This window comes from Juglans microcarpa x Juglans regia, chromosome 3S, assembly GCF_004785595.1.
Source record: "Juglans microcarpa x Juglans regia isolate MS1-56 chromosome 3S, Jm3101_v1.0, whole genome shotgun sequence".
Classification (NCBI taxonomy): Eukaryota; Viridiplantae; Streptophyta; class Magnoliopsida; order Fagales; family Juglandaceae; genus Juglans; species Juglans microcarpa x Juglans regia.
In genome coordinates this window covers 6,758,682-6,868,363 of record NC_054599.1, presented here as the reverse complement: position 1 = coordinate 6,868,363, position 109,682 = coordinate 6,758,682, and the positions used below count along the sequence as shown (strand labels likewise).

Sequence of the window (109,682 nt, the reverse complement as noted above, 5' to 3'; positions counted from 1 at the left end):
TATTTGATGAAAATCACCAGAAAATTATGTACATCCGAACACCAAATATGTTAACGTTCGAACGTTACTTAAATTAGTGCGGAAAATTTAACTCTGAAATATGGTGACACTTTGATGAAATAAACGTTCGGACATTTAAGTTAAATGTTCGAACGTTTATCTCTAAATTTACAAACGTTCGAACGATAAATTGTGATACATTCGAACATATATGAGGAAAGTGCGGGAACTTTCCCGCTAGATTTTATGATATAAATAAGAAGGGTACGTTCGAACGTGTACTGTAAACGTCCGAACGTTATGAGCGGGTGAAATTTTAGCATATAACGTTCGGACGTACAACTTAAACGTTCGAACGTTTAAACTAATAATTTGCGGTATTAATCAGTACGCGCAAGGGAGGAAGAGGATCATTTCTTCTTCTCCCGTGCGCGCAACAGAGCGAGAGAGAGAGAGCGAGAGAGACAGAGAGACAGAGAGAGAGAGAGAGAGGGTGTTAGTGTGAGAGAGAGTTGAGTTAGAGAGTTAGAGAGAGTTGAGTTTTGGTAAGAAAATATTTTTATTTCTTATCTTTATTTTAATTTTATGATATTTATAGAATGTGTTTTTGTTATAGAATATTTCTAATAAGTTAGTGTTGTATTTTTTTGAAGGATTGCTTGTTTTGGGAAGTTGGAAGATTTTGATTTGTAAGAGGATATTGTGAGTGCTAGGTATATTTCTAAACTTTATTAATATATTGTTGTGATTTTATACTTACTCTTGAAATATTGTGATTATTATTTGTATAGTTTGTAAATAGTTTGTGAGTTTTTGTAAATATGTTGTGATATGAATTTGAAATATTGTGTTTCTTATTAGAAATATATTTTCATTAGGCTTTGTTAATACATGTTTATTACTTACTCAATTTTAAAAATATGTTAATACATGTGGCATGTTATTTTGTGAATATATTGTGAGTTTTTTCTAGTATGTTGTGATATGAATTTTAAATATTTAAATTATTATTTGTGAATGACGTTTGAATATATTTAGATTATTACAAATAAGTAAGAAGTTCGTATGGTAGGAATCGTACGTTCGAACGTTTCAAGTTAACGTTCGAACGTTAAATAAGAGCGGGAAATTTCCCGCTCGATTAAGGTATGTGTGTGATTATTCAGACGTTCGAACGTTTAGACTATGCGTTCGAACGTTATTTGATGAAAATCACCAGAAAATTATGTACATCCGAACACCAAATATGTTAACGTTCGAACGTTACTTAAATTAGTGCGGAAAATTTAACTCTCAAATATGGTAACACTTTGATGAAATAAACGTTCGGACGTTTAAGTTAAATGTTCGAACGTTTATCTCTAAATTTAGAAACGTTCGAACGAAAACTTGTGATACATTCGAACATATATGATTAAAGTGCGGGAACTTTCCCGCTAGATTTTATATTATAAAGATATTATTACGTTCGAACGTGTACTGTAAACGTCCGAACGCTACGAGCATTTTATCAAATAACGTTCGGACGTAAAACTTAAACGTTCAAACGTTTAAGTTAACGTTCGGACGTACAACTTAAACGTTCGAACGTTTAAACAAATAATTTTAGAACTTAAGCAGTGCGCGCACGGGAGCGCCATTGAACATTTTTTCTTCTCCCGTGCGCGCAACACAGAGAGAGAGAGAGTTGAGTTGGAGAGTTAGAGAGAGTTGAGTTTGGTAAGAAAAAATTTTTATTTCTTGTCTTTATTTGAATTTTATGATATTTATACAATGTGTTTTTGTGATATGGATTTGAAAAATTGTGATAATAATATTTTAAATTAAGTAATAATAAATAAAAGTAACTCTTTAAGAATTATAATAATTAAAATTATTATAATACCATTGAAATTTAAGAATGATAGTGTAAGTATAACAATTAAAGTTATATTTTAAGAATGATAATAATTAAAATTATAATATAACCTTTAAAATACTCTTCAATAAAAAAGTCTTGAAACTACTAAATAAGTAGAGTTTGAATATGTAAATATACTTATTTATTATAAACTAAAGAGAAAGGAAATAAGGATCAAATAGATTCTTATATAAAAATTATATACTTATTGTCTATATAAGTAAATAACTCACTAAATTAAGTATAAGAATTAAGATTATAATTGTAGAATGATAATAATTAAAATTATATAATAACATTTAAAATTATATATAACAATTATAATCTCTAAATTTCGGTCTAATTGCTTGACTGTCATAGTCTCTTCGGCCTTGAGAGGAGTGTCGAGGTCGGACAGTTTGTGACGGTTAAGTAATTAGACCAAAATTTCAACATTTCTTCAAGATCATTCTCTCTCGTTGTGTACAAGACATGAAACAGGGGGTCACATAATCTTCCATCCCTCTTTAGTTTAACAAATATGGAGATATTGTTGTATGATTATATTGCTAGATGCGTGTGTCATTGCATAAATACCCTTAGACCCGTTTGGGAATCAGTGTACATTTATGTGTCCACTGATTCCTCAATTGTCCAGTGTGGACAGTTTGAGATTATATTATCTGTATTGCACATTTTTGTTACTCGCTACTTTCCACGTTTAATATGAAGTTTCGGTGTCTTCTTCATTGTTCTTCGGGTATACTGTTCGTCGGGTGACAATCCCGATATTTGAACATGTATACTTGGAGAATTATGGGGAGGTGCTGCCGAAATTTCTACTAACGTAGAAATTAGTAGAGTGACGAGATTTGTGCAATATGGAGAATATAATCTCGAATGGGATATGACCAACTACCTTATCAACAAAGTAATGAGAATTGGAGCATGACATGCATGTGAATTTTCAATGTACGTGTTATTAATATATAGATGTTTTTAGAAATGGATAAAAATTGGATGCGTCTGGACGATAGACTTGGAAAGGATTACGTATCCTATGCATGTGGAGTAAGAACTTTCATTGATTTTGCACGGGCTTCTGCTGATAGTCGTGGTTACATTAAATGTCCATGTCGAGGGTGTAAAAATTTGTGTGCGATAGGATTGGATGAAGTAGAGCGTCATATATTTGTGAACGGTATGGATCTGGGGTATACGCGATGGGTACTGCATGGTGAGCCGTATGAAGGGTCAGCAGATGTATTGGTCGATCATCACAATTATTTGCGGCACATGGATGATGATTATGAGCATGATGAGATGGAGGAGATGTTGGGTGACATTGGAGCTGAGATGTTTATGGATGAGGTTAACGACAATGCCTCAACTGGTGGATCAGGGACTGATTGTGAAAATTTCCCTTCACTGTGGGAAGATGCAAAGCGCGAGCTTTACCCAGGTTGTACAAAACATTCCAAAATGTCGTTTATTGTGCGGTTGCTTCACATTAAATCATTGTGTGGGATGTCGACGAAAGCAATAAACATGGTATTGGACTTATTTAACGAGGTGCTTCCCGAAGGGTCTGCATTGCCTAAGAACTTTTATGAAGCGAAGCAGTTGAGAAAGGGATTAGGATTTGAGTACAAGTCCATACATGCATGCAAGAATGATTGTGTATTGTTCTGGAAGGAGAACGAGGAGAAACAAGCATGTCCTGTATGTGGAGAGTCGAGGTGGAAAGGTAAGAAAAACGTTCCGGTTAAGGTGTTGCGGTATTTTCCCTTGAAACCTAGGTTGCAAAGACTATATATGTGTAAGAAAACAGCTCATGATATGAGGTGGCACGAGGAGAAAAGAGTTAAGAATGACGGGTATATGAGGCATCCAGCTGATTCACTTGCGTGGCAGTCTTTCGATAATCAGTATCCAGAGTTCGGGTTAGAAGCTCGGAACGTGCGCCTGGGACTCACAACCGATGGATTCAACCCTTTTGGGAATATGAGTACAAGTTATAGCACTTGGCCCCGTGGTATTGATTCCGTACAATCTTCCGCCATGGAGGTGCATGAAGGCGCCAAACTTTTTGTTAACTTTACTCATCCCTGGCCCTAGATCACCTGGGAATGATATTGACGTATTCATGCAGCCGTTGATTGAAGAGCTGAAAGAGTTATGGGAAACAGGGGTTAGAACTTATGATGCATCTAAGTCGACATCTTTTCAGATGCATGCTGCGGTAATGTGGACCATAAATGATTTTCCGACGTATGGGAATCTTTCCGGCTGGAGTACGAAAGGGAAGTTAGCGTGTCCGACGTGTAATAAAGAAACTGCTAGTGAGTGGCTAAAATTTTCTCAGAAGTTGTGTTTCATGGGTCATCGACGTTATTTACCAGCAAATCATGCATGGAGAAGAGAATGTGCCAAGTTTGATGGGAGAGTAGAGGATAGGATTGCACCAAAAGAGTTATCTGGAGAAGAGATAGTGGAACAACTGGAACATGTTAGAGCGAACAATTTTGGCAAAGGTCGGGGAAAGAACAAGAGAAAACGAGCCATACCAGAATTGAATTGGACAAAGCGTAGTATTTTTTTTGACTTGCCGTATTGGTCGTCATGCAAGTTGCGACATAGTTTGGATGTAATGCATATAGAGAAGAATATTTGTGATAATATACTGGGTACATTGATGAGTATTAACAAAAAGACGAAAGACACGATCAAGACGAGGAAAGATCTTGAGAGAATGAGAATTAAACATAATCTGCATTTACGGGTGGAAGGCAACAGGGTGGTCATGCCGCATGCATGTTTTACGATGACGAGGGAGGAGAGGATGGATTTCTGCAAATGGTTGCAAGGTGTGAAGTTGCCAGATGGTTATGCTTCAAATATTGGTAGATGCGTGAGTCCTGATGATTGGAAAATCAATGGATTGAAAAGTCATGATTGTCACGTATTTTTGCAGAAGTTATTACCTGTGGGAATTCGTGGGAAGCTTACATCTAATGTACGTGTGGCCATATCTGAACTATGTATGTTTTTCAAGGATTTGTGCGCTCGGGTAGTAAATCGAGATGTGTTGTCGAAATTGGAAGAAGACATTGCTACTATACTATGTAAATTTGAGCAGATCTTTCCACCATCATTTTTTGATGTCATGGTCCATTTAGCAATACATTTACCGCGAGAGGTACTTCTGGGTGGACCGGTGCAGTTCCGTTGGATGTATCCAGTTGAAAGATATTTGGGTCGATTGAAGCGCACTGTTGGGAATAAAGCCAAAGCTGAGGGTTCAATAGCAGAGGCCTATATACACGATGAATGGTTAACATTTTGCTCTCTATATCTTCGTGGTGTTGAGACACGATTTAATCGTCAAGAGCGAAATGCTGATCTTGCTACTCCGCCTCCTCGTGAGCTATCAGTGTTTTCCCAGAATGTACGACCCTTGGGTGCACAAACATGTTACGATTTAATTGATGGAGAGTTGGGTAAAGTTCGGTGGTATGTGCTAAATAACTGCCGAGAGATTGATGATTATCTTAGGTATGTCATTTCATTTCTTTGAATAATTATAGTTTTATTTAAATTAATTAGAATTGTTGTGCTCAAAATATACTTCTTTTGCAACATGTTATAACAGTGACCACATGGACAAACTTAGGACGGAAGGCGTAGAAAATATAGAGGCAAGACACGAGGAAGAATTTCCCGGATGGTTTGAAGAACGTGTATGAACTAAAATTATATATATGTTATATTGTGAAATTTTTAACTCTGGATAATGAAATAATCAATATAATCTATTTCAATTTATAGATTTTGGAACAACGTGCTCGTGATCCCGGATCAATTTCTTCTGAATTGTATGCATTGGCCCGTGGTCCCTCAAATAGAGCACTTCGATATACTGCATGCACGGTCCGAGGTTATAGATTCCATACTTTGGACCGTGAACGTAATAGAAAGACTCAAAATTGTGGTGTGTTGGTCGAGGGGAGTCATGGAACAGATGATATTGACTATTATGGTGTCATACGTGATATTATCGGATTGAAATATCTGGGTGGCTCCGTAACATATGTCTTTAAATGTGATTGGTGGGATCTAGGCGGTGGTCGGGTTTCGATACATAGGGATAATCACTTTACGAGTGTCAATACTGCATCTAAATGGTACGAAGATGATCCATTCGTATTGGCTTGTCAAGCTACCCAAGTCTATTACTTGATTGATCCAATGAAAAGTGCTGATGAAGATAGTGGGGAGATAACTTGGCGAGTCGTACAAAAATTTGTTCCTCGAAATATATATGAAGCAGGAACGGGTGCAGATTACGAGTATAGTGGAGATGAAGATGACACTCCGATTGTTGAGGCATACCAGGAAGATGGAGAGGGTATTAACTTGTTTGTTGACCTCGGTGCACTCGAGTTGCTCCCCTTGTGTAGAGATGATGTCCTACCCGTACATCTCGACCCGTCTGTATTAAATGATCATTCAATTCAAGTCAGTGAGGAGGAAGAAGAAGAAGACGAGTCAGAAGATGAAGACGAATCAAAATCCGGGCAGGAGGTGGATAAAGATGATGAAGAAGAGGTGCATGATGATGATGAAGATGTTATTGATGGAGATTCTGAAACAAGCATGGAAAATTCATCTGAAGAATAAAAGTACTAAATATTTTATTCATATAGGTGAGTATAAAATATCTTGAATTTTCATAATTTCTTCTAATTAATTTTCTTTGATATAATTAATTATTTTCAAGAATGCCGCCAAAACGACAACGAAGAAATGTGCCTCCGCCAAGTCCAAGTCCTGAACCCATTGAGGACTTCCCACTCGAGGAATCGGTTCCTGAAGATCAAGCTAACACAGAAGAGAACAACAGCCAGTCGACACCTACCAGTAAGGAAATATTGTCGTTGATAATTATATATATAGTTAATACTTTTTTCTCAATAACTATATAATTATAATTATAGTATATCTATTATCATGTAGTTGATGCATCTGCACGTCGCGGTCGTGGCTATACACGTGGAATCTCTCTTGAAAAAAATAGAAGGCATGGTAAACTGAAGGTCACAATTCCTGATAATTCCACTGGAGGAGTGGATGATAGTGCAGCAACGCTTTCCTCCTATATTGGCACATTAGTTCGAGCTTATGCTCCATTTTATGTGCGCTCATGGCGAGATGTTCCGAATGAGATTAAGGAGCACATTCGAAGTCGTGTGCTGGTGAGTTTACTTTTCAGTACATTTTTTTAACCTAGATTAATATATTATATTTTTTTCCTGATTCCCTTATTAGGATGAATTCGACCTTGACTTTGGCCGTAGCGAGGATTTGAGAACCGTGAATGAGTTGATGGCTACACTATTCCGACGTCACAAAGGACGATGTCATGACCACTTCAAGAAGTTTGAAACGTTGGAAGAGGCTGCGCAGTCTCCTTTTCAGCAGATGAAGTTAGATGATTGGAGAAAGTGTTGTGATCTTTTCGCATCTCCAGATTATCAGGTATTTTACATTTATCTCTTTTAATTATTTACATTCATATTCGTTTTATATATTATATGTATACATATTACAATTAACATTTTTAATATATTTTGTAGCACTTGAGTTCTACAAATGCACAGAATAGATCCGTTATGACTGTCCACCATCGTGCCGGTTCAAGGTCATTCCATCGTCTTGTTGAAAAAATGGTAATTAAAAAATTATAGAATTCATTTATTTTCCTGATATTATTTCTGATAAGTACTAATATTATCTTTTTAAAATTGCTAATATTCTCGCTTTTTTAGAAACGTGATGATCCTGAAAACTTTTCCCTCATTCATGTCTATGCTGCTGCTCACACTAATGAGCATAGTGAGTGGATGGATCCTGTCGCTGCAGATAATTATGTAAGCAGTGTTAATTTTGTTAAATAAATAGATATATAATATTTTAATAGTTTATTTCTTATTTCTATTTCTTTTAATACGTTACTAATTATTTACGATCATTACCTTTTAAATTGCAGAGCAAAATGTTGGAGATGCAGTCCGCTTCTGAGGAATCATCTCCTAGTGACATAGACATATTCACGCAAGTGCTCGGGCCGCAGTCTAGTATGGCAAGAGGTTTGGGACGATCTATCAAGCATAAATGTTCATCCTCCTCAACCTCATCGGCTTCACAAATTAATAATCTTACGGCAGATTTAGAAGCTGCACGGCGTGAGAATGAGTATATGAGGTCCAGACAACAAGAGTTAGAGTCTCTCTTAGAACGACAGTCTCATTTAGAGACGCGTTTGCAGGACCAACAGAGAGACCAGGAGGAAAGAATACGCAATGAAGTGCAAGAGCAAGTGCAACGGGAGATGATGGTGCAAATGGAACGTGTTATGTCGTTGCAACAAAATCCCCGTGGGCGAGGGAAAAAGAAGAAATAACTTTTATCAATATTTCTGACTAGTTTTAATATCTAATTTTGTACTTTTATAAGACATTGTTATTTCTTAATTGGGTATGTAATATGATACTATTGGTATTATGTTTTTAAATTTTATGAAATTAGTATTTCTGATCTGTACGTTCGAATGTAAATAAAAATCGTTCGAACGTTGGTTCACACTGTAACAAACGTTCGAACGTAAATACAATTGAATCGTACGAACGTTAAACTATACGTTCGAACGTACTCACGCTTAAACGAACAAACCGTTCGAACGGTAAAGCGACTAACGTTCGAACAGAAAACTTGCATTCGGACGCTCCTTCGTTTACATTCGAGTATATGTCCGAACATTAAACGCGCTACGTTTGAACATTAACGTTTTCGTTCGAACAAATATTCGAACGTTTAATGTAATTAACGTTCGGACGCATTAACATTCGAACGTACATTTTATACGTTCGAACACGATCTCCAACGAACGTCAACTTCTCTCATTCGAACGCCAATCGGTCGGGTATAACGTCCGAACGTTTGATTTTACGTCCGAACGTTATTTTCTGTGACAGTTCATAACCGTCACCAAAAAATGAACGTTCGAATGTTGTACCGAACGGAACACTTCCAACCGTCACTAAAAATATTTTTTGTGACGGTTGTACAGTAAACCGTCACCAAATGTTTTCTGTGACGCACTTTAGGTGACGGTCATGGTGACGGTTTCAAACCGTCACCAAAAATTTTTGGTGACGGTTTGCCATTTTTTTGTGACAGTTTTCTCTGTCACAAAATACACATTCTGTTGTAGTGTATCAAAAAAGCATGTGTTAGAAATTTCTTCCAACTTAGACTGCGTTTGGACGTTGAACTAAGTTGAGTTGAATTGAGATAAAAGTTGAATAAAATATTGTTAGAATATTATTTTTTAATATTATTATTATTTTGGGATTTGAAAAAATTGAATTGTTTATTATATTTTGTGTTGAAATTTAGAAAAATTATAATGATTAGATAAAATGAATTGAGATGAGCTGAGTTTGAGATTCAAACTTACCCTTAGTTTGTAACGGTGGACTTTGTGACACTCAGATCATTTGATCTATTTGCCTCAAGATGATAGGCATGGGCAGGTAAGTAGGATTAGCATAAAAATACAAATGAGCGGCGAATGTAGTTTTGAATTCCATTTCATTCCAGTCGAAATAGTCAAAATGTTCTGTTCTAGTATAGTACTTGGTAAACTATACATTCCCATTCTATTTCGTTCTAAATCCTGGCCCATACTAGACTGTTCTAATTAATTTCGAATGGAATTTACATTATGTTCTGAACTGTTTTAATGGAAATTTTGTAATTTTATTGAGTTTGGATAACATTTTTGTAAATTTCAAGTTTAGATAGCATTCATGTAATTTTAAAATCTAAAATTCGTCATATAGGTTTCATTTTTTTTAGCGAAATATGTTATGTTATTCTCTCCTCTTTTAAATTTCATTATTTTTAATAATTTCTCGGTTATTATGTTTTTTTCTTTATTTATTTTTTTTTTGTCTCATCTCAAGTTTGTATTTTTTTAATATTATTTTTAACATCAATATCTCTACCTTTTTTTTTCCTGTGTTTTCAATGGATATTCAGTTTATAAATCTCCTATTCTTCCATATACATGATACACACTTGCATATAAATATATTTATTTGATTAATTATCAATGTAATATATATATAGCTAACGTACCGGCATTGAAATATTACATTGCAGTGCTTAAATTGGAATTATCATCGAAACTTAATTTATGGTTAGGATGGCTTTTGATAGACATGGGTGCTCTCTAAATGACTAATTCTAGTTTACCTTGTGATAACTGGCATGCCATGCAGATTGTTCACAACGACATGCTTCATGATCGTACTAAGCACATTAAAATTGATTTCACTTTGTACACCATCATCTTCAACAAGGCACCATTCAATTATATTCTATCTCATCCGAAAATAATCTTGCTAAAATTTTCACAAAATCTCACCCACTTGGTCGACAAGATGATCTTGTTTCAAAACTCCAGTTGACTTCGCCACCTCGAGTCTAAGGGGGGAATATTAGTATATCTAGGAATTTATCCATGATTTGGTGTATCTTAGAATACTATCATATTATGGAATATGAATATGCTTATGCTTAGGACATAATATTTTGCCATTAAACATTGATTGTATTTGTATTCATGTCCTGGATGTATTTCTTTATTTACCATAAGCATATTCAACTATAAATAAGTTTTTCCTATACATTGAACAAACACGCTTGAATATACAAAGTTTTCTAATATTTAACTTTCCACACGGTATCAGAGAATACCCGATCCTAGTATCACTATAGAGTCTTTTGTGTTAGTGTTCCATCTTTTTATTAACAGGCGTGTTCCTTCACTTTGCTATTTACATAGCACACAACGTCTAGTTAGTCTCTTAGCACTTAACAATTATGGTTTGCTACACTCCAATTACGTCCATTTTTCAATCTGGTTTTTCTCATATTAGACCATCAATCAACTGTATGAGTTACTGTAGGCGTTTCTATACAAATGTCACCACATTCTAGTAGCTCACATGCCCTAACGTGCCTCCCATATTATTGCCACATCTAACCACCTGCCCCACGTGCGGCCATGCCAATTTCCTCAATCGGATCATCTTTCTTCCATTCCAGCATCGAGGCTAATTATCTTGCACAGCAGACACTACATTTGAACTTTTGTGGTTAAGATGACTTTTGACAAACATGAATGCTCCCCAAATGACTAGCTCTCGTGTACATTGTAATAACCAGAGTGCCATGTAAATTGCTCACAACGACGTATTTCATGAGCGTACTAAACATATTAAAATTGATTGTCACTTTGTACGCCATCATCTTCAGTAGAGCACCCTTGACTCACATTCTATCTCATTTGAAAATAATCTTGCTGACATGTTCACGAAATCCAATCCATCTGGTTGGCTTGACGATCTTGTTTACAAACTCTAGTTGACTTCGCCACCTCGAGTTTCAGAGGGATATTAATATATCTAGAAATATTTCCATGATTTGGTGTATCTTAGAATACTGCCATATTATGAAATATTCTTATGATTGAATATTTTGTCATTAAGCTTTGATTGTATTTGTATTTATGTCACAATTCTATTTCCTTATTTACTATAGGCCTATTAAACTATAAATAGGTTTTTCCTGTACATTGAATAGATGTTCTTGAAAATATAGTGTTTACCCAATCCTAGTATCAGTTATAGAATTGGTTGTGTCTGTGTTCCTTCACTTTTCTGTTTACATAGCACACCACATTCAGCTTGACAACCCCTTAGCACTTGGCAATTATGTTCGTTACATGCTAGTTACGTTTATTTTTCAATCTAGTTTTTCTCATATCAAATCACCAATCAGCTGTACAAGTTATCGTTAACGTTTTTGTACAAACGTCACCACATTCCAAAACCCCACGTGCCCCCACGTGCCTCCCATATTATCGGTGCTTCTAACCACTCACCAATTTCCTCAATTGGATATGATCTCTTCTATTTCAACACCGAGGCTGAGTATCGTGTACTAGCAAATATTACATTTGAACTTTTATGGTTACAATGATTTTTTTTACATGTATAGGCACTCCCAAAATGACTAACACTCGTGTACATTGTTATAATCAGACTCCCATGCAAATTTCTCACAATTACATGTTTTATGAGCATACTAAACATATTGAAATTGATTTTCATTTTGTACACCATCACCTTTAAAAGGGCACCCTTTACTTACATTTTGTCTCATTCGATGATAATCTTGCTAACATGTTCACAAAATCCAATCCACCTAATCAACTGGGTGATCTTATTTACAAACTCCAGTTGACTTCGCCACCTCGAGTTTGAGGTTGATGTTAATATATTTAGGAATATTTTCATGATTTGGTGTATCTTAAAATACTAACATATTATGGGATATTCTTAGGGCAAATATTTTGTCATTAAGTCTTGATTGTATTTATATTTATGTTATGATTGTATTCCTTATCATACTATTCAACTATAAATAGGCTTTTTCCTTGCATTGAACAAACACACTTGAATAATAGAATATTCTCATATAAAATTTTCTACACTTTTTAACGGAATTAAACAAACATTTTTCCACTTTTGCACCATGATAATACCATAAATCCTTCTATTGAAATGTAGAGGATTGAGATAAGAGTTGGGGGGACTAAGCACCCATAGGTTAATATTTAATTAGAAGTTTGCATTTGTCCATCAAGGGAATGAATTGGAGAAGATAGTCTTCTACAATGCATGTTCTTTTTTATTATTATTATTATTATTATTATTATTATTATTATTATTATAAAAGAATTATGGAAGTATTACGTTGGAATAGAATGATAAGTCATTGAAAACCATCGAAGCAATATATCGTCAACAATTTTGGCATCTTATCTTACAAATGTTGTGTTTGGCATTTATTGGTATTGTCTCCATATATGAATGTTGTCTTTGGCACGATTTTGTTGATGGATTTTTCAGCATGGACGAAAATGGAGTATTAGGTTAGGTGAAGTGTTAAGGATAAGTGTAATATAGTGTAACAAGTGGAGAAATGAATAAAAGGCATATTCAAGAGTTAGTGGGATATAAGGATATTATTTACCTCTGTAACCAACTGTGAACGAGAAATCCTTTAGTTTGAAGTCTAGAAAATCTACCAAAGGGAATTTGCATCCAACCCCTGTGAAACTGTATATGTTGATTTGTTTTATATAGCTTTTACTTATATAATTTTTTTTATATATAGTTGTTGATAGAAGTTATTGAAAAAAAAAAGATTAATTAAACGTCACTGCCAATTGTTTGTTTTTTTTAATTCATTAAACAAGTTATTTGCAAGTACTGTCCCAAATGCAAAAGGATGGTTGTGGCTGTCAAGTGTGGCGGCAAAGGAAACTGGTGCCATAAAAACCCTCTTAATACTTATTTTCACTTTTTTAGATTATTTTGTAGTAATCATTCTAATTGAAAGAAGGTTTAATAACTTTAGCTTTGGTTGGAAGTGGTTGGCCAACACATAGGTCTCCACCCATAGAAACCATTTCTAAAGTTATCAAACCTTCTTTCAATTACAATGATTACTACAAAATAATCTAAAAAAGTGAAAATAAGTATTACGAAGGTTTTTATGGCACCAATTTCTTAGATTTATCGGGCCCTTTGAGATTCTTGATCGGATTGGACCATTGGCTTATAGGGTAGCACTTCCACCGGCACTTGCGAGGGTACACAATATATTTCATGTTTCTATGTTGAGAAAGTACGTCCCCGACCCCACCAACACTATTGACTATGAGCCACTTCAGATTTAGGAAGATATGACTTATGTAGAAAAACCAGTACGGATATTAGAAAAGAAAAAATAGGTGTTACGAACTTGAACTATCCGTTTGGTTAAAGTGCTGTGGAACAATCACGCTACTAACGTAGCTTCTTGGGAATCGGAGGAAGAAATGCAAGATAAGTACCCACGACTATTCGATGGGGGTTTCAATAACTTGTAGCAAATTATGAGGATATAATTTTTATAAGTGGGGGAGGATGTGAATCCTAGGCCCATGAATGAAAATTTCAACCCAGCTTGGAGACTCAAACGACGCCGTTTAGCAGGTATGCCATCTCCCTTCAATTCTTCCCCCACCCCCAACAGTTTCCCCCTTTTCTCTCCTCTTTTTTTCCTGAAAATCTCTCCCCCAATCCCACTATCCCTTCTCGGTAGTTCCTTCCCCTTTGTGGTTGGTTTTTCTTCTCAAATCTAAAGTTCTCTCAACAGACTCATCTTCTCTTCCTCTCTCGCATGGTGCTCATCTTCCTACATGTATTCCCCTCTCTCTTGCTCTCTTTCTCTCTCTCTCTCTCTCTCTCTCTCACACACACACACACACTCGTTCTACCCTCTGACTTTGAACCCCCACGGCCTTCACAATGGACCCTCTTTCTCTCTCTCTCTCTCTCTCTCTCTCTCTCTCTCTCTCTCTCCACTGCAGATTTCTTGTGGGTTCGGTGTTGCGCGCATATGTGTTTGTTCTTGGAGTTCTAAGTTGCCGAATGGTGGTAAGGCCATTCTCATTCTCTGCTTCTCACGAACACACCCACATTCACTCCAAGTTAATTTCCACTCATAAAATTTCTGTGAAATGAATTTCAATTGTGCATTCCGTGGGTTTTGAAAAATTTTCCTACATTTTGTGCGATTCTGGGTCGTTGCTGAGAATCTCTCACAGCGATAAGCCCCCTCCCATTTCTCCTCTGCTCAATACTGATTTTGTAACTGACTATGTCTCTGCTCTGCTTTGCTCTGTTTGGGTTGGTACCAACTTTGAAAGCAAGGTGATTTTTTTTGTGATATTTCCTGTGTGCATACTCGGGATTCCGAGAATAATAAGGGAAAGATTTACTTCTGTCTATGTCTGGTTTGACCATCGGGGATAGCACAACCCTACCACGGGAGTTAAATATGGTCTCGACTTTGTGAGATGCTTTGTTTTGATGTGATGATGATACTCAGGTTATGTTATGCCAAAGTACTTTGGGTTTTATGTGTCTTAAAACCATCTATCTGTTACATATGAAAACATGTTTTGTTTTGCATGATAACTCTGAAAAATATTTTGTTTTGTGTACTGTATTCTATAAATGTTCATGTTTGCACACTAGTATATATCCGCTGCTTACTGAGTTGTTGATAACTCACCCCTTATCTTTATAATATTTTTTAGATGATATGGAGGGTCTAACTGAGGACCAAGAATAGGAAATGTGAGCATGACTAAGCTAAGGAGAGGGTATCGAGTACCTTAGGGTTCTATTGTTAAAAGAATGAATTTTGTTGTCTTTTAGATATATTTATATATTTGGTTTAGTGGAACTTATTTATCAATTTATTATGTTGAGACTACTGGGAGATTGTGGATCCCTTGGTTTATATTATTCTTGCAGTGATGACTTTGTGGAGTTTACAATGTGTCTATTTAGAAAATATAAGATTGTTTACTGTTTATGAAATCTTTGGAGATTTTAGATGTGTTGGGAGACATGTTTATAAGTGACAGGTAGTAATTCTCCAACCCATCCAGGTATGGGGTGTTACACTGTTGTTCATACGATGTTTCCTAAATCATATATTTGTGCTCTTATGCTTTTGATGAGGGAAAGGTTTGGTTCAGTATTAAATGGAAGGCAATTTTTAGTGAAAGAAAGAGTGATCTTTTTCACTTGTATTTTTGTTGAAATCAAATATATTTGAAATTGATTTCTTCTTTTGACTATAAGAGGTTTGCTTTTATAAATTATGTTGCAAACCGTGGCTTGAATTGGAAATAGTTATCTGGTGATGCATATTTGGTCATTATAAGTTTATGGCATAATGTGGTGATTTCAAAACAATTAAATTTCCTCTTCTTTATGTTTTTCAGTAATTATAGTGGGATCAACAAATGTAAGTTTGGGCAAATTTGTATGAGTTGGTCTTTCTTTTCCTCATTTTTCTTTTGGGGGAGGGGTATATTCATGGCAAGGTGAGATACAGTAAAGAAAGGAATGATGCTCCTATGAGAGTATTTTTATATTTCAATTTGAAATAATTGCATGAAACCTCTTATTTTTATTTCAAATGTTGTATACGGTACGAATCTTTTTATATGGTTAAAACCTGATTTGTAACAGAGTAAGGGCTGCCTTAGATGCTATCCTAAACCTAAATTAATTGTCATAGTCAATGAACCAACAAATGGGAGAAATCAATTGAGATCTTTGAAGAAATCTAATGTATCAGAGGACTTTTGGAGCACCAGCACTTGTGAAATGGACATCAGTGCAATTCACTCCTAGAGAAGTATCTCATCAATCAGCACGCCAAACCAATGCCTTGATCCCCAGGGTTGTGGTGGCAGCATGAGCAACCCATTGGAATTCATAAATCATGGCTAGTTCTGATTTCTTGTTTTCTTTTTGCAACACAATATCTGCTTCAAAGCACAACAAATGCAAAACAATTTCAAAGAACTATTGGATAAATGTGAAGAAGCTAGAAGAATTACCCATGAAAGAAATGGTCGGAAAGCTAATGACAAACACAATGTGAAGAAGAAGAACTTTCATGTGATGTGATGTGATTTGATTTGTAATTTATTTATTATATGAATAATGACCCAATAGATCATATTTCTTATTAATTTATATATTATATTTTTTTATTGGGGTATATCATATTATTGGTGCGTTCTAAACGTCGTTAATTAATACAATGCACCCGCAACATATTCACAGCGGTGTTTATATTAATGCCGTTAATTTAAAAAATGTATCGACAATAAACTAGTGGCAGCATTTACATTACACCGTTAATTTATGCAATGCGGTCGTAACGTACTCGTGGCGGTATTGAGATAAATGCCAATAATTTATTTAATGTGTCGTCAACATACTATTAGTAGCATTTAAATAAATGCCGCCAATTTATATGATGCGCCGGTAATGTACTAGCAGCGACATTTATGGTAATGCCACTATTTTAATTAGTGGTGTTTAGATAAATGCCGTTAATATATTCAATGTATGGCCAACATACTATTGATGGCGTTTAAATAAATGCAGCCAATTTATATAATGCGTTGGCAACGTACTAGAAGCGACGTTTATGGTAGCGCCGCTATTTTAATTAGTGGCGGTGTTTAGATAAATACCGTTAATATATTTAATGTGTCGCTAACGTACTATTCATGGCATTTAAATAAATGTCGCCAATTTATATGATGCGTTGGCAATGTACTAGCCGAGGCGTTTATGGTAACGCCGCTATTTTAGTGGCGGTGTTTAGATAAATGCCATTAATATATTCAATGTGTCGCCAACGTAATATTGATGGCATTTAAATAAATGTCGCCAATTTATATGATGCACGGGCAACGTACTAGCAGCGACATTTATTGTAGCACTGCTATTCTATGCAATGGGATGGCAACGAACTAATGGCGGTATTTCGATAAACTCCGTTAACTAAGAAAAGCTGGCGGCGTTTCAAAAAATGCCGCTAAATTGTATACAAATGCCACGAGGGTGATTTTCAAGTACTAATGTTTGAGAAAACGCCGGTATGTGAAAATAGCGACCACCCACTACCAGTGGACAATTATGCTAGCAAAAAAACTCTGCAACTTATGTAGCGACATTTTTTTGGACAACTGCCGGTGCCTATTGAACGCCGACAATGCTTGGTTTTTTTGTAGTGTGGGTCAAGTTAAATATTGCTAAGATTGTAGCAAGCAGATTTGGTCATGAATGAAGCTAGAGAATCTACAGGTAACTGGGAATTGCATGTGTGATTTTACTGATAATGGGGGCACTAGCTCAAGCATAGTACCATGACTTTGTAGTATTAGAGATGGGTCTTCATAACTCAAGATGAAGAATTAATTCATAAGCTTAATAACAATCTAATTTATCATTCAAATTAAGAACATAAGGCCCTTTTTTTGTGTGTGTTTTCCTAGAATTGGAGCCAAAGGGGCTATAAACCATGCAAAAGAAAATAATTATTATTTGGATCTATTAGATCTCATGAAAAATGTTCACAACAAAAGAAAAAATACCTCAAGTTAAATTCTTTGTAGTTGTTTTACAAGTGAATCTAGTTTACCCATCTTCGATCAATCTGAGTTTGTCTCCACACGATTGTTAATGTGCTGCGTAGATAAAATAGAGACACTCAAAATATCCACACCATAAATGCTTTTTCAGAGAGAACGAATACTTGAGAGAATTTTCCCAGAAACCAAAACCACCCTGATATGGGAAGGAGGACAATGAGTTCTCATTTGGTAACACATGGCTGGCCTTAAAAGGCTAGCCTTCATTGCACCTTAAATTTATGCATAGTGCCTTGAGTAACGCCAAGGGTTATTGTTTGGCAGTTCAAAAGGATGAGAGGCTTGCCCTTTAAGGTCACCCTTATCCTTAATTTATTACAGGATCATATCTCATGTAAGGGTCCTATGCGAGCTATTAGTATAAAAATAATATGATGGCATGTTCTAATGACTAAACATAGTCCAATTAAGTTGAAAATATATTGAGTCGAGTCTAGGTTGCACTTGTAATAAAAAGTGCAAAAATTGTGAATTTGCTAGACCTAATGAGATCGCCCGAACCAGAGTAAAATAGTCATTACTATTGATTCCCATATGTGCTTGAGGTGATATTGGTGTTGTTAGAAATTTAAATCAATTATCTACAAATTTATGTTTCACAAGGATCTTCAAATTTCAACATTTATAGGCTTAAAACTGTAACGCCCCGATCCCGCAGGAGTTTGAGAGTTAATTCCTGTCACTTAAACTCATATTTCAACAATATAATTATAGACTCCAAATTCCCAATATCATAAAGAAATTTTCGATTCAAACTAATTTTCTTAATATAACCAATTTTCTAAAATACCAAGTCATCATAACACAATACAATTTCTTAATAAAAATCGCTAATACTCATCGAAAAATTTCTATACTTAATCCACTACTCTTAAATCATCTCACCTAAAGTTTCAAAATCTTGATCCCCAGTTAAAATATCCAAAATCATCTGAAAAATATTGTGAAGATAAGTTGTGAGTTATCAACAACTCAATAAGCAGAGAACTTATACTAACATGTAAACATGAGCATTTATAAAGTTCGGTATGCAGAACAAAATATTTACTTTTAGAATGCAGAAACAACATATTTACTTTCAGAATGCATAAACAAAATTTGTTACAAAACATCATAGCGAAATTTTGAGAAAAACTTTCTTATTCAAAAATCATTCGGCATATCATAAATTGAGACATTATTTTCATATCATATCGGAGCATTGCATTTGGAAAAATATCATGTTTAACTCCCGTGGTAGGGTTATAAACTACCATTATACTCGTGGATGGGCTGTATACCATATTTCACCCCGTGGTAGGGTTATAAGCCATCATTATACTTGTGGCAGAGCCTTAAACGAAACAGAACAGAACATCATTGGAGCCAGATCATATTCAGATATAGAATCAGAAATTCATGCCAAGGTTTTTTAGATGCCACATCATATCAAAACAGAGTACTGAACAGCTTCAGATCATTTCACATGTTTGAAATAAACAGAATCAAAACATCTTCATTTATTCACTGCACAAATTTTTAGATTTTCATATTTACTCTTTTTGCATAGTTCAAAAATAGAATGCACAAAATTAGCTCATGTTTACACCAGTTATGACAGAAAATAATTTCTCTTATATAGAATTTATGCAAATGCAGAACAAACATCTGAGGTCGTTTTCAGATTTCTTTTAAAAAACAAACATGCATATTTTCAAGGTCAACTTCATTTCATTTCTTTTGTGCAAAACTAGTATATGAATCTCGCTTACCTAGACTTCTTAGTCTTTCAAAAATTTTCTCTACAATGCCGAACAAATATTAATCGCCACCTATAAAATAATCACGTAATTCATGTAAATTTCAAATCGAATAAGTATTTCAATATTTAAGCCTAAGCTTCTAAAATAACCTATTTTAATTACTCAAAACCAAAAATTGTCATAATCCCAAAATATATCATCAATTTTTACAATCATTAATGTCCATTTAATAACTTCGACTAAAACATTAAAAAGCTAATTTATTTACTATTGAAGTGTAACTATAAAATCTGTTACTAGATAATATAATTATACCAAAATATTTTAAATTATATAGCAACAATATAGTAAACTAGGTCATAATAAAAATACAACATTATTGATTATTCTTTCGAAAGAAATAACAAATTTAAAACACTTTAGAAACATTTTTTACTAATATAAAATAAGATGAAACTCTCGTAACATTAACATAAAAATTATCTGAAATCATACTGAAACCCATCGTAAAATCAACCCAATGAAAAATAAGAACTCAAGCCACCTTATGATTTGGCTTGTACTTAAAGGGCAAACTTGTAATATCATAAAACTAAGTCAGATTTTCTTTTCTTCTTCTTTGTTTGCAGGAAAATAAGCCTATACCATATCGTTTACTTTTTAAAAAAATCTTTACTTTAAACACAATTTAAAATACTGTAAATGTAAATAAAATAGAGTCCACTATTACATGTTAAAGTTTAAAAACAGATTAATATAGTGGTAACTCAAAGGGTAACCAAGTAATTTCGTTACATAAATATATTACGCATGACCCACTTACGTTAAGCTTCTGTAGAATTTTGTTATATGAAAACATATTTGTGAAACAACAGTTCGCGAGGTGGAGGCTGGGCAGTGGACGGTGGCTGTGAGGGTGTTGGTGGGGCACTGAGTGGGAGAGAAAATAATGAGAGAGAGTTAACGTAAAAGAGAGAGAGCACGGCGTGAGGGAGGAGGAATGGAGAAGATAAGAGTGGATTACTGTGAGGAAACAAAAATGGAGGAAAGTCAGTGGGCTCATTAATCTACACGAGGTGACGGGGGTGTCACGACCTGCGATTTTTGTTGCTTTAATGGCGTTTTCCGGTGCAAAAAATGGTGGTTTGTGACACTCGGTGGGGATTATAATTCCTCTTTTTGAGGAGTAAAAATAGGGGTTTTCGGTTGAAGGTGATGTTTTACGATTGAGGAATGGAGGGGCTTATGGGTTTAAGTGTATGGAGTCTCTCCTTGATTTTTGGTGTGCGATGTGGCACGGGGTGAAAGAGACGTGGCTGGCCGATGGCTTACAGTGGTGCAAAGGCTGGACTGGATACCCGATGCTGTGGTGGCTGAGTAGTGGCTGATGTTGCTCTATTTTCGAGGGCTAAAACAGGGGACAAACAGCTTCGCGTGGGTTGTTTGTGGCATCAGTTTTAGGTGGATAAGGAGGCTAGGGGCTGGGGGTTTACGATGTAGTAGCAGTGCACAATGGTCCCCTGCGACGATGACTGAGTGGTGCATGACAACGATGGACAGTGATTGGCAATAGTCTCAATGATGGTGCAATGTGCATGCGTTCAGTCAGGGTTTCAGTGATGGTGGTCTTGCGAGTATTGGAGGGGTTCGCGTCATATGGTGGTGGGAAGAAAAGAAAAGAAAAACTGGTGGTCTTGCCGCATGGTTGAGGCTTAAGGAGAAACGACTGTGGCTAGTAAACCTAGATTGGGAAAGAGAATGAGGTTTTGATGAACGTCCAAAATCATGCGTGTGTGTATATATATATATATATATATATATATATATACCAACTGCCGTAAACCCTAGTCAGGTAGAGACGTGCATGGTGGGGAACGTGGTGACGACAACCAAGAACTAACTAGGGTTTGAAAAAAAAAGCATCTATCATAATGCTCGAGGCTATATAATAGGTTTAAGGATTTTAATGAGAATGAAACTCTAGAGTTGTAACCTTAATTCATTTGAAAAAAATAACAAACATTTAAAATAAAATAAAATAAAACATAGGTTGGATTCTTGAGAAAAATAAATAAGGGCCGTAATCTATATTTTAAAAAAAATACTCGAAAACTCAACTAGTTTTTTCATACACAATTACAAAAATATTTAGAAATCGGCCTCGACTAGGTGTGGGTATTACAAAAACTAGATAGAAAGCATGCTCATCCGAAAATTCTAGGGTTTGAACTCTCAAAGTGGTCTAACCCCTAAGTTTATATATAGAACAATATGTGCGACTTCTAGGGTGTGGAGAGAGGTCATAACTACCATATTCATTGTATTCTTGAGAGAACCCTAAGAATAATCATTGTGCATTGAAGATCAATTTTCTCTTGATAAACAGAGATCCATCATATTGTGTACTGCTAAGTCCATTTGCATGGTGTGCTTGTTGTTCAGAAGGATTTTTTAAGCTCTTTGGGTGCAGAGATCGAGTTGCGCTTGTGGTGAAATTATAGAAAGGCTAGTAGTCAAGAGATGCCAGGATGCAGAGATCGAATGGGATACTCGTAGTGTTGTAAGCCAGATTTAGTTACTTCAATGGTCTTGTTAGTGCTTTTAACTTGGTTGTAACGAAGTAAATTTCTATAATGTATTTTAGTAGGGCTGATACTCGCATGGTGCGGGGCGGGGGTACCCTTCCCTGCACCCCGCTCCGCACCATGTGGGGGTGGGGGAAAAAACCCCATCCGCCCCGCCCCCTGCCTAAGCCAACACATTGAGTCTAAAAAAAATTTTGGGTCCAAAAATATTTTTTTAGACCCAAATTATAATATAATTAAAATTATAAATTATAAACTCATTAGAGGCCAAGACAATCCAATGACTTGAATACAATTTTAAATTTTTAATAAATTGTATATATTTATATACAATATATATAAATACAAAAAAATTATATATTTGGAACAGAGCAGAGTGGGGGGCGGGGCGAGACCCCGCTAGGGTCATCCTGCCCCCTGACCCTGCTATGCCATCTCCATGCAGAGCGGGGCGGACGGGGGAGGGGTAGTGAGATATGGGACCCCGCTGCCCACCCCTATATTTTAGGTGATGACTTACACCCGAAATGATTTTAGATTTTGAATGCATTTTTCAAATGAGTTTTCGCTTCGTTATCAAAATTGATGTGTTCATTATTTATTGTGATCTAATTGATTGTTAATTTAAGTAGTCCAATAAATTTGAAAAATACTTATTTGCCCACCCTCTAGATATATTTGGGATCTGAACCCTTGATTTTTCAGTTTGTCTTAGAGCCAGGTTCACTCTGCTAGGACTGGGTTTCTAAGTGTGATCCTATATCAAGTGGTCAAAATGGATAGATCTCAATCCCTTTTGTCAGCCCCTTACTTTGATAGAAGCAACTATGCTTATTGAAAAGTTCGAATGATAGCTTTACTTAAGCCAATAGATGAACGGGTGTGGGTGATTGTAGAAAAATGATGAGAAATGCTTATCTCAACTACTGAAGGTGTAGAAGTTCCCAAGGATACCAATAGTTGGTCTAAAGATGAGATCAATGAGTGTAATTGAAATTGTAGAAGTGTAACTATAATCTTTATGACTAGTTCTTCTTAATAATTTAAGAGAATATTGATGTGTGAAATTGCCAAAGATGCATGGGGAATAGTAGAGGTATGGGTGTACTCGCACCTCCTTGGTGGATAGCCCTCGCCTCCGCATGGACGGAGGGGAAGAGTTGACCCCATGTGGGTGGGTGCCCCCGTTCGGATGCGGGGTTGTGCCATCCGCACCCTACACTCTCTAGAGAGAGAGAGAGAGAGAGAGAGAGAGAGAGTTACTATGATGTTCTAGCTTGGGGAGCTATTGTCGTGCTTGGAGGGCGATTGACTACTCTCAGTTTGGACTGGTTCCAGCATACCACTCATTGGCAGGGAGGGAGAGACTAATGGGGGAGATGGTCGGCACTTTTTGTGATGTTGAAGCTTTCTTCAACGTAGCGTGGACTGAGCTTTAGGTGGCCTCAAGACTAACAGTTTCGTAGTGTAGGGGGAAGTTAAGAAATTTTAACCTAAGACAAAACGCCGCTATTGTGGAGAGTTTAAAGCTTTTTAACCCTCAAAACAACATCTTTTTATTATTTTTTTTAAAATATATGTAATATATATATATATATATAGGTGGGCCAAGCGGACATGTGAAAACCTAGGCGGGCTTGGGCCCAGCCCGACGGTTTTAGCCTACAGGCATCCTCCCGCACTCCTGCCATGTGCGGATGGGCGACCCTGTGGGGGGCTGAATAGGGGGGAGGGGAGGGGTGGACGGGCTGGAGGTGAAGGACCGCTGCCCATCCCTATATAGAGGTCACTCGTGAAGGGACTAGATTAGTGACAAATTATAAATTTTAGATGTTGACCACTAGGTTTAAGGAGATAAAAATCCTAAATGATGGGACTTTTGATGTTTTTAATGCTAGACTCAATGATATGGTAAATGCAAGTCGTAATTTAGGTGAAAAGATCCCTGAACATAGGATAGTTAAAAATGTCCTAAGATCTTTATCAGATTTAGATCCAAGGTCACAATAGTAGAGGAGAGTAAAGACTTAGAGCTTGTTTGGATAGAAAAACGATTTCATCTCATCTTATCATTATAAATTTTTCAAATTCTCAATAAAATATAATAAACAATTCAACTTTTTTAAATCACATACTATAGTTCATTTCTCCACAAGCTAGAGCTCATCAGCCAATGGTTACAAATTTTATTAACTTTGTTTAACTATTCGAAATGATATTCACATCGTCTGTCGACTATTTTTTGTGCACCTTTCTCATTTTGATAAAAGCTCCTCCTCCATTCTATGTTGTCACCCCAACACACTTGTTGATGATCTGACGCATTTTAAAATATATTTTCAAATATAAAACATCATAAAAAATACATGATAAAATTTAAGATGAAGAGCGGCATTGCCATTCTCCTTTTGCCTTGGTTTTGACTTGTGTGAAGCCGAACGGACCGGAAAACTTTGCCGCTACAGCAGCAAACCTTTTTTATATGAACTGGCCGGCTAGGGCTAAGCTTTTGCTACTATATAATATTTGTATTTTGTCTGTCGAGGTTTGTCGTCTCAGCTGTCTAGCTATAAAAACTTGAGCTTCTGGCAATAGATACAAATCAACATAGATTCCCATTTGCCACATTCTCTATCTGCATATGATTGTTGTACATGCATGCCTCACACCTTTATAATGTTGGTTTAAGAAACTTAGAATAATCTATAAGAAGAGCTCTGTTGAAGTATATTAACTGTAATCTAAATTGTGGTTTTTGGGTCCAGGCTATAGAAAGCTTGGTCACTAGTGTTCACTATCTTTGAATCCTTCCCTCTTTAATTCGGTGGATCGGACATGATGTACTTGATTCAATTAAGGGAAGGGGGGCGAGGATTTTCAAGGATCCCAAATGTGATCTTGCAAAGGGAAGAGGGGATGTTATCCTGTTGAACAGTAGTAAAGGTTATATACAGAAAATTAATATTCCAGTTTCCTTGAGAATCCGTATTCAAGCAAAAGTAAAAAGAAAAAACTAAAAATTCTTTCTTCATCACAAAGACAACATAGACTAGCCAATTGGATATATGTCACTATCAAGATTAGCTCATGGAAGTTCTATCCATGAAGGTGCATATATAGACTAAAGTATGCAGATCCAAAACAGAGTCCATGGACGAGATTAATTAAATATATGCTGTAGAGTTTTCTATTAACCGTACAATGATCAGCCACGGTCATTTAATGGTTAAGGTGAAATGGGTCACACTAATTAGTTTAAAACTTATATACATATGTGTGTGTGTGTGTGTGTGTGTGTTTGTGTGTGTGTGGTAAAATAAGAGAAGGGTGGGGGAAAAAACTGAAGTCAGCACTGAAGATCACTTGTAAAGAAATTGAGTCTCACAGGCGAGCTGTGGCTGATCATAAGAAGTTTGGTACGTACTTGAATCCATTATAGCCCGGCCAACGTCTTTGAATTCAGAATTAAAAGGTTTTAGGATCATGTGGTTTCTATTTTTGTATATTATTCTTAGTCTGTATATATATAGTGTTAGAAACAACCATTAGGGAGACTTTTTTACCTGCTATATACTGGTGTGGGTCTTTGAGTTTTGACCAGCAAGTTGATACAATCAATTAATATTAAATGGTTTTAATTTGTCAAAACATGAAGTGGATGGAACTACCTTACCAAAAGATACTTTAATTGGTGGATCCATCACCCCCTCCCGCCACCCACTATCTCCTAGGCACTATTGATATTCGCATTAATTTTCAGTGCTGTATTGAAACTACAAGGTGCCAGTCAAGGATGGTCAGAACATGAAATCATTGCAAGAAAGGAATTTTTGGATGGTGAGAACAAAGATTTCAGAAGATGTCAATGGCCAGATTTTAACTGTACTTAATCTCCTGATCTTCTTTCCCTTAATTATAGGCTTTAGCATTTAGGCAAATTAGGTTAACTCTTTGATCAGTGATTGTGGAACTTGACCCTCTCTCTCTCTCTCTCTCTCTCTAAAGGACGATCAAAAGAAAAAAAAAAAAAAAAAAGAATTGGCCGGAACTGCTGTATATGCCTATATATCCATGTAAATATATATATAGATCGAGTGCTCACAAAATCCCTGGCCAGACGTTTTCACTACTGATTGTACAACAATACAGTGTTTTTGCTGAAAATAGTATATATAAATATTGATGCAGTGATCATGATCAGCATGGCCTTTTTTCTTGCCGGTTTAGTAAACTCAGTACTCTTGATTAAATTAAGATTGGTCAACCAGCAAACGTCTGCATGGTCTGATCCTAATTAAAGAATTATATATGTATATAAATATCTTAATATCATGGAGATCCTAATTAGGGCAAATCATGTCGATCTTCTCCGTTTTATATAATATTTTGGAATTGAATTTAAGCAAATGCAGAAATTTAATAATTTTATTCATACATCATACATATCCAGGACAAACAATATATATATATATATATATAGCAGCAGAACTGCATACATAGTAAACATCTGATATCATAGATATAACATATATTTCATGAAGGCCTTACAGTACATGCATGCATGCATATCCACAACTAGGATTATATATATATATATGCATGGTTATATATCACTAGTAATTTAACTCATTTAGAATGCTACATATTACGAATATTCCACCTACAGGATCAAAACCTCTAGAGAGAGAGAGAGTAGCTGTGTCTGTATATATAGATTATATAATTAGGTGATTCCAAAAGGCAGTAGTACTTAAGGGTTCCTGCCGTTGCCAGGTTTCTTCTTAGGAGGGGAAGAGTAATCATGCTTAGTATTGGCACCTGCTTCATCGTAATCCAGTAGTGAATCAAGCTCTGGAAGCTTCCTGATCAACTTGAACCTGTTGGCATCCTTCACAAACAATTAACTTTATTTATTAGCAAAGAAGATGATCTGCAAGATCGATGTACCTACGTCCTATATATATATATATATATATATATATATATATATATATATAAAATCTATACCATTAATGGTGAAAGTTGCATTTGTAAACGATCGAGTACTGTAACAATAATCAAGTCGTTCATGATCATCTTCATCTCTAACATTGTTTTTTTCTTTTTGGGTGTGTGTCATATTAATGTGTCTTAATTCCTTGCATGTATTTAACCAGTCCTATATTTTACATAAAATATGCTACACACACACACACACACACACACACACACACACACACACACATATATATATATATATAACTACTAGGATATATATACCTTGTAAAGTGAGTGACTGGGGTTCATGCGAACCTTGAATCCTTCAACCTGCATACCTACAAGAAATTAACGTGCAAGAGAATTCGTCAATAATCTCTTCAGTTATGATGGATGGAATATTTGAAAAAAAAAAAAAAAGAAGAAGAAGAATAAGAAGAGAGAGATTAGCTAGATATGTAGGTAATATTAATGAGAACTTTCTCACCATATAAGGGAATGAGGAGTATGAGGAGAAGTAAAAGAAAAGTCTTGAATTTAAGAGCCATGGCTGATCTTCGATCTGGTTGATTGTTTGATATATATTTACTTGGATTAACGTACGAGAGGAATGGAACTAGATCGCAATGCCTAGCTTAAGCAGGGAAGGTGGGGGGGAGGGATGGTCTACTTTTATATATGCATACTGGGTGGTAGAAAATCATCATGTGGCATATATGGTCGAGAGCTGGCTGTTGTCATATAGGGTGCACCCCACCTCATATCAACAGCATGATGATGATGAGATGCATTAATCTTTAGCCACAAACCCTAAAGTCAACTTCACTATTAATTCATTTCACATAATTCATCATAAATATTTATTTTTCTTGTAGTCATTTTTCTAGTAGTGTTTGTAATATATATATATATATATATATATATATATATATATATATATACATTCATGTGGACACAAAGAATTCCTTGCATGGCTCAAATTCTAGCCACTTTCAGTTTGGCTTTTGGGGGTATTTGTCACGGCCTTTTGTACCGGTCATTATGTAGTAATATCATGTCATTTAGGTTTGTCTTGTTGGGTCAACCGGGTTTAGGTCATGATCAATTAGGTCTCGTGTTTGGATAGTAAAATGAGATGAGATGATTTTAACTTTTTGAAAATTTGTAAAGTGATGGGTCCCACCAATTATTGAAAAGTATTTTTAATTATTGGATGGAAAATATTATGAATATATTAAAAATAAGTAATATCTATTATTAATTTAAAAACTCATAAATATTTTGACTTTTTCAAAATATATTTTTTGTAGTTGGCCGTGATTATTTCAATATTTCTAAATATGAACGCATTTCTTTGTTAAATGAAATTATTCTAATTATGACCTATTTATTATACTATATTTTATAAAATTTGAAATATATTTTTCTAATTATATATTATAATAAAATAAAAAATTCTAATAGATAATTATATATATTAAAAATGTGGTAGTTAGCATTACTGTATCAGTATTGTAGTGGTATTGTAGAGACAGGTGAGACTTTGTAGCTAATTAACTGTAGTAGTACTGTATCGTTACTGTAGCAATGGTTGAAAATTCAAAGATGCATGAGATAAAATTTTGTATTCTGCCATTTGGATAGGCAGATAATTAAATATGAAGTACAGCTCATATGAGATAGGTTTATGTCAGATCAATTTCTTTTTGTCACTGTCCCAAATCGTACACATATTTTCTTATGGATCTACATGATTTTTTATATCATTATTACCTTCTTTTCATTCTTGATTTGCTTTGTCACTCATTTGTGTACATAAATACATTAATGAAATCTATAAGATTAAATTTTCGGGACTAAGGAGAATTCTTAAAACTTTAAGGAACACAAACAGCCAAGGAATTTCAAGAGCTTGAGAAGCTAAAATCTTTCACGAATGCAAATGGGCATTTTTAAAATTTTGAGAAGCTGTTAAATATGGATTTTAGGGACAAAAGGTTATATTTCAATCTTTTTGGAGATCTTGAAAATCTTTTTGAAGCTATTTGAACGTAAAAAGGGGTTTCATTACAATATATCTAATGAAATATCAAATCAAGTCACGTCAGTTTGTAGAACCACTTTTATGTAATTCTTTTGTGACTAGAATATTTCCCTTTAAAAATATATTGATCAAGATGTCATATATATATATAATATATTTTTCTTTTCTTAAGTTTTTTAGGGGAAGAGGGTTTTCAATTTGACATGAAGTTTACAATTAAATTCTCTTAAATATAAATAAAAAGGTACTGTGCCCTTGATATAGATTTGCATTTTTTTTTTTGGAGTGGGGCTCCCCCACTATTTGTTAATTCATGCACAATGTTTAAGTAAAGATTATGAGAACGACTGATCATAAATTAAAGCAAAAAATGACATGAATGTGTCATGCAAAACCATTATAACCTCTTCGATCGATCTGAGCCGGTATGAAACACTTCCAACGACTAATAAGAGTACCCATATTATTTATACATATGGCAATGGATCAAAGTGTTGAATGGTGGAATTGTTTCTGAAGAAAGATCCGTGGTACCAAACTCCACTATGGTGTGTGTGTGTGTGTGGTGCTTTTGGTCCTCATATTTCGGCCTTTATCACTAATTTCTAAGTCAATAGAAGAGACAAATTACATGGAAAATGGGCTACAGATAAAACCAAATGCTGAAAAAAAAAAAAAAAAAAAAAAAAAAAAGAAGAAGCATTATCTAGAATTATTAGCTAGTGGATAGGCGAGTCGAGCACTAGGAGAAAAGGTTGTTCACAACTCAACATTTTGACCTCCCAACACACTAATTTTATTTTATTCATACATTAAAACAAAACAAAAGTTAAAGAAATCATCCTCATGGATCGAGAACCATTGTGGCTAATGATCATGATGTTTACATGGTGTACTTGTTGATTGTCTAATAAAATTGTTAGAACTATATATAGCTCTGTTGTTGTGGAAGAGATTATAATTAGAAGTCTAGCTGTTACTTGATTATTTGTTAGAATGTGGGAGCTGCATGGAGGGTTTGAATTGTAGATATGTGCATTCCGATGATTTGTCCCCATTCGTTAGAGGTTTGCTTAGATTGGATTATCTTGGTTTGCCTAGTTTACGTGTTTGAGTTTAATTGTACTTGTTTGGGGTTGATTCTTATATATGTTGGTATTTTGTTTTATTTGTTATAGGTTTTCCTCTACCATAAGTGAGAGTTTCATTTAATAAAGTATGGAGGTGCCGTCCCTTTTTTTTTTTTAAATGATGATATGTTGAAGGGATGCATCCGATCGAGCATATGTTGTTCTATACATACTTTGCATTCCGAATTATCAAAATTGATACAATATTATTACAAGTACTCCGAATTATCACTTTTTGTCTAATGTCGACACGATCTTTAATTTGTAATTCAAGTTTGACAGTTAGTTAAGATGGCAAAATATAGATAATAATGTTAATATTGATTCATGTTCGGTTGTATTTATGGTATTCCTCCACTTTAAGTTAGGTTGTTTTCAATATTAAAGGTGAAAATTAATGTTAAAATATCGAAACATGAGACGACCCTATTCGCAGTCGACAATACATAGTTAGAAGGTACATATATACCATATCAAGTAGTACTACTATTAAATATTTTGCAAGTTCTAATAATTAGTTGAAGGTGATAATTGGAGGGTAAAATTTGAATTTTATTTTCCTATCATGTAGATCAAGTAGTAGTTCATGATGCATGCACACGCAAATGTGACCAGTGCCATATATACTTGTGAAATTAATGAGAAATATTAGTGAATTAGTATTACATGAATAGAATGAAATTTGGGGTTTGCCCTGCGTTTCAAGCCTCTAATTGTGATTAAATAGTTACAACACATTAATGGTCATGGAAGAATGAATGGGGGCTACAGGGGCCTGCCCCCCAATCCTTTTTAGTATATGTGTGTGTGTGTGAATTCTGAAAGACTTAAAAAAAAATAAAAAATTCATGTGCATAGATATCTTCTTGCATCTCCAAATATTTCTCAATATGGCCCATCAAGACTTACTAAAAATTTATAATTGATCCTTTTAAGAATAAAAAGAAAATTACAATTCTTGGAGCTGATCATAACCACTATTAGTTTAAATTTTTTTTTTTTTACTAAACATTTTATCATTATCATTGCTAGCTACAAAAAAATTATTAATTTGTGACCAGTTATTTTTTACGAAAATGACTATTTTCTACCAAAATGAATATGTTTTCATCACAAATAATCATTCACATCGCAAATAGCTCGTCATAAATGTTCGTTTTATTGTAGTCATGCTATTATATTTAACTTTTCGTCTTTATCCTTTCTATATCTCTTTTTTTTTTCTTTTTGTTTTTTTTTTTTTACAAAAATTCTATACTACTATCTTCTGATAAACTCAAGAAAATTCTGAATTTTATTAAGTTAATTGTATGTGAACATGAGGAGTAAAAGTTTTCCTTTTCCCCTTAATTTATCCTGATATTAAGCATTTACTAATTTAAAATAGCTTGATATTTATATTTGTCAATTTTGTAAAATGTTTCTCTTTTTTAATGACTACTGATTCTTTTCCCTCTTGTGCACCAATACCACTTGTCAATTGAACTTGACCTTTTGATTTTTTTTTCCATAAAAATTGTCAAAAATCATTTTATTTTAAAAATCCCCTGATAATAAATTAATGCATATAAATTGTAATGCAGTCTTGTTGTGTAGCTACCACACGTTGAAGATACATGAGCAAAAGATGAATGAAGCCAAAAGGATAAGTGCTGTGAGCAGCATTTTGCAAAAGTGCCACTAAATTTAAGACTTCTCAGAGTGGTAGGTTCTGTTCATTTAGGAATATGCTTACTGTATTATTACTTCATTCATCATTTTTTTCCCACTCCCCAATCATATATTCCTTCTCTCTCTCTCTCTCTCTCTCTCTTCTTCCATGTTCTTCTGTACTGCATGTAGTATACGTATGGAAGGATTTTCATGGAGAAAGTTGCTGCACATAGAGTGATAGATCAGGAGTTGCAGGAAAATAATAAAGAAATTAGGCAAACTTTTTCCTTCTACACTGCTTTGATAGATATATATACGGAAGGTGGCAGTCACGTCACAGAGCGCCGCACCACTTTCTTCCGTATGCACTGGAAAACATTTTAGCAACAAGATATTACATAAAAATAAATCACAAACTTATAATGTGGCTCGATGTTGTATATCATATTGTAAAGTTATAACTTTTATCATAAATAGATCTTATAAAGATACGTCAATTTATAAATTTATTTTTGTGTAATCTCTTTATATCTGTAACAAGTTATATATGTAGTATCTTGCCATACCACCTTCCATCTCTTCCCCCCAAGAGTTTTGTGGCCGGCCACTATCGGTGGACACCAAATTCTATTTTATTGAAGTCCATATATACCGTTAATTAGAATATCACAAATACGTCCTTCCCTCTCAAAGGCACAGCACGCACTCTTGCGTCCCTAAGAAAATAACACCCATAGAAAAGTCTACTGGCTTCTCCCTTCCTTTACTTGATCCTACTCTTGATCCAACGGCCTGATCTCCTTGCTCATCTTCCCCGTTTGCTACATCTTCCTCCTGCTAATTTTGCACTCCATTTTCCTATTTTCTTCTCATTTATCTTTACTACCTTGATGAGAGATGATCTGCTGCTAACTAATTGTCTACCAAAATAGTGAAAAACCACTGTCGTACGTCCTTTAAGCCCGGTTTGGATGGTCAAATCAGATAGTTTTATCTCATCTAGTGTGTAGGGATGAGAGGGTTTTGGACATCTAAACTTAGTGTTTGATCTTTATTTCATCTCTATTACATCTATAAATTTTCAACTTCATCTCAAACATTTCTGACATGAACAGTAAAAAGAAACTACAGTGAAAAGCACTGCCCAATTCTCAGACCTGTCTGGCGTTTTCCTACTTTTTTTTTCCCTCTCATCTCATATGCGAGTTCTCCTTTTCACCCAAGCCTCTGCTATCTTGGCCGACTTCATCCAAGGACAGATCAGGAACCTCAAATCTGCAAGACAAATCTACAATATAATTCATATACTTATTTATTACAATAATCAAAATTATTATAATTTATAATTAGAATACAAAATGACGAATTTCCTATATATAGAAAAATAAATAGATAAAAATAAATTTTAAAAAAGAGAAATTATAGATTTCGGTGGGATCCACCCATTTATCAAATCGTAAAAAGTCAAAACTATCTGATCATCTCATTTCATTATCCAAACATATATTTTTTTACAAACTATCTTATCTCAACTAAAAAAATCTTACTATTATTCAAAACATCTCATATCATTTCATCTCATCTGACCTGCGTATCGAAACCGGACCTAATTCTCTCCACCTCCTACCATGCATGAAGACGTTCTTTGACAGATTTCCAGCCTCTCATATTCAGGTCTTTTCCTTCATTTTTCTTCAGCTTAATTGCGGCCTTGATGTTAAAAACCCTGATCTAGCTAGTGCCATCGTTCGCTCTTCATGAGAGTTGATATACATGTTCATGGTTAGAAGTTGGATCTTTTGTAATTTCAATGAACATAATACGACATAAAATAACTAAAATAAGACAACTTTAAATGAAATACGTACTGACATAAGATAAAGAAAGCTTATCATTATTCAGAATCCAAATCAGTTAGTAACAAAATCTTGGCAACTAGTAGGGGTCACATGCAGAGGGATTTAAGTAAAGCTTTGCTTATTACAAAACAAATATATCTTTATAGTAGTGGATGGATGAATAACAAATGCTTCATGTTCACTAAACTAAACCAATTATCTCCCTAGTACTTTATATACCTAGCTAGCTAAGAGACATGCTACATACATACAGTAGTAGTGCTTTCAATCTCTTCTTTAAACTTACAGTTTGTATAACAAAATTAATTTTCTTACATGTGAAAATGGCAACAACGACGATTTACATTTGGTCCTACAGTCATGTTTGCTATGCATAAATGGAAAATTTAGTACTTCCACATTGATTGATTCACACAGAAAGATTTTTTGTGCTTGTTCCTTTTTTTTTTTCTCCATGATCTTTTGTACTGAATGTTGAGAAATATTGTAACACCTCGGTCCCGAATGGGTTGAAAAGTTATTCTTGTCACTTAAAACCGTATCTCACAGTACATATTTAAACTCTAATTTCTCAATTACACATAAATCTCATTGTTTTAAACCAACTACTTCTAAAATAATTAACTAAGAACGCCACCAAGTCTCAAAATAAATATCAACCTTCCAAAATATTAAGTTGACAGAGTAAAACAAAACTAATGAATAAAATTCTCCAACAAGCAAAGTACCATATTTGTACTTAATCTACTATACTCACATAGCCTTACCCATACTCCCTATTTTTAAACAACTCAGTAAGTAGAGAATACTCGTATGTAAACATGAGCCTTTTTATAGAATTCAGAATGCAAAACAAAATATTTTATTTTCAGAATGCAAAACCAAAACATGTTCTCAAAATATTAGAGTGACAGTTCAGAAATATTCATATTCAAAAGTTCTTTGGCATAACATAACTAAACATCAACATCATATCATCTCATGTCAAATCGTATAAGAGCATCATATCAAAACAGAGACCATGTTTAACCACCGTGGTAGGGTTGTGCTATCCCCGGTGGCCAAACCGAGCAGAGACAGAAGTGCATCTTATCCTTATTATTCTTGGAGTCCCAAATATGCACACAGGAAATATCATACAGAAAACTACTTTGTTTTCAAAGTGGGTGCACTCTGAGACAGAGAAGTTAGTACCAACCCAAACAGAGGCCACATTTTTACACCCATGGTAAGGTCAGAGCAAAACAGAGCAGAAACAATGCCAGATACAGAATCAGAATGTTATGCCAAAAGTTTTCAGATGCCACATCATATCAAAACAAAGTACCGAACAGAACCATATCATTTTCACATAATCAAAACGGATTCAGAACATCTTCACATAACTATGCATACATTTTCAAATTTCATATTCGCTCATTCTGCACAATTTAGAAACAAAATGTCAAAAATATAGCTCATATCTACACCAGTCATGACATAAATACGATTCTCTTTTATACATATTTATGAGTAATGCAGAACAAATAATTGAAATTGTATCAAATTTCTTTTCATAACAAAACATGCATATTTTTTCAAAATCAACCTTAATCCATTTCTTTTATAAAAAATATAGTATAGAAACTCTGCTTACCTAAACTTTTTTTTTTAACTTCTCTGATTTTTCTCACAACAGTGCCATGGAGATATCAATCATCACCTATAAAATAGTAACATAATTTGCGTAAATTCTTAATTAAGCACATACTTCATAATTAAAACCTGATATATAAAAACCTATATTTCCTTAATACTTTGATTCTCATACAACATTCTCTAAATAATTTAACGATTAATTCCTAAAGCAAAATCACGCTAATCCATCGGTTGCTATCAATCTTTACACGCTATTTTTCTTTTTCTTTTTATGAATCTGCCTTTGACACCGCCTGAAATTCCTTAACTCGGAACCTAGGTGCAAACCAGAAATATGCATGGTGCTTCTTAGGTGCAACCCGTACTCATGACACTAAATAAATCAAACCCATAACCCATTAAAATTACAAATACAACTTGTAAAATATATATATATATGTATGTATACAGTACCAAGGAGGGAGAGAACATGATTTAACTTACATAAAGAGAAAGAGAGAGAGAGCTTGGCCAAGAGATATATAGAGAGAGTCACCGAGCAAAAGGGAGAGGACGTGTCGGTTACTATTTTGGTTCATATGTGTGTCTCTATGAAACACTTAGCAACATGGGACCCTTCGATGGTGGTGCTACAACAGTGCATAGTGGAGGAATGAAAGAGAAACTTGCTCTGCTTTTGGTTAGTTTGTTAAACACCTTGCTGCGGATTGTATGGATGGCCCTGCGGATTGTATGGATGGCGATGGATGAATGGAGAATGATGAATTAACAGGAAGATGATGAAAGGAATTCAAACTGTAATTGAAATTGATAGTTACTGGGTTGTTCGAGGCAAAATCCAAATCCTCCCAAACACTCAATACATTTGTAATAATTTCCAGAATGATCTACGTCTTCCCCCACCCCCACCCCAGTACATATTCCCCTTTCTGACACTAACAAACTAACAAGCATATTACTAAACTGACCCTACAGATATAATAGAGATGCAAGTGCTAAAACACTGTGTTTAAGACATAGGTACTTAAAAACACAACTAGACTTTGCCGTTTGAGATATGCACGATGTTGTCCTCTAGCCTGCCAATACGCCGTATTCCTTCAATCTTGCACGACACCATCTCATCTTCAGCAGTACACTTCAACTACTCATTTTAGCCTCTGCATCTCATTTTAGATTGAGATGAAATGTATCCACCTATGCTGGCTCAAGAATCTACAGCTACCATAATCCTTTCCTTAAAATTAAAAGCAAGCGTAGCCTTCTTTTGGAATCCATCAAAGTTGACCGTGCCTAGGATCTCAAACAATAGGAATGTGGAAAGCTCGTTCCCAGCTTTGAAAAATGTAGAAGATGATTCAAGACCTCTTGTATCAAGCTTCAATGCTATTTCTTTAACTACATGGTAAATGTAGATGAGGTATGGCCAGTCAATGGTAACTATTTTTGTTTGCATCGCATCTTTTGGAAGATTAACTTTACTATAAACCTTAAAAACAACCCAGAAAATTTTTGGATTAATCTCACAACAATGAGCCTCTCTCCTTTCTATAAGAAAATCCCATAATATAGCAATCTGCTTACTACTTCCAAGGATATCAACCAATGATAAGAAAATCTCTTTAGGCATTTGGTCAAATAGCTTGAGCCCTATTCTTTCCCTCCCCGCCCGATCAAAAAAAAAAAAAACATTCAAGTGACTATAGTCATACCCTCTTATTTCAAATGACAGCTCGATTCTTGTTCTCCCAAGACGAATTTCATAAATCTTACCACCGTATTCCTTCAGCTGCCCAACGACATACTCATCAATTGCATCAACCATAAAAAGCACCTCATAGCTCTTCTTAAGCCTCTTCAAGATGAGCTCGATTCAGTACTAGTGGCATGCGAAGATCCAGACCATCACACCAGATTCAGTGCCTCCTCCTAGAGAAGGGCAAATTTGAAATCCTTTCAAGTAATCGCAGTCCTCAATCTCTTTATGGACCATATCGAGCACAAAATGGATGAGATCTACGCCTTCGGTGTAAGGCCCTTTAGCCCAGTTGTTCCTGGTGATTTTGTAGTACACGTTCATCTTTTCCAGTTGAAGACCATACTCGCCCTGGTGCCTCCCTGTTGGATCTAAGTCTTGCTCCACAAACTCCACTTCCCAAACCTTGGCTGGGAAGGCTCAATTGAAAGTGGGCTTAAGATGTGGGAATATGCGAATGCCAAAATTCATCTTCTGGACTGAATATGCCTGGCCAAGGGACTCCTTTCGGTTCAAAAAATACTCAACGGTGAGAGGAGGCCACTCGAGGGCTTGGGTCTCCCATGGGGTATGCTATACGAGGCGTAGAAAAATATCCTTGCATCGATGATCAATCAGCCTCTTAGAGTCGTCTACTCTGTTGATAGGGTGCATCTTGGTGATCAAGTGCTTCGTCTTTATGAGATTGATATCTAATGGCATGTTAATGGAGGAGAGACACGAAATATAGATAAAGAAATTTGAGGGTTGAGAAAATACGATGGGGTTGTCAAAAGAATTCTTTATAACAAAGGATAGAGGAATTTCTTTAGGGACTGATATTGTGGGCACTGCCATTATCTCCTCCACTTCGACCACCATTTCTTTTCCTTTCTTCACAATTTCATCTCCATCCTTCGCTCCATTTTCCTCATGCATTGAGGATTTTTGTGTTTCTTCAGTTGAATCTGCAACTAATTCCTTCTTTTCTTCTAATTTTTTTAAGTCAAATTCTTCATTCCTCATATCAAGAAGGAGATACCCAATGCATGAGGATTTTTGTGTTTCTTCAGTGAAGCCGCCAAAAAGGAAAGAGCTACCACCAGGATAATGTCGATAGAGTGGGCCGCCGTGGATGTCGGATTTGGAAGCGTGGTGGAATCTTATGATCCTGAGGGTTAAAAGCTTAACCGAATTAGTACCAATAGTCCTAGGAATTTTGGATCAATGGTTGGGTCTTTAACATAATTAAAACAGGAGATCTTGAGGTTTGTGGCTTGGCAGTGGATCAGAGTCATGTGACTGTTTATGGGTGGCTTTTGTCGTGGTTGCTGCGTCTGAGATGGTGCAAAACATGGCTATTTGGGGACGTGCGTGGGTGGTCGAACTTGGGGTTGAGCATTCGATGGGTGGTTGTTTACAATGAAGGAGACCAGCGAACTAGGCCTATGTTGGACGTGGGCAATGGCTGAATAGAGGACTCGAAGTGATTTGCATGATCCAATCTGGTGCTTTACGGTGGCCATGACTTGGTTTAGTATGGAGGGGCATGTGATGCGGTGGTTTCCGTTTGGTGTTGAGTGAAAATGGTTGGGCACGGCTTGGCTTTGGTATTGTAGGGATGGTGGCCTAGTTGCAGTGGTGTGGAAAGGCAGCTCGTTGACTTCTCTGGTGCAACGTCGTCAAGTACAAGAGTTGCGGTTTACTTTGGGCTGATGGTTTCACTGTGCAATTGCATGGGTCTTCATGGAGGCTGCTGGACTTCGCATAAGGGAGCTTCATGGTGGAACCGCTTGTGCAACTACATATAAGTTATGTATATATATGCAGTATCCTAGGGCAGTGAAAGAAAAATGGCATGCATGCTACGTGGGTATAGCAGTTGGTATGGGTTAGGAATCTTAATGGGAAGAGAACTCTAAAATAGTAATCCTAGTGGAAGTAGGAGACATGTATGGCATAGAATTTTAGAGAAATGGGCATTAATTGGGCCTAACTGGCTTTTGGATATAGGCCAAAATTTTAAAAATTTCAATTATTTCTAAAATAATAGCCCATTAATACCATCTCAATATTAATTTACTGAACCTTGGGTCTTAAATAAACTTTTATTTTTACTCACGGGCCTAATGAGAAATCCCAACTAATCAAAAATTTTAGCTCGTGGGCTTATAATAAATTTTCCAATCAATCTCAAATGAGGTTTCTGAAATATCGACCCGTTAGACGAAATTTCTGCCCAAAAATCCATATTCCATCAAAATAAATTTTGAAGTTCGTAGCCTATTCCAAAATTACTTGTTAAATCTCAAGTACATAATAACCCTAAAAGAAAATTTTATATTTCCCTTGACTTGGTGCTGGATCTGGGTGTTACAAATATTCTGGAGATCACTCTTCAAAGCTCATCATGGTAATCTTCATCAAGATCTTCATTGTTTTCGTTGTAGACTGCGTTATAGAAAATATGGTCGTGATTGAGCATCTCATCAATTGATAAATTCCCATCTTTGTTATCATCAGCCTGATGAAGACACAAGTTAGAAAACCAAATGTTCATACTATTCATGTTAAGAATATAATACAAACAATTAAATCTATATTTTTCTATCAGTTTAAACTTTTGGGACAAGTGGTAATTTCACATGATAAACTCTAGAACAGAGGTCATGAGTTAGAACCCTAACTCTACACTCTACCTCATTTAATTAAATATTTTATGTATTGGACTCACTCATTGAGGAAAATTCTAACCCACACGTGAAGGGGAGTATTAAGAATATAATACAAATAATTAAATCTACATCTTCCAATCAGCTTAAATTTTTGGAACAAGTGGTAATTTCACAGATCATAAAATCATTTTTTCAAGTCTTTTTTTTTTTCCATTTTGGAACATTCATTTGCCCCATTTTGTTTACTAATATAGATTGATAACCAAGTAATTAGTAGATATCCTGGCTTTTACTTATGAGATCAAAATATGCAATGAGATTTTATCAATTACATATTCTTACACTTGGTAATGCAAAGATAGAAAATTATAGCATAGCAACTGACCTGCCGAATTAGATGACTACTGTAATATTTTACATATGACAGTTCTCCTGGGTGAAGGTAATGGAGTATGGGTTTCAATTCTTCCTCTGCCAAGAATCTGGAAAATGTGTTGTTGATCTGAAATTAGCAACTAACCTAAATATATATAACAAATAGCCTCCCAACAATACCATAAGACACTAAAAATATGATCCAATAGTGTGAAAGAAATTAAAAGTAGTTTAGCAATTGAAAAATTACTGTTACATATTGGTACAACCCACTATCAGGAGTAATATCTCCTGCATGGTTTAGTAACTAAAATCTCCAAAAGTGGTATCTCTTGGACTTATAACCACTTTCACCGTGATTTGTATCCCTTGGTTGTCTATATAAAAGATGTTATTTCAAACAATTCAGAACATAGAAATTTCTCTCATGATTTTCTATCTATACATAATATTGAGATTGTGGGATGTTGTTTTGTTCTAATTGTAATAAAGCAACACCGTTTGAGCTTTTTACTTATTTTGGAAGTGAGAGGTATCATTGGGCGGTGCAGAGCACTTCCAAAGATCCTGTTTTGGTTGTTCTATCAAGAAAGGTGTGCAATATTTAGAAAACTCCATGTTTCTATATTTAAAGAACTTGTCTTGAGTTCATGAAGGCATGCATACTTGTCATTGTTCACATCAAGCATTGCAAAGTTCTCTTCGGCTGTGGGTACATAAGCCCCCGCAGTTTCAAAGTAAACATAATTCTTGAGAATATCATATGCTTGATCAAGGAATTCTGCAAAATTGAGTTTCCCATCACCATCCTGGTCCATCAGCCTATCAAGAAAATCATCATGTTAAGGCACCAAGCTAATATTAAATTCTTGAGATAAAGCAAGATTTCCAAAATTATTTATTATTGGTTTGTTGAGTCAGTATATATGATGTAAACACTGATAAAGAAATTAACAACTTACTTGATCTTTTCTCTCAAAATCCAGTTTTGAACTTTTTCGTTGCGACTGTCTTCCGGATGCAGAAAACTGCATGAAAGTAGTGGTTTTAATGATCGATTTCCATGGATAAGATGAACAAACAAAGAGAGTAAAGGACATAGAAATTTTACTCTTTAAATTCATCAAAGCTAAGAGATCCATTTTGATCAGCATCTGCATTCTCAAGTTGCACCTTCCACCATCCAGCTTCACCATGCTCCATGCCATTTTTCTCTATTTCACACACTTCCATGTCAAACCATATCCAATACCATTCTTTAAATAAATTGAATCCACCATTTCCTAACAGCTCAACATTTATTCCAACATGCCGTAAATTCCTAGACTTATGTTATCATCGGTCATCTTTTGGGAAACCAAATGGAGCTTGCTTAAAAATAAGTACATAAAAATCATTAACTACCTATATCTTCATTGGAAAAATGAGGTAGATACTCCATGAAAGATATGGCTCCATCACCATCTTTGTCACGCAATGCCAACTCTCTCTCTGTTCTATAATTCATTCTGTCATGCGCTTGTTGTGCAATCCAATCCTCTAGCTCCTTGAAACTAACGACCCCATCATTTGGTTCCGTGTCTAAGAAAGGAAACAAGACCATCAACCTCAATGTTACGTTCAATTTTCCTTCACTAAAATATTCGCGTGCTTCTGCAACCTCGTCGGTGAGGGAAACATCTTCGAGATTCAGTGGATTAACGGGGCCACCCAGTTCATTTTTTTCGGCCGACCTCTCAATTTTAGCAACTAGAGGATCGAAAGTAGAAAAAGGAAAGTTGTGCCCAAGACGACGATGTAGGCCACGGCGGTCTCGACCGTGTTGTGAGGAGGGGAGAAGACCATGATGATCAGGACGATGAAGGCAATAGCTACGAGGGTGCGAAACACCGCCTTCGCCATTAGAGACAAAGAGCGGTGCCCAAGGAAGAGGAATGGGCATAGGAGGATTTAGGCTGCTTGGTCTCTCTCTCTCTCTCTTGTTTTCTAAGGTGTCAAAATGAATCAGGTGGGTGGGAAAAAACGGTTATTGACAGTTAAGAGTGAGCGGCTAAAAGGATGAATGAGCCGTGAGTTTTAGCATGCTCAAAACTAGGAAGCCACCCACATAGGGAAAAGGAAAACAACACAAATGACACACACACACACATATATTGTCATTAGTTCTGGCAGTTGAAGAGAGAGAGAGAGAGAGAGGTGGAGGCTGCTTGCAACCCAATGACATAACTGCTGTCCAGTATCCAGCAGAGGTGGTGAGAGGACATGTGTAATATCAGGGTCCAGCCAAGTCTATTAAATATTTTTGAGCTTATGTATGATTTGGTTTTTTAGGCTCAATGATTGAAAGATATTGTTTGATGAGAGGTTTATGTTTGAACATGAGGCCACCTCAATACTCCGTGCATGCTAATTGCCATGCACGTCCCTACGTGTTCGGAAACAAGCAAATTCCCACCGCCTGGTTTTTTTTTTTTTTTATTTCCCTTTAAACTGCAGCAGTCCACGTTCACCACTCCATGCACATCTCTATCCTTCACTTTTTCGGCAACTGTCACAATTCTTAGACAACACGTATGCGTTAGACGTTGGTGTTCTTTCCTATAGTGTTGCCACCACTAGATTTTATCGGTGAAACAATTTCTTCATGTTGTTAACCAGCTAGCACCCGAGGCCAAGCAAAACAAATTGCACCGAACACCATCCTCTGCACCGTAGCATCACCAACCTCATGCATGTTCATCTTTTCTTCGCTAGCATGACCTCCGTAAGCCAACCACCATAGCCCTCTGTCCATCAGCTCCGAGCAACTGGACGAGATTTCTCTCACACGGCAGAAGCCACCGACGCCACCACCCCTCCCCCATCTCTCGGAAAACCCAGCCGTTTATCCTCTGTTTTAGCTCCCGAAAACAGAGTACCGTCCCTGTTGGAATACCACAGACCGACGCCCTCTCAGCCTCCGTGACCCTCCGAGTGCCACCCATGTTGCCCAGCTGCTATCATTACTCCTCCGTGTCGCTGCCGAAAGACTCCCGCCTCTGTAAGTCACTGCCACCCCTCCGTCTCTCTCTCTCTCTCTCTCGGTATTAACTTCTTCCTCATGCCGTGATTACTCTCTCTCCATTCTCTCAACTTTCTCTCAGTGTACTGCCGTCGGGACAGCCACCTTCCACTCGCCCAGCCCGTCGCGCCTTGCCCCTCCACGCATATCTCGGTTTTAGTTGTAAGTCCATGCCGCTGCACTTCAATTCATTTGTTTTTCATATTTGTTGACTTATAGAGTTATATATTTATTTGGGTAATTCTGTAACCTAATAGCAATGGGGTTATTACCGTTATGCCCTTTGATCATGTTTTCAAATCATAAGTACTACAGAAGCTATTGCATAGTTTGTCTACTAAATAAATAAAATTACATTAGTACATTTGAGTTACAAATTGCATTCTTGTGTTTTAAAGTTTTAATATGTATTTATAAATACGAAGTTTTCCATGTTTACATAAATTATTTTGGTAAGTTAATTTTATTTGAAGTAAAGTTTTCTTTCAAAAGTAAATGATAATTTTGTAATTTTATTATGTTCTAGTTTATTAAATAAGTTAGAGTTTAATACTTTAGTCAGAGATTTTGTTGGAATTTGGGAAGTGTTAATATCTTGTGATTTCGTGAATTTAGGTTTTTGAGAAATTAAAATGAGTTATTTTAGCATCTTAGGCTTAAATATCGAAATACGTGGATTAGGAATTTATGGAAGTTACGTGACTATTTTATAGGTGACGGTTAGTATCTGTTCAGAACTGCAGTGGAAAAATTCTATAAAGCTAAGAAAGTCAGGTAAACGGGATTCATATGCTACATTTTGCATAAAATAAAATGATATGAGGTTGATTTTGGAAAATATGCATATTTTGTTATGAAAAGAAATTTTGGAAACAACCTCAGTTATTTGTTCTGCATTATTCATGAAATTCTATATAAGAAGAAAATATTTTCGGTCATGACTGCTGTAGACATGAGCTATTTTGACATTTTGTTTCTGAACTGTACAAAAGAGAGCGAATATAAAATTTTGTGCGTAAATTATATTTTGTGATTTGGTTCTATTCTGTTTTGAAAATGTTATGTACTCTGATATGATATGATGTGATTTCTGAAACATCTGGCATGCCATTCTGTTTATGTTCTGACCTTACCACGGGTGTAAAACTGTGGCCTCTGTTTTGGGTTGGTACCAAATTTTCTGTTTCTGGTGCACCCACTTTGGAAACAAAGTAGTTTTATGTGTGGTCTTTCTTATGTGCACACTCGGGGCTCCGAGAATAATAAGGGGAAGATTCACATTTTGTTTCTGCTCGGTTGGCCGTCGGGATTTGCACAACCTTACCACGGGGGTTAAACATGGAATTCTGTTCTGATATGATGTTTCAGTTATGCTGTGCCAAAGGGATTTTGATTATGGATATTTATGAACTTTCGCGCTGATATTTTCGATAACATGTTCTGATTCTACATTCTGAAAATAAAAATATTTTGTTCTGCATTCTAAACTTTGTAAATGTTCATGTTTGCATACTAATATATGTTCTCTACATACTGAGTTGTTGATAACTCACCCCTCTCTCCATAATATTTTCAGATAATTTTGATACATCAGCTGAAAGTCAGGGATAGGGAGTGCTGGCAAGTTTTGGTTGATCATAGAAGATTAAGTGCCTGGGGGTACAAGGATTTTTTTTTTGAGAGTCTGTTTGGTAGTGTTGATATTTTATGTTGCTTTAATATTTTCAGTCATGGATATTTCTAAGCATTGATGAAAATGTTAATGTATATTATCGAGGTACTTTTGTTGTGTCCTTATGTAGGAACATGGATGTGTTGAACAATAGGTTATTATGTTATGGAGACTCTGATTTATTTTAAAAGTGTTATTGGAGACAATTTTTGTTGACATGAGTTAACTCTCCGGACCTACGGGAACGGGGTGTTACAACATGAGCCTCTCTGCTTCTTTCATTTCTGCTGTTCAAGTTTGAGATGGTTATATGTATAGGGAGATCCTGCAATTAAAAGGTTGTGTATGTTTCTTGATTGTGATTTTGCATTTAGAAAGTGCATGGATTCTTTTTTTCCCTTCTTTTCTTGTGATTGAGAGCTCCCAAATATAGACTCCGTCGCCTCAAACATATATTATCTATTTTGAGTGAAATTGAGAGAAATTTTAGTTGGAATTAAGGGGAAAAGGCTGTGCATGACACCATTGAAATCTATCATCCATCTATCCATCATTTTTTGCTGAATATTTCATGTGTTGGTCCGATGCTTATCGGTTGCTGTGGGGGGAATCAACGGTTTCTCCACAGATGTTGTCTGTCCAAAACAAGGCTAATAGGAAGAAACAGCGAACAAATCACACAGTTGGAAGGAAGTCCTTTGTTCGGCTACTGGAAGAAAAGGTAACAATTGTTTATTGGTTGGTTTTTGGATGTAATTTTAATTCATGGCAGCTTAAAGTAATTACAAAAGCTCAGTAGATGCACATTGATTTGTTATTCATGCAACGTGATAGTATAAGAAACCTTGTTGACTTCTTTAAAGAGTCACGCTAGTCAAGGAAAAAAAAATGGATTTCTTACCAACATGATGGAAGATCTTTATGTGAGTATTGTAAGTAATGCAAGTTGGCCTGTCATTCTAATAAGGTTGCATCATTGCATTCATGATTACTTTTGCTATCCATTATGATATTTATTTTCCATAACCTAAGTCTATTATTGTTGAAGAATAAAATGGTGGATAAGTTAAATGAAATGGAACCAGAGAATCGGATGAAGGAGTCAGCAACAGAAGTCTTTAGGGAGGTTCTTGGGCATAAATCGGGATATGCGAGAGAATTGGGTGAAATGGTGATTCCTAATGCATCGGGAAGAAAGCAATATGGGCTGACAATACAAGGACCGGTTTTACAAGGACCAGTATGAAGAATTACGATCAAATATTTGGGACCTTTTAGTGAAACAGCGTAGTTTGACAAATTCATGACATACTCCGTTTCACAGCAGCAATCCCAAGGAAAGTCTCCCTTGGAAACTCAGGGGCATAATTATTTGAAATGAAGGTTTTTCGATTTTTTGTGAATTTTGCAGGATCAAGATGGGAGGCCATTTTTGGAAGTAAGAGTAGCCAACTACATGTGGGTTTCAAAAGCATTGGCTAGGTATTCTCATGGCTGCAGTTGGGACTTTTGAAAAAGTGTTGTATTACTTCACAATTTTTGTGGTGTGGCATGTCTAATGTTGACTTCATTTGATGGTGATGGGAGGACTATAGCCAACATTGGTTTTTTTTGGATTGCCATGGGCAGTCTCTATGCTTTTGTGTTTAGAGCACTCGAAAGGGACTGATTTCCCGCAGGACATAACTCTAAGCTTTCTTCTGGTGTAACACAAGTTCTCCTCATAAATTTGAAACTGTGGATTTGAGGTAACTAAATACCACAACCTCACTATTTTGCTTCTAATGTGTTTATATAAATGAGTAAATTTGTGCTGTTCAGAGTGAAGATATTTGTAAGCCAATTTGTGATATGTATGGCTAGATTTATGTCAAAATTGTGAAGGTTATAAAAACAATGCTTATAGTTTTTTCTTAATACACCAGTTGAGGCTGCAGACAAATGGAACTTGAAAGCTGGGATTTTGATGACCTGGGATGCTTATAGTTTTTATATGTGATCTGTGTACACAGCCCCATATTCCCATACTCTAGGTTTACCAAATTTGTTTAGTGGGATCTGTGTACCTATAAAATCAATTGTGCTAGTTTTACCAACTAAAATTGCTTATTTCATTCCTGTACAGTAATGGAACATCTGTACGTCAACAAAATCCAATTGTGACAGCAACAATTGCACCGCAAAATATTGAATTTTTATGGCAAAATAATGATATAATTGTGACGCCAAGTATCGCCATAAATGCCTTTTTGTCTACCATTGGATGGAGTATTTGTGGCAACATACATAGTCGTAAATGGTTGAATCGTTTGCGTCTAGAATTCCATTTCGCCACAAGAAAATTTATGAGACCTATCATTTGCTTCCACTTTGCGGCAATAGAAATTGGACGTTAATAAGAAATGGCGATGAAATATATCACCTATCAATGCATGACCAACTGCAATTTGGATAATAGTTATTTTCCACATTATCCCATTCCAATGACTCAAAAATACTTTAGATGGTACCATCCATACAACAATACATTGATCAACTACTTCGACAAGTTTAAGTTTTATATATTCATCTGATGTTTGAATATCAATATCTACAAAACCTTTGCAGGATTCAAGCAAGAAATGATATATTCTATTAAAGACAATCATTCATGTAGATTATATAATTTTATAGTTTGTATCCTCTCTCTTCATCTCTGGTTCAAGTGGAGGTTTTTGCTACTGCTTAGTGCAGAGTGGGTTTCTTTGTTCTGTGTTCCCTAGTTTGGGTAGTCTCTAGTGTTTCAACAGTATAGAGGAGAACTTGGATGTGTTGTATAAGAGATTATCTTTGATTGAGTAAGAGGAGGATGAAGCTATTGTGGAGGATGCGCGTCTAGAAGACATTTCCTTATGTGGGGGAAATGGTTTGATTATGTTATTGTTGACTGACAAGCATTATAATCATGATGCTTTTATGAAGACAATGAAGAGGGCCTGGCGGCTTGCAAAAAGGGTGCGACTTTAGGATCTCAGTTCGACGTTAATCCTATCAGATTTTGAAGATCAATGCGATAAGGACTGTGTGGTTAGGGATGGTATGTGGTCTTTTGATAAACACCTGGTGCTTATTCAAGAAGTAGATGGTCGTCAAGAAGTTCAAAATATCAAGATCACTACGGCTACTTTTTGGGTGCATCTTCATGATTTTCCATTGTGTGCTCGGAATGATTATGTGGGAGATAGGATTGGTAAGAAGATTGGAAGGGTTGAGTAGGTGGATGTCGAGAAAGGGGAGGTGGCCTAGGGGGAGGTCCTGCGTGTGAGATTCCTAATTTTCATGTGTTTTAATTCCCTAGTATTTATTTAATTATGTTATTTGTTATTTTATTTTATTTGTAATATTTTATTTATGTTATTATTTTATTTTTAATTGTTGGTTGGGCTTGTGTATAGTTGTGGTAATTTATTTTAGTGGGGCTGTGTGTGTGTGTGTGTGTGTTTTATTAAAGCCCAGCCTTGTGATTTGAAATGAACCCAGCCCATGTTTTGAACCTAATCCATAGGTAATTTTACCCAGCCCGTTTAGTGTTTGGACCAACCCGTGCATCTTGAGCCCAGCCCGTGTAGCCTCTCAACCCAGCCCCTCATTTTACTCAAACGGCGCCGTTTTGGTCAAAGAAAACTAGGGCTTCATCACTTCCACTTTGGCGCCGCACGACTTCTTCTTCCTTCTTCTTCTTCTGGTTTCTTCTATTTCCTTCTTCTCCCTTCTTGTTCCAGCAATTGCCGTGAGCCACCTCCACCTTTCTATGGCAGCTCCGTGTCACTCGGTTGCGGTTCCAAGTACTCGCTGTCCAGCTGCTGCCCACGCCATGCGGCCCTTTAGTCACGCATTTTCACCCGCTGCCACCACCTCCTTCTTGCTTGGGCTACTCGGTGTCGTGCGGCAATGGATTCCGTGGTGCGCTGTCAGCTACCGTGCCACACGTCCACACCTTAGCCTTCTTCTCTCTACGGCTTGTGCTGCAGTTATTCCCTTTTTCTACCGTGCGACACACAGCTCCTCAAACCGCCATTTTTTGTCTATTTATAGTCCACGGTTTTCCTCAAATAAATCTTCGGAAATCCTCATCTTCTCTCTCTCGCTTAAGCATTTCGTATCTCTTGGTATTTTGAGATTTGTTCTATATTTTTGTTGGTGAATCCGAGAGATTGTGTTGTGTTTGTAGTGATTTTTCCTTGGTTGTTGGACCATCCCCGTGAGTCACCCGTGTAGTTTAACTTATAATTTTACCCAAATCCGTGAGTTGAGAGCCTTTTTGGCATTGCTCCGCCGTGCGCCGCCGTTGTGCCGCCACCTTGAGCAACACCCATTTCGCTTGATCTTCCAGATTTATTTCCCATCTTCGTGTGTATGTAATTTCCATCGCGACTCGAGTGATTTAATTTGACATTATAACTGTTATTTATTTGATCTATTGGTTTGATTGGAAATTGGGCCATGGGCCGTTGAAGTGTTGGGATGTAATTGTTAATTGGAGTTGTTGGAATTGAGCCTTGAGTCAGATTGAAGGACGGGATTAAGCGTGTAGTTATAAACTGTATTTTGGTAATTATTGTGAAATTGTAAATGAGATATTTAAATGTATTCCAATAAATTGTTGTAATGCATAATTATCGTTTTGTGCTGTGATGTCACGTTGTCTGTTTGGAGTTGTGACTGAATATGTGGGTGCGTGTGTATCATGACCCCAAGCTGAGATGAGGCATTATCTCGGTGGAGCTCCTCTGGTCACTCGGGAGCGTAACAGACTGACGTGACGTCCCCTGGGTTGTCGCAGGACGACGACGGGAATGGATGAGACGGTAACGCTCTCGTACCGATTCCGTGACTTTTTGGCTAGCCAGGTTAGAGGATGCTTGGCCATGTACGCACTGGGCGCGGAACTGGACATCGCTCATTACGAAGTCTCATGCACGGACGTTACCCGTGATGTGACAATGAGAGCCAGGGTGTGCGAACAGTCCATAAGGGAGACCGTGGTGCCTACATAATTTTGTAATAATTATGATTGGGCCAAAATTGAGATTTTAGGCGTGAGTATTAAAAGAGTATTTTTGGGAAAAAGAATGTGGTTTCGTTTTCTGCAATATTTTTTCGTATGGGACGCGTGAATATATTAATATGTTTTAAATCTCCTGGATGTTGTTTTGATTAATTACTTGCTGAGATGTCATAATCTTATTGTGGTGTTTTACCGTACAGTTCCGTCTTATGGTGCTGTAGAGTCTGACGCAGAACCCGAGTATGAACCTGAGGGATTAGCTCTGCCGGAGGTCTAAGTTGTTGAGATATTGTTCAGCGTTATGAGATTTGTTTCCCTTATGTTATTTCCTGTCTTTAATTTATCTGTCGGATGATTGTATAATCCTTGTAAAGTTATTTTACTGTTTTTGAACAAATTCTGGTACTTAATAAAGAAAGACCTTTTCATTTCTCCTCTGCGAATATTATTTTGTACACTTGTTGCATATTGTACACACTCTAAGCATTGGTCGTTCGGGTGCGTGATCCGTGTGGTCAACATCCTGGTGTCACAAACCCCACAAATAACACGTGGGGGTCGAGGGCGCCACACTGCGGGTAAGGGTCATTGTGGATATTACAAAACCTCTGTTACGAGGCACAAAATTTTCAATGGGAGATGGGGATGTTTGTTGGGTTAGATTCTCTTATGAGAGATTACTCAATTTTTGCTATTTGTGTGGTTGTTTGGGACATAGGGATAAGAATTGTGGCTTGCGACAGAGTGATGCTCTACTAGAAAAGGAAGTTGTATTCCTGTATGGACCTTGCTTACGAGCATCTAGCTATGGAGATTGGTTCACATATGGTAAACCATGGGATCGCAAAGAAAGAAATTCAAAAACCAGGTCCTCCATCTACGATGGCGTATTCAGCTTTTACGACTCAATCATCGAAGGTTCAGGGTCATCCTCCAACAATTCAGGCTGTGTTGGTTCAATCAGTTATGGTCCTGATATTTCACTAGTCCTGGAAGAAATGGAATTGATGGATGCAGGGAAATTGGCAAGTTCTGAGGGAGGGGAAATGGAAAAAAACCAACAACGGAATGTTGGTGGGGCCGATGCTTCAGGAACAGTTACAACGGTTAACAAAAGAGAAGAAGATGGTGGCATTTTGGTGAGAATTACAAAGGGGGAAACAATGTCATTTCAAGAACAAAACCTCTCTGGGCTTTATGATTCTAACGGGCCAGGTAACACTAATGAGGAGGATGGTTTCAGGCCTGCATTTGCTAGACTAGGTCAAAGTAAAAGTGACGGGGCCCATGGTTTGCTTAGTAAGAAGTGGAAATGACAGTTACGACTATAAGGGAGATATTTCTAGACCTTCTCAATAGCCTCTAATTTCTCGAAAATGAAAGGAGAAATTGCGGGTGGCTAGCTTCCATGGAAGGCCTTCGAAGAGGATCAATATTGATGGTGAGTGTGTGCTTATTGAGGTTTCCATTCAACAAGAAGGATCGACAATGGCTATTGAGCAGCCCCACCAGACTCCATGAAAATTTTAAGCTAGAATGCTCATGGGCTTGGGAACCCACAAGGTATTCAAACCCTCTGCAATTTGGTGAAGAGGGAAGCTCCAGATGTCTTGCTCTTGCAGGAAGCTAGATTGAAATCTTGTCAATTTGAGGTATGTAAGTTTAAGTTAGGGTTTTCCTATTGTTTGGCTGTTGATTGTTATGGGCCAAAAGGGGGTATAGCACTGCTTTGGGGTAGGGATGTAAATTTGTCGATTCTTAATTATTCTCATTATCATGTGAATGCTATTATTGATGAGGGTTATGTAATGGGTAGTTGGTTTTTAACTAGTATTTATGGCCATCCAGAAACAAGTCAAAGGTTTAAAACTTGAAATTTTTTAAGCAACCTTTGTACACAAAATGGCGATGCATGGGTGGTTTTAGGGGACTTTCATGAAATTTTGTACTCTCACGAGAAGTGGGGAGGTAGGGTTAGACCAGCATGGCAGATTGAAGCTTTCAGGGACGTAGTTGATAAATGTTCTCTTCAAGATTTGGGGTATAGGGGCCATAAGTTTATTTGATGTAATAGGAGGGAGGGCTCTCATTGTATTAGTGAGAGACTCGATAGAGTAATGGCTAATTCTCAATGGAGGAGCAAGTTTCCAAATGCCTATGTAATCCATGGTTTGGCGGCATACTCTGATCATGTTCCTCTTTGGCTATATGTTGAGGGAGAAAGGGGAGTATATTAGACCAAATAGGAGGTTTAAATTTGAATATATGTGGGTAGGGGAGCAGGCATGTGAAGACATTATTAAATCTGTATGGAGAGGGGATAGGATCTTTGATGATATGCATACTGTTATGGATTTACTAAAGGATTGTGGCACTCATTTGGCCAATTGGAATAAGACTACTTTTGGCAATGTTCAAAAGCAGTTACTTACATAAAGCAAGAGTAGAATTGGAGAGGGTTTGTAAAGCTGATCCAGTGGGAAAGTTTTTCGATGATCAAAATGAGGCCCGAGAAGAGGTACAAAAATGGTTAGAAAGGGATGAGGTCATGTAGCGACAGAGATCTAAGGCCTTATGGCTTAAAGAGGGTGATCAAAATTCAAGGTATTTTCATATGAAGGCTTCTCAGCAAAGAAGAAAAAACAGCTTGATTAAAGTTAAAGATGAGCAAGGGGCCTGGTAGTTTGGGGAGCAGAAGGATCAGATTATTCTTCATCATTTTGAGGAGCTCTTTTCTACTTCTAGTCCAAGAGGTTCAACAGATTTTCTTGAGTCATTTGCTAGAAAAGTTACTGGTCCAATGAATGCTGCTCTCAGTCAGATTTATACAGAAACATAGGTGGTGGCTGCTTTTCTCAAATGCATCCTTCCAAAGCTTCTGGTCCGGATGGAATGTCCCCAATGTTTTACCAAAAATATTGGCATGTAGTGGGCAATGCTATCACAAGAGTAGTGTTAAAGGCTCTTAATACTGGTGAGTTCCCTCCATCTCTTAATCACATTCATATTACTCTTTTTCCTAAGAAGAAATCTCTTACTACTGTTGTTGATTATAGGTCTATTAGTTTGTATAATGTGGCCTATAAATTGATTGCAAAGGTGATTTCTAATAGGCTAAAAATAGTGTTGCCTTCAGTTATTAGTGAAAGTCAGAGTGCTTTTGTTCCGGGTCGTTTAATCACTGATAATGTTCTTATTGCTTATGAATTAGTTCATTTTCTAAAGCATAAGAAAAAAGGCAAGAAAGGTTATATGTCTATTAAGTTGGATATGAGTAAGGCCTACAATCATGTTGAATGGAGTTTTCATTCCACTGTAATGGAGGTGATGAGTTTCCAACAGAGTTTTATTGATTTGATTATGTATTGCGTGAAATCTGTTACTTTTTTAGTTTTTGTTAATGTCAAAAGGGCTTGTTATTCCTTCCAGGGGATTAAGAAAATGGGACCCTTTGTCTCTTTATCTTTTTCTTCTCGGTGCAGAATGTCTTATTGCATTGTTAAGAGAGACAGGCTTAAGAAAGGAAATTTCTAGTATAAAATCTGTAGAGGGGCTCCAAACATTAATCATTTGTTTTTTGCTGATGATAGCGTTATATTTTGCAAAGCTAATGTGGAAGAGAATAGAAGGGTGCAATCTATCTTAAACTTGTATAAGTGTGTTTCGGGTCAAAAAATCAACAAGGAAAAAACAACTATGGTCTTTAGTGGTAAAGTGGGTAGGGATTTGAGAGAAGAAATTAAACTTTTATGGAGTAATAGTGAGGTGCAGCAATATGAGAAATATCTTGGTTTACCACCAATTGTTGGTAACTCAAAAACAATGGCGTTTCAGTCCATTAAACAGAAGGTTTGGCAAAAACTTCAAAGTTGGAAGGAGAAGTTATTATCTCGAGGGGGTAAGAAGGTGCTTTTGAAGGCTATAGCTTTATCGATACCCACTTATTCTATGAGTTGCTTTCTTTTACCTGCTGGTTTATGTTCTGAATTAGAAGAGCTAATGTCAAGGTTTTGGTGTTGGCAGAGAGGTGAAGAAAAAAGGATTCATTGGGTTAGTTGGCATAGTATGTGTGAGGGTAAGTCAAAAGGGGGTATAGGGTTTAAAGACTTACGCACTTTCAACTTTTCTCTCCTTGCTAAGCAAGGTTGGAGGCTTTTACAAGATAAGAACTCCTTGCTGTATAAGTTGTTAAACTCAAGATATTTTTCTACTACATATTTCTTTGAAGCTAAGTTAGGAAAATGTCCTTCATATACATGGAGTGAGATATGGGAAGCTAAGAGATGGTTAAGAGAAGGGTGTCGATGGAGGATTGGGGATGGTCAAACTACCCATTTGTGAACTGAAAAATGGATCCCAGGTTATTAGTCATTGGAGCAAGAAATTGGTTACTCAGATTAGTACAAAAGTGACTTAGTAGCCTCTATTATTGATGATTCTACTCGATTGTTGAATTGGATAAAATATTTTGAAAGAAGTGATCTCTCCTAGAATTATGGCTAATAAGTGGATATGGGAGTGTGAAAGAAGTGGCCAGTTTTCTGTGAAAAGCTGTCACCAATTGATTATGCAACATGAGAATTATGATTCTGTTGAAGGCTCTAATAGGATGAGGCAGCATAAATTATGGAAGGTTTTGTGGAAGATGGATGTTCTTAATAAAGTTTAAGTTTTCGCATGGCGTGCTTGTAAAGAAGTTTTGCCTACTAAGGAAAATCTATTGAAGAAGCATGTTATAACTGAGGGGAACTGTTGTTTTTGTTTGAATTCAGTTGAAGATTTGTATCATGCAATTTTTAGCTGTGTTCAGTTGAGAGAGATATGGCATCAATTTTTTCCATCTTTGGATAGAAATGTTCATGCAATGATCTAGTATTGCAACTTGTTGAAGGTGAAGAGGTTGACAGATTAAGCTTATTCTTTAGTTTGGCCTGGGGGTTATGGTATAGGAGGAATAAAAAGGAATTTGAGCAATAGATTTTGAGTGTAAAGCTTTATGTCTTATGAATAATTTTAAAGAAGTTAAAGTAAAGACTCGGGTTCAGATGAAAGACCATTTCAGTTGGAAACCTCCACTAGAAAATGTGATGAAGTTGAATACAGATGGGGCTTTATTTGGAGACCTTAATAAGACAAGAATTGGGATGCTTCTTCGTGATGTTGCAGGAAAGTGATCATGGCTGCTAGCAATGCTGAAAATGACGTTGAAAGTCCAAAAACTATTGAACTTTTAGTTGTTTTTAGAGGGCTACAACTCTGCTCCAGCATGAGTATAACTGATATAATTGTTGAGAGTGATTGTTTCATGTTAGTGGAATCTCTACAGCAAAATAGCATGGTCGATTCAGTTATGGTTGCGCTATTTGCAGAGGTTTCACGGCTCAAAACTTGCTTTGTAACATGTTCATTTAATCATATTTGTAGAGAGGGGAATAGAGCAGCCCATTAGTCAGCTAGAAATGCATGGAGAGTTGATAGTATTGAAATGTGATGGGATTGTATTCCAAACTTTCTTTCTCAAACCATTTGGTTTGATAAACGTCTGTAATTGTCATCTCGTATGAATGAAATATTTTGTTTCTTATCAAAAAAAAAAATCATTCATGTAGATTGCTTAATTTAAATGGATTAACCAATAATTTGTCTTTATGAATCCAACATTATTAATCAATCCTCTTATGCCTACCAATTGATGTACTTAAGATTATTTCCTCTAACTTCCGAAGATGACATTATATGTACTGGATTAAAATGATAAGTCATCCTAAAATTAGGATTCATTTCTTATCGTAAATATTTACTTGTAGAATATCATAATTCAGTGAATTATAGTTAGTTGGAATTGGATGAGTCTAAAATGTAAGTTGTTCAACCTTTACCACAGGCTCTCAGAAGGCAATATTGGCGAAAAGCTTGATCGAACAAGGGGAACAGATACAAGATCCGATACAAAAAGCTGCCCTTGTTATGTATGAAGTCCGTTAGCACAAAACCCGACTCGTTTTCTTTAATCTCAACCGATCTTACCAAAGATCTTTTGCACTAAATATCAGCACATGGAAAATAGAAAAAGAAAGAAAAAATTATACTATGTCACCTAAATTTGTCATCTCAATTTGATTGCTCATGTATTTTATTTTAATTTTCAATTTTTTTTACTTAATAGTTAAAAAAATGACTATTAGTGTATTGATTTTTTTTTTTTTATAAATATTTAAATATGTTTAAAAAATATTTGAAAGAAAAAAGAAAAAAAATAAAAAAAAGCGCAATTTGCACCGAGGACACGACCTGCAGTCAAAGCTGACTGGAATCATAATAAAAAGAAGAGAGGGAGAGGCTGTAAAACTAATCTGAGTGCTAATTCATCTGACAAGTATAACTAAGTTTTTAAAGTGTTATATATAACCATATACATCCACTAGAAGTTGGCCAACAATAAGGAAAAGACCTTATAGCAGCAAAACTAATAAGCTCTCAGTCAATCTGCTTCCCTGCAGATTTCATCCAAGGCCAGTTTGCCTCACAGAGATCAGCAGGGGTGTTGCCATCATTGTCCTTTAAATTTGTTTCTGCATTTTGCTCCAAAAGATATTTGACAATGCCTTCTCTCTCACACGTGACAGCATAATGCAATGGGGTTTGGCCATCATCGTCCTTCCAATAGGGAAATAAGGAGACCATTTTAGCAAAAAAATAAAATGGAAGTTGAAAAAGTAAAGAAATCACTGAATGGAAGAAATCTGTTAAAAGATCCGATGGGGCATGAGAAATGCCGCAGGGAGGACTATTGCAAATTTGCAGGTTCTCCAACTCCTAATACTTCTAAAAAATGAACAGTATAGGGAGACCAGAAGGCAGTTCAGAATGCCAATCACTGTTATATGCACTACCTTTGCATCCCATGGTCTTGGCCCAAGGAAAAGAAATAACAAGGTCGCGTGGGGTTAAGCTTAAGCAGTTAAGTATATTTAGAATTTCAAACTACCTTTGCATCTACATCAGCATTACTTTTAACAAGCAATTCAGTGATGTTAAGGTGGCCACGATCTACAGCCCAGTGTAATGGGGTCCGACCCTCGCCATCTGCAATTAATTTAGCCAAACTGTTTTAGAAGGCAACATAAATTTTGATAAAAGAGTGAATACTTTTTTTTTTTTTTTTATTAGTATAAAAGAGTGAATACTCATCAAACATAGAACAAAGGGTGGAGATCATCTACATCCACTTTCAAAGAAATCCAAAATGGAATCAATATCATTGAACAAATGGAAAAGGTTGCAAAGAAAAGAAAAAAACCTCTCAGATTTACTGAAATGCCGCCTTCAATACACTTGAGCAAATTATCCACCTCTCCTTCCCTGGCAAAGGCATGAATAGCATCCATTTTCCTGAAAGTAAAACAAGATACATTTAGCTCAGCCAAAAGAAAGAAAGAAAACCTTGAAATTGTTATCAATAGTTTATTTCTTCCAATATATGGAAGTATTGCATAGCTCAAAGAAGCAAATCCATACATAATACAGAAATCAGCTCAACTCATTACAGGCTGTATGGCTAACATTCCATGCCCAGATTATAGGGCATACACACATGACACAACTACTAAATGTTTCCTTAATTAACGAAAGACACCTGTCAAAACCTTTAATGTTTTTACAAGTATCTGCCAAAAAGAGTTGCTAAACAAGAGCAAGACTGAATCATGGTACCTGTGCTCGATCAACAACTCCTAGGTCAGAGGAAACCCAAACCAAAAGAATCTTTGGCTTATCCTATTCATACAAAGCCTCTTCCAAAAGATTCCATAATGCAGTAAAATTAATAGTCCAAATCTGCAATGAACTCTAAAATTTCAGATTTTGATCAGTTAGAATCTTCAACCTTAAGCCATAACGAAGAGTTAACAATCTTAGAACCATTTGATTTAAATTGAAAATGGGATGTTAATGCTGTAAAGGCAGCAAATCCCATTTGAGACCAGCAAAAAGGAATTATTAAAGGCCATCTCTCCACATGATGCGATTACAACCAGATAAGTCCATAGACCACCATCAAGTAATCAGATCAGATACAAAACATTGATAAAAAAAAAAAAAACATTTTCAAAAGCAAGAAACAATAGAATTAAAACCAACTTTTTCCTTCTCGTGCTTTTGGTTGTTAAGGGGCCCACAGGGAGAGAGTAGAGGGGAAGAAATGTAACAGGCAACATGACAAATTTCTGCATCCCTAGCAATCGGAAAATCTATTAAAAATTGCTAATTTCCTCACCATATCTCATCAGTCATCAATATATAAGCTCTTGCAGCAGCCCATGCAAAAGGGCTTAAGGGGGTGCAGAAATCTGAACATGAGCTTTGATGGGAAATTTTGTCAACCGTCAAGTCATTGTACTAATAAAATACCAATGAGAACAAGTCCTCAATGCTTACTCTTCCAAGACGGTTGTCCCCACTTTCGTAGTGAGGGAACTCCTCTGTTTTTAGCTTGACGAGCGACTTTAGTTTCCGAAAAACGCATTATATTATATAACTATAAGAGAGAAAAACAAACTTTTTTTTAGCAGTAAAGAGAGAAACAAACTCCAGGCTGCATTCATGAAAAGTCCTCAAAAATACCTATTGAATGGGTATTCATTAATTTAAAATATAAGCAGAACCCTTGCACCAGATCAAAGCCAAGCCAGGACTACATGCTTACACTCTACATTTCTTTTCACATATACAAATACACAATAACATAAAATACACATCAACCACCTCTGCAAAGAAACTATTTAAGGGCTTAAAATAACAGCACTAATCCCCAAACATTAAGAAGTTCTAAGAACCTTACGACTCGTTTCCAGATTCTTCCTCATAGACAAAAGTGCTGAAAACCGGTCCCATTGGTCCTTTAGCATCCATACTTGGTGCATCACCTTCTCTGCCTTTACTCTTCTAGTTAGCCATGAGTCAAGAAACCAGGAAAGGGTAAGGGAAAAAAAAAATTTAACAAAGAGTTAGCACACTCACATGAGTACAAAAGAATAGCAAGATGGGAAACTCAAAAGATGCTAACCAGAGTTGAACCAGCCAACCAAGAAGGATATAGCTCCGTAACAAGATCAATGTACTTCAGCATAGCTTCTTCTGGAGGCATAGCACCCAATTTCTGCCATGCTTGCCTGCAACACAGCAGTCAGAAAAATGAATATAAGATCAAGCATTCAGCCAAAAAGTAGTAAACATAATTTTAGAGAATATAATGCACAGGAAACTTAAAAGGACGTCCAAACAATTACAAATCGTTACACTACGTTTGGCAGGAGAAACGGAATACGAAAAGGAATTGAGAGGGGAGAAGACATGGTCACCAATGTTAAAAAATAAAGATGTTTTCTCAGTCGTTCTCTTGTTTTTAAAACTTTCCCTGAAAGATTTGATATCATAGTACCGACTCCTGACACATGACCTCTATTTGTAGTTGACAGAAATATTGCCTGCACGTATTTCCTCCGCACTGAGGCCAATTTAATTGTGACAAAAACAAAAAACTTGTTTCCGATAGAACAGTAAAAGAGATAACAGTCTCTCAATAATAATCATCATATCACGTGCTATACTTCTAATAGGAAACAGTCCAACATAACTTACTGTTGCAATATGCTTCCCATTCATCTATCACCTTTTCACCTACTTGATAAATTATATTGCTTAATATCGACAAGAAGAAGTCCACGCACACTTAGAAGTTAGAATACCCAATTAACTCCATTGACTGAAGGTCAATAGTTCAAGCACTTTCAATCCCAAACTCAATCAAACAGAACCCTAAACGACAACATCCCTCGTCATCAAGCTCGTGAAATCGCATTCCATTAAAATCCGCAACACCCACAAAATCAAATAAACAAAACCAAAACTATTCGTTTCAGTAACACACCCAAAAAAAAAAGGCAACGAAACCGCAAAACTAGCGCAGTACCACTTGGCCCGCGCCGTGATTTTCAAAGCAGAAGGCTGTGGCGTGCTACAAGGGCCCTCGGTGGCAATCTTGTACAAACCATAAAGACTCAACTGCACGTCGTTCGAAACCTTTTCCGAGAGCCGATCGGCCGCAGCCGCCGCAACGAACGCAGTAGCCGCGCTGAAGGCCTCGTCCAGCTCCGTACTCTCCACTCGCTCCCAATCGTCTTCATCATCGTCTTCAGCATCGCTAGCGGGCACACTATCGTTTCTGATGCTGCCCTGTTCTGCAATCAAGGAGTCGGCATCGTTTGCCGGGCCTTCGGGTATCCCCGGTCTTGGGGCGGAGCGGGAGGGAGAGAAGTTGTCCTCTTTGAAAGAGAGGACAACGGAAATGAGCTTGGCAACGAGGAAAGAGAAAAGTAGGCCTAGGACTATAGACTGGACGAGCTGTTGCCAGTCAGCCATGGTTGAACCGGGGTAGCCTGTTAAACGAAGGATCAACAAAAGCCCTAAAGCTCTAGAAATGGGACATGGGCGTGAGAGAGAGAGATGTTTGTAGGTTCTATGAAGTGAATCACTGTATCCCTTCTAATCTGCGTCTCCACGGCTGAACGTTGATAGTATTACTTATAATTTTATTTGCAAATTTGCAATAACAATGACCTGCGAAATAGACATATATTATTTGTAAAAAAAATCATTATCTATTTTTTTATTATCTTTTTATCATCATATTAAGTGATAAATTTATAAATTAAAATTAAAATTATTTAATATCACATCATCTCATAATGAAAAGATAATGAAAATTGAAATCATTAATAATATTATTCTTTACAAATAGTATTTCTCTTTTTCCCATTGACTATAATTTTCACCTTTTATCAAGTGCATCCTATCACATGTTTGCATTGGCATGTCCGTAGCGATTTTACTTGTCACATTCCCTTTTGTGATATTGTTTATCAATTTCTCAGATTTTCTTTAGAAATGATGAAAAATTATTCAAGATAATAATTGTATCACATTTTGCATTATAGGATGAAGTAAGATGAAGTTGTAGTACGTGTTAGTTTTTAAATTTAGAAATGATTAAAATATTTCATGTTAAGTAAAAAATAATGTGAATCATTATTATTGTTCAATGTATCAGTTCGTTTGTCTAGATTTAAATAAAAATGTGTCTTAATAACTTAAATCAATGCATGCCTCTTGGGGATAAGAGTCTTAACTGCTTGCCAATCAAACAAATGATTGTGTCCTTTAGTGAATTAGAAATATTTTAAATATATTCTCTAATATTTGAAAAGTTGTGACTTCTCACAAGTGCTCCTTCATTTTAGTTGTAATTTTTCACAAATTACCTTTCATATATATAAGTTGTGATTTTTCACAAGTACCATTTCATCTATATGTCTTGAATTTTCACAAGTACCATTTCATTTAAATAAGTTGTGACTTTTCACAAGTGTCATTTCATTCCAGTTGTGACTTTTCACAAATGCCCTTTCATTCTCTATAAATAGGGAACCCCACCCACAAATTTATTAACTCCAAATTCTCTACAAAAATTAAATAAACACTTCCTCCATCTGTTTTTCTTTCTTTCTTTGGGTTTTGATTGTTTTATATTGGATTTGAATATCTCTTTTTGTGTACATCGACAAAGAGATTAACGGGAACCGACGTTGTTATATCTTAAGAGTAGACTGTCAAGAAGTTTAGTACATGTTTAAATTTGGAGGCGGCCGAATCTACTCTAAGGAAAGCATCCATCACAACATGCCTCAATACCGAATTTTCTCTTTCTAATTTTTTCTTGTTACTTTACATTCTCTAGTTTACAAAGCGTTTCAATATATTTTCCAACAATAAGTACCATTACTCTTTAAAAAATACCAAAATAATACATTTAAAAACTTATAGACTTAAAATAAAGCTTTCAAAAATAGTTAAAAGCTTACCAATGAATTCGTTTAGGTTGTGTTTGGATATTAAAGTGAGTTGAGTTGAGATAATAAAATATTGTTAGAATATTATTTTTTAATATTATTATTATTTTGAGATTTGAAAAAGTTGAATTGTTTATTATATTTTGTATTGAAATTTAAAAAATTTGTAATGATGAGTTGAGATGAGTTGATGATCCAAACGAAGTCTAAAATTTACATAGGGAACGGCTCCTCGCAAGCAACCTAAAGGAGAGACATATGACATTGTGGAGTCGTCCCCCAGCCTTGTGGATTAGGACAAATCCTACGCTTAGTAGGATTCGTCGCACCACCCCATGAGTCCCTTAGAGTATTCACATTGGCATAGGCATTTTACACTTTTATTGGCATTCACATTATAGTGCCTTGCAATCCTTACGATGGAGGAATTTTCCTTGCTTTGTCCACTATTGGGGAAGGAAGAGCATCTTTATTTCTAGAATTGTTTTTGGTAAGTTGGGGAATGATCGTTAAAATTGATAGTTTAAGAGCGTGATTGCAACTTGGTGATAGTTTGAGAGTGTATGTGTATTTTTCCAAATTTTTTTCTAGACAATATTAAATTTTTAATAAGTCCTATATAATCAACTTAATTTGTTTATCTATTCTTAAGTTCTCATTATAAATCTCAAAATTCAAATAAAAACTCTGAAAGAACTAGAAATATGAATAAATCTATTTATCATCTTATTTATTATTATCATCTCAAGTAAAATATAATAAAAAGTCTTCAATCATTTAAAATCACATTATAGGATGGACGATGAGAGAATGATGGTTTAAGAGATGATAAATAGTATTACTCTAAAAATATTACGGCCCTTACAAAAATTGGTAAAAAAAAAAAACAAATAATTTAATAAATGAGAAAGACAAAAAAAAGTCCCTCAATGCCTTTAACAATAGAGGAAATACATTATTTAAAAAGAAAAAAAAAGAAAAGAAAAGGAAAGGAGGAAGAGGAAACACAAGTTATAATCCGATCCACAACAGTGATGGCTCCCGTTTGTGCAAAATTGTAATTGTAGCCATTTTTTCCCCATTGCAAGGCGGTGAGCATTCACGGAATAAGCTACAAGTGTAGTTGTGCACGAACTGTATTAGGCTAATAGCCTCAAAACACTGGCCTACCTCTTTTATGGCCCACAGTTTAAGCCAGCCCACAAATAAAACCAATATTCCTTGCCCGTGCATTTGTGTTCTCATCAACAACCCATGAACTAGGCCAAAAAGTGAGCAATGCAGTCTATGAGGAACAGTCGAAAAATGAATATGAGTTTTACCATGTTCATTTTTTGGCTATATTCGAGTCGAGTTCGAGTGAGCATTTGACCTAAAAGTTAGGTTCATTCACAATACTAGTGAGTTTAGAATCGGCTCGTTTATAAGCCGAACTCAACCCATTTACTTGTAATGTAAATTCGAGCTTGGCTCGAAGTTCCATCTGTTAACGAGCCGAGCTCGGCTCAAGATGGATATTTTTTTCTAATATTTCAAAAATAAATTATAACAAAATAAAATATATACAAAAATAAAAATATAAGGAATTAACAATAAAATACAAAGTTACATCATCAAACTTTTAGGACCTCAGGTAGATTATGGCTATAGTACATTAAATGACATCCTCATGGAATCATGAACCAAAAAAATGCTTTAAAACAAAAAATTATGCAACTAAGTACGTTAAACTTCAAAATAAAAATTGTAGAGTAAAGTCCTCAATATTCATAAATGGAGGCAGAAATAGTTAGCCAATAGCAAGTGTCCCGATTCAAGCATCTTCACACCAACTTGCATACGTTGATAAACTCAAGAAAAATTAAGCTAATTTTTAATCTCTTACATGATTACTCAAGTACTTTTAACTTAGTAATATTGTCACACAAACTTGCATACGTTGATAAATTCAAAAAAATTAAGCTAAATTTTAATCTCTTGCATGATTACTCAAGTACTTTCAACTTAGTAATACTGTCAATGAATATTTGACAGGATTGCAAAATTTAATTGCTGAACAAATAATGTGGTATCGCTAACAATACAATAAATCTGATAAATAAAATAAATAAATAATCAGATATAGCATCATATTCTAGACATCTCACAGAGATTAAGAGAGTCTATCATAATTCATACAGTCTTGATACAATCTTACAGAGTCATAGTATATACTGATATTCACTGAGATATCATCAGATTTTTTTTATAAGTATCACTGAGATAGCATCAAAGGACAAAGATAGCAAATTAGCTATATAGCATCATACAATCTATCAAGTGTATGAACCAATAGGCAATAGTTAAGACTTAAGATGCATACAAACTTCAGCATGACAACAAGTTAGTAACTCTGATGACTGGTACCAAACATGAACAAAATAACCATGACATAGGTTACCAAACTTGAACAAAATCACAATGACGACAAGTTGTTAAACTTGAACAAAACCACCATGACAACAAATAACCAATTTTCAAATAAATCATCATGACAGCAAGTTCTCAAACTTCAACAAAACCACCATGACACCAACCTGCATACATTGAAACACTAAAAAAAATATTAAGCTAATTTTTAATCACTTGCATGATTACTCATGTAGTTTTGGAGCATGTTCCTACTTACTTTGTGCCTCAATAGTCGAATTGCATTCCTTAACATACTCATCATTAGGGGTGGCAAATCATGTAAATGGGTCGTATTTGTGTTGGGTCAAGTTGTGTATATTATACAATATGGAACAATCCGAACATGACCCGTTGAACTTAACGATTCAGATTTTCAAACCCTAACACGATCCATTAAAATAATAGATTGACATTACATGACCTGTTATGAATTAATTAAAAATATATTGACACGACACAACCCGTGTCAATCCATTTCAACCCTTTTATGTAAATGAGTTGAATTAACCTAAATAATTCATTTGACCTAATTAACATGATTTCACATAAAAGTTAAAATCACAATACCTCCTAATAATATAAAACTAACTATATAAGTCTAAGATTACAATCTAAACAATAAAAGCACCTAAATTACAATCCAGAGAAAGTGTGGGTGGTGGTCGTGACTTGTGAGAACTGACTCAACTGAGAACTGAAAGAGAGAGTGAGGGTATGAAAATGAGTGAGGAAATATGAAGCAATATTAGGGTATTTTTGTTTTTAGGTTAAAAAGAATATAATTGTAATTTTGAGTAAAAAATTTAACAGATCGAAACAGGTTACTAATAGGTTAAGTGGGATAACCCATTAGTGACCCATTAATGAATCGTGTCTTAACGGGTCAATCCATTTTGACCCAAACCCGTTAACATCAAGTTCGTGTTGGGTTAACGGATCATGTCACATATTGACAACCCTACTCATCATACAACTCATGCAACACTTGAGAGACATGTTCAACATTATTGGAAGCTTCTGACTGTTGATAAATTAAAGGGAAACAATACTAGATCATCATCATCTTCAATCTAGGGTCTAACACAACAACAATTGCCATAAATAAATTACACTCCCCACAATATTTTTCAAACTTAGAACTTATTTTCTTAACATTGATTTCATGTACGCATTCTCATTTCTAGATTTTCAAAGATGTCTTTCATTCTCCATATTTTAGAAATAAATATATTTGTTGTTGGGTAATCACTTATGGATATAATATTGTTTACTCAATTGAAAATAGTAAGTAGTTGACAAATATTTTCACCTTACCCCCAATTTTTAACACTTGGAACCTATTCAAAACTGTTATCTCTATCACCATATTTGGGAACCACTTCTTTTAATTGAACTGTAGCGTCCAACATTAAATATGTATTGTTCCATCTTGTAGGCACATCTAAAATCAATTTCTTTGAGGGCAATTGCAACTGTTTTGCAATTTCACTAAACTGTTTTAGCCTACTTTCTGATACTACCAGATATTTTATATCATATTTAACACAATCAACGATCTCCCTAATCTCTCCAAGTCTATACTTCACAAGAAAATTAGTTATATGCTCACAACAACATACATGAGACAATTATCCTCCAATAGACAATATTTTCTTCAATCGAAAATCAACTTTCAATATTCTAATGGTAACATCATTAGAATTTACATTATCAACAGTAATTGAATTAATTTTATTCTCGATTCTCCAATTTTGAAAACGCTTTTGTAAAACATCAACAATAAGAAATCCAATATGTGGAGGCAGTATATGAAAAAAGTTCAACACACGCCTCTAAAAAATGCCAATCAGTATTTATAAAATGACATGTCACCACCATATATGAAAGTTTCTAACAATAAGTCCACATGTTAGTTGTGATATGAACTTTGTTAACAAATTTAAGTAAAGCGTTTAACTTCGTCATTTCAATTTCATAAGTTCTCATGCATTCCTTCTTTGCAACAGCCCGAGACATTTTTTTTTCTAATTTGGAGTGTTTGTACCCATAGATTTATTAAACACTACACCCATATACCCCCGAATGGAATAGCTAAGCAAAAAACTTGGCATCTTTGGAGGTTACCCGTGCTCTTCTCGCCACCTCTTTTGTTTGAACAATCCTTGTTACTACAACTTGTTACTAAAGAAAGAATGTCACACTATCAAATTATAGTCGAGATGAAACAAGGAAGAGTTCCAACAAAGCAATTGATCCAGTTAAGACTGTTAAATTGAGTACGAGAGGTGTTCAATCCATAGAGCATGATTGGGAGGGTCTATATGATATTTTAAATAATCTGCAAAGGAGGGCGAATGGAGTTCAAAACCCCAAGGCAATCATTGAGTGAACTATATCTTATTTGTGTTAGTTGACCTAAGCCACATGCTCCATAAAAGAGAATGGATATTCATGATAAAATATCATATGAAAGGCAAGCTCTCTCACCCTATTACTATCATAGGTAAAGTTTGACATAGTGAAACCACTGTCTGGCTCCTTAGACTTAACTGCTAAAACTTTTGGCTTTTTCTTAGACCCTATGCATGACAAATAAGTTAGCAAGTGCTTATGTAGTGTAGTAGTAAAATTCGACCGAGATGCTTTGAACAAAGTTTTATAACATTTGCATGGAGGTTGTTTAGCACCATCTTGTTCAATTTCAACAAAATCCTTCCATACAACAGAAGTTCTCTTTCTCTTCTTTCTTTCATAGGCTACCGTTTGCAATTTTGTTGGGCCCTCATTAGTGGCTATATTAGGTGCCTCAGTATTTGCAGTGTCTCCACCATCATCAGATATGGGCTCTACTAAGCTAATCCCAATGGAGTTTTCATTTTCATATTACTCCACCAGATCAAGTTCATTCATATGATCATCCATTTGCTAAAATAAATAATTTGTAAATACAGATTATATTAATAAAATAAATTATAAATTAAAGTAAAAAAAGTTTGACCCAATACTTTTGAAAACAACCTTGTCTCAATGGCTCGGTGTGCCTCCAAAAACAAGGCACCTCCACAAACATAAAATAAGTATATAAACATAGAACATGCAATTTATATTAACCAACTAAAATAAAAGGTTTAACTCTAAACAGGCTTTCCTCGATGGCTGAATGTTCCTCCAGAAGCAAGGCTGATGATAAGTTTAGCACTAATCAACTAAAAGATGTTAAAGTTAAACATATTTGACTCGAACAATTTCAATATACAGCCTTGCCTTAATGGCTCGATGTGCCTTTAAAAGCAAGGCACCTCCAGAAACTTTAAGCAAGAATCCAAAATTATAATTTATAAACATAGAAGATTAATCAACTCAAACATGTTAAAAAAAGCACCATTTGATACTTCAAGAAAAAATAACATAAACATAGAATCATATAGGATCAGATTAATCAACTCAAACATGTTAAACAAAGCACCATTTGATACTTGAAGCAAGAACATAAAAATAGAGATCAGATTAATCAACTCAAACATGTCAAACGAAGCACCATTTGATACTTGAAGTAAGAACATACTTATAGAACCAGATAGGAAAAGATTAGTCAATCCAAACATGTTCAACTCAAACTGATTTTTTATTTTACTCATCAAAACAGAGCAAGAACATAAAAATAGAACCATATGGGAAAAGATTAATCAACCTAAACATGTTCAACTCAAACTAATATTATATTTTACTCATCAAAACAGAGCAAGAACATAAACATAGAACCAAATAGGATCAAATTATTCAACCCAAACATGTTCAACTCAAATTGATTTTATATGTTACTCATCAAAATAGAGCAAGAATATAAACATAGAAGTAGATAGGAAAAAATTAATCAACCCAAACATGTTAAACTTAAACTAATTTTATATTCTACTCATCAAAATAAAGAGTTGACTCTATGTGCCTCCACAAACAAAACACCACTCGATACTTCAAGCAAGAACATGTTGTGTAGAATCATATAGTTTATATTGTAGAAACCAAAATCAATTAAGGCTCAAACTGATTTTAGACTTGCATTGTCAAAACAGAGCACCTCTATGTGTAGACATTATCAACAAACACAGCACCTTCAAAAACTTCAAGCAAGAACATAAAATTGGTATGGTTTATATTAATCAACCAAAAATCTCTAGTAAAAAACATACACAAACAAACCAAGAGAAGACAAAGAAGCAAAAGAAAAAAATTAAAATCTATAGTAAAAAATCATATACATAGAATCAAGGAGGAGGAATAATTTAAACTCACGGAATGGCAGGACTTAAATTCTTCTTCAAGCATAGATCTGGAAGTTCTTTCTCTACAAGGGTTTTTTTTCCAAAATTTTCAGTATGAATAATAATAAGCTCGAAATATATAATATAGTGCAACAATAGCAAGATCAAGATAGGAACAGGCCATTTTCTGCCATTACAAAATTTTTAAAAAAAAATCTATTTTTATATCAATCAAAGTAATAGACAATTACAAAAGCATGCATATATGTCATGAAGGATGACACTAGTCACGCCACTTTGGTGTACATATCTTAAATGATTAGATCTACAAGACTACAATTTAAAAAGAGTTAGGAGAGAACTAGAGGGGACATGCTAGCAATAGGTGGTTCCAAATCTCCCAAGTTCCGAACCAAATGGTTAGAAAACAAAAAAGAACCTGGCTAATTGATTGAGAGATGGACAAATGATTCAACGAACCAGAGAACCACGAACCATGAAATTAGGGATTAAGTTGATTTGGACTCATAAATGCTAGCATTTAATGACCCATCTGCCATCTCTAAGACTGAGATTGCAGTCACGACTCCCCGAAAATATGATTGTCGGTTGCATTCATGAAGGTTAAGACTCACTCTCAGGTTCTTGAAACCCACACGACTACAAACCTTCACAATCAAGAATCAAGAATCAAGGCTTCAAGCCTTCAGACATGCAAATCGCATAAGCCTAGCCTTCTAGGGTCTCATGAGTCTTTGAGAGAAAGAGTGTGAAACGGTTGCAAGGAGAAATGGTAAAGCATCGCATCGTGTAAGCTAGGGTTTAGGAAAAGAACAAATGGCTGATGTCGAACTTTACAGATCCAAGTGCTAGCATGAAACCCACATCTCCCAGAGTCCCAAGTTCCCAACTCGACAACATTCCAACACGCAACACACGACTCACAAGTCACAAGTTAGTGAAGTCTTACATGATCCCATAAATACTAATACAATAATACCGTGGACCGTGGTCACCAATCTGTGTATTAACATGTAACATGTTACATAATAACAAATATATATATATGGACCATATGGTGTAATTTGTAAATTTATAATGTTATGTATTTATGTTAGACTATACTCCTAATAAATAATAATACTATATATTTATTAACACACCACTAATACACCACCATCTACTACTACAATACTGATACCGTATGTTAACATAAATACATTCTAGTTCTATATGATATATTATAAATTTATATTTATAGTATATGTAGTGGACTATAAGTTTATGAAAATTGAAAACACTACTTCCACAGAGAAGGCTTACCGAAATTTTGTACCGAATTTCATTTTACTTTTTTTAATATTTTTTAACTTAATGGTTAAGGAAGTTTTTTTTAATGAGTTTGTGATTTTTAAAAAACAAATGTTTAAGGAGTTTAAAAAGATGTTTAAAAAAATTAAAAAAAATAAAAATTGGTTGATTAGTGAGAATCCTCTGTGGATGTAGCATGACCCTAAGTCTATAAGACTATAAGTCTATATACATAATTGATAATACATATATAACTTATGTATATTATATATATATATATATATATATATATATATATATTGTATTATATATGTATAAATATATACAAGTAGAGCTGACGAGTCAAGTCGAGTTTCATACAATTTTGTACATAAATATGAATCAAGTCGGTCGAGCTATATGTATCATTTAATAATCGAGCTTAATCCCACGTTTGTGAATTACCCATTTAGTATTCGATTCAAGCCGAATTCGAACTTAATAGAGTCAAGTTTGGGCTGGCTGTTGAGTAGCCTGCTCATTTTACAGCCCTAGGTGGCCCTAAGGAAGGTAAGCAATAATGGGATTAAAAAAAAAAAGTTTAAGGGATGCTTGGAGAATAATACGAGATGAAAATTTTGTGAATAGTAGTAAAATAATTTGTGAATTGTAGTGAAATAGTTTGAGTTAAAATGTTTTATTCGGTTTTAGGAAATGAGAGAGAAAAATTTGAATAAAAATATTGTAAAGTTAAAATATTGTTTGAATATAATTTTTTAATATTATTTTGTTTTGAAATTTGAAAAAGTTTTATTTTTTGTGTTTTGTTTGAAAGTTTAAGAAAGTTGTAATGATTAGGTTATAATTAGATAAAAAAAAACAAAGATTTAAAATTGTAAAATGTTTGTATTTAAATGATGTTTGAAAATGAAATTTTGATAAATTTTCAGTTTGGATGAGATGAGTTTCCCAAACAAGTCCTTATACTAAGTCCATCCCTAATGACAAGGGACAAAGATCTCTTGATTAGGATGGATCAACTTAGGTGGGTATGTAAGAACTATGCATTGTTATCACAGATAATCAACATCGCAATATATAAATCACTAAATTATGCTATTAATTAACAAATATAAAAAAAGTATATATCAAACTAATTTAGTACTACAGCAAGCATTCAAGCAAATAGTCTCTTTTTGCCTCAAAAAATTATTGATCTTAAAAAATAGACATAAATACCCACTTTACATGAAAAATTGACACCATTAATTTGTGATCATTTTATGCAATCCACCCATTTTTGCATCTTATTTCAAATGGTTGCAAATAAGCAACTATAAATTTTCTTAGACTCTGAACCCTAAGAAGACTTCTCTTTGGAGCACTGTGGGATGACATTAAAAAATTTATGCTTGCAGACTAGGATACTAAGTATAGAAATTAAACTAACTAGTAAGAAAAGATTCGATGATTTGAGAAAGAAAGAGAATAAATAACATACATGTCTATAAAGATCAAGGTGCATACTTGTTTCATCTACATAGAAAGATAAAACATCAATAAGATGATTGTTATTTTTTCTTCGATCTATTCTGATACCATGTCTATATTTGTGAAATTTTAAACTTTGCTAACAATAGATATTATAACATACTTTATAGCTGTAATAAATGGTAAAAAAAATTAAAGCTAAGTTTAATGATACTTATGCATCTATGGTCACTTCAGAAGAGTAGAATACAAAAATGCCTCTTGGTATCAACCAACTAGTTGTGGCTGGTAAGGGTTCTTATAAAACTCTCATTAGTTATTCTTAGACAATATTAATTTGAATTATTTCAAGTAGAGCGAAATTCTCACAAGTTTGAATATTTGCTTGTCTTACAGCCCACGTCAAATTATGATTGCACCTATATGTCACTTAGGAGGCTACTAGACTCTCACAAAATGGTGTCATATTTCAAGACCAAGAGCTTAAGATGAAGGCTCCAGGAAATTGTAGAGAGAGAGGAGCGGCTTTTGTTTTGTACATTCACTCACTTTTTCCATATACAAAACTAACTTACATAAAACTCTTATTTAAAGAGTTTTCTAATGAGGTGGTTAATTAACTGTTAGTTGTTAGGAGTTAATTAACTACTTGTGGGAGAGAGTTAATTAAATGCTTGTAACTTTCCCACTCATGTGGGCACTACATAGGTCATGGGGTACCTATTTACAAACATCTCTCACTTGTCCACAATGGATGTCATGCCCATTAACAATCTCATGCTGATATCTCAATCACTTATCAGTCCTACAAAAATTCAAGTGTGCGACCCGACAAGAAGGCAAAAGGTAGGAATATTATATTAAGTCGCCATCTTACTAATATAGTACATCACTCATAACATCTCGTTTATGCCCCAGATTGTTTGATCCCACTATGTTAAGTGTCCTTAATCACTCTCAATTTTATAACTCACAACAATTCTTAACTTCACATTATATAATAGAGTTCCTCTTTGAGACGGCCCGGCTGATGTTGGGCGTTTAACAGCCTCCAATCACAATATGCCACGTCCGAAGTTTTACATTAGACACAATAAATATGATTTCATCCAATTAAATCACATTATCAGTAAGAAACGAGTGTCTTCCTTCTTTTTAGTCGAAATCCAGACCACAACCACCGCACGAAACCCAAACTACCGCCGCACGAAACCAGGTCTGTCGCCGACGAAGCTGTTTCTCTCCCATTTCTGTCCATCATTGACGCTTGTTGCGCCTACCCCTCCTCGATTCCTTCATGTTTTTCTTGCAAATCTCTTCTGCATGGCTTCTCCGCCATGCCTTTTGTTCTCAAATATGGCTAGATCGCTTCGAGAGATAGAAATCGACAGCTTCAAGAGGTTGAATTGATTTACTCTACAAAATATTTGGTTTGACTATCCCTAGCTTGGGAATCTTCATTCTGAGAGATTTGATTAAAGGCTTGGGAATCTTTATTTTCTTGTTTTTCCAGATCTCTCGAGTAATCGCTTCACTTTTGAAGGCTTGGAAATGTTTCCTCTCTATTCAGTCTTATTTGACTTTGAAAATTGTAAAATTCAAAAGGAAATGGGAATGTAGGGACATCGATATTTTTTAAAACAAACTTGATAGTCCCAGAAGACATCAACAACTTTACTTTTAACTATAAGGTGTTTTGAACCTTGTTTTCTCCAGAAATATCATGGCTTCAGCTCAAATTTGCAGGTACACTGGCTTTCTCCATCCGAACCCTACACTAAAACTGAGAGGCCATGGAGTAGCAAGTTTTTGAACCATGTAATTGTGATTAAGCAGCACTGATCCGCGATCTTTGTATGGTATATGAACATGAAAACACTCTGACCTGACTTGGTTACAGCCTTGTGTTCATCTGATATTTTCTGGCTGGAAGATAAGCAAGCAGGAATTCCAATAGCGTCTTGCATGGCTGTTGAGAGATGATCAATTTCAATGGGTGAGGGTGAGATCTTTAACTAGTAAATGTTCTGGGAGAAGGGCTCTGTCGTCAACGGGAGAGGTGGAGGGTGGGCTTTGGTGGAGGAGGGAGAGGGGAGGGGGATTTTCACAACATTATCAGCTATAGGCAGGCATATTGAATGTGAAATAGAAAAACTACATGGCACAAATTTATTGACGAGCTGTTATTTGAGGAATAACAGTCAGACCGGTGTGAAGTTTTTCTCTATATAATATACTCATGATCATATCGAGTCAAAATGACATAATCACCTAGGCTACGAGTTAGAAAATAACAAATAAGAATCTAAATAATATTCCCTAGACACTCATGCCAACTCCATTGATGGTTTTCCTAGACATGCTACACCAAAAAATAGCTCCCCCAATAAGTATAAATGTGTAATCCATCGTGGATTTACACTCATATTTATAACTAGCCTAATCAGTATCGTTATAATCCTTCAGTTTCGTGTCTCCACCGTTATAGCAAAGAACAAGATCTGTTGTCCCACGAAAGTATCAAAAAATTCTCTTAATTGCTTATCAATGAACTGATCTTAAGTTACTCTGATAATGACTAATCAATCTAGCTACAAAATAAATATCAAGTCATGTACACTACATAGTGTACATCAGACGTCCAGTTGCACTGGCATAAGGAATTATGGTTATCTCTTTCTCTTTCTCATCATTATTTGGGCAATGTTCTAGACTCAATGTATAATTCTTTCCAGATGGAGTGTCTTTGAGTTTGGAATTGTGCATATAGAATCGTTCTAGAATCTCTGTTAGTCTCTTGAGAGAAACCATGAAGTCTCCTATATCATTTCCATAAAATTTTAAAATCATAATTATTGACACGAGCCTTTTCCACATAAAAAGTGAATATTTTGTTACAATCGAAGCAAAAGTAATGTAGATTATTCAAGAATTAAAGTCAAATTTTCTTTATAAAAAGAAGATATCAATGAACGTCTATGAAATGGTTTCGCAGGATTCAGTCTCAATTGAAGTAATGAACTTATGAAATATGTAATACCATTGTCTAAACTATTGTTTAAGGTCATAAACAGAATTTTTCAGTTGGCATACTTTGTCTAGTACTTTATTAAAAAATATAGTTTTTACATCCATTTGAAAAAGCTCAAAATCTGAATGTGCAACTATTACTAGAATGAAACGAATGGAAGAAAATCTCACCATAGGGAAAAAATGTTTCTTCATAATCTATGTCGTCTCTTTAGGTATAGCGATTTGCCATGAGACAAGCCTTATAATACTTGTCAATTGATCCATCTAATTTACATTTAATTTTTAAAACCTTTTTTTTTTTCAATAGATTTACCCTAGGTGGAAGATCAACTAACTCCCAAACTTAATTTTTTGCAATAGAACTTATCTCACCTCTCGTAGCAGCTAGCCTTTCATCTTAAGCAGGTGAACTTAGTGCTTCTTCATCAGAAGCAAACTCATCAAGGTCACACGAGGCACATATGAAAGATTCACCTTCAATTTCAAAACGACGATAAGAAATGGTTCCACATTCGCTTTTATGTAATTGAAATTCTTGTGAGTCACTTTCTAATGGTACACTCATCCCAGGAGGCAAGTCACTCCTACTATCTTTTACAGTTCTAAGATGTGGCAATTCTCAAATCTCACCAAAAGATGGTGTAATTCTCTCAAGTTCTTGCAATTCAAAAATTTCAAGATCTTGTTTTTGCTTCACCAATATTAGAAAATTCGTTTTTAATAAATGTGGCAACATGTGAATCTATTTCCTTCATTCCTTTGTTTGTTTGTTCATCATACATTTCGTAACCCTTTGAGCTTTCTGAATATCTTATAAAGATATGGTTATTTGTTTTAGGGTCAAGTTTATCATATTTATGGGAAATAGTGTGAAAATAACCAACAAAACCAAGACTGTGAATGTTCCAAATTTGATTTTACATCATTCCATAATTCATATGGGATTTATGGAACATACTTAGAATGTATATGGTTCACAATGTAGGCAAAAACTAGAAGAGCATCCACCCAAAATGATATTGGCAGGTTACCTTGTACTATCATTGATCGAACCATTTTCAATAAAGGTTAAGACTCCTCATTTCCACTACACCAGTTTTTTGTAGTGTGCCACGGATTTTCAATTTCCTGCATATCCCATTTACTTCACGTAGTCTTTAAACCTCTTTAGACAAGTACTCACGACCTCGATCATAGAATTTTTTAATTCATTTATTTTTGGAAAACACTACAGACACAAAGGGATCCCACACACTGATGTGGCACAATGTGAATGTACCACGTTTCCTCCCTTTTTTTCCTTTCTTTTTTTTCCTCCTCCCGTGCGTCTCCCCTCCCCTCCTCCCCCTTTCCCTCTCCGTCTCCTCCTGTCTCCACCCTTCCCGTGGCCGCCATAGTGGTCGGGGACCACCTCAGGCCAGCAGAATCCATCGGCAATCCAAGCAGCACCGTCCAGCGGGGGATGGGAGCTCATGTGCAATGTTTTGAATACCGTACCGGATAGCGTACCGGTCAAGGCACTGGAATGAAATATTTCGGTATCGGTACCGTTTCGGGATAGCGTTTCGGGATAACGTTTCGGGATAGTCGATCTATAAATAAATTATATATATAAATATATATAAAAATTATATTCTAAAATAATAGTCTATATATAAATAAATTATATACAAATACATATATATATAAATTATAAATAGTCTAGTCTGAATTGAGGGTTAAAAAATAAGTTTGTAGTTTGAAAAAATGAAAAAATGAAAAAAAAAAAAACACAGGCCGAAATATCGGCCGGTACCGGCCGAAATATAGGCCGGTACAGGCCGAAATTGAGGCCGGTATGACCGGTACCGGCCGGTACGGCCGGACGGCCGAAACGAAAAATTTCGACCGTACCGGCCGGTACGGTACGAAATTTAAAACTTTGCTCCTGTGCACGGCAACTCACGCATCTTGTTGTGCATAGGAGCTCCCATCCCCCTGCCAGACGGTGTCACTTGGACCACCGATGGATTCTGCCGGCCCTGAGGTGGTCCCCGACCACTATGGCGGCCACGAGAAGGGTGGAGACAGGAGGAGACAAAGGGAAAGAGGAGGAGGGGAGGGGAGACGCACGGAAGGAGGAAAAAAAAAAGAAAGGAAAAAAAAAAGAAGAGGAAACATGGCACACTTTCAGTTTGCCACATCAGTGTGTGGGATCCCTTAGTGTCTGTAGCAGCCCTCTTTATTTTTTATTCTCAACCTCAGCTACAAAACGCTTGAAGCAATCCAATGTCTCAAAACGATGCGTGATTAGATAGACATAATTGAAACGTAAGTAGTCGTCTATAAATGTGAGAAAATAAGAGGTGCATGGCATGCCTTCACATTCATAGTTTTGCAAATATCATAATGAACTAGCTTTAAAGGATAAGATGCCCTAAGACCCTTGATAAGTGTGATTTTTATGTGATTTTTATTACTTCTTTATTTATGAAAAGTATCAGTTTTCCTTCAATAATATTGATTTTATTTTATTTCTACATATTTTTCTTTATTTCGAAGGAATGAGAAAATTCATACAAAATGAGAGCATTTTGATACAAAAGAAGAAACCAAGGATCCAGACCGAAGAGATGCGACGAGAGCCAAAGAGAGCCGAGAAGATTTGGGCGATGAGTCTTATACTGCGGGAAGCAAAGAGAAGTCATTTCTCTCGGTAGGCAAGGAGACCCAATGGTGATCAGAATTGGCGACAAAAGTTAAGTGAGGAGCGACATATTTTACCTCTCGGTAGGCAAGATGGCCTGGCGACAATGCTCTGGTGTTGTTAGATTGGGCAACCAGTCTAACGACCAATTTAAAAGATCAACCTAAACAACATCGTGGGCAACAACTAGCAAAGGTGAACAGCTTTACCGCTCGTAACGTAAATGCACACACATGGCACCCAGCAAAGTCGGTGGAAGAAATAATTGACTGTGAAAAAAAAGCACATGCATGCTCTGACGCCTTGGGACTTGGTGGAGCTTGAGCCTTGGGACTTGGTGGAGTTGACATGCTAGGACGCCTTGGGACGTGGTGGAACTTTTTGAAGAACTTTTTGAAGCCTATATAAAGGCTTGTAATCGGGAGGCAAAGAAGGGAAGTAAGTTGAGATAGTTGAGAGTTTAAGTTCGAAGTTTGAGTCTAAGTTTGTAGTGTGAGTTTTAGAGTTTTTATCTTTAAGTTTCGTTGTTCTATTGTTTTTCCCTTCAATTTTATTATGAACTAATTTTATTGTTTAGAACTTTGACGTAGTCTAGAGTTGAACACACAATTTACATTCTAAATTATTTTATTTTCAATATTTCCATGATTGAGTGTTTATTCTTTGTTCTTAATGCTTGCAATTTTCTAGCTACCTATTGCTCGATCTCTTGGATTGTAATGAGACCGAGAGATGATTTGTGATTAGAGCTCTAGGATTAAAAACTATTAGTAGAGCGAAAGTATAGAAACTTTACCGCAATTAGTGTGATTTCAAGAAAAACTCAAAGAAGTTAATAAGTTTCCAATTGATTAAATTCACATAGAGATATGGAGTTATTAATTTGAGATATTTTTGGTATTGCTCGAAAGAAAATATTGAATAGTTAAGGAATTTTTATCATCAATGTGGGATAATTGGAATTTTATAACAAGAAAGAATAAATTGTGTGGGATTCGTTAGGTGAAATCAAACGCTCTAAATATGTTCTTATTATCTTTTAAAAATTCAAATTTTAATATTCTTTTATTTAGTTTAAGTTAGATCATCTATTCTCCAAATTTTAGTTTTCCAAATAGTAATTAATTTAGTCAATTTCAATACTCAATAGCATAATTAATCCTTGTGGGTTCGATATTCATTTTCTTGAAAAACACTTTACTACTTGTTATAATTTTGTGCACTTGCAGATAATTACCAAAAGAAGCAACAAGCCTTTCCAAAAGGCTTTCTACATGCTATCACAACTAAATATGACTCACACACAGGTAGATTTACATTAGCGAGAGACCACAATAGACATCTTTTATTCTATTAGATAATAATCAAGAGTTGATGGGTAATACTGCTTATCAATACACTGAAATAAAAGTGAGGTAAGAGTGTAGTATATATAGTAGTTTTGAAATACAAATATTCCTAATCCATAACCCACCATGCATTGTTGTTTTTATGATCTCGTTTGTTTTCACAACTCCTCTCAATTCATCTAATCATTATAACTTTTTCAAATTCTTACACAAAATAAAATAAACAATTCAACTTTTTTAAATTCCAAAATAAAAATTAATATTAAAAGAATATATTCTAATAATATTTTATTTAACTTTTAACTTTTATCTCATTTGCAAAAACAAATGTAGTGGGTCAAATTCTGATTTTAAAGATTTAATCCATGACGAGTAGTGGGTCAAATTGTAGCAAACTAGCTTTAACACTTGGCAAAATCAGAAGGATCAATTTTAATTTTACAGCCAACAAGTATAATAGTGTCATTTCTTAAAAAATGCTAAACATTTTTTTATTTGAATTTCAAGTTTTAGATAATTTCCCCATTTAAAAAAAGAATTATAATTGGAGTAAAGCTTGCAACTCCATGCATGGTTGGCTTGCCAACGAACAAGGTTTTCATTGAAAACTTTAAGATGAACATTTAGGTCTCGTTTAGATTCATAATCCATCTCAACTTATCTCACTATTATTTATTACTATTCATCAACTTTAACTCATAAATCTCACTACTATTCACAATCGATCTCACTACTATACAACTACGCTGAAAAAACACATATAACAAAATCACATGCATGGTTGAAACCCACGAAGAAGGAAATAAAACATTAGTTCTAAAAAAATAGCAAAAATGAAAAAAACTATCACGAAGAGGATACAAACCTAGAGCAGATCGATCTCGCCTGCGGTACGAGGGGACGGGGCCGGAATGAGAGTTGGCAACAACAGGCAACGGAGAGAGAGAGATCAGCTTATATTTTTCTTTTTTTTATGGGCACGAGTGTCCGAAACAAAATCCCGACTTAATCCAGAGGTGCTAGCTAGAGACAGCTCGTGTATTTGTCCATTTGTTTTGTTAGTTGATTTCGTGCAATCAGACCCATCATTTCATATTTCTTAGATTCTCGAAATAAGTGTAAAAAAGCAGTTCCTTCTGGTTATTATGGTACATATGACTAGTCGTTAACAGGTGGTCATTTTATGGGAGATGCAGGACAAATGATACAAGGAAATAGAAGCAAATCAATAAAATAAAAGGAAACACAATCACAAACCATATATAGGTTGAGCTTCCTCCTCGAGTTACAAGTCAAAATCAATGAAAAAGTACAAGACACTAAGAAACGCAAATGATGAACACATGATTCCTCAGCAGCATTTAGTCTTTCTAATGGTACCCATTGCAAAAATCCTCAATATGACATAAGTAGCGTCCTAAGTCTCCATTGATAAAGAAATGGGTAAAGATGAGTTTACATGTGGTCACCGGCATCCTAGTTCAGCTCTTCCTTCAGCATTGATAGTTATGTTCCTGCAAATCTTTTGAAGATCAATATAACCAATAATGGTGTCCTCAAAAACTGCATCTCCCAATTGAGCTTCATCAAAGGTGGATCCCGATAATACAGCGTTCTTGAATACAGCTCCTCGGAGATTAGCTTTCCCAAAATTAACACGATCTAAAACTGCATTTGAGAAATTTACACCTACAAAAATTGTGGTCGCCATTAGTTTCAGGGATTCTTGCTTGAATGACTTCTAGAATCCATGGATGTTTACATCTTTCTTGGTTTTCTCTTAACCAAGAAAAATGACGCAGTTGTTTGCAAAAGGTGAGTCAGCTTGCAGATCTTCATAGAACTCACAAAACACAGAGAGAGAGAGAGAGAGAGAGAGAGAGAGAGAGAGAGCCCAAAACTAATCTAATTAAGAAAAAGCCTACAAAAGGAAGCTAAAAAATGAGTCACAGTATCAAGAGAGGGAATCTCACGTCTATCTGGTTTCAAACAGCTCTATTTTTATTACAAAAAGAGAATTAATAGCTTCAGAGTGCTTAATAAATAGATAAGGAATAGCTTTTTTTCCTAGGCAACTGGACATAATGGGGGATCGACCCCTGGACATGGCACCACAAAAGGGCTGCAGATGCCACAAGGTCACAAGGCCTTATTTTCAACATACTCCTGTGTCTACATATAAATATACTCGTGGTTTATATAGCAAACTTAAATATGTCCAATTTGTTCATCATGTCACTGTTTAATTTACAGTACCCTTGTATAGAAGATTGCCTTGAAAAATCTCTAACCATATGAACTATAAATAGGGGATATTTCAACTACACAACTCAAATGATGAGATGGGAAATAGGAAATTACCCTTGAAGCTAGCTCCAACAGCATAAGCCTTTGACATCACCACTTCTGACATGTCTGCTCCATCAAACTTAGCATCTGACATAAGTGCTGCTGCAAGAGACTTACCCTTTAGGTTGGATGCATCATTAGTGTAATCACAGAATCGAAGGTCAATCGGCTTGTCATAAACACCATTTGCCTGACCTATTGTGTTACCAACAAATGCTTTCTCACACCGATCGGCCTCTGTTGATAATGGAGGCAGCCTCTGCATGCCAAACACATACACTTGTTCATGTCCTTTACAAGGAAAAATTGTATTCTCTCACGAAATAATAACCAGAAATTTTCAGGTAATTATATCACAGCCTTGCCAACAGCAAGCCAGGCAAAACTAAAAGGTATACTAAGAAACCAATGAAGTGAAAAGATTCCACGTCATCAGAGGATGAAGCAATAGCTCATTTGCTGATTATGCCATCTACTACAGATCATGTAACAACCATGCCATTCTCTACTTCCCTTTTATTGAATTTTCTGGGAAAATATTTTTCACTCATATCACAAACAAAGCAAAAGCTTTATGTGGAGTCAGAAAACCAGCAAACTATTAGCTGCAAGAGATCAGTTACCCATTAATATCTTAAATAGAAATACATATTGAAAAAGGAAAAAAAAAGTTTCCATACGAATTATATTTCAAAGAAGAGAGTTTTCTACTGGAGCATAAATTTAGATTCTGAATCTAACTGTGTATTATGTGCATGAAGAAATGTTAATATCTTTGATTGTTGTTATCTAAATGTGTATTATACGCATGTAGAACTGTTAATATCTTTGATTATTGGTAGCAGTCAACCCGTGAGTTGGAGGCAAATGACTCAAACCTCTATTTACATTGCTTTCTGGAGGGGTAAGCTGAAAAGTTTATGTCATGTTCCAATAGTATGTCCTTCAGTGCCATGATCATCAAAATGAGGCAAGGCTCACCAATAAAACCAAGCATCAAGTACAAGTAAAGCAAAGAGACCTATTATTAGGGCTAGCTGCTCGCCATAGCATGGTTAATCAAGGTTGTATGAGATAAATCACGCTGCTAATGGGGTTAGAGGCATACAAAATTATCACACTGCAAAAAGGAGCATAAGCGTCGTGTTAACCACATAGAAACTGCATGATTTGATTTTTTTCAGATGAGAAGACAGCTTGGGATACACCAGGAGTACACGTTTGTTATGAATCAAAAGCTAATTATTCATCACAGAGGGATTTAAAATATGAGAATAAGCTGACAGAGAGATTTTCTTGCTTCCTCATATACAGTCCTTTTGTGTTTGATTAGATTTTAGTACCATCTGGCTGAGAAAAGTGCTTGTTAAATCAGTCCAAAAATCTCAACCAACTTCGAGTAGATAATGGTTGAAGAAGGTTCAGGTGCAATGGAATGTAGAACCAATGAGCAGGTCCCATCATTCATATGAACCCATAAGGAAAAACTTTAAGAATGATCTAGCTTTGGGAATGTTCCATAAACAAAATCAATATTATTCTAGGCTCACAGTGCCATTCTCAGGTCGCTAAAGGTTATCCCTATTACGGGGTGGAGAAACAAGAACAGCCATGAGGCTGTTAAAATGATGAGTGATTAGGATATTCAAATGGGACAGTCGAACAAGCCACAGATTGAGTGGAGGGACCCTCCACGACCGCAGATAAGAAAATTGAGAATATATTAACATTGTCCAATACCTTTCCCTAGCTGAAATAATGCCACCTCTTTCTTTAAGAAAAGGTAAGGGATAAGATCACAGGTTCAAAATCCAATGGGTGGGTATATTCATCTGAGAAAAATTATGATGAGCAGAAGCCTCAGAGTCTTCACATTACCCCAATTATGGCATCTCAAATCAGAATCATTGTCCAAACTCTTACTATTAATTAAGAAAATCACATTTATAATTTTATATCAACATAACGTTTGCTACAATTAGATATTTATAGTTCAAGGACAGGCAGTCTTGATTTTGAACCCCAAATTCATTCTACCTCCCATTTAAAGCTTCAAGTTATTGGGAATTAATCACAACCATAATGCATGTTTCACTTAAACACGTAATAGATTGATGCAACAGATATTCCTCTAATGGTTAGTAATTGCTCACATATTGATCACGTATTAGTTGAGTGTTAAATGAAATATTTACAAAAGAAGAGTGCTACCAACCTGGCCACCAGCAATTACAGGCGAGGCAGCAGTCACAGCCCAAACCGCGAAAATTCCACAAGCTACACTTTTAAGTTCCTTAAATTGAAATAAGCCTCCCTTGGACTCGGAACCATATCTAGCTGTTGCAGGCACACCAAACACCAATAGCATCAGTCAGCTTGACAACTTCAACTACACTAGGTGGGTACCAGCAAAAGATGTTTTTTTTTTCAATTTTTTTTTTTTTTATTATTTTTCCCCTTTTGATGAGTAAGTTTCTCAAGGGGAAGTGAGAGAGTTGAACCAATCAACTCTGCTACATGAAAAGTGGTACCCATCCGATTGTTCTATTTCCTTTGGGTTATCACCGAAAGAAATATTGGACTGGTTCTATATAAGCAAAGCAATTGAGATGAATTGAATCAAATATCCACATTTTATGACTAGTAAGGTGATTGTGGGGAAAAAACTGCAAAGTTAACTGGTTATTCATACGCAAACTCTGTTTGAAGTAACTGTATTAAAATCTTAATTATCTTTGAAGTCTAATAAATAAGCATTAAATACAAATGGGTACGTGCTTTTTATGGCTAGTACTCGTCTTTCATCAACTTGATTCACATTTCCAATTTTCAATCATACAAACATTATAGAGAGAGAGAGAGAGAGAGTTTGAAGTTTTCTTTTAAAGGATGTAGGGGTCATACCAGAGCAAGTGATTCTGATGGATGAGTGGAGTTCTGGAATGGGGAAAACGTGGCGTCTCGGAGAGGAGTTTCGCAGACAGAAACCGTTTCGGGGGAGTGGAAATGAAAGAGTTGCCATTTTTGTGAATTGTGGAAAGCTTATTCGTCGCTTTCTTTCTCCGTCTGTGAGTTTGGAAGAAGGCTTCCTTACTTATCCGTTTATGGTTCTGGCAGGTACATACGTTTATATGACGTGGCCCGACACGTAAGACTAGAGAGGTGTTTGGACACAAGTACATATATGTTAACTAAGAATAATGATAAAGTTATTACTCTATTACAATTCATTCATTATTTTTTTTGTATTTGATTTTTTTTTAATTTTTTATTTTATTTAATGATTAAGAAAGTGAGTATTAGTAAAGTTATATATTTTTTTAATTTTTTCTTAGTAATTAAGGATGTTAAAAAAATACTTAAAAAAATAATAAAAAAATAAAAAAAACTTAAAATACACTTAGGTAATAGATAGGTAGTAATAGAGTAGTAAGCCTATGACTACCCGTTAACTAAGGCCCGGTTTGGTTTGCCAGATGATCTGGTTTGTACCAATGAAATAGTTTTATCTATTTAAAAGATTAATTTCACATCTCTATTTAAGTTTTCAAACTCATTCCATTACTTTTTTACATGAACCGTAAAAAGAATTCCACATGGTAAAAAAATTCTTTTATGATTAAAATAAAATAATTAATAAGTCATTATTAAAATAATATATTTTCACAAAAAAAAATAATATTTTTGTGAGTATTGAATAGAAGTGCATTTTGGGGGTTTATTAGAAAATTCCAAATTAATAAATTATTTAAAACAAATCTACAACATAATTCATATACTTATTTATTAGAATAATAAAAATTATTATAATTTATAATAAGAATAAAAAAATGACGAATTTCTTATATATAGAAAAATAAATATATAAAAATATTTTTTTAAAAAAAAGAGATTATAAATTTCAACCAACAACTTCCAATATATTTTGGGATTTAAATTATTTTTTAGAATAGTAATATCTTTAAGAATAATATCTTTTAAAAAAGAGAAATTATTTTTTGAAATTATAGAGTAATTTCGGCCAACAACTTCCTAATATATTTTGAGATTTAAATTTATTTATGATAGATTTTTTAATTACTCATAAATATTATTTTTTATTAATATATTCATAACTATTACTCAATCATTGGTGGGACCCATCCCTTTATCAAAGAGTGCTTCTACACCCACACATGGGGGATCCTGACTGGGATCTCGCCCAATGTGTTTCCTTTTTTATTTTTGCTTTTTTTCATGCATTTTTTTTATCATTTTTAAATATTTAAAAAAATCACAACATCAATAAAAAAAATACTTACTTAATCATTAAGTAAAAAAAAAAAAGCCAGTCGGATCCCAATTGAGAATACCCAATTGTGGTTTTAATATTTTCTTTATCAAATTCTAAAAAGTCAAAACTATCTTATCTCATCTCACTATTTAAATATTTACTTTTTTACAAACTATCTCATCTCATTTTAATTCAAAATATCTTACTACTAATCAAAATATCTCATTACATCTCATCTGAACTGTGTATTCAAATTGAATCTAACTACAGGTATCACATGTGAACTTCTTCACATTATCTTAGTTCCATGCTTATCTATCCTCTTCTTTTGTTAGTTTTACGGATGAGAAATGTTCCTATAACTCTTAATTTATATTATTCTCTTTATTTTTTTGACGTGATACCGTAATATAGTAGTAGCACGTGACTTATTAAAAAAAAATAAAAACATAAACATAAAAGAAAAAAATTAAAATAATTTTTTATATAATATAAAAAATTAAAATATATATATAAACCGGTCCGATCTGGCATTCGAAAAACGAAAACTGAAATCGAACTTATTTCAATCGGTTTTGAGAAAAATGGAACCGGTACCAGATTGGTCCAGTCCAGTTCATCGGTTTTTTTTTCACACCTAGATCCAAACTTATCTATCTTTTTCTTTTGTTAGTTTTACGGATGAGAAATGTTATTGTGCCTCTTAATTTATATTATTTATTTTATCTTTTTCATATTATACCATAATATGGTAGCACATGACTTATTAACAAAAATTAAAAACGCAAACATAAAAAGGTAGATGGAATCTAAAGTTTTAATTTTCTTCTTTCTGTATTTTCAAACTCTATTTAATACAGAAATATATGGATGTTTGGGAATTTGTGATTTTATGAAAAGTTATTCTCATTAACCATTATTCATTACCCTACACCCTCACACCTTATGAAAAAGAAATATATATATATATATATGAAAAATTCTATACATCATACTACTATCTCATTTTCATCCCACTAAGTATGATGTGACACATTTATCACTATTAAATGATCATTTATATATATGAAAAATTTTATACACCATATTACTATCTCACTTTCATCCCACTAAGTATAATGTGACACATTTATCACCATTAAATGATTATTTATTGCATGCTTCATCATCATCTAATAGTGATAAATGTTCCACATGCCACTTAGTATGATCAAAATAGGATCAGAGTGTGATGTATAACATTACTCCACCATTAAATGATCATTTATTACATATTTTTTTTTATCATCTAATGGTGATAAATGTATCACATAGCACTTAGTATGATCAAAATAGGATGAGAGTGTGGTATATATATAGGTATAGGGTGTGGAAGTAGCTAATGCATAAAATTTCCCTTCTTTTATTCTCCAATCTTTGCAGCCAAATAAGACACACTTATATAGAGAATCTCTTCCATGGATTAGCTGTTGGAAAAACTTTTCTATGTTAAACTCATTTCATCCCTAGCATGTGTATATAGAATAGTTGAATGATTACCTCCATTGCTTGAAGATCTCATCTCTAACGTGCTCTCCAATGGCCGTCGGCCGTGGTTTTTTCTGTGAGATAGGAAAAACTTCTTTCTAACCTTTGCTAGCAAGTTAGAATCCAATGAGTTGATTCTATTAACAGCCCTACTACAGGCAATCGGGGGTGGGAACCCCCGGGGAATCGGTATGCCACGTAGCAGATATAATAATAATAATAATAATAATAATAATAATAATCTACTGTAACATAAGAAATTTTGTGAAACAGTAGACTAAATTTTCTTTCTTTTCAGTTCTATAAGCTAAGCTCACCCTCGTTCCAACAACTCCTTTTCTTCTACAACCTCCTGGTAAGATATAAAACGAAAGCCCCCACAACCCTTGCTTGGGGCTCCCAAGTGTATTGTTGGCTCGCCTATGCTTTGTCTGTGCTTTCGTGGAGAAGCTTATTTTCTTCTGTAAAATGATGGGTAAGGTAAAACGAAGGGAGGCAGAGGACAGAGGTACAGGCGTCCCTCCTTTCTATGACAGCTTTGAGTTTGTCTAATAGGACCTTGCAGTTATCTATCTGAAAGGGAAACAAAGGAGAATATTTATAACTTGTAATAGTTAAGAATCAATACTTAGAAGAAGATCCAAACAGCACCTTAAGGTTGTTGGGATGATATGAGTTGCTCTAGTGAAGACCAGCATGTTATTTCCTTTACGGCCAGAAAATACAGAATTAGTGGATTTTTTTTTGGTTGATTTTTTTTAATATATCTCAATTTTTGGGAATTTGGATTCATTCCTTTTTCACCTAAATCTCATAAACAATAAAACTGTTGTTTCTTTCTGCAATAAAACCGCATGAAATCTTTCTCTCTCTCTGTTTCTATTGGCCTTCAAACAATCCACGGTAATGTCCCCATGGAGATGGAGAGGGATGGATTTAGAGTTATGATATGGAGAGTAAGAGGGAGGAGAGAACAAAATGGAGAGGGAGAGGGAGAGAAAGAGGTCCGACAGAGATGGAGATGGAGGGAGGGAAAGGGAGGGGGAAATGAAATTTCGATAGAGAGAGAGAGAGAGAGAGGGAACGAAATTGAGAGAAGAGAAGAAGAAAATAAAATGGAGGAAAAACATACTGTTTTATTAAAGAAAAAATCCAATTTAGATGACATGTACACGCCAGTTGCATGTCAGTTACATAAAGCGGTTGTATCTATCATTTTTCTTCTATTAATTTAGAATGAGAAATGAGATTTCATTTTTTTCTTATGTGTTAGCTCATCTCATTATGGATCCAAGACAAAGTGCTTTGCTACTCAACATATAATAATTATGCTAGTCCACACTAAAACAAATAAAAACAACTTCAACTATCGAAGCAACTCTTTGATCACTTTAGACTATACAAAACTCATTACCAACATTTTGATATTAGTTTTCCTACATTATATATACTTTAGTTTATTTTGTGGCAACCCACTACATATGTATTGGTTTTATTTTGTTGAGAATTTATACAAGATTTTGATTATTTTTGAAATCTCTTTGTTCAAAAGACCTTTTTTATATCGAAAGGGAGGGCATATCAATAAAATAGAGTGCAAGTCTCTTCATTAAAAAAAAGATTAATCCATGTTAGATCAAATCTCCATCCCCAAGAGGGGAATTGGCAAATGACCCATTTTAATGCAAGTTTCAGTATGTTAAAAACTTAATTATTGATTTAAAAACTCTAAAATGACGGCCTATTCTATCAATACTGATTCAGTGGTAGTCATTTTTTTTTTTAAAACTTTACTCATCTATCAATATGTAATGATTTAACACTATGCTTATACATGATACCACTGTATTTTACTATAACCTATAGGTCACTTCTTCCGTAACTTGAACTCGTGACGTGGTGACAAATGCTAAACGTTAAGGATTCAATCCAAAAGTTTTTAAATTATTTAATACTAAAAAACTTTATTGCAAGTATTCGCGGTATCGTGAATTCTCAATATCTACGTGCAACCCGAATACAAAAATCTATATTTTATTTGAATAATAAAATAAAATATAGCTTGCCGGCCCAATGGGCAGCCCAAGATACAGATGGGCTAGGCCTAAAAAGCCCTATATTATAATTGGAAAGACCTAAATTCACACCAATTTCACAATTTTTATTTTTCCATGGATCTCAGAAACCAAAAGCCCCTCAAAATCCACCTGGTTTGCTCCACCGACTCTCCCGAGTTCACTCACCTAACCGAGTCTCTGACTCGTTCTTCACTCATCGCTCTCGACGCGGAGTGGAAACCCGTCCACACCGGCGCTCAGTCCTATTTCCCCACAGTCACCCTCCTCCAACTCGCCTGCGAACTCAGTCGTCGACTCGTCTCTGACCCAGACGAGTTGGAGGACTCGGCGACTTTCCTTGTCGACCTGACTTCAATCCCTCTCTCTTCAATCTGGGAACTGCTTAGAGATGTTTTCGTTTCCCCTGATATATTGAAACTGGGTTTCAGATTCAAACAAGATTTGATTTACTTGTCTTCCACTTTCTGTGAGCAAGGCTGTGATCCTGGGTTTGACAGAGTAATTGCTTAACGTTTTTCATTTTCTTTTTTGGGACTCCGTTATTTATTTCTAAATTATAACAGTTTTTTCCCTCTGTTTTCTTTTAAATCCCACCACAATGGGAAACTCAAGTTTTGTTATTGAGAAAGGATTTTTTTTCAAATGTATAAAAGTTTCAGTTCGGGGCGTTACAAAGAGTTCAGGGGAGATTTTGTATGCTATAGTTTAGAGTTGTGGCTATTGCTTTCTCTTAGATGATGCTGACACACTATTAGCTGCTGCATTTTTTGGTAATATTCTAAAGACTTAGTGAAGGTTGAGCTCTCTGTATCTAATATTTTCCAATCTGTATTACCAAGCGAAATCCTTTGAACTTGCATGTTATAACAGGTGGAGTGATGAAATATTGTTGACGACATTTTTTTTTTTTTTTAATGTTAACCAAGAAAACACATTGTGTAGTTGGAAAGAGAGGCGAAAATTTTTGAATTATACTCAAATATCTGGTAGAATTCTCCAATATTAATGCTTACATGCCATAAAGTCTCACAAGAGAAGTGAAAGTAGGTATCATTTAGATTCATCGGGAAGTTAAGGGGATACTTTGTCATTTACTTATTTACTCACAAGGCATGGAATAAGGAAGTCAAAGTTGTAAGATATTGGTTCATGTTTGTCCTCATTTCCTCCCTCAAAGTCTGTAATATGTTCTTAAGAAGTGCTAGGACAAGGAGGAGGGTAGTAAGGAGTCCTGTTTGAATGCTTCATGAATATTTTGTTGTTAGTTTGATTTTTGTAATCAGGTTGAGTTAATTTCATAAAAAATGTACTTATGTTTCATAGATCGATGGAAAATAGGTCGAGCCCTTTTTGGATATCACTAGTGTATACAATCATTTGCAACATAAGCTACATGGAAGGAAGGTATCAAAACAAACTACGAGTCTGGCAACCATCTGCAAAGAACTGTTGGGCCTCTCTCTTTCAAAGGTTTGGTTCTTGAATTTCTACACATTTGCATAATTCTCAAGATAACATCTTATTCTATCTTGTTTCTTGTTATTTCAGGGATCCTGGTTGCTTTGCAATTTTTGTATATGCAATTGTTTGTCCATTCAATATCACAGATTATAAGTTCTGTTAAGTCATTGAAATAACCAATTTGAATGGGGCCGAAGTTTGTGTTGGCTATATAATATAAAGTTTTAACTATAAAACCCAAAAAGATGTGCTGGCATGAAGACTATTCCTTATTTTGGTTGCATAGTTTTTAAAATGATATTTTAGGTCCATATCCATCCACCCCCCCCCCCCCCCCCCCCCCCCCCCCCCCCCCCCCCCCCCCCCCCCCCCCCCCCCCGGGGCCCCCCAAAAAAAAAAAAAAAAAGGAAAAAAATAATTGAAGGCATTGAGTTGATAGGTCTTCAATATTAACTATACCAGTCTCATGCCTTTGTTGTTGTGCCTATGAAAAAAGTTTTGAACATCTATTGGTTATTTCTGTGTTTTATTCATGAATCAAATGTCTACTAATCTCCAGGGCATGTTTTCCACTATCTGCTCTCTCTGTGTTACATGGTTTTCAATTTAAAAGAGGTGGGTGGAGATTTACTGCCTTTTGGAATGTGATATTTTCATGCATTGCAAAAGGAACTTGAGATCTAGCTAGCATGTTACTTTCTGAACAATGTGAATATTCAGCTGCATTCCTCATTTTCTTATGCATTTTCTTTTTATTTTATACAATTAGAATATCTATGCAAACGCTGTGCATCAAATATAGAGGCATTCTATTGGGCTTCTGTTGTAAGGCTTGGTTCTGGCACCTTTCCAAGCTTATTGAGGAATTGTTTTGTATCCTTGATATTTCAGTTCCTGGTCTGTCACTTGATGGCACTTTCATTTAGTACAATTCTTTAATGCAATCTATATTCCTTTAGGAGCTTCAATGTAGTGACTGGTCACGTCGTCCTCTTACAGAAGAGCAGAAAACATATGCAGCAATGGATGCACACTGTTTGCTCGAAATATTTAATGTATTTCATGCGAAGACAATCAAAGAAGGTATGTGGTGCTTTGAAATTTGAGATTTGCAAAAGTTGTTTTTGTATTATTAAACCTGCGCCTTATATCTGCTTTTTTGTACCTACAAAAATAGTGTTTTGCTTTAAAGAATGGTTTGGAAGGATTTATGTGCCTTCTGATGTGTTGAATGACTTTTCTATTATGTCTTCCAACCTTCATTCCCTGAAACCGTATAATCGCAAGTATAGGCTGTTGTAAAGCATTTGATAGGTGCTAATGAATTGCCAGATAGATCATAAGTGCTACTGGTAAGTTGCTCTTCTTATGGTCTTTTCAAAGTCCAAAGCATGAATTTCTCCCAGAATTGCATCACTGAGATCTATTTTTTGTCTCAGAAGTTTCATTGAGCGGGTGATTGGTCATCTAACAACTAAACTGAAGTTCTATGAATCTTTAGGAGCTAAATGAATGTGATGCCTACCGACTATCCCATATTTGATCCTTAATTTGAGCAAGGATGATTCACAACCAATTTGTTTTAGTAGATATTTGCTGGAGTTGGCAACGGCCTTCTGGCCAAATGGCACTACCCATGGTCCTTAGGGACAATTGGGTTTATGGTTGGGAGTTCAAAGCCCCCCAACTACTAGGGCTGATGTCCCTCAAAAAAATTACCTACCAAAAAAAAAAAAAAAAAAAAAAAGAAGAAGACATTTGCAGGAGTTAAATGTCAACAATGAGACCGTGGTTTGATTGCTTCAGTGATCATTCAGAGCAACTACTTCGACATTCTCTGCAAAGATTGTGGAAGCAACCAAAACAGCTGGGACAGTTAGTCTCCCAAGCTCCAATATACAAACTTCATTTTATTAACATCTGATACAAAAAATTATAGAAGAACAATGAAATTCTCTGGAGCTGTTTTACTGTTCTATAAGACATCAATAGACATCATGCTCATTCGTGCTGACAAGTATCTGAATGGAAAATTACCCATAGAACTGCATGCTTGACTGTTTAATTTATATCAGCAAATTGATAATTAAAACTTTGTTTCGTGCCATTCATAGAGTTTGATCTTCCAATATGGCAAGCATTTTTCCATGTTCCAACTACCGTTATCTTCTCACTCATTGGATTTCCAAATTATAACTAGTTCATATTGATGTTTCGTCATGCATAAGCATCACGTCAACTACCAGGCATCTCTTGATGTTATTTTCTTCTCTCTTTTCACTTAATACAATTGAAGCCATATCCACTTTGTTACAAAAGTTTCTTGGGCTCTTCATTGCAGGGAGTTATTTTCACAATGTTGACAAAATGTCTCCCGCTAATGTGGATCTTGGGTTGAAAGAGGTTCTTGAGCAGCATGATATAAGTAGTAAAGTTTTGAGTATCAAATTTTGTGAAGCTTTACAAATAGTCCAGGCTACAGCTTCTAATTTTCCAGAACAAATAACTACAGTGCATGAGATGGTTTCAAGATCATCATGCAGAATTACCATGCCAATGGATGAATCTATATTGAAAGTTGTAAAAAAATATGGTGAAAAAATTGTGTTGAAAGATTCAGACAGAAAGCCAAAGGCCTCCAAAAAGAGAGGGAAGAGACAGTCACCGGTGGATGCAATCTTCAAAGAAAAGCAATCAGAAAATTCAGATGCTTGGCAAGGGCCTCCACCATGGGACTTGTCTTTGGGGGGTGATGGATGCCCTAAATTTGTATGTGATGTGATGGTAAGTATTTGTCTTATATGTGTATGTGGTGTTTTTTTAAAGCTAAGAAGTCTTAGATTTTTACTTTCTGCAAATGACTGAATATAAATTACCTGATAAGATAAAGGAAAATTGTGGTAGGTTCTCATGCTTCTAACTGACCAACTATCAGTGGAACTCATTATCATCATCATGTTTTCTTCTCTGTAAGAATAATTCCAGTAGTGTAATACAAAACCCTAGATTTGCTAGCTCCCAGCAATCTAGGATTTAAATGCATTTCTTTATATTGTAAGCATGGGGCGAATGAAACATTTACTCAGGTTGAAGGCTTGGCAAAACATTTACGGTGCGTTGGGATAGATGCTGCTGTTCCTTATACAAAAAAGCCTGAACCCAGGTGTTCCTTACATGAATGATCTCAATGAATAAATATTTTTTCTTACTTTAAAATTGTTGATTATGGTGTTAAGCTTGTTGTATTTTTTATGCTAACTGAAATTTAATTGTGTTCAGGGAATTAATAGAACAAGCACTCAAAGAGAATAGGGTTCTCTTGACACGAGATGCTAAGCTGCTAAGACATGAGTATTTGATAAAAAATCAAATATATAGGGTGAAGGCTCTTCTCAAAAATAAACAACTACAGGAGGTATGCATGTCGTTATATCTGCAAGCTAAGCAGATGGTTTATTTATTGGAGAAATGCTTTACAAACGCAAATCATAAAAAAATTCAACAACTCACGTGACCATGCAAGTGTTTAAAGATGGCTAGGAAACATTTTTTGTGTAAAACTCACTAAATCAAATTCTTGCCGCCTTAATTTTGGCACTAGTTTAAATGCTTCTTTGAATTTAAATATTAATTGTTGAACAATTAGTAACTAGCATAACTTAATCATGTTGTAAAACTCATAATGATGCTTGACATCTTATCAAATTTTCATGAGTAATGCTACTCATTATCCTCTCATCATCCCCATGATGTGGCATTAGATAATTGGAGACTATTAATTATATTTCACTTGTGAACCTATCATCTAATGCCACATCACGGGATGATAAGAGGATGATAAGAAAATGAATGATGAATAGATTTTTTCAATTGTCATAGATCTTAAATTCTACCGGAAAATGAAAAAAAAAATAGATCTCTTCAGAATCAATGAAGGCAAATCTAATCATAGATTTAATAAATAGTATTTTTTTTATTTGTCTTGTTTAGGAAGTATTTACCTCTGATGTGTCACTCATGCTGATACTTTATCTTGTTTTATTTTTATTCTGAGTAAAGATGCAAGAGAATCTGAGTAAAAATGCATGGGGAGTGCAAAAAGGGTATGACACTGTTTCTTAAAACAATAATTGGGAGCCAATTCTGGGTATGAATCTGGTTTAAGAAGTTAAGATGTTCTAGTGATGATGGTGGGCTTGTATGGTAGTTGTAAGATTATAGATGGTAAATGGAGGGGATATAAATAGCAAAATGTAGAAAAGAAGGGATGTGAGTCTCAATGCAAAAAATAGGTGACAATGTGGTGTGATGAGGGTGCACTGGTGACCGAGATTGGATACTTTTTCCTTCATGTCTTGTCGATTGAAGTTGGGAAAGAGTGTTGTAGATGTTAACCTGGAAGTATACCTGCAGGTCATTGAAACTTTCCAGTTGAAAATTAGCGAGGATCAGCTGATGTCGAGATGCACCAAATGCAATGGGAGGTTCATTCAAAAGCCCCTAACCACAGAAGAGGCTGTTGAAGCTGCAAAAGGTTTCCAAAGAATTCCTAACTGCTTGTTTAACAAGAATTTAGAGTTTTGGCAGTGCATGGACTGCCACCAGCTTTACTGGGAGGTACTGTTTATCCATTCAAATTTTCTGCATCATTGTTTTATCTTCTGTTTTATTTATCTCTGTTTTTTCAACTGTGACCGACTAAGAAATCATTTGAGGAGCCAGTTTTCAGTGCAAGGCCAAGTTTACTTGATAGGTTTGAAGCATATATCATACTGATCCATATTAGAATCATAGCAATGTTTTTTTCCCTGTTTGGAGAGAATCTCCATGTACGTTAACTGTTTCATTGATCTAGCATCTAAAAAGGCTATATGGTAGTACATGGGTAGTCAGTTTGCCTTGTGGCAGTTCTGCACATCACATATAGGGTGTGTTGTCAGGTTTTTTCAAGGACCAGATGGACACAAAACCACATTTCATATAATTGGGGGTGTAAAAAACTGAATTTCATCAAAAATGTCATATTTTCACAGCATCAAAAATTATGAAAATACTGATCCAGCCAACATAAATGGTTTGTGCGAAGGTGGCAGAGACAGGTTTGGGATAATCCATTCAATCTTTTATTTTTGTTAAAAGGGGATCAAAATATTTTATATTATATATATATATATATTTCTGTGATAGACAGTTCTCTCCTGCTCGTTCATTTGCTAAGATCGAGTCTCAATCTTGAACCATATTGAATGAGGAGGATCCATCTTTGGTTGTCTCTCAGGATTTGTGGACGGGATTTTTTCGATACTGCAAAGTTTATTCTGAAGACATATGGTTATACCATTTAAAATGCCAATCATATTACACAGATGAAAAATTATGTTTTCCTGTTTGGTCATTTTGTTTAAAAAATAACGTTCAACTTCTCAGAACTTGATATGAGATGCGCATGGGTAGATGATGTTGGTATTGGGCTTTGCTAACATGAGTTTAATGTTCGCATCAATGTTACAGGGAACCCAATACCACAATGCAGTCCAGAAGTTCATCGACGTATGCCAGTTGAATGACTAATCTGAAGTCCAGAGTCATTTTGCAGTTTTTCTCCCAAGTTGGTATTGGTACTACTTTATGACCCTCCTTGTTTTGAGTACAGGTGCATATCAGTTTTATATGCAATTTTTACTCGTTTCTATTGTTTAAATTAATTCATTTTTCTTGGCATCAGTATCTAGTAGACGATCACGACATGGCCCCCCACTTTATTATATGGTGATGCTTTGTATAGAACTGGTTGGACCCTTTACACTATGGGGGTAAAGCTGTCTGCCAAAATTGACTAAATTGGAAGTTTTACTATATGGGCATGACGTTTATATGTGATATTGCTCAAACTTTTTGTTTCCTAGTTATATTTATTTAGTTCCACCAACTCGGTGTTCTTCGAATAAATCATGTTTCTTGTGCATAAACTCCTCCCCATATGGAACATTTATGCATGTAATGGAAGCAATCCTAGTTATGTGGCAGAATGAACTGATGCAACTGTTGGGGCTGTCACCTTTGGCAAAAAGCAGTGTGCTTCATGTCCCACAAGGGAAGTCACTTTGATTTCAAAATCATAGCCCTTAAACACTTGAACTACCGAGTATATTACAAAATTAGGGGACAAACAAAACTGGTTGAACTGTCTCTAGTGTAGGAATTTTCTCATTTTCAACAAGGGAATGTTCTGTGGTGGTTGCTAATTTGACTCTGAAAAGATGGATTGCCCAAAGAACCTTGTCATGCAAGTATAGGCTAATCTTTTATCTTTTCCTGTGGGAAATTTTGAAATTTTGGGACATGTTCCTTGACCTGTTGGATTTGCCATGTTGCGTTCATTTATGATGTCTTACTTTATAAAAGGTAAACAAACATTACTTTTGAGTTGGTCCATCAAAGCACTAAGCTTTAGTGTGATTGGTTGAAAGTTAAATTAATGAATCAAAGATTTAGTTGTTAGGCAACCTTGATACTGAAGAAGATATGGAAACCTTACAAGCATGACACACACATGCACACTTGCACTATTACTTGGCTGAGTATTGTGTATCTTTCAAGAGATGGGTTCCACACGTAATTTCTTCTCAGTGGATGGATGGTCCCACTATGACTCTTTTCTCGTAAAGATTTTAACAAGGGCCTCAGAAAGAATGCCATGTTGATTGTGATCAAGGAATGTAAAATGGTTGGCTCCTTTTGACCAGCAAATTTCCCTGTGGGTCTCATTTTTCTGAACATAATAAGTATGGGTTTTTCATTCTGTTGCTTTAGGGTAGTGAGGTATTCTGTTAATAGTAGTGAAAAAGTAACGATATAATATTGAATAGTAGTGAAAAGTATATAAAAAATAATAATAAAATAATAAATAGTAATAAAATATTCTCAGAATACCTAAAAACATCTAACCTTGATTTCTATATAATAATAATAATAATAATAATAATCAAAAACAACTTTTTATATATAACCAAATTATGGAATAAAAATCTGTTTGAAGCCTTTTTGGTTTAATATATGATAATAATTAATTTACGAAAATCAGTTTTCATCAGGTGCAAAAATGCAGCAGAGCCAAACCAGAAGTGCAGACTGCAGAGTTATTATGGATGAAAAAGGGATGAAGAGATAGAAATATTCGTTCGTTTCGTTTGTCAAAGTATGACACTAATCCACAGACAGGTGGGACCCAAGATGTGAACCCAGTGACCCACTGCTCTCCCCCAATCAAATCACCTCGACTCTACCTATTATTTATTCTACACTTCTCCACCATACCACAGCTCTATTTTATCTTTTTTTTTTTTTTTTATTTCTTTACTTTTTAAATACATTTATTAAGAAAAATGGTAGATGAAAGGACGTAGATAGCTCACAAATAAAGGAAGTGTATGATTTCAATTTAGATAGTAAAATAAAATGAGATGAGGTGATTTTAAATGAAAGTTAAAAATTAAATAAAATATTATTAGAATATTATTTTTTAATATTATTATTATTTTGAGATTTGAAAAAACTTAATTGTTCATTATATTTTGTGTGTAAATTTGATAAAGTTGTAATAAAGAAATAAGATGAGATAAAACCGTTTTTGTATCCAAAGGGAGTCTTAATCATATATGTGTTTTAAATTTTTAACATTTATGATTTTTTTTTTTAAAAAATAGATGCAGGTCACCTGTCCATGAGTGATTCGGTCCTAAATTTATTAAAAAATCTTCACTTATGGCGAAGAGAAATACCATGGTAACAATTCCAATGACACTTTAGGTTATTCAAAAAATGACAAAAAAAATAAAAAATAAAATAAAACTCAGGTGCCAAAAAACCAAGCCAAATATCAAAAGACCAAAACTAACCCACCAACCAAACACAAAATCACCGTCTAAGATAGGGCATGCCAATTTTATCTAAACAAATTAATTCTCGAATATGACCTTGAATGGAAGATGCGTCACAAAAATCTAAATTTATCTCTTGAGTCCCCTTCTTTGCCAAGAAATCTACCACCATATTAGATTCTCTATAAATATGATGAAATCGAACATTAAGCTCACTTACCAAGTATTTTTACTTCCTCCCAAAAGAACCAATATTTGCATACCCCGGATGCTAACTAACCAACTATGACTGCAAAATCCGATTCTACCAAATTGTCTCACAAGCACAATTGTCTGCATAATTGAAATCCATTAAGTAGAACTCTACATTCAGCAATGGTATTCGTAGCATAACCATATGCATGTGCAAACCCCCCTAATAACGTCACCATTTTCATCCCGAATAATACCCTTTCCCCCAACCTCTCCCGGGTTGCCGCAAGATCCTCCATCCACGTTCAACTTTATCCTTCCTCTTTCTGGTGGAATCCAGGCAATTAACTTCACTTGCTTGGAATAAATAGGAATAATCGGGCATGCGAGCCAGTCCATAACCTCCCTATCCTCTCTCCCCATATGCTGGAATTTTTTAAGTTTACAAGCAATATCTCTGATCCATACTTTAACAGATCTAATAACATTTTCAGTCATGAATTTCGTACCTTCCATTCTTACTGCACATCGTGCTTTCCATAATGCCCAAGAAATGACTATAGGGAGAGACCCCCGAAGCCAACCAACTTGAGAACACATTGAAGCTCTATGCCACCAACTCCTCATCATCCCCTCCCAACTCTGGATCTGCGAGATTCGAACTCGGCATGCATCTACAAAAAACCTCCAAACCGTTTTAGTTCCCTCCCCCTCACATGATGTATGATGTAGAGTCTCCACCTGAGGTTGAGCACAACACTCAAACTTAGAAACCAAAGGATTCCTAAGTTCCGAATAACATTGTCAACCGAAATAGCCCGTCTCTTGGCTCTCCAAACAAAAAAAGACATCTTCTTTGATAGCCAGTCCTGCTAAAGCCATTTCTTCCATGTGCACACTTCACCTCTATGCCGAATAAATTGCCATGCAGACTTAGTAGAGAATTTCGCATCAATCGAGCTCTTGCAAACATATATATCGTTCCCCTGCCTCAGTTGAACGCCAGCCTGGTTGATTTTCGTGAGAATTCCCGCTATCACTAATTCACGAATGCAACTCCAATTGGGCCCCGTTTCATCAACAACTTCCTTCACTTTCAGGTTCACACTCCCAATCACTGGAATGAGCTCAATCAATGGTCCATTGCCTAGCCAATTATCCAACCAAAAATTCACATCCCCTCCCCGATTAATCCACTTCGAGTTATTTAGCACTTTAGGCATGAGGGCCATCATTCCCCTCCAGAAGCGTGACCCTTTGTGTCCCTGCATAACTAAGTAGATATGGTTATTACTAACATATTTGGAAGTAAAAAACTCTGACCACAATGTACCACCTCTAATTAATTTTTAACATTTGTGATTATCTTTATAATCTACACACTTTTTATGATGGAAAATGATGCATCCTAACAAAAGTTACCGAATCTTTTTGTTTACTTAATTGTTAAGGGATTGTTTTTAAGTGGGTTTGCGAATTTTTTATTTATTTTTTCAATATTTAAAGGGGTTTAAAAATGCTTAAAAATAAAAAATAAAAAATCATATTTTACACTTCTAGGTAGAAATTATCGAGGCCACTCTTGGTAGCTCTAATTTTATGAGTTGTCCATATCTATAACATGAGATTGAGGAGTTACAACAATTGTGACGAATTTTGTATTTGAAGAGGTTCTATGTCGAAAGCCTGGAAAATTTTGAAATTAGTTTGAGACTTTTTTCTAGGTCACCTGGTGCTAATAAAATAATACAATAGACTATTACTTGACTAACCAAGTACAATAATAAATTGCCTAAAAAAAAAAGTACAATAATAAATTGTTTTGATATTTTCAAAAGTGATTTTTCATATTAAAACTTCCTTATTCAAGTCGAAAAAGGTAATTAGGATAGCAAATATTTTTCTTTTTTTCTTGGCAAATAGGTGTGTATGATTTAATAAATGAACAATAATAGTCTTCCCGCTGGGGCTCCTGCTAGGATTTTTTTTTTTTTTTTTTACTTCATGATTAAAGAAGTATTTTTTTTAATAATTTTATGAATTTTTTTATTTTTTAAAAATATTTAAAAGTATTAAAAAATGTATGTGAAAAAAGAACAAAAAAAACACATAAAATACACTAACGGGAGCTCCCAACTAGAGGTGTAGAACTAGGCTCGATTTTTTCCAGTCCAATCTGAAATTGGAATCCGGGTGCAACTAAGAGGTTATCCACTCGGATTAAACCCAGGCGATTGAGAGAAACCCAGATCTAGTTATGGATCTAGTTTTATAACTTGGTTATCGTAACCGGGTCCCTTTAAAATAAAATTAAAAAAAATGTGCTATAGAAATATTTTTTAAAGTTTAAACAAATTTTTTAAAAAAATTATTAATAAATCCGGTTACAATAATGATATTCAGATTTATAGTTAAAAAAGAGAAAAAAAAATCCAGATATCCGATTGAATCTAGAAATCCGCCCTGATTATTTTTAAATTAATATGGAGAGATAACTGTCCGATTTTTAGAATCCGAATCCGATTACACAGCCCTACTCCCAACTGTGACTGTAGTGTTACTCTTAAAAAAATACTTTATTATTCACTTATTAACTATACATTTAGTGTTCATAGGGATGCACGCAATATTATTTTCCTGAGGAGACTACCGCACGCTCAGCTTTAGAGAAAGTCGTTGTCACATAGACATCTGAGACTTTTTTACATGGCAACCTTTGTACACTCTATTCCTCCGATATTAATTCTGCTTTTTTTTAGCAAGTGGGGTCCTTTTTACATTCATTCTCTCGAGTCTCGTCTCTGTTTGTTTTTTTTTTTTTTTTTTTTTTCCTTCAACTTCTTCTATCGTTACAAATTGACGTAATTTTATAATTTAATATATCACATCAAGTTATATTAATTTATAAATTTATTTTTAAGAAATTTCTTTATAATTAAAATATTTCTTAAATTTAATACATGATAGAATTTAATGAGATATATTACAACAATCTTAAATTTATAAATTGACATGATCTTATATGATATATTTTATAATAATAGTAATTTTATAATCTAATATACCACATCAAGTCATGTTATTTTGTAAATTTATTTTGATAAAATATAACTAAAATATTTCTTAAATTTAACACGTGATAGAATTTGTAAATTAAATTTTATTTAGTATAAATTATTTTTCCTCCGGTAATTCCTAAGTCATGAACTAAATTGATTGTATATGTCATTAGTTAAATGAATAGTCGTTTAAAATATATCACATGATTAGCAAGTGTGATTGAGAATAATAAAATGAAAAATAGCATTGTCCATAATTTCAAATCAGTCCATCTTTGGGTGCTGAGTTAATCTCAATCTATTTCAAACCAATCATTGATAAGACTTATTATTTTTTTAATTTTACATAAAAAGTTAAAACATATTTCAATCTATTTTATACATTTATATCTCAATAGACTTATAAAATCTATTTAAATATCTTAATTCGTTATTATTTACATATCAATTTAAATTATTTTAAATCATCTTAATATCTAAACGCAACCGTAATATCGGAACAATGGCAGGGATGCCATTCCTCTTTGGACGCATTAGAGCCACAACCCACAAGGCTGCAGATTCATCAACCTTTGAAACCGACCTACAATTCTCTCTGTCTCCCCCAAGCCCCAACACAATCAACCAAAAAAAAAAAAAAAAAACTTGATAAAATAAAAAAATAACTGAAGAGAAGGAAAAGAGGAAAGAATCCCAGTAGTACTACTCATTCTCTGGTCTGAAAAAAAGAGAAGCCACTAAAGTCCAATGTCATGAGCAAAAAGACGCCAGCAAAGAATAAGATTGACTAACTGGAACTTTAAAAAGATAAAAAGCTATGGTAACTTTTGCAGTAATACCGCATGCATGAGTGTACACATGATCAAATATTCTTTTATATATAATTTCTACATACATATTACATACTGATCTTGAGTCTGAGAAAAAATAACAACACTGTACGTAGGAGAAGCTAGCCCCTCCTTTTTTGTCAAACATTTAGAAATTAAATGGGTGGAAATTAAGAAATCGTGTAAGCTGAGATCGTCAACACCTAGCTGCAGTGATCAAACCTAGTATGTACCCTTGGCAATATTTACATACATATATATATTTATATATGTACACACACACGATTGCCATACATATATATAAATGTAGGGGAAAGAAAAAGAAGAAAGGAAAGGAACTATGGAGTATGATAATGATAGAGCCCAAATGACAAAACTACCCTTCTCTCTCTCTCTCTCTCTCTCTCTCTCTCTCTCTCTCAGCCAGTCACAGATAGAGTTGGCCAACACATGGAACCACCACATATATCATGTCTAGTGTTCCATCTTGCTTTAAGATAATCAGCTTGAAAAGCGGTGTAATTTTCATCTCTTGGAAGACCACATAGCTTCTCTTCCTTTTTCTCCCTCTTCATCCATGGATACTCCTCAGTGGCCACAGGTAAAGAGACTTTTTCGTTCTTTTCTTCCACGAAATTATGAAATTTTCTTCTGGGCTTGGGGGTTTTTCAAAGCTAAATAAAGAATATTTTGGTTTGAGTTCTAAAATTTCTCTCTATTGATTGTTTCAAAAGGTACAACCCCCAATGAGGTGATGTTGTTCAGCTTAGCCCCCCTACTACTTATATTTGAATTTTGTGTTGCTGTCTTTTAAGATCTCTTCATGTTCTTCAAAGTACTGCACCTTTTTCTTTCTTTTTTCCACCATCTGATAAAGCACCCGGAAAAGTTCTTGTAATTTGTTTTTATTGCTGGCCGGTGTAATCCTCATCAAAGTGTAAAGCAGCTTCCTTGTTTTCTCTGCCTTGTTTGTTTCCTACTACACTTTCTTTCTCTGTCTTTCAAATTCTTCTCTCCTGGCCTGAGACGTTTACTTCTGTTTTGATCATCTACTTATGGCCTTTTGCTGTCCGCTCTTTGTTCTTTCTTGGTTTTTTATTCTTCTTTAACTTCAGGGAGTTGGAGTGGTTAAACCCATGGAGGATTCGAGGCCTATGAGGGCAAGGCCTCAAAAGGATCAAGCTTTGAACTGTCCAAGGTGCAATTCAGTTAATACCAAGTTTTGCTACTACAATAACTACAATCTCTCTCAGCCAAGATACTTCTGCAAGACATGTAGAAGGTATTGGACTGAAGGTGGGTCTTTGAGAAATGTTCCTGTAGGAGGAGGTTCAAGGAAGAACAAGAGATCAACTTCATCAACATCATCATCAACGTCATCACCTGCTTCATCTTCAAAGAAGCTTCCTGATCATCATCATCTTACCCCACAAGCTGGTTTTCCTCACTCTGCTTCTCAAAACCCTAAGATTCATCAGGGCCAAGATCTTAACTTGTCATATCCACCTGGTGATCAGGATTACAACAGCATATCTAAATATGTTGAGGTACCCTTTAATACTGACAGCAAAACCCACCATCAAAACCCTACCGCATCCTCTAATGCTTCAACTCAACTCTCGGCCATGGAACTGCTCAAGACTGGGATCACTTCAAGAGGATTTAATTCTTTCATGCCCATGTCGGTATCAGAATCGAGCACAATATATTCAAGTACTGGGTTTCCTTTGCAAGAGTTCAAGCCGAGTACTCTGAATTTTTCTCTCGAGGGGTTCGAAAGTGGGTATGGGAATAATACTCTTCATCAAGGGGTGCAAGAGAGTGGCACTGGTGCGAGGCTTTTGTTTCCTATTGAGGATTTGAAACAGATCCCAACAACAAGCGAATTTGAGCAGAATAGAGGGCAAGGAGATCATTCTAATGGTTATTGGAATGGAATGATGGGAGGAGGATCATGGTAAATAAGCCGGCCAGAAGACCATCAGAAATATTGGATGAACGATCGAGGAGTTGGTGTTTCAGTTTGTTTTCTTCCACTCCATGGGTGACTTGTTTTTTCTATTTTTCTTTTTTTCTTTTTTTTTTCTTTTTTTTTTCTGAGTTAATCAAAACTAACAGATCATAGGGCGTACTACATGGGTTTCTTTCTCTTTCTCATGTTATTATTATTACTATTATTATTGTTTGCATCAATTTCCCCCTTTATTTTCTTTGTTAATCTCTGTAGTGCTTAATTATAATTTTCTCGTCTTTCTTTGCACTATCATGATCAATGTGGATGTCTGGAGCTTTATTAATTTGGGTTGGCTTTTCAAAAGAGTGTCCCGGCATGCAGTATAAAATTAAGCTGATAGAACAAGAGGCTAATTAAGGAAGATGGATCGATGTCTCTTTTTAGGACTTAAGGAACAAATGACTTCTTCATGACTTGGATCATTTTTGTAATTTATTACAGTGGTGGGATTTGTGGCTTGATTATCTGTAATTATTTATGGATTGTTTATATCCTTTGAACTTAAAAGTGAGTTGGAAAGATGGCTGTCAATCCTTTACAGCAAAAGACGTTTCTTCCTTTTTCTTTTTCTCTTTTTCTCTTTTTGCTTGCCAACAGGGTCCAGAAGTGTCAGGTCTTTAATCAGCACTATCTGGGTCTTAGATCAGATTCTTCCACCCAATAAAGAACCACATTCATGAAGAAAATAGGATCTGAAGAACTACCAGATCAATGACATGGTATGACACCCACGAACCATTTCTTCACATGCCACACCACTTTAGAAACTGCAGAAAGAGGGAAAAAGATCAACTTGCTGTACCATGACTTTGAAACTAGTGATCCAATGTACATGATAATCATATGCATGCCTTATAATACACACACATATATATATATATATATATCACCAAAAAAATGCAGTGGTACTGGTACTGCATGCATTATTTTCTTTTCTGCACTTGAATCAGCTCCTCTCCCATTTAAGGAAATATCACAAATCTGTCTGATCTCCATGCAGCAGTACTGCAGCCACACATGAGTCCAAAGCTCATTCATCAAATTGCATCATCATGCAGTGCTCCATTTCCATGAGTCCATATTCGCAGCTTCTTTCTTTCTCATTTTCTTGCACCTACCTCTACGGCTCTGGTGAATGCGTGGGTCCCAAAAACATTCCCCTTATTAAGCGTGCTGTGGAATTATAATCTCCTCCACTCCGCAAATCCTCCTGATTATATATCTCTATATATGTTTATAGACCCTAGCTCCATGTTTCTTTAGTATATTCATAGATATATTTGTAGAGAGTTAGCTAGCGTTGAACTTCCTTTCATATATAATTGATCATATACTTTACTTTCTTTTGTGTCTAAAGATGTTTTTGGCACTAGGGTTTTCTTTATTTTTTTTAAGAAAAAAAATAAAGTGGTTGATGGAAGGGGGGGTCACCACATAATCATGGAGGTCTTTTTCTTTCCACACGTAGTTATCTACTCCATCACTCTCTCTCTCTCTCTCTCTCTCTCTCTCCTTTTGTTCTTTCAACTTTGTCAATGAGATGGGTGAAAATATTTAAGACTTATCACTGAATTTTCATCCCCTAGTGTCGGCGTTAATTAGGGTCAATAATTAGAATTCATGATGTGGATATATATATGCATTAATATATATGCCACTCTCACAAACTCATCATGCATGTATATATGCATACTCATATATATATATATATATATATATATATATATATATATATATATATATATATATAGTCAAATTGTACAGTACTATTATATATAAGAAAAACATATTACTATAGCTCTCGTAATTATAACTTAGCTAGCTTTAACGTACTCTATAATTTTCCTACTAATTAATTAACCATTAATTAATTTGTGATGTTGATCCAATCATTAAGTTCTGATCAATTAATGTTACATCCAACCATTAAGCTGGGAAGAAGAAGTACTCATGAAGGAACTAATTAAGGCGTCCCCCATGCCACTACGTACAATTTGGTCCGAAATTGGGTGGGATTTTTGTAATAACTGGAAGAAATTGAATCATTTAAAACATGATATTCATAATCTAATTAATGGATTAATCGATGATCTGCATTTTCCCGGCCGGCCCCTTAATTTGTTTCGCTATTCTTCATTTTTCTTCGATCCTCTCCTTTCTATAAATATTCTAATATTGTTAAATAATGTGATCAGACACTGCAAACTTAATGCTTTCTCTTACGACTGATCAAGCATCCCATACAGCTTAAATAATGCGTTTAACTATGCATATTTAAGTTCTTGAACACGGCCACCCTGGCCCTTACAAACAGGCTTTCAATTAAGGTGATGATTCTATGCATGGAAAATTCTATAAATTACATTCTCATGATCCCATTTTCATCTCATTGGCATTCTCATCAAACCTTTGAATTTCTTCTTTTATGGATCTAAGGATGATAAAAGTGTGTCATCTTTTCTATAGTGAAATGAAAATATTGAGATGGGAGTAATAGTGTTGTTTGTAGGATTAGTCTTTTGTGCGCGCGCGCGCGTGTGTGTGTGTGTAAGAAGCTTGCCATATATCAATTGACATCAGAGATTCCATCGCACCAAGTTCATGAGTATGGAATCAGATATGATTTATAGCATATTTGGCTTTGTAGATGGATCTCCTCTTACAATTAAGTTGGCTTTCTAGGGTAAGTACTTCTGGATGAGGGTTTGTATCATCGATCGCTTGTTGCTCATCATGATTATCTTGTATTCTTCAGTTAATTTAATTACAAGAATTATTTGCCAAGCATGCATAAGTATTTTTCTAATGATGCTCACCTTCTGGAAATTATGTTGTGATTCTTTCATTATCACGGATATAAGTAGATACATACATATAATATATATATATATATAAATATATATTATGCAACAAAGGAAATAAACGTACATGCACCATGTTACCATGTTATAATTATGATGATTGAGTGATATATCTTACTAATCTCTCTCTCTCTCTCTCTCTCTCTCTCTCTCTCTCTCTCTCTCTATATATATATATATATATATATATAGATATTGCTAGGTAGAAGGAATATCAATATATAAGACAATGTTCATTGAATCCAATTGAATGAATTCCTTCGAAGTTTATATTTGACTAAACTCAAAGCCGCCACGCATGCATGCACCTTTTGTATGGTTCACAAAAAACAGGCTAGTTCTCGAGGATAAGTCCACTTCATGGCCATCTTTATAATTTGGGTATAAGCGATCATCCATGCGCGAGGCACGCACGAACTTTCTATATATACAGTCCCTCTTTGCATAGATCATGCGCATTTTCCCCCCAAGATGCTAGCTTCATGGTTTTATATTTTATTTTTTCTTTCGTTGAAAGCTTTTGATCATCTTTTCCAAAAAAAATAAATATAAAAAGTAGAAGAAGAATAACAATGTCTGTGAACCACAACACATTTTTGGGGTGGAGAGTTTTCCATTTATAATATGTGTACAAGTAGAGTAGAATTGGATACAAAGATAGTATCTACATCAAAAAAGGAAAATAGTCACAAGAAATAAAATTGCATCTCCTACAATCAAGGAGGAAAAGATTAAGAAGGATTCCATCAATCAATGGGTGATTTACTGCCCCCCCCCCTCCCGGAGGAAGCTTGGAACAGAAAAAAACATAAAGGGCTGAGGAAACACTCTTGGTGAATATGTCAGCAACTTGCAAGTGGGATGGAACATGCTGAGTGCGAAGAGTGCTAGCGACAACAAACTCATACAGAAAATGATAGTCAAGGTCAATGTGCTTAGCACGCATGTGGGACACTAGATTTGAACTCAAAAAAATAGTGCTTTTGTTGTCACAAAGAAGGAGAGGCCGATGAGTTAAGGTGACCCGAAGATCACGTAGGGGATGAGTGAGCCATAGAACTTCAGCAATAGTGAGGGGGTGAGCGCGGTACTTCGATCCACAGCTGGAGTGAGAAACAGTTGGTTGTTTCTTGGCACTTCAAGATATAAGATTATTTTCAAGATAGATCGAGTAGCTAGAGGTGAAGCGTCTAGTGTCAGGGCACCCAGCCCAATCTGCATCCAAATATGCTACTAAGGCAATAAAGGAACACAAAGTGAACCTCAGACCAAAATGACGTGTGCCTTTGACATAGCCAAGAATCCGCTTGACCGCCTGAAACTGATCATCAGTTGGCACGTGAAGAAATTGACTTATGGAGTTGACAGAATGAGCAAGGTTAGGACAGGTAATCGTCAACTACTGCGAGGCACCAACCAAGGAGCGATCTAAAGTAGGATCCGTAAATGGGGAACCTTCGGAGGAGAGCCGTTGGGAGCCAACCATGGGTGTACAAACTAGTTTGCTGTCAAGTAATTGAGCTTGTGCCAAGATGTCAAAAGCATACTTGGTTTGGTTAAGAAAAATGCCACCTATGATGGGAGAAGCCTCGAGTCCAAGAAAGTAACTCAAGAAGCCTAAATCCTTGATGGCAAACTTCGTGTACAGCTGCTGAATAAATTGGTTGAGAAGAGAAGAATTGTTCTCTGTGATAATGATGTCATCAACATATAGGAGCAGATAGATGAGGTCATCCTTCTGATTAAAGACAGAGAGAGGGTTCTGCTCGACTGCAAGAAAAAATAAGTTTTAAGAGATGAACTAAAGCGTTGAAACCAAGTACACGGAACTTGTTTCAAACTGTAGAGAGCTTTCTTCAATTTGCAAACATGGAGAGGATGTTAAGGATCAACATAGCTTAAGGGTTGCTCCATGTAAACATTTTCATGAAGGATGCCATTGAGAAAGACATTTTTTTATGTCAAGCTGACGTAATGACCACTTATGAGACACGACTAAGGAGAGAACAACACGAACTGTGGAGGGCTTTGACCACAGAACTAAAGGTATCAGTGTAGTCAAGGCCGGGAAGTTGAGTGTAGCCCTATGCAATGAGGCCCTCTTTGAAACGATCAATGGATCCATCATAAAGGAATTTTGTCTCAAAAATCCATTTGGAATTGAAAATATTAGTGTTGGAGGGCTGAGGAGCACCATCCCAAGTAAATTATAGGCTATGGACTACCTTATATATGGTGATGATCTACTATTAACTTTCTCACCAAGGCCTTGCAGTCCAAAATTTCTTTATAAGAACTCTATTCCCAACACTAGAGTTCGAGAATATAATAGATATAAATAAAGAAAGAAAGAAAGAAAGAAAGAAAATTTTATAGTATTTATTAAACATTTAAGTTGAGAGAGCCTA

General features: G+C 35.3%; 5 protein-coding genes and 1 long non-coding RNA gene across 9 annotated transcripts; 3 read left to right on the top strand and 3 right to left on the bottom strand.

Annotated features, from left to right (window-relative positions):
* Nucleotides 1–22,603: 22,603 nt before the first annotated feature.
* Nucleotides 22,604–36,687, top strand: LOC121256948. The gene is made up of 3 exons (XR_005939138.1): nt 22,604–22,614; nt 34,501–34,507; nt 36,549–36,687. It is a non-coding gene; the product is annotated as an uncharacterized LOC121256948 (long non-coding RNA).
* A 3,163-nt stretch (nt 36,688–39,850) lies between these two features.
* On the bottom strand, nt 39,851–42,460 carry LOC121258166 (reticulocalbin-2). Its single transcript, XM_041159554.1, is given in 7 exon segments — nt 39,851–39,976; nt 40,513–40,609; nt 41,169–41,324; nt 41,465–41,530; nt 41,614–41,716; nt 41,907–42,338; nt 42,341–42,460. Coding segments are annotated over 7 exon segments (1,044 nt in total). The 5' UTR covers nt 42,405–42,460.
* Nucleotides 42,461–56,615: 14,155 nt separating this feature from the next.
* On the bottom strand, nt 56,616–80,636 carry LOC121257906 (acyl-CoA-binding domain-containing protein 1-like). Of its 3 annotated transcripts, XM_041159175.1 has the most exons (7): nt 80,620–80,636; nt 60,253–60,773; nt 59,347–59,452; nt 59,122–59,225; nt 57,583–57,674; nt 57,271–57,368; nt 56,616–56,939 (listed from the first exon to the last, which is right to left on the bottom strand). In XM_041159175.1, exons 2-7 carry the CDS (start codon nt 60,699–60,701, stop codon nt 56,760–56,762), a joined length of 1,029 nt encoding a protein of 342 aa, XP_041015109.1. In that variant the 5' UTR covers nt 60,702–60,773; nt 80,620–80,636; the 3' UTR covers nt 56,616–56,759. The 3 variants fall into 3 exon arrangements, with proteins under 3 accessions (XP_041015109.1, XP_041015108.1, XP_041015110.1); XM_041159174.1 differs by lacking the exon at nt 80,620–80,636 and having other exon boundaries at nt 60,253–60,835; XM_041159176.1 differs by lacking the exon at nt 80,620–80,636 and having other exon boundaries at nt 59,122–59,222; nt 60,253–60,825.
* On the bottom strand, nt 79,993–84,191 carry LOC121257907 (thylakoid lumenal 17.4 kDa protein, chloroplastic). The gene is made up of 4 exons (XM_041159177.1): nt 84,004–84,191; nt 83,315–83,436; nt 81,112–81,358; nt 79,993–80,439 (listed from the first exon to the last, which is right to left on the bottom strand). The coding sequence occupies exons 1-4, from the start codon at nt 84,119–84,121 to the stop codon at nt 80,216–80,218; spliced, it is 711 nt and encodes a 236-aa protein (XP_041015111.1). The 5' UTR covers nt 84,122–84,191; the 3' UTR covers nt 79,993–80,215.
* A 4,859-nt stretch (nt 84,192–89,050) lies between these two features.
* LOC121257659 (exonuclease mut-7 homolog) lies at nt 89,051–96,367 on the top strand. 2 transcript variants are annotated; one of them, XM_041158790.1, is made up of 9 exons: nt 89,054–89,475; nt 90,316–90,447; nt 91,398–91,521; nt 92,780–92,866; nt 92,951–93,222; nt 93,525–93,601; nt 93,718–93,853; nt 94,852–95,055; nt 95,950–96,367. In XM_041158790.1, the coding sequence occupies exons 1-9, from the start codon at nt 89,071–89,073 to the stop codon at nt 96,007–96,009; spliced, it is 1,497 nt and encodes a 498-aa protein (XP_041014724.1). In that variant the 5' UTR covers nt 89,054–89,070; the 3' UTR covers nt 96,010–96,367. The 2 variants fall into 2 exon arrangements, with proteins under 2 accessions (XP_041014723.1, XP_041014724.1); XM_041158789.1 differs by having other exon boundaries at nt 89,051–89,475; nt 92,780–93,222.
* A 6,478-nt stretch (nt 96,368–102,845) lies between these two features.
* LOC121257660 (dof zinc finger protein DOF4.6-like) lies at nt 102,846–104,488 on the top strand. Its single transcript, XM_041158791.1, has 2 exons — nt 102,846–103,000; nt 103,515–104,488. The coding sequence occupies exons 1-2, from the start codon at nt 102,977–102,979 to the stop codon at nt 104,358–104,360; spliced, it is 870 nt and encodes a 289-aa protein (XP_041014725.1). The 5' UTR covers nt 102,846–102,976; the 3' UTR covers nt 104,361–104,488.
* The last annotated feature ends 5,194 nt before the right edge of the window (nt 104,489–109,682 follow it).

Bases quoted from the DNA above. Each gene is read 5' to 3' on its own strand.
- LOC121257906 (XM_041159175.1), bottom strand. From the start codon at position 60,701: ATGGCTGACTGGCAACAGCTCGTCCAGTCTATAGTCCTAGGCCTACTT. The intron at 59,453-60,252 runs GTACTGCGCTAG...GCTGTGTTGCAG, and splicing joins ATCACGGCGCGGGCCAAGTG to GCAAGCATGGCAGAAATTGG. The intron at 59,226-59,346 runs GTTAGCATCTTT...ATGGCTAACTAG, and splicing joins GGTTGGCTGGTTCAACTCTG to AAGAGTAAAGGCAGAGAAGG.
- LOC121257907 (XM_041159177.1), bottom strand. From the start codon at position 84,121: ATGGCAACTCTTTCATTTCCACTCCCCCGAAACGGTTTCTGTCTGCGA. The intron at 83,437-84,003 runs GTATGACCCCTA...TGCCTGCAACAG, and splicing joins CATCAGAATCACTTGCTCTG to CTAGATATGGTTCCGAGTCC. The intron at 80,440-81,111 runs GTAATTTCCTAT...CAATTTTTGTAG, and splicing joins TGTTGGAGCTAGCTTCAAGG to GTGTAAATTTCTCAAATGCA.
- LOC121257659 (XM_041158789.1), top strand. From the start codon at position 89,071: ATGGATCTCAGAAACCAAAAGCCCCTCAAAATCCACCTGGTTTGCTCC. The intron at 90,448-91,397 runs GTTTGGTTCTTG...ATATTCCTTTAG, and splicing joins TGGGCCTCTCTCTTTCAAAG to GAGCTTCAATGTAGTGACTG. The intron at 93,602-93,717 runs GTGTTCCTTACA...AATTGTGTTCAG, and splicing joins ACAAAAAAGCCTGAACCCAG to GGAATTAATAGAACAAGCAC.
- LOC121257660 (XM_041158791.1), top strand. From the start codon at position 102,977: ATGGATACTCCTCAGTGGCCACAG. The intron at 103,001-103,514 runs GTAAAGAGACTT...CTTTAACTTCAG, and splicing joins ATACTCCTCAGTGGCCACAG to GGAGTTGGAGTGGTTAAACC.